Genomic DNA, 139711 nt, shown 5'->3' on the forward strand with positions numbered 1-139711 from the left:
CTGCCTGGTTTTCCTGCATTTTGTCCCCCTGCACCACCCCCCATTGCTATGTATGTTTTGAGGTTGTTCCTCTCTTTCCCATTACAGATCAAAGACTGCCTTACTTTGGTTTTCCTGTTCTGTGATTGAGCTCACGTGCTGGACCACTTTCTTTATCTGCACTTCTTCGTGTTCACAGCAGTTGCAAAAGCCCCGGAAGGTGGGCTGATGTGCTCTGTTCTCCCCACTCGGTGACATTACGCTCACGTGTGGTGGATCTGCAGGTGAGCCTGCAGGTACCGCCAGGTGAATGGCACTACACAGCTGCAAGAAAGGACACTGGGACCGGACTTGGCACTGGCCAAAGCCCTCCACCCTCGTTATCTCAGCTGGACTTCACTGTGGCCCAGGGGAAGAGGAGGCAGATCTCCCCTTGCAGATGACACGGGAGGAGACTGAGGCTCGAGTGGGCAAGCAGTGAGCACCAGCAGAGGTCCTACCGCATGCCAGGCAGTGACCCTGCCCGTGCTCCTGCCGCTTCCCTTAGCCGCTCACCCATCGCTGACCGAGCAGCATCGAGCACCATGGATCTGCCGGTGCTGCCTGCGGGTGCTGAGGAAGGCAGATGGGAGTCCTGCGGGCACGGCGTCCACCTCCAGCAGTGAGTGGGTGAGACAGGACTCCCACCGTGGCCCTGGCAGTTTGTCTGGGGAAATGTTTGCTGGCACAGGAAAGCCTCTGCCACAACCCTCACCTGGGGAAACCAAACTGAGGCCCCACGTCTTAGATAAAATGTGCTTTGTACCACACACGGGGGGCTCCCAGGGAACCGAGGCCCTAACCACATTTAGGGGGGGGACCTAGTGGGAGGGTAGATGAACATGTGGGCAGTCTCCGTGGCTCATGGACAGGGATGACTCCTTGAACAATAAACCCGAGTGAGGCTTTGTCTAAGCTGCCCGACACACCTCCACCTCCCTCCCTGAGCAACTATCACAGCCGTGGCTTTTCGTAGAGCCACTCCAGTTTCAGTGCACTGAAGGGGGCGAGTGCCCTCCCCTCTGGCTGGGGGTGCTCCTGCTGGTGTGCTCAGCTCCCTGAGTACATCCCATCTCCTGCATTTGGCTCAGGGTGGGGATCTCTCTGTCAAGGGCCAGCACAGAGCCTGACGATGTCCAGAACTAATGACAGAAATCAGCAGAAATGCTAGAACAAGGTCAGCTGACGACACTCAGGGCACTGTGCATCCTACCAGTAACTAGCTGGAGAGTAGATCAAGAACGATGTCTTTCGATGCAATTAGACCCTCACTGAGGATATGCACAACTCAAAATGGAAAAGGCTTTTAAATGCAAAACCTGAAACTATAAAGACACTAGAAGGAAATACAGGGGCAATGCTCCATGGTGCTGTTCTAGGCATGATTCCCCAGCCTGGACCCCCAAAAGGCACAGGCAACAAAAGCAAAGACAGACAAATAAGATTTCAGCATCTAAGACGCTTCTGCATAGAAAGGGAGCAATCATCAGGGTTAGACGACCCACAGAGAGGGGGGAATATCTGCAAATTATATATTTGATAAAGAGCTGAACCTGGGCTCTGTGTGGACTCCACTGTGCATTGTAGCCTCCCGAGGGGATGAGTCTGGCACTGGGAACCCCCCGTGACACCCCCACAGGGGTTGACCTCCTGATACAGGTGAACTTCCCCCTCAAGCTCTGCCAAAGATCCCACACAGCACCTGAGATGGGTGTGACCTGCCAAGATGCCAATCAACCTGCTGACTGCAAGACATCACAAAACAAGACTCTGCCCCTGAAACCCTACCCCCGCCTTTGATGTACCCCCTCAAATAAACCACTGGAGCCATTTTGTCTTTGTCTAGTTCCAGAGCCCAAGTCAGGGGCTTTGCTTTTGCAAATATATTTCTGACTGTTTGTGGTTTGTTCTTCACTAATCATCTGAGGCTTCAAGTTTCAGGGTGGCTTACATACTCCTGGGCAGGAAGAAGTACCCCCCGATGAAACACTGACCATTGTGCCCATTAAAGAGCTACTATCCAAAATAAAAAGACCACAAACGAACTCAATACCAAGAAAACAAAAGACCTGATTAAAATATGGGAAGGGACCTGGATAGATGTTTCTCAAAAGAAAAGACGTGACGGCCAACAAATATATGAAAAGATGGTCAGCATCTCTAATCACCAGGAAGTGCACATTAAAGCCACGATGAGCGCTGCCCTCACACCTGCTAGGGTGGCTATCATCAAGACTACAAAAGGAGGCAGGTGTTGAAGACAGACGGGGAGAGCCCCTGTAGCTGCTGGCAGGAAGGAATTAGTACAGTCATTTTGGAAAATAGTTTGGGGGTTCCTCAAAACACTAAAACCAGAATAATCATATGATCCAGAAGCCCCACTTCAGGGCATGCATCCAAAGGAATTGGCCTGTCGGTCGCCCAAGGGTTGTCTGCACTCTCTGGTCATCTCGGCATTATTCACAAGGGCCAAGATATCGAAGCAACCTCCAAGGGCATCGGTGGGCGGATGGACAAAGGAAAGGTGTGTTCAGCTCTCAGAACGAAGGAAATGCTGTCAATGGGGGGAACCAGGAGAACTTTCACCAGGCGGAACTGCTCAGCAAGACAGACATCGGTGAGGCTCACTTACAGGTAAAAGTCGACCTCATGGAGTAGAAAGGTGCTTTCCAGAGGCTCGGCTGGGGGAGGATGGGAGGGAAAGATCCTGGTCAAAGGGTCCAAGTTTCCATTAGACCAGAGGAGTCCGTTTTAACTCCCTATTGCACTTTATGATGACCAAAGAAACATTGTGTGTTTTGAAATGGCTTAAAGAACAGATTCTTAATGTTCTCACCACAAAAAAAAGGTAAGTTGATGAGGTGATTGATATGTGAATTAGCTCAATTTAAAGTTTCTACAATGTGTGCCTAGATCAAAACTTCACATTGTATCCCATACAAATCACAATCATCATTTTTATTAGTCAATTAAAAAGAGTCTTTAAAAAAATTAAGAAAAAGGAGGATCTCTTCATTGGAGCAGTCAACACTAGAAGATATCAGTTCATTTCACCAAGGACATGCAAGCACCTCAGGCAGGAAATATTTCAATCTGAGTAGAGGCTGGGCCGAGAAAATAGAGATGGCATCCGCACAGAGCAGAAGTTCCGGTTCTTGGGCAGGTGATGCGGGAATGCCGTGCGGCTCTAATCAAACTGACATTCACCTATAAGGAAACTCAGAGGTCCAGGAAGAGCTAGAGCACTTGGCAAGTGAAGAGTGGAAAGGACCCTTCCTTCCCTGGGGTCAGAACGGGGACCTCCCTAAATATGGAGCCCCAAGCGCCTCCCCTGGACCCTGGAAGGGGAGACAGCCCTGGACCAGACACCAGGCCTGGTCCGAAGGCACGGGAATGCAGGCCCTGCAGACTGATGCAGAGACAGAGCTGTGGACCAGAGCGCCTCAGAGAATCCACACCTTGGCACCTTCTGCAGGACATGTAGCCCTGGAGGTGCCAGAAATCCCAGGGGAAATCGGGCCATTTTGTACCCATCTTGGGGGAACTGGATCCCTAGATGACGAGAAGCACAGCTGCGCACCGGCCCACCCTGCTCCTGAGGTGCACCCAGGTGAGCTGAACCTAAGGCGGAGGGCAAAGCCAAGAGCACAGGAGCGTGCAGGACGGCTTTGGGACCCGGGGGCCAGGGGTGATGGACGAAATGAAACTTCAAGAGCACAGGCTGTAAATCCTGACCCTCAGGAATATGCTGACGTCAAACCTGAACATTTCTGTTTAACAAAGGGCCCTGGGGAAAAATGGATATTCACGACATGGAAAACCCAGCAGCGCTTTGTAAGAAGAACTTAGGCAAACACACACAAAAAGAGAGACCCACAGAAAGTGGACAAAGGACATGAACTGGAAAATTTATAGACAAGGAAACCCCAAAGGTTGATAAGGGTACGACGCGAAGCTCAAATTCATTAAACATCAGAAAACACAAATGAACTCAGGAGGCAACAGTAATCCCAAAGGCAGTTAATGGTGGGGTTTGGGGACACGTCAGGACGTTGGAGCTCTGTGCCCTGTCCGAGGTACAGTCCAGTAGGCTTTGGGAATTCAGCGATCCTGAAGGCTGGGCCTATAGGCCCCCAAACCACGCACGCTCACTTCCAGAGGGGGACGAGCCAGCATGGCGAGAACCCAGAGACCACCAGGTGACAAGCACGGTGGATGGCTGTGAGATCCCGAGAGAGACACTTGATGGCACAGAGGTGCTCTGACACAGGATGTGGGGAGGAAGGGAAGAAACATGAGCTCCCTGACATCCCTGCCACTTGCAGAAGCCAAAACCCACACTCGCTGCGGGTTCCTAGCCACAGAAGGGGCACAGCACTCCCTGAGTGACCACGGGAGAGGGCAGGCCGAAGGCAGGGCTCACAGGGATCAACGAGGAGGAGAGAGGGTGAAACTGAGGTCTGCTATTGTCATCACTCCTGCTCGGGTGGTCCCCAGCCCTGGAGGCCCAGGAAGGGTGCAGGGGTGCTGCCTCCAGAGGGGAGGATTGGGGCTGATGCTTCCCACCTCAGCCAGCCCTCCTCAGCGCCACTCGGCTCCTGTCCACACCCTGGCACGGCCCACCCGTCTGCCGCCTGCAAGTCTGAAAGCATTGCCCATTGACCGCAGGCAGCAGTGTGCCCGGGTGGTGCTTAAAACCATGCAGACCTGCTGGGCGTGGAGTCCCTCGGTCTGAGACTCCCCACGAGAAGCTGGACCATCAGGACATGGCGGCTCAGGACCCCAGGCCTGAGGCCACCCCAGGCCGCTGCACTTTTACTCTGATGCATCTTCTTTCTCCACCAACCAAGAACCCAGCCCAGGCCCCACCTTCCACTGGTCCTCCTTGTAAGTCACCCTCATGAAGCCCCCACTCTGGACCCTGACACTTCAGTGGGCCTGCCACTCCCTGTTCACTGTGCCCTGCAACCAACTGCCCCGACGGTGGAGCAGCCAGGGCACTGGGAGAGGAGGCTGTCTCCCCGGGAGGAGGCAGTCGGTGGGCACAGCTCTGTAGAACCACAGCTCCCCTGGGAACATCCCCACCACCAGGGCCCTGCGACGGAGCCCCACCCATGTCCTCCCTACAGGACAGCCTGGGGCCTATTTCTTGGTGTGTCCCCAGAGATGGTTCTCCACAGAAGAAGGAGTCGAGGCCCGGAGTTGGCAGGCTGGGCAGAGACAACCCCTCCCTGGCCACCGTATGACGTGGGATGAGTCACCTCCCTCCTCTGAGTGACCCCTGCCACTGTCTGGCCACACCTGTGCGTGCCGGGGTGCACTGCGGTTCATTCTGGGGGGTATCTGCAGCTGTTCATCTGCCCTGCGCCAAGGGCAAGGGGAGGAGAGAGAGGCCGGTGGAGGGGACATCCCCAGTGGCTGGCACTTGGAGCAGAGAGGACGAAGGTCCAGGCAGGAGAGATGTTCAGGAGTAAAGTCAGGCAGGTCGAGCACCTAGGTGGCCGAGAGCCCGCTGCTCCCTGCGCGCCCGCAGCCCTCTCCAGGGATTCCGCTCCTTGCAATTAATCCAATTGCTTCTCTCACCAGCCCTGGAGGCCACCTTCCTACAGGCAGGAAGTGGAAAGAGAGCGGGTGGAGGTGCGGGTCTGGCCGGGAGCACACAGCAGGAGAAAGGACCCTGGACCAGCCTGGCCAGGCCCTTCAAGGGGACTGAGCTTTGGGCAGGCACAGCAGACTCCAGAGCGAGTCAGCCAACCCTGACTGAGCTCACTGTGGGCTATGAGCCGGAGACCCCAACGCACCTTCAGAGGAGGCTGGGGGGCTTCTGCCCACAGTGTGGGGGTGGTCAGAGTGTGAGAGGGGCTCTGTACTGACTCGGAGCCTCTAGAGACACTAGAGGGCTGTTGCAGAGGAGAATCCTCTCAAGCAGATATTCTGAGAAGGCTCCTGGGTCAAGGTGACAGCTGAGAGCCAGACAATGAGAAGGGAGAGCACTCTAGGCAGAGAGAGTAGCAAGTGCAAAGGCCCTGGGGTGAGAGCACGCCAGGGTACTGGAGAGAGGAACAAGGGACAAGGGACGTGGGGCAGAAGGATGAGCAAAATGGAGAAGGATGTGCAATGGCAGGATCGGGCCAGCCTGGACAGATCTCTCAGGCCTGGGGGCTGCAGTGAAAACCTGGCCTGTCCTCTGTGCCTGGGAAGCCACTGGAGGGTGCTGGGCTTGCTATATGATGTGAGCCTCCAAGGACAGAGCAGCCTCAACACAGGAGGTCACATTCCCCTGGCATGGGCCCCCTGGGGGCACGAAAGCAGCCTGAGGTTGGCCCTGGGCACAGCTGGGCTGAGACCTTCAGCATCACAAGCTTCGCTGAGGGTAGTGGACTCTGCGCTCCCACCTCCGGCTGCCCCTTCCTTGCTGTCCAGGGGCTGAGCCCCAGTCCCAGCCCTGGGGGGAGAGGCCCAACTCCCGCTCCCCGCCCTCAGTGGTGCCCAGGCCTTTCCACACCTGCCCTGAGGGTGTGGACAGTGAGGTTCCCCCTGGGCACACAGCTGTGGACAGACCTCACTCCAAACAGGGGTCTGCCAACCACAGTCCCAGGGCCAGACCCCACCTGCCTCCGGTGTCTGTGGGACCAGGAGCAATGGCTGGGGGCAGAAATCTAGAGTCATGTGACAATTGAAAAGCGTAGAAAGTTGTTTGGAACTCCAATTTCAGAGACCACAACTGAGGTCCCACTGGCCAGGCCTGCAGGCTGGCAGAGCTGCTGCCAAGGCTGCGTGGCCCCGAAAGTCTGAGGCGCTGCTGCCTGGACTTTCCCAGGAGCGTGTCGGCCGACCCTGCACCGCCCCAGGGCGCCAGCTCCAGTAGGCAGAGCAGCAAGAGCCCCCCTGCCTCCCAGACTCAGAGACCTGCCGCACCTCATCCTCAAACAGCCCCCAGGGACCCCTCTTATCACTCCGTGAATGTCTCAGAAGGTGACTGAGCTACGGCAAGCCAGAATCCAAACACAGACTGCCAGGCTCCAAAGCCTGGAGGTCACTCGCAGGTGAACGAACTGACCCCCGCCCATAGACTGGAGGCTGCCCTTGAACCCAGCGCCCTCGGAAAATCACCCCCGTTTTCCCAGCCAGGAAAAAAGCCCGGCACACTCTGGCTGGGGGATGATTCATCTTTGAATCACAAAACAAACAGAAAGTAAGAAGTCTGTCTGGCCCAGGGTGGGGCCGGCCGTGAGCAGGATACCCAGGGCCTAGTGGCCCATAGCACAGAGCAGCTGTCCTCTAACCGCGGCTGGAGGAAGGTCTGGCCGTCTCCTCCCCACTGCTGCCCCCCACAGCGCACCTGGGGCCTCCTCCTGCCCACCGCCTCCCCTCAGTCTCCTGGCTTCCCACGGCAGGCAGCTGACCTCAGGGCACTGTGGCTTGGTCCTGCTGTCCCCACTCATGCCCCAGCCTCCCCTGGCTCCCAGGGCGCCAACCAGCTCCTGACCCTGGTCCGCCAGGGCCTGCACGTGTTGTACCAGATACAATCCAAGATGCCCAGTGAAACCTGAATTTCAGGCACCCCACCAAGAATTTGCCAGTGTGACTCTCCAAGTACGTCCGGTGCCACATCAGGACATGCGAGGACCCAAAAGTCTTGGCTTTTACTGAAATCCAAATTTCCCTGGGCATCTCGCACTTTCACTTGCTAAACGTGGCAACCTCCGCCCACCTCGAACCCCCTCCCCCTCAGCCCCCAGCAGTGCTCGCCCCCCACCTGCCCTCAGCCCTGGAACTCTCCTCGCCCCTCCCCCACAGCCTGTGCACAGCCTCCTTCAGCCCTTCCCCTCCCACCTGGCCAGGTGAAGCCCAGTCACCTTCAGACCTCAGCACACATCACTTCCCAGGACCTCACCCCAACATCCTGAGTGAATCAGGCCCCCGTCTTACATACACACACACACACACACACACACACACGACATCCCCACACTCCCATTTCTTGTCACATGCCTTGCTTTGCACACTCTGATGTGATGATCGGGCTCAGGTCCAGCTCTGTATATGTCACTCCATAAGGACAGGCCTTCTCTGTCCTGCTTGTTCCCGTGCCTCCCTCGGTACCCAGCACAGTGACCCGTGTCCTACAAACCTCAGGAAGGGAGCATCAGCCCAAGAGACAAGCAATGTCCAGACTTGGGACAGAGAGCAAGGGAAAGCCCCTTCTAGGTCCAGGACCCAATCCTACAGGCTCCACAGCCCAGCCACGTCCCCAGGGAATGTCCTGGTCCCTCTTGTTGGAGTGGGCGGCAGCGTGGCACAGAGTCCACGTAGCATAGCTCGTTTGGGGAAGTAAAGTGTGGAAACTCCAGATCCCTCATGGCCCCGCAGCCGTCATTTGCTGAAGTCTCATTTTCCTGGCAGGAAAAGTGGATCACTTTCCCCGGTGTCCCTGCCCATCTGGAGGGAGCAGTGGGGCCAGGAAACTGGCCAGCACTTGGCTTTGGGCCTCTCCTTCCACGTGCAGCAGGGAGAAGATCGTGAAAATAAAGAGGTGAGCAGCCTGAGGCCAGCGCTGTCCAGACGCACGCGTTTCCTGTCCTCCCAGACAAGGCCGTCCACGCGGACCACACGGATGAGGAACCCAGGCTTTGGTGGACTCTGCAGCCCCAGGGCATGCAGCCGGAGTCACAGCAGGAAGCTGGCACCCAGTGCCAGAAAAGGGGTCTTCTCTCTCCGACAACCGTGAGGAGGCAAAGGACACCAGAATTCCATCCAGGGTGCCACCTGCTCACCATGGAGGGCCTACTGAGCGGCCCCCACAGAACACAAAGGTAAGTCCTGAGCGGAACTCACTAAGCAACTCCGAAGCTGCAGAGGGGAGCGCTAGGACCCCAGGGGCAGGCAGCTGCACAAAGGGGTTCCTCATCTGTGGAACCTCTGGCTGAGGCCAAGGTCAGCGGCTGGGGTCAGGGCACAGGACACCAGGGTGATTCTGGCCTCCAACCTACAGGATTGGGAAGCTGAAGCTAGTGAGCCACGGCTGTGGAAGAGAGCAGGACCCCGGATACAGAGGGTGCAGGGGAAACTCCCCACCCTACCACCCACGTCTCTGACCACACACGACAGGCCCAGACAGCAGGGAGGACAGAGCTGAGGCCTGAGAGAGGGACGGCCACCCCAGAAACAGAGCTTGAAGTTCACCTCCCCATACACCCCCAATTAGCTGCCTGAGAAAAGTACAGGAGTCAGCGCCCAGAAGAGCAAGCCCCAGTCCCAGGACCTCAGGCCAGACCAGGCCTTGCATCTGGGCACCCGTCACCACTGCTGGGTGCCATGGTACCGCGGCTCCACAGCTTGTCTCACCTTTGTCCAAGCCTGGGGTGCCTCAGAAGGGCTGCTCTACCTGGGGCTCTTCCCTCCTCATGCCCTGGGCCACGTTGCTCCTGCCCTTCCAGCCTCATCTCCTCTGCCTGGGACCCAGATGCTCCCTCAGGATGACTTGGCCACAGGGCAGTCCAGGGTGGCCTCCCTGCTCAAAATCCTTAACCAACATGGACAGTCCCCTTGCCAGCACCAGGATGGTTCACAGATCCTGGGGTTGGGCTGCGGTCGTCTTTGTAGAGGAGAGTGAAGGGAGGCATTGTTCCGACCACACTAGAATGCAGTCCAAACATTGCCTGGTATCTATTTTAGAAAAAAAAAAACAAGAAATGGAATATTCTCAAAAAAAACTATCTTGGAATTTATCTCAAGTCAACCGAGATAAACTCCAGGGTGAACCAGATATGTTGGAACTAGAAGACAGAGATTTTACAGCACATATTCAACCATTTTAATGAACTTTGAATATATAGATATAGATTTACAATTAACTAATGAAAAAGCAGGAAATCTCTACAGAGAATTAGAAACAACAAACAAAAAAGACCAAATAGAAATTCCAGAACTAAAACACTCAATCTCTAAAGTGAAAACTTCACTAAGTGAAGTTATAGTCAAACAGAGAAAAGAGTAAGTGAGCTTGAAGTTAAAATAATAGACGTTGTTCAGCATGAAAAACAGGAAACAACGATTTAAGAAAAAATGAACACAACCCCAGGAATTTATTTAAATGTTAGAGTTCCCCATATACTTATAAATGGAGTCTTAAAAGGAGAGCGAGAATGGGATAGAAATGATATATGGAGAAATAATGGCCAAAATTTTTCCAAATATGGTGGGAAAAAAAATGTACTGATACAAGATGTTTGATCAACACCAAGTGGAGTAAACCCAGAATCCCAGACCAAGGTACGTCACAAACTGTCAAAGCCAAATTAGGTAATGCAACTAAGCAACCACCTGAGAAAAACAAAAATATTAAGTAGAAGAAACAAAGATCCAGGTAAGGTCTGAATTCACATCAGAAATCATAGAGTCCAAAAGGTAAAGAAAACATCTTTAAAGTAATGAAGGAAGGGGGGGGGGGGACCCTGTCAACCAAGAATTGTGTATCCAGTGAAAATATCCTTTAAGAAGAAAGGCAAAATAAAGACATTTCAGATAAAATGAAAGCTCAGAGCATTTGTTACCAGCAGATTTTTCACTACAAGAAATGCTGAAGTTCTTCTGCCTGAAGGGAAATGATACCACGTGGAAACTTGGATCCTCAAAAACTAGGAAATGTTAAGTATATGTGTATCTGCAAAAGTCTATTATTTTCTTTTCCCCTTTTTCCTCTTAATTTCTTAAAAAAAACATAGAACTATTTAAAGAAAATAATTATAACCGTGACTTGTGGGGTTTATAATGTGTGTATATGCAATATATAACAATCATAGCATAAAAGATACAGAAGCACAAACTTAGACAATTTCAAGATTTTTGTGTCTTATGCTAAATTGTACAATATTAACTGAGAGTGTGCAAAGCTAAGGATGCGCATTCTAATCTCGATGGCAAACATTTAAAAAGTAATATAGAGGAGAGCTTTAAAAAATCAACAGGAAAATAAAAATGGAATTCTAAAAAAAAAAATAGATAATCCAAAAATCAAAGATCAGAAAGGTAGAAACTGAGAAATAAGAAAAAATTAAGAAACAAGCAGAACAGAAAAATGATAAAACAGCAAAACCAACCATATCAGTAATTACATTAAACATTAGTGAATTAAATATTCATAATAAAAGATAGAGACAATAAGAATGGGGGGGGGGGCAAACTATATGGTCCTCAAGAGCAATAATAAGCCACCAACAGAATGAAAGTAAATAGATAGGAAGAAATAAAATGTGCAAACAGTAAGCACTCGGATATGGCCATGTTAACATTGAATAAAATAGATTTCAAGACAAAAAGCATTTATGATAATGAAAGGGTTCATTCATCAGAAAGATATAACAATGTGTGTGTGTGTACCTAATAGCATCTCAAATTAAATGAAGCAGAAAATAACAAAATAAATGGGAGAAAACACTTCATAGTGAGAGATCTTCCAATGCCCCTCTCTCAGCATTGATGGAACAAGTTAGCCAAAAAAGTCATCACACACAAAACATGAACATCACTAAAAACCACCTGATATTTACGGAACACTGTATCCAAGGTTGACAGAAGATACATTCTTTCTAAGAGCACATGGTGTATTTTACAGTGAGTTCACATGCTGGGCCATCAAACAAGTCTCAGTAAATTTTAAAAGACCAAAATCATGCAGTGTATCTTCTCTGACAGTAAGGGAATTAAATTAGAAATCAATAGCAAGATACTTAGGAAAATCTCAAACATTTGGAAAAAAAAATGTTTTTCCATCTGATCCACAGCCAATGAAGAAACTGCAGAGGAAATTTAAAAATATTTTCAACTGGATGAATGTGAAAATCCAACATATCAAAATTTGTGGAATACAGCTAAAGCAGGACTTAGAAGAAATGAACAGCTTTAAACAATTATCTAAGAAGAAATATATGATTCATTCATAGGAGGTCCTATCTTAAGAAATTAGAAAAAGGAGAGCAGATTAAATCTATTTTAAGTATAAGGAGGAAATAATACAAAATCAGAAGTCAATGAAATAAATAAGGGGAAAATACATTATAAGAGAAAATCAGTGAAATTAAAAGCTGATTCTTTGAAAAGATTGATAAATTTGATAAGCCTGATCCAGTAAAAAAAATGAGAGCAAGGGCATCACTCCATAGCCTACACACATTGAGTGGATTATAAAGAATATCGTGAACAATTTTATGATTCACATGCAGATAGAAGAGACACATTTCTTCTAAAATCGTTTCACCAAAACTGACACCAGAAGAAACAGAAAACCTGCGTAGCCTATATATATTAAGGAAATGGAATTCTTTATTAAAAGAGTCCACACAAAAGAAGTTCCAGACAGAGAGTAGCCCCTGGCAGGAAAGTTAGTGAGGGATATTGGCAAGAGCCAGCTGTCCTGCAGGCTAGCACTAGGTCCCCAGGGGTTCAGGAGAAATACTGGCAGATAAAAACAGAACTTTCTGAAGCACAGCTCTCCACCCAGCTCAGAGCAGCACCCATGTATGTGGCAGATAGAAACAGGACCAATGAGGGCTCCTGTCTGGTGTTTTCACTTGGGGATGGGCTCCTGGTAGTTCCCATCCCCATAACAAACATGGCAGGCAGGTACAGTAATTTCCACCTCCACTTTATAGTTGAGAAAATTACCCAAGAGGTGGAGTGACTTGCCCAAGATCACACGACTAAGCTCTAAGTTGACACTAGCCTTAATCCTTGGTCTCCCCACTCTCTGCCTCTTGCGCTTAGGCACCGTCAGCCCTGGCCTGCTTCTCAGCCATAGGAGGATCCCTGACTCCCCTCCCCAGGTGAATCTCTAATCTCCCCACGTGAGTAAAGGAACCAATACCCAGGCACCTGCATGGGCAGGAACCCTCACAACACCTTAACCGTGGTCCTCCGCCTCTCCCACCATGCATAGGCGCCATTAGCAAGTCCTAGATGTTGGCTCCATGGCTACACTGCTGTGCATTCCAAACCTGGCCGCCTCTCACACCCACGGCCACCACCACAGCCCAAGCCACCATCATCTCCATCCTGCCCAACACCCTGGGCTCCCTGCGGGCACTCTTGCCCAACCCTGTCCCTCATTCCCATGGCAGCCAGTTTACCTTCCTAGAGCATCAATCACAGTTTCTCCCCACTCAGAGTCCTCTGGGGCCTGCTCCTCCAAACACCTAGGTCCAAACCCCCTCTCCAGAGTCTCTCTCCACCTCCACTTCCCCACTGCCACGTACTCCTGCCTCAGGACCTGGGTGGAGTTCCCTTTGCTCAGACCTTCTCACGGCTGGCTCTTTCCACCTTTGGGGTCTCCATTCAAATGTCACCGTTTCTCCAAGCACCACACTCGAGCAGCCTTCCCCAGCAGTCTATCATATAAATTCGTTCCTCTTTTCCAAGTCCTTCTCTGTATCATATGGTTTTGTTTATGTTTTATGTACGCCATCTTTTGACATTTTGCAGGGGGTGGGGGAGTACTGGGGACTGAACCCAGGGGTGCTTAGCTACTGAGCCACATCCCCAGCCTCGTTTTAAATTTAGAGACAGGTTCCTGCTGAGTTGCTTAGGGCTTCACTCAATTGCTGAGGCTGACTTTGAACTTGCGATCCTCCTGCCTCAGCCTTCTGAGTCCCTGGGATTACAGGCATGACCACCACAGTCTGGACGGTGGTCAAGCACGGCTTGAGATGGACTGCAGAGTTGTGTTACTGTTGTCCCCTGCCCATTGACATGTATTCAGTGGGGCTATTTTTCACTCCGGATGAAAACTGGGGCAGCCTCATGGTTTTCTGGTCATTCTTAAGTGACCAGATACAAAGCCCTCTCACCTGTAATTCAAACTGCAGACCCCACGCCATTGGCAAGGCCTTGACCTTAGTGTACCCTGAGTCCTCGCCCCTCCCTCGCTCCAGGTTTGCTGCTGTTGGGGAGGCTGCCTGTCTACCTGCCGGGAAGGGAGCCCTTCCCTGTGCTCTCCCCTCACGCTCACCCGGCTCTGCCCTGTGTTGGCCTGGTGGCCTGGCTCCCTGATCTCCCTGGCAGGTACTCTGGAGACCCTGCATCTGACTGCTGAGCCTTCCACCTGCATCCCGGCCGGCTGAACTCAACTTCACTCCCACCAGAGGCAACTCCCCGGGAATCCCACAGCAGTGCTGCTGAGCCCAGGGAATGTCCAGCTGCTCTCTCCTGTAAGTCTGTTGTCTGACTGTCACCTCAGGGGACAAACAGGACATAAAGTGGCCCTGTACTAGCTCCTGCATGCCAGTGGCCGCCGTCTGGGTTGGGGGACATGGTCACATGTGCCTGGCTCCTGCAAGCCCCAGGCAGCATGCTGGTACCCCCTGCAGCAACCTCCGCACCTCCTGCCTGAGACCACTGTCCAGCAAAGTCCTCTTGCAGATCACCATGGTGTGGGGAGTCAGGCACTATCTTCTGTGGCCTCCAGAGAACAGGGGCCCCATCACCAGGTATCTCCTTCTGGGTCCTCTCCCCGGCCTTGAGGTGCAGGATGCAGCTGCCCCCACTCACAGTCTGAGGCTCCCAAGCTCAGCAGCCATCTCTGGTCCTAACTCTGTAGGCCCCCCTCGTCCCACCTTGGGTATACTTCATGCCTATGATGAGACTAGGTCCCAGGGGTCCCCACACGGATTCTAGCCACCTGGGTTTGGACCTCGTGGGGGTCCAGGAATCTGTCCTCCTGGCCTCTTGGCCCAGAGTTGCTGTTCAGCATGACCTTGTCTGTCAGCCTCAGTAAGAGCCAGTGCTCCCTGAAGACAGGGTCTCTCTTCCATGCACCCTGCAGCTGGCACCCTGTGGCTGGCACCCTGCAGGGCTTACAGAGCATTTGTGGCTAATTAACAGATAAACCCTCAAAGTCTATGCAGGCTGAGCTCCTACAAGGCTCAGGGCCACCTCCCGGGCAGGTTTGTTCCAGGGAAGGGCAGGGAAGCTGGGGGTAGGGGCCTGAGAGGCTGCGCTCGCTACACACTCAAGGGCTTGGGAGGCTGGGCAGAGGACAGGGCTGCAGTACTGGGTCTGCTGGGTGAGGCAGTTGGGGGAAAGGGGAGCAGGGCACGAGGCACCCGATTCGAAGGGATCTGCAGGGTACATTGAGGAAATAGCATCCACAGTACAGCAATTCCTGCCACCCTTGCTTTGGTCGTGTACAACGTGCGGAAAAGTCTGGAAGCCCAGTGCAGCTCAGCCCTGCTCTCGGCCAAGATGAAATGTATCACTGAGCAGTGGGTGAAATCCAGAGGCGAGGAGCGATGGCTCCCCGTAGCCTGTCAGTCACTCACACAGGCGTGACTTAGGGGGCAACTTCCCTCTGCCTGTGAGCGGATGAGAAGGTATCCACGGGCCTGCACTCTTCCCGTCCTTCCCTGCACCCACATCTCACTAACGCTGTCAATCGGCTGGAGTCCCCGCTGCAGGTGAAGAAGGCTGTGGCTGCCTGGGACTGGACCCGTGCTAGATCTCAGAGTTGCTGGCTGTTTATGAGGCAGCAGTCAGGAGCTTGGGGCTGGATTCCAGGAGGCCTGGATAGGACCCCAGCTTGGCCACTCAGTAGGGATAGGCCCTGGGCATAGGAGTCTGAGACCTGGATTCTGCATGATGGGAGGAGGGTCTTAGAGAAGCCCAGGCTGGCAGGTCACGGGCATGAGGTCTAAGAGCATAGTACAGGGCCAGTCCCCAGCGCACACCCCCTGTTCCCAACACTGCCTCCATGTGGAAGGGTGCACCTGGGCCCCTCCCAGCCCAGAGGGGCTCCAGAAGTCCAGAACACAGGATCCACAAGTTCAAGTCTTCCAGAAGATTCGCCCTGAAACAGAGACCTTTTCCACGTGTGTGACAACGTGAGTTCAGCAGCACGCTGGCCCGGTGAGCTGGGGCGAGCCCCTCTCACCAGTGTCTGGCTTCTTGAGTGACGGTGACAATGTCTTCCATGGCTAGGATCAGTGCAGGGGAAACAGGCAAGTCACCCGACAGAGGCAGGAGTCCACATAGAGAATGTCTCCAGAACTCTCCTGAGATTCCCGCTGAGAGCTGGCCTCCCTGCTGCCTGGAAAGCCCCACAAGCTCCCCGGGGAGGGTGCCCTTTGCAGAACGCTTCTTGGCCCGCAGAGAGTTCCAGGCTGGTGTGAGGATGTGGGGGGCTGTGCCGAGTGGCGACCATGCAGACAGGGGTCTGTTCTCTGTGCTGTCCTTGTGCAGAACGGGCTGAGGTGAGTCCTGTGGCCATTTCAAACAGTCTGAAAGCAGTGGAGGTGCGTCCCCTTCCCAGGGGCCCAAGTTGGACTCATGACTCGTCCTGACAAAGAACACGGCAGATGTGACCAGGCATCAAAGGGACTTTAGCTTCTCCTTGGCCCTTTCTCTGGGATCCCTGGAACTTGAGGGAGGGCCCCCATGTTGTGAGGACGCCAGGTGTGGACAAGAGCGTGGAGCTGTCGGAACACACAGGGGGAGGGTGTGAAGATGGCCCGGGCACGTTGCAGGACCACATGGCGGGGTCTGCGACAACTCCACTCCTGGAACCCGAGAGCAAGGCCACAGAGGCCCTGAGAGGCGGGAGCCAGGCCTCAGCAGCAGGGCCAGCACCAGCTGGAAATGACCCGGCCGCCAATGGCAGGTGGGATCAATGAGTTGTGGCCTCTCTGAGCAGAGAAACCTATCAAGAGTGACTCCTCCACCTCGGCACCCCCAGTGTTCCCAGCCAGGTGAGTCTGGTGGTCTGTGCATCCCTGACCTCCACCCACTAGATGCCCATTGCACACTCCCCAGTGTAACAACCATCATCTCCAGACAGTGCCAGGTATGCCCGGGGGGCAGATTCACCCCACCCGGGAAGAAAGAGGAAAAGGGGGTGGGGGAAGGTGCAAGCCCCCAATGGATCCAAGAACAGGAGACCCCACAGATGGTGACCAGTGCTTCCCCAGGAGGGCCATGCCTGGGAGTGGTCGCGAAGGAGTCCTTGAAGTTACAGGAAACGTCACACAGGTGCACACATTCGAGAATTCATGGACCATACAAATAAGATCAGTTAGTTTTGCTCTAGGTTTGTTAGACTTCAGTTTAAAAGTACTTAAGAAATAGAGGTGGTGGCTCAGCTGCCCGCAGCTCCTGCCCCTCCTCAAGCCTCCCTCCAGCACAGAGCCCAGGTCAGCCACGGAGCCCCACAATGCCCCACGGAGCACCACTCTCTGCTGCTCCTCTCCCTCCCCATCCCGGTGCAGCCCACAGCAGCCCAAGCTCCCACATCTTGAGCGCAGCCCTGGGGAGGACCCCGCATCTCCCTCCCAGGCACCCCTCAGGCCCTACTGAGCCCCACGGGTGCCTCAGCTCCACCCATCATCCTGGGTGTGAAGGCAGGATTCTGCATCTGATCTCAGCAATCCAAGGCCACACCACAGTGGACCCAGCTGGGACTCACCTGGGTTGGACAAGCTGTGGCCTGGGCTCTCTAGAAACCAAGGGACCCTCACAGAGTCAGGAACAAGGGGGCAGATGGCCGGGCAACAAACCCATCTTAGAATGTCAGGGGAGTCCAAGTGCTTCACTGCACTTACGGACCACAGGGAGCTGCGTCCACCAGGAGCCCAGAGTGGGGACAGGTGCAGAGGAGCCCTTTTCACTCTCCTGTGTGCCACTCGGCAGGGTGGCTCGGAGCACTGAGGTCACTGTGACGTGAGGAAGCCTGGGCTGCAGGAGAGTTCCCCGCGAGGGCTCTGGCTCCAGACCCCGATGAGCCCAGCCCACAAGTCACCCCCCGCCAGCTGCAGACAGGTGAGCAAGGACGGAGGGCTGAGTCGGCCTGGCCAGACCCCACAGGGACATCAGGACGCAAGAGACTCTGCCAAGGCAACACACGAAGGCCAGTCGGCCTGGCCGTCAGAGATGCAAACAGAGACCACCCTGAGATCCTCTCCATGCCCACTGGGATGGCTGACAGTTCTTAGAGGTGGGCATGCCAGGAGTAGGTGAGGGGCAGAGGAGTTGGCAGCCTAATGCCAGTCAGTACCGGAAATGGTTCAGGGAGCGGAAAGCAGTTTGGTGGGACCCCAAAAAGTGAGCAATGGAGGAGCTGGGGCAGAGCTCAGCCGTAGGACACTCACCTGACACGCTCGGAGCCCTGCACTCAACCCCCAGCACCACGCACGCACACGTGCACATACACACACACACACACACACACACAGTTCAGGTAGAATTGCTATATTACCCAGGAACCCCACCCCTGGATGCTCCCAAATCAGATATTTAAACAAAGAAGCGTTCGCCAAAGTTCAGAGAGACACTGCTCACAAGAGCCAACAGGTGACAACAGCCCAGTGTCCACCAGAGGGTGAGCGATGGGCACACCATGGGCTCCCCACACTCAGGGATGGGATTCACCACAAAACGGAACGCAGTGCTGACCCTCGCTACGGTGGACCAGCCGCTACGGTGGACCAGCCACAAAGGCACTGGGTCACAGAGGACCGCAGGCCACGTGATTCCACCCGCATTGCGGACAGCAGTGGGCCACAGCTGCCAGGGCTGGGAGGAGGGGACAGGCAGAATGACAGCTTGACAGGGATGGGCGTCCTCAGAGGGGCAGGGAGTGTTCCAGAACCCGATGGGCGCCGTGGTTCCAGAACATCGTGAATGCACTAAATGTCCTGTGAACTCAGAGTGGTTAATTTTGTGTTACGTGAATTTTGCCTCAATTTAAAAAGGAAAGTCAACAAGAGATCAGCCCCATCTGAGAAATGACAGAGGCAGTCTCTGAGGTGAGCGAGGTCACTTAAAACCTGCCTGTTGTCATGATCTGGGTCCTCGATGTCCCCTGATGTCCACTGAGGCCCAGGAGCAGGTGGAGCCTTTAGGAAGTGATGTCAGTGGGTGTGGCCTTGAAGGGGACATTGGGACCCAGTGCCTCCCTCTCTCTCTCTTCACTTCCAGGCACATGAGGTGGGCAGCTTCCTCCCCCATGAGCTCACCACAGTGCTGAAGTGCGGGGGCCAGGTGACCACAGGCTGAAACCTCTGAAACTGTGAGTCAAAATAGACCTTTCTTCCTTCAAGCTGATTTTTCCAGGTGTTTTGTCATAGCAATGGAAAACTGAATAATACCTAGTCCAATTTTTTTTTTTTAAATTTCCAGGTAACAAATTATCCAAAACATAGCAGCTTAAAATAAACATTTTGCTAGAAATTTTAGGCATCACACTCTCAAATGGGGCATAGCGGGGACTATTTATCTCTTCTGCAGCCTGGGGACTCAGCTGAGAAGACTCAGGGAGCCAGAGAATCTTCACAGGGCTCTTTACTCACAGGCCTGGCTCCAAGGCAGAGGTAACCTGTAGGCTGAGCTCAGCTGGGTCTGCGGCCAGATCCCCACCAGGAACTCCCCAGGGCTCAGGCTTCCCTCAACGTGAAGACCTCAGATGTCCTCAGGTGGCTCTGTGGCCACCTCTGACCTGGGGCTGCTAGTGTCACTGTGCCAGACTCCTTTGCTCCAGAATCACAAGCCAACCAAAGCCCAGGGAGGGAGGGCAGACCTCTCAGGGAAGTGTCCAGAATTCAGGGAGGGGCTTTGAATCCCCTGGCCCATCACGCCCACCACGAGGGTGTTAGGTAGCTCACAATGGAATACCATACACCCAGCCAAAAGGAGGGGCAGCCACACTGCCAGTGATGGGCACCGTCACCAAGAGGAGGCCAGAAAGCACAGCAGGAGCAGAGCAGCAGGTGTCCCTCATGTGTACAGAGAAGGCGGGAGACAGGCACATGCCCGTGTGTCACAGCTGGCCCTGGGAGAACACTGCCCAGCAGCAGGCTGGCCCCAGGCAGGGGAGACCACTGAGGGTGGGGGGCAGGAGCAGGGGGCGTCCCTTTCAGGAATTTTCAGAACTCAGTGTCTTTATCGTAGGCTCAGGAAACCCAGGGTGAAAACTAACAATGAAAGCTAAGTCCGAGGCGCCCCGTGGGGAGGGGTGCTGGGACACCGTCTGGAAGCTCACTTGTTCCCCACGGACTCACACGGGCGACAGACCAGGTGACAGGTAAGAGGTGTGCATGTCCACACTCTCACTGTGCAGGGCCCCGGGGCATGCACCCCTCTATGGGATTTGCGGGGTTTGTGGGGTACGACCTCCTCGTCAGAGACCCCCCCCACGCTTCCAAACTGTTTAGTTTTTGATCAAAATGTGTTTGCCAGTACTTTTGACAATGTTAAGCAGGAGGCATCAGCACGGCACACGGGGCGACAGTCAGGGGAGGCTGCCTGGAGGAGGAGGCAGCCCGTCACGCCTTCAGTCAAGGATGGAGCCCCTCGGGGGCCCCTCTGCAAAGCACAGTGAGTCCTGCCGTCCTCCCTCCAACCGAGGCCCCTGGGATTCTCAGGGCCAAGGGCAACTGCTGCCTGCAAACGCCAGCGTCCTTTTCTTTTTCCTCTTTGCCCTGTGCCCCCGAACACACCCCCTTTACACGCGTGAGGAATTTAGATTGATTCCTCATCCCCACTCTGGGCCAGGTGTGCTGAAACATGTTGTTTGCCTTGACTTAAAGAAGGGAATTATTATGCTCCCATTTTACAGAGAACAAAATGGAGGCAGAGAGAGGTTAAGTGCCTTTCCTAAGGTCACACAGCTAGAAAGTGCACAGGGTGGGGGACAGATTTTGAACCCCTGGGCCTGCTCCTCAATTCAGGCCCTCACCCTCTCAGGGGGCTGCCTTTCCTTCCGGGCACTCGCTTTTCCCCGACGCCCCCCAGATCCCAACCCAGACTGTTCCTCTCCCCATCTCCTTCCCGCTCCCTGCCTTCCCTCCCTCACCCTGCCAGGCTGGCCTTGAAGAAGGTCAGCTTCCTTCCACTGCAAAGCACATTTCAGCTGGCTCAGCTTCCCGAAGGCCACCCTCCTCCAAGCCCTTGAAAATTTATTTATCTAATTAAAAATCTCTCTGCAGCCTAACACGCCCAGAGACCTCATATTTAATCCACACGCACGGCCACCCCACCCCCGGGGCAGGGCAGCCGCATCCCTGAAGGAAGCATCCCGCCCTGGGCCGCCGGAGACAGGGGCCGGAGCATCCATCATCCCCCCAGAGCAGCACCGAGCCGCGGGCACCCCAGGCGGCCAGCCCCGGCCAGCTGCGTTTCCGGCCAATGAACCTGCCGCTCAAAGCCTCCTTTTTAATTAACTCCATATCTCAGGCGGCCAGAGCACGTGGGCAAACTTCTGTCGACTTCGCTGCGAAGCCCAAACACATCCCAGTTTGCTTTCTAAGAATAGAAGTGGGAGATGGAGGGAGGGAGGCGTCCGGAATCTAAAAATGAATCTCAGCCCAGAGCAAAACAGCCCAGTCCAGGAGAAGGGGGAAAGCAGTGCGCGCGCACACACACACGCACTCACACTCACACGCACGCACGCACACGCACGGCCGCCCGGCGGGGCTGTCTGCTGCCACCCGGGTGTGACTCGTGGGCCTGGCAGCCCGCCCAACCGTCTGGCAGGGATGGGGGTGGCGGGCGGTGCTGCTCATGCCAGGAGCAGGCAGCTGGGGATGCCCAGGGGAGTCTGGGCTTTTTTCTGGGCCGATTGGTTTTCCCAGGAGGCGGAGGGGACGCGTGGACTTTCAGCCTGGGCTGGGGGATCCGAGAGCCCCATATGGGCTTCAAAGCTTGGAAACGAGGGGGGGGGAGCGTCAGCCGTCAAGACACCCTCCCCCACCCAGAAGAGGAAAGAGAAAGGCCAGAGGCACCTGGGGAGAAGCTGGGCAGCGTCTTCACAGCTGATCGTTAAACACAATAACAAGAAGACTTGTCTGAGCACCATCCTCAGAATGTCGCGTTGGAGCCTCCTAAAGGGAAAGGTGGTCCATGATGCTTCTCCCCACTTTGACCAAATGAGGAAACTGAGGCCCGCGGCATGCCCAAGTCACCCTCGGGAAGGGGCGCACCAGGGTCTGAACCCAGGCCCTTCACCCCTCCGCAGTGCTGGTTCCCTGAAAGCCGCCCAAGTCATCTGCAGGGTAGAGGGGCAGGTCACGCTGAGATCGGGCAGGGTCCCTGGGTGTAGAGCCAGAGAAGGACAAACTCTGTGCCAAGAGGAGGCCTCTCCTGGGCAGTCCTCTCCTGACCTTGCCAGGCACCGGGCGTCGGCTGGTGCTGCAGTGTCGGGGTCTCCTGCGCCCGGAGCGGGGTTCTGCCACGGTGCACCAGCTCCCCCTTTCACTCTTGAGTTTATGTTTCCACCTATTTCTGGAAAGTGACCCAGATTTTCCTTTCAAGGTAGTGACACAGAGTTCACCCGTAAGATACATGGAGTTCCGAACCTTCTGGAGACAGAAATATTTGTGGATGAAATGACACAATGTCTGGGGTTTGCTTCAGAATGATCTGGAGTGGAGGAGCGAGTGGGGACACAGGGGAGACAGGCCACCGTGGGGGAGCGGGCGGGGACACTAGGCCGTGTTATGTACACTTGGAAATCTACTCCCAATAGGGTTCCATGTATCATTTCTGCATCGTGTTGTAATATGTGTCGCGTTACAGTGTATCCCATATTATGAGCATTATATACGGTACATACATGTACAAGGTGTAGCATCTGTATCCTGCATTATGAGATTCCGGCTACTTTTGGGTATGTTTAAAATTTCCTCTAATAAAAACATTTTTCAGTGCTGAGGATTGAACCCAGGACTTTGAGCTAACAGGCAAGTGCTATACTCCTGGAACCCCTAAAATGTTTAAAAATGCTGTGTAAATTTTTGAAGTAAGTTGTTCTAAAAACCAAAAAAAAAAAAAAGTCAGGTGAGAAACGTTAAAAGGGTCCCAGAGATGGGAACAACATGACAGCGTCGTCATGCAAACGGCTGAGGTTGGAGGAAGGTGGCAGGAAGCTCAGGGCCCCCTCTGCCCTCCCCCAGCTCTCCACCCTAGTGGTGGCCCCTGGTGAGGTCCGGTCTGTCTCCCTCGCGGACCTGGAGGAGGGGGAAGGTCTTTCTACCTTTTCCTTCCAGTGATAAAGACTTGCGGTGCCGCCCCAATGACTCCCATCTGGAATCCAAGCGCAGGGAGCAGCCTGGCAGGGCCGGCCATTCACAGGCCATGCTGCCGGCCCTCGGTGGGGAGGACAGGAGGGACCCTGCCATGTGGAGCCCAGGAGGGCAAACCCCTGGGGGAGCCTCAGCCTCCCCACAATCCCCGGACCCTCCCCAAAGCCCTCGCAGGTGGGAGCTTCTCCCCAGCAGAGAGCACAACGCCTCCTTCGCCCAGTGTCCATTCATCCCTGTGGGCATTCATTCCACTGTTCACCTGGCAATGATCAAGCACCTACTGCATACCAGGTCCTAGTAGCTGTTGACACCAAGAGGTAATGACACTTCCCGGGTGTACACACAGAGAAGTCAGGAGGGCCCGGCGTCACCTCCATTTCAGGTGTGTGTCTGAGGCACTCACGGGGCAGGGGGCAGTGAAAAAAGCCAAGGCAACCCGGCACACAGCGCCTGCTGCCTGTGGCCCTCGCCCCGGTCCTGTCACTCAGCCCTGGTGCTCCAAGGTCAGCGACCTCCCTGAGAAGTCTGCAGGGGCTTCCCTGGAAGCACTTTCTCCTGAGTTGCCCAGACTGTGCATAGCTCCCCCTCTGCTCTAGAAGGTTCCAGAAGGTTCCAGAAAGCTCCATCTAACCTTCCAGAGGATTCCTCACTGCTTCCTTGGACACAGACCAGTGAAGAGACTTAATGGGGAGCCTCTGTGATAGGCGGGAATGTTCCTGAGGCACTTAAGGGTTATTAACACCTTTTATGAACCTCATTGTTTAAAAGCCTTAATTATCTTAGCACCATTAAGTCAGCATTAACAACAACCCTGCGATTGCACTTGGGAATGTCACCGTTTGATAACACTCATGAGCTGCGACATCTTGGAAAATCTGGGTGGAAGAGGTGAGCTTTCTGCTCCCCGAGAATGTGCGTGCTCAGCTTGGCAAGCCCCAGACAGAGAGGGAGGGCTCCACTCCCGCATCTGCACCCCACCTTGCTCTTCCCAGCCCCTCACCCATTGCCAAAGCAGATCCTGACCATGACCCCTCTGAAAAATCACACATGGGCCCCACATGTCAGAGCAACTCCGAGGAGGCGGGAGGTGGGAGGCGGGAGCACCCTGAGTGCGCGCTCGCTGGGAATCATCACGTTTTTCTCTGTCCCGTGCCCGTCAGGCTTGCAGACATCTGTACAGCAAAGCAAGTTTCTCTCTCCCCCTCCATCTACAAAGAGGCCTGGTTTCTAATCCCAGCTCTGCTACTTGAAAGCTGTGTGACTTAGGTAAGTGACTTTCCCTCTCTGTGCCTTCCTTTTCTCATCTGTGAAAAGGGCTGTGTCTTGTAAAATGTAGTGAGAGGATCTGCGTTTGGCACAGAGTCCAGCACCTACTTAGTGTACAGTAAAGGATGTGGCCTCTTACGAGTCAAGTGTGTCCTTTCAAATGCTTGGGCGCCTATCAAAGTACATCCACCACACTCCACACTTCTGTGGTAAGCTGAGATCACCTTCCCCTCTCCTCTTGAGAGTTCCCAGGTGGCAGCAGGTCACAGGGAGGCTTCCACCTTGGTATCTATTGATGTAACCAAGGGGTCAGCAAAATTTTTCTGAAAAGTATCGAAAAGCAAATGTTTTATCCTTTGGGGCCACGTGATCTGTCGCAAGTCCCCCTCGTTGCTGGGCACCTGGAAGCAGCCACAAACCCCCGTGAACAGAGGCCAAGTGCAAAAGCAAGGGGTGGACCAGGCGAAGACTGAGGGCCATTTCTGAGCCCTGCTCTAGTCCAGCCTTGGGGACCGTCCCTGGGTGCCCACTGTGACTCGTCCTGTTGCCTCTCGGTCCCTTGTTGGAGGACATTTGGGCGTCTCCTGAAGTGAGTTTTCAGACAGTGCTGCCGGATCCATGCCGCTGGGCCCCCCCGGATAGCTGCACCAGGGTGACACAGCCACTGGGGTTCCTGGTGGGGGACTGGGGGACGGTGCCCCTGAACATGACCGAGTCCAGGTCTCGCTGCCAGACACACACTGGGCAGGAGAAGGCCGGGAGGGCCAGGCAGAGACCGACGGCTCTCACTCTGTCCATTTCCAGACACAAGTGGGGTCGTTCTAGAAATGTGACTTTTTCAAGGCCACTGCAGGAGGTGGTGGGGACGGAGGAGACAGAAACCAAACTTGGGGTGGAAACGCCTTGGGCTGAAAGGCAGGCCCTGCCTCCTGGCCTCTTCCTACCTGCAGCCAACCTACACACCCCCACAGGCTGGATGAAGAGGCAGAGGTGCAGAGAGTGCCCTCCGGACACACCGGGTCACTCCCATGCTGCGTTGGTCCCACAAATAGGGTCACATCTCCACATGAATCATTTTATTTTTAAACTGATTGTCAAAATTTAAATACTAGGGCTTTCCACATAAAAATCAGGATTTGGGCTTCTCTTGAACATCCAGAAGGCTGGGGAGCACAGCTCTCATCCCTCACTAAAGATGCAGACTCAGCCATCCAGGCCCTACCCTGGCAGCCCTGCTCCATGTTCAACAGCACCAGGAACCTAGAGAGCTGCTTCTCTCTGCGTGTCTCAGTTTCCCTCCAGTACACGGGATGGCACGAGTGCATACTTCCTCCTCCCTCTGGCTGTGCCTGAGTGGCCTTCCTTCCAGTTTCCCAGACTCACCAAAGTCTCACCCACCTCAGGGCCTTTGCACCTGCCAGGACACTTGCTGCACCCTGGCTGCCTTCATAGGGTGACTTCTTCTCTTTTCTTTGTGGTCGCAGCTCAGCGGTCTCATCCCCCCAGACCTGCAAATCCAAAGCACGACCCCTCCCCTCTTATTATGTCCTCTGAGACTTCTAGGTCCAGCCCAACAGCATCACAACCTGCAATTAGCTGACATGATTGCTCCTTGACTGCCACCTCCCCCACCCCTGCAGATCACTCTCTCAGCCACTCAACAGCTCACCCCCACCAAGAGGCAGAGCCAGGATTTGAACCTGGGTCCCCAGGGATTCTTTTGCTCCATTCTACTCCCGAGCACGGTGGTGGAGATGAGGCGATGAAGTCCGAGTCCTGGCTCCTCACCTCCAAGCCTTGACATTGACGTTTCTGTGGCTTCACCTTTATTGGAAAAGGGGGCTATGGTGTCCACCTCATGGGCTCATGTGAGGATGGGATGAATCTGGGAAGGGCTCGGGGCCGTGCCTGGTGCAGGGCTAAGACATGATCAGCTACCCAGGTCCCCACAGCTCCTTCCCAATCTGCACCCCTGGGTCCATGAGGGCCCGCCTGACCCTGGGAGCCTCAGGTACTTTCCACAGCTCAGAGTCCTCCCAACGACTCGAGGGGGCCTTCAGCAGATCATCCCTCTGCAGAATTGAGGAGATGGAGACCGTGGGACAGCCCCACGGCACGCCCCACACGGAACAGTCGGTGAGAAGACCTTGACTCAGAGCCCACCCTCAGCGTGGCCACGCAGACGCTGCACCTCCCTTGACACCGCCATGTCACCTGCAGGAATCTGCTGCTGGGCGGAGTCAGGCACCCGCAGCAAGAGCAGCGCATGGGTGTGTCCCCTCGGCCCTGTGTGGGCAGTGGCGACAAATCAGAAACAACCCAGAGTCCACCGCAGGGGGACTGCCTCATGAATGTCTGTGGCCAAGCGTGAGTGCCTTGTCACCATGCAAGAGGACGGAAAACCATCGTCATCAGCAAGGAGAGCTGCGGTAGTTAAGTGGAAAAAAAGCCATCCAGCAAGCACATTCGCAGTGTGGTTCTATTTTTGCTTCAATATATATTAAAACACACACACACACACACACACACGCCCATGTGTGCAAATATGCATAGAAATGAGACTGGAAGAGAACGCGTCAAAATGTTAAAAGTAGCGTTGCCGGGCAGTGAGCGGCTGGATCCCTTCCACTTTCTTTCTCCTTGTAATTTTCTGTTTTCTCTATTTTTTGCCATGAGCATGTACTGCTTTTATAATTGGGGGCGGGTGAAAATGAAAAAAAAACAATTTAGCTATTTTCATTTTCAAAAATGTGCAACTTGCTTTCTGTCCTACGGGACAAATCGCACCCCCCCCCCCCAGATCGGAGGGGGAGCTGGCCTGGTTCTGTTATTGCCACGCGACGTCTTAAAGCTCAGAGGTGACCTCATCTTTTTAGCTGTCCCCTGGTGATGGGCAGCCGAGTTGGGGGGCAAGAACTTTGGGGACAGCTCCCATAGCAAGGCAAGGGGGTGGCATAGGACCGCTGGGGGCAGGGGGCGGCAGGAGAGAGCAGATGCATGTGGGAGGCGAGGGCTGGCCGTGGGCCCAAGTGTGCCAGGCAGGACCCACTGCAGGCAGACGGGGTCTCCTGGGTGCCACCTGCAGCCGCCACAGCCCCAGGGGTGTTTTCCCTGCCCCACAGGCAATTCTCAGGCCCCTCAGGGTTGTGCACCGGGGGCTTCAGTGAATGCATGATCTCTGTCCACACTTTGTCACCAATGCCCTCTCCTGGGTGCACCTCAGGGTCACTTGGCGAGTTAGTTATGGCCTGAAACAGCAGCTTCCACCAAAGGGCGTTTGCGATCCTGGCTCAGAGCGTCTCCAGGAGCTGCCTGGGCTGCAGGCATCCAGCAAGACGACCCACCCCACATGCTGGTGAGGCCACAGCCGTGAGGGCCTCTCCACAGGCCACTAGTGTTCTCACAGATGTCCCCAGAGCAAGCCATCCAAGGGGTGGCCAGGCTGAAGCCCTATGTCTTCACACGGGTGGTGGGGGATTCCGCGCTGTCTCCCGAAGGGAGGGGGATCAGAGGACCTCTCCATCTGTTTCTAACCAGACTGTTGGAGAATCCTAATAAAAAACAGCACCCCACTCGACTCTAAGCCCCCAGAGACCAGCAGCCTCAGCAGCACCAGGGCGCTGGTCCGAGATGCAGACTCTCAGGCCCACGCTGACCTGCTGAGTCAGGGTCCGCAGCTGCCCACGGTGCCTGGGGAGGACATGCGCCCGCGGGAGTTTGGAAAGGTGACTCCAGGCCAAGGCAGGGGATCCCCAGGGTGGCCCCAGACATCAGCCTTGCAGAACTCCAGAGGAGAATCCCCGCCATCAGCCCCGGCTAGACCCCGAGCCCTGCAAATCCTGGATTTACGGTGGTGTCCCGTGCGAGGGAGTGCCTAGCACGTAGGAAGACCTTGGCAAAGGCTGACTTTCCCTGCCCACCCTCCCTGGTACCAAAAATAAATCCAATTTGAAAAAATGTTTATATGCGCAGTTAAGAAAATGCACCCAGCACGTGCCTGGGCAGGGCTGCCACCTCTCAGCAAGTACTGCTTCGGTGGGGGTGGGGGGGATGCTGCTGGGGTCCAGTGATGGCCCTGACCTTGGAGTGCTCCCTCAGTAGCGCCTGGCGCGGGGCTCAGGCCTCCTTGTTCACGGCACCCTCTGCCCAAGTTGAGCGCACGGCCTCAGCAGTCTCAGGGACCCACAAGCCATGGTGACAGATGGGTCCTGCCATCCTCTCCACTTCACCGTGGGGAAACTGAGCGGCAACTCAGGCAGCTGCTGAGGGGAGGGGAGAGACACGGCTCGGCAGTCCAACCTGCCTGGGCACTGTGAGGACCGGGAGATGACCTCTGGGGTCTGCTCAGGAAGAAAGGGTGGTGCTGCTGCCGCCAGGATAACCACGTGGGCACCGGGAAGAGGCAGGAAGGAGAACTCTGCACAGGACAGGGGTCCCTGCTGCCCTGTCCCTGGGGTGCAGTGGCCTGGGACCCACTGCTCAGGAGCCTGGCATCTTGATGTCATCTGAACCCACAGCCCCAGTCCACTCGGGAATCCCACCTGAAGGGCCCCTGAGCTAGAGCGCTCAGCCCAGCCAGGCTGGACTCCTGACCACAGGGACAGGGAGACGGCGAAGGCTGTTTAAGCTGCGAAGTTCATGGTGACTTATAACTGGGCACTAGACCCTGAGTGCAAGCCGGTTCCTTCATTCCTTCGACTCAGCCCCACTGGACAGGGCAGCCAGGTGCACAGGCAGGTTTGGGTTTCAGTTAAACAATGATTAATTTTTCAGAATAAATATGTCTCCTGCAATATTTGGCTCATGTTTATAGTAATACATCACTCGATGTTTATCTGAAAGTGAAACTGAACTTGTCCTGTATTTCATCTGGCAACCTACTGCCAGACCTCACAGAGAAGATGCCCCGGGAGGTCAGAGCCGACCATGGGAGCTCCAACCTGGGAGCACACCAGGGTCCGGGGAGCAATTCTGAGGGCCAACACGTAACTCCTGAAGTTCTCTTCTGTGCCCTGAGCTCAGCGCCATACCACTGCCCCTGCGTGGAAGCCGCCCTGCATTTGGGGTCTCCTGGATCAAAACTGTCCTGTTCCAAAGCCTGCAGAGGAGGGTGGGAGCCCCTTCCCGCCTAGTGATCTCCTGTCTCGTGAGACCAAGCCCACCCTGCCTGACAGCCTGGTAGGGGCTGTCCCGCAGCTGCTCTTGGCAACATGTCACCAAGGTAGGACACAGTCCTACTCCTCAAGGGCATTACGTCCAGCAGAGGAAAAGAAAGAAAGAACGCAAAATAAGGAAGAAAAGACAGAGAGGCGGAAGGGAACAGGCAGACCCCGCAGTCTGCTCAGCACCGAGGAAGCGTGGGCACTGGGGGCAAGACACAGGTTCAGCCTGACAGACGGACAGAAGGCTCCTGGAGGATGGGGTGGGTAGTGTGAGGCCTGCAGAGGGAGGACTCAGCCAGGTTAGTCCAAGCAGGGGGCACGTGTGTGTAAAAGCTTAGGGCAAGAACTTGAAGAGGCCCCAGGTGCCCACAGAGCCTGTCACACACTGCTGAGTTCTGCCCCAGTGGGTCAGTGGGACAGGGGCCTTTCAGCAAGGTCCAACCTGCACAGGTGCTGGGGCCCCAGCCCACAGCTGCAGGGGACCTGTGGGTGGGCGCTTCTGGGAGGGCCCCAGGAGGTTACTTTGTCACATGCTTTGGGTGCAGGTGTGACCTGACCTGTGATTCAGAAAGGTGAAGGTGAGATGAAATGACCAGGACCAAACAACTGAAAGAAGCCCTGGGAGGAGGGGAGAGAGGGTCAGAGCCCACCCGGCTCCCGCTGCAGCTGAAGAGGACACGGCAGAGATGCAAGGACGGGAACAGAGGCCACCACAGAGAGAAGAGGCTGCCCATGAGGATGGAGACAGAGACGGGGCCAGGAAGCCAGCTGCCTCCAGAGAGAAGGGCCAGGGAACGACCCTCCCCTGACCTCTGGGGGACACAGCCCCACTCGCCACTATCCTCCTGAGCTTCAGATGGAAGCTCTCCACCAGCCACTGTGTGCTGCTCACTGCAGGCAGCCTGGCCCAGGAGCCTCGGGCCTGTGGTTCATCTGGGGGCCTGGATTGTAGCCAGTGTGGAGAGCGGTGATGGAGCAGGGGAGTATTGTAATCCCACGTGCCCCCGTGAAGACCCACCCCGGCTTCCATGCGGAGAAGGGATGGGAGAGAGGGGCAGGCAAGGACCCCCTAAAGGCAGTTGAAGGCACCAGATGCAAATAACAGCACCTTGGGCTGGGGTGGTGGTGGGGAGATGGCGAGTGGGTGGGTTCAATTTGAAGGAATTTAAGAAGAATACCTACTAACGTGTGCAGAGGATAGGGCCGGCAGCCCACTCCTGCCCAGCAGAAATGAAACCGGGGCTCCAAGGGGCACGCAGCGGCAGCTTTCACGTCCACCAGGATGCTATTCATGATGGCCACACACCGGACACGGCCTTACCCATGCTGCATTCACCCCATGGGCTACTACTCAGCACCCAAAAGCAACCAACTCCCTACATACACAACCCTAAGGAGGCCACACACAACCAAAGCTGAGCAAAGGCAGCTAGATGCAAAAATAAATGAATGTGTCATGTGATCTATCCATGGAAAGTTCCAGAACCCTCAGCTGGGTCCATGTTAGGGAACAGGGCCAGGGCTACCCTAAAATGGGGGTGAGACAGGATGGGGGTGCTCTGGGGTGCAGTCATGCTGCCCTCCTCCTCTAGGTGCTGGTTAGACCGGGGGTCCCCTTGGTGGGAAGCCACTCGTCTGGTCACGTGTGCTCCATGCACTTTTCTGCATGTGGGTTGTGCCCGGTAAGTAACTGCACTGTAAGAAGAGGGGCTTATCAACAGGTGCCTGACGAGCAGGCCAGGTCCAACAACAGAGCACCGCCACGAGCCATCGATACAGACACAACGGGAGCAAGCCTCAAAATAGTTGTTGTGGAAAGAAGCCAGACCCAGAAAAGTCCACACTGGAGGGTTCCAGCTACAGAAGCCTCCAGGAAACGCAGCCACCTCAAATGACAAGCAGAGCAGCAGCTGCTTGGGGGACAGGAGGCAGGAGAGAGGGACCACTGGGTCATGAGGCTCTGGGGGTGACAGGGACTTGACAGTGATGGTGGCTCATGGGTGTGCACATGAATCAGAGCTTGCCAGATCTTGAACACAGCAGCTTATTATAATCCAGCGATGCCTCAGCAAAGCCACTTAAGAAAGAGAAGCAGAACCAGGACTCACTGGTGGAGGGGGTGGAGCGGGCGAGGGGGGAGGGAGGTGCCAAAGGACTCAGATTTGCAGACCCAGGAGCAAGGGGAGGCGAGCCTTCATCACAGGCCTCATTTATTGCTTCTCTGTGGTTACTTAGAAAGTCTGTCTCTTTAATTAGCAGAGGTTCAAATGTAACTGGAGTTTGTCTTTCATCAAGTAACGCAAGCCCAGTGACCCTGTGACGGTGGCTGGGGACAGTCTTGGTTGTCATAACCGAGGGTGGGACTCAGGCACGGTAGGGACAGGGATACCGCTGCACATCAGGACAGCCCCCAGGACTGTCACCCGGCCCCAAGTACCAAGAGCACCAGCAGGAAGACCACCCAGGGCCAGAGCAGGTGGGGGACAGGCTGAGAGGGAGGCTGGGGCCTGACAGGGCTGCAGTGCCAAACCACCAGGGCCACCAAGCAGAACCCACACCCACACCCACACCCCACACCGACACACAACACAGGCATGCACCGCACCGCACACATGCACACAGACAACACACACACCTACGCGCAACACTTGTACACACAGATACCACACACACACACACACAATACATACACACTACACCCAACACAGGTACAGCTACCACATGCACAAGCATACACAACACACAAAAAACACACACACAACACACGTACATGTACAATACATACCACAGACACAACACATGTGGTATGCACAACTAACAGAGACAAACACATGCACACAAAACATACAAAGCACATATACTTGCATCACAGCATCCATATTCGACACATGACACATACATACAACACGTGTACATAATGTGGGCACACACAACACATGGACACAGAGGCATATATAACACATTCACCTCAACATAAATACATATACACACAACACATACACACAACTACACATACACACAACGCAGCATTCAAAAGGCACACACAGCACATACACACGTGCACAACACATATAAAAACACAACACATACATACCAGTCATGTACACACATACACAATACATAGATACCACACAAAATGCACAGAACACATACATATAACACACACAGAAACACAGCACATACACACCATGCAGATGTGCAATGCATTGCACAAAAACATACAGCACATACACATAAACACAACGCTATACACACACACACATCACATACGGCACATATGTGCAGAAATAGACACACACGGCATGTACAGAAGCCCCCAGACCGCATGCTGCAACACACACACAACACGCGAATGCCATGCGGGAACAGGCACAGGCTCGACGGCCCGCGCACACCCATCTGGGCCGCACTTGTTAGGAGAGTGTAAAATGGTGCACAGGGTCTAAAATAATTAAATAAATAGCAGGGAGGCCGGGTGGGCCGCCTGGTGGTTTCCGCCTGCAGATTTGGTGGCGCTTGCTCTGAGCATCCGGGTTTCCGTGGATACGCTGGCCACACATTAGCTGTCTCAGGCCAAAAATAAAAGATCTGTGAGAGAGAAGCACAGGACATGCCGCTGCCACTGCTCTGAAGCCTGTCATTTTGGGGACCAGACACACCAGGCCGCCGAGGACACGTCTGGTTCTCTCTCTCTGCTGCAGGACAGCACGGTGCCCAAGATGGTGGCCCTGAGCCTGAGTGGCCTGGAGGCGGACCCCGCCTGCCCTGGCAGGCTGCGGTGAGCTCACTACCCAACCTCCTGGGGCAGAAGGGCACGCAGGGCGGGTGCTCAGCACATGGGGGCTATGCCAGGGACACGCAGAGCTGCTGCTGCCCCACCAGGAGTCGCACCCCTGCCCCCACCTCCTCCCAGGCCACCCTGGCTGGGCCAAGGGAGACAGATGACCGCGACACAGGCCAGCCCACCTCACCTGCTGCTGTGCCCTCCTTGCCCTGCAAGTCTGAGGGTCTGCCGGGCTGGGCCTGGGGCTCTCTGGGGAGCTCTGATGCCCGGGCATACTTGGGTGGCACTCATGGCAAAAAGGGGGAGTCCCACAGCCAGACAGCACCTAGCGTTCTCAGCCCTGCTGCCCATCAGAATCTTCTGGGAGCCCTTAATGTCCCCAAATTCCAGTGGGACAGGGACCAACACTGAATCGCTGCTCTGGGCCTGGTGCTGCCCCGAGGTCTCTATCCTATGAAATCATTCATGGCTTTTACACCCATTTTACAGAAGACTCCACTAAGCCCAGAGAGGTGAGGTGACTTGTCCCAGGGTCCCGGTCTTGAGGACACCATCCCCACTCAGGAGCTGAGCCAATCTGGTTTCAAAGCAAGTGAAACTGCTATGGGACCCAGGGTCCCTCCCAGCAGCCACCACACACTTGGGGCTGGGTTTGCCCCTTGGGTCTTTGAAAACCACGGGCTCACTTTGCCTGGCGGGGAGCCACCCCTGAGCCCACCTCAGTGCCCCTGCTAGTCTCCCTGCTCTCAGCACAGGACATTGCTGGCAGGTGGCACAGGCACATCAGCCTCTCCCAGGTCTCCAGTGGCTGCCTCTGAAGCACTCGCTCTCGGCCCCCATCTTCCATCCCGCGGGCCCTCTCTCTGCACAAACACACTGGCTCACCTCCCACCTTCAGTGCTCTTCTCTGGGTGGGTCTGTGACGTTTCTGAACCTCCCCCAGAGGCTGGGAGCCTGGGGGTGCACTGCTGAGCTGCATCTACCCTGTGCCAGGAAGTGGCATCAAAATCCCTCACGCATCCCAGCTGTTCAGCAAGTGGCTGAGGCCCTTCCTGCAGCAGCCAGGCTCCTGAGGAGTGTGCAGCACTGGTGGGGGGCAGGGCTGACCAGAGCATCTGGACCTAGGTGGTGTGACCTTAGAATTGGCTCCTCTGTGTGCAGGACTCACCAGAGTGTGTGACTAACACCAACCCCACACCCGTGTTTGCAGAGGGAAGAATAAAGCAAAGTACACAATAACTCTGGACCCGGGGCAGAGCCAGGCTCTGAGAGGTAGCCAGGCCCGGGCTAGCATGGGGGGGGGGGGTTTACTGCCACCATTACCCCCACCCTGGGTGGATCTTCTGATTCCAAATCTGAGTTCTTGCATTCACTGGTAGGACCTGTGGTTTTCATTTTTATTCTGATTTTTGGTTTTCTGCAGTGCAGGGGTTAGAACCCAGGGTCTTACACATGCTAGGCAAGCTCTCTAACCATTGAGCAACCCGGCAACCCCCGAGCATCCATTTTAAAGTCAGCCTGGATTCCGATCCTGACTCCACCCTTGGGCAAGAGATTCACCCTTTCTGGGCATCAGATTCCTAGTCTACAAAATGAGAATGTTGAGAGACACCGCAGAGGGTTCTTAAAAGAACTGTGTGAAATCCTACAGCCAAAGACCTGAGAGCAGTGTTCGGCACACAGTAGGAACTCAAGCTGAAGTCACTATTGTCACTTCTGCTGCCGCTGCTGCTGTTATAACCTGGCTGTCTGACGGCAGGTCCGGGCTGTGTCCGTCACGTGGCACAATCTCCATGGATGCCATCTATCCTTCCTCTCCCTCCTGTTCAAGTCTATGTGACCAAATGACTTCAGGCCCCCCAGTCCAGAGCCACAGGCAGTCCTTGGCCATGAGCAGACAGGTGCTGAACGGCCTCATGGGCTGACGTGGTATTGCTTCAACGCACCCCAAAAGGAGCTAGACACTCCAGGATACAAAGAAGCTCTGTCATCTGCCCTGGCAGTGACAAAAACAGGCCCCCAAAGACCAAACCAAGAAAGCACCTGGCTGCCAGCCAGGCCCAGGTCATCAAAGCCTCCCTCTGACGGGAGTGGCCCTTCCCCCCAGAGCCCTTCCGACCCTGTAGGCTGTTTCCCACTTCCCCACACAGACTTCCCGGCCACTTTGCACCCTAGGATGTCACCAAAAGGGACCAAAGGAAATGGTGCTATAAACTTGGGCCTTCGTACCCCACCCTGTGGGAGACAACTGCACATGGGGACAGCCTCCTCAGAGGCTAGTTCCCTCCTCGTGAAGGGAGGTTTGTGTTCATGGGACGTGCCGCATCTGCACTGAGCCTTCTCTGTGGCAGGCTGGGAGCTGGGGTGACAAACAAGCAGACAGGTCCGTCTTCACAGGGGTTCAGCTGAGCCAGGCAAAAACCGCCAACAGTAAACAAATCCAAGCGTTAAGTGCAGGCTCCTGCTAGTGACTCAAGGGGAAAAATGGGAGCAGGGGACAATAACAGGAGGCGGTAGAGGCTTCCAAGGCAGGTGACATCTGAGCTGAGCCTGGAATGAGGAGACAATTTCAGGGAGCAGCACCAGCCAGGGCAAAGGCCCTGGGTCACATTCAAGGCCATGCAGCAATGGGCACTGAGCAAGAGGGAAGCAGGGAGACATAGGCTGGCTGAATAGCTGGTGGGGTCAAGGCCACCCCGAGCCATGGGTAAAGGGTGTGGACAGAGGCAGAATGTAGGGGCTGCAGCTGCTCCTCTTCACCTGGTCGCCTGCAGGTGCTTCACTGAAAGGAGGCCTTGTCTGTCACCCAGACGCAGCCGAAGTCACACCGGATTCGTTTCTTAGTGGAAAAAGGTGACCTTCTTGTCCGGTGGTCAGCAGGTTCTGGAATCTCAAATTGCTCTGTTAAGCTTTGGGTGAGGAGAAGGGATGAGAACGGTTCACTCCAGAGTGGGCATGTGGGGTTTTGTCTGTCTTCCTGACAACTAACTTCCACTTTCAAGGGACAAGGAGAGCATGGGGGACTCAGAAGACCCTTCTATTCACTGGACCACGCGCTCCAGGAGCAGGAAGAGGTCTGTGCTGCTCATAACCTGGCTGCCAGGGGCCTGAACTCCAAGGAACATTCTTGGCAGCCTGCCTGGTGGTGCCAGCGGCTGGGAGATAGAGAGAAACGTGAGACATTCCCAAGAGGAAAGCTGCACAGCCTGGACAGAGATGAGCCACGACCCACAACAGCCCTGTCCAGGCTGGACAGGAGGGAAAGAGGGAGACCCCAAAGGACACGTGCCACGTGACTCCCTCTTTACGAAGCTCGAGAGCAGGTGAAACAGATCTACAGCGAAGAAGTCAAATCGTGCTTACTTCTGCAGCCGTGTCAGAGAGCTAGTAACTGAACTTTCTAAAACATTCTCTATTTTGATCTGCCTGGTGGTTACATAGGTGGTTCAGCATAAAAACCCACGGGTCTTTTGGATTTTTGCACTTTATCCATGTTGTATCAAACAGTGAAATCAATGGAGGAGAGCTGTGGGGAAGTGATGGGGCAGGTTCTGGGAACCAGGCTTTCCTCAGGTGGCCTTTCCGGAACCAGCTAAAAACTGTCCTTGCTCTGTCAGGCTGTGGGCAGCTCCAACCCAGTCCCATGTTGTTCTGGAAGACCTTGCCAGGCTGTGGACCTCCAGCAGGGCACGGGAGGTTCATGGGCTGTGACATGGGGCTCTGATCCAAGAGGGGATGAGCTCTGCTACTCTCATCTTGAAATTCTTTTTTTTTTAATATTTATTTTTTAGTTTTAGGTGGACACAATATCTTTATTTTACATTGATGTGGTGCTGAAAGATTGAACTCAGTGCCTCGTGCATGCTAGGCGAGCACACTACCACTGAGCCACACCCCCAGCCCCATTTTGACATTCTTAATAGAGGATTTTGAACAATCAGCCTTAATTTTTAGTTTGCACTAGACTCCACGAATTTTGCGTAGGAAGCTGTGGTGTTCAGCTTGATCCTAAATTTCTGGACTGTTTTATGACAGAGAAGCACATGTATGCTACCGGGAGCAAGAAGGTGGGGAAGTTATAAAGCAGACAGACCTCAGCTCCAGCTAAGGGAAAAATTCCTGCCAACAGCCCTAAATGAACAGCTTCCCAAGAAAGATAAACGGCCCATGAGGGGCACCTACCCCTTGCCAAGTGCTGCTCCTATGTGGCCTTGCTCCTCAGAGCAACCCAGCCAGAAGGGAACCATTGTTAGCCCCATTCTGCAGAAGAGGACTGGGGCTGTTACCTCCTCCAGTGACTAACTCAGAGCTGGCACCCACCAATGGGGTTTTCAGATGTGCAAACTGAAGGTCACAAAACCTGGGGGGGGGGTGGGGCAGTGGAAGATCCCCAGCTGCGGAGGCACAGAGCTCCAGAGCTCCAGGTGGGGCAGGAACAGCTGCCAGGTGCAGTCACCTCCTATGTGCCAAGCACTGCGCTAAGAATTGGGTCTTTGAAAGAATCATTCAACAAGTACCATGGGCAGACCTCCACAAGGTACAGGGTACCTCCCTGCAGTCACGCCCCGGCCCACATCCCGCAGCTCACGTCCTTACAGAAGAGACAAAGTAGACGTTCTGATAGGGCTGCCCAGTGGAGCACGTTACGCCCTTGCCGGTCAGCAAGAGTGGGATTCACACGCATCTCTGGCGTGCGACCTTTCCTGGCAGGCCCTGCGTGCGTCAGCAGCTGCTCCCAGGACGGTGCTCAGTGGATGCAGCCAGGCTCAGCAAGGCTGAGTCACCTGGTCAAGAGGTGCGGAGGAACCGCCCCGCGCCTTGCCCAGCAGCACTGAGGGCAGCCGCAGGCCCGCCGCACCCGGGTCTTTCAGCGCTGCGGCCGCGCAGGACCCCTGGCTACCACGTGGATTTAAAACCCACGGGGCCGCCGGGGTTCTGCCCCTCTCCTGCAATTGGCCAAGGGCCCAGCACTTGTGTCCAATGGAACTGGCGTCTCCCGGAATCCGAACTTGTGATTGGTCCGTCTGCTGTGTCATTTCGGGCTGCCTGTGACGTCATCGGTGTCTGGCACCCCGCCTCTCAGGTATCTTGACTCCTGTTAAAGGGGCCTCAGGGCTAGAACAGGCTTCAGTTGCTTGGGGGTATGTTTCAGGTAAGCTTTTGAAGTAATTTAAAGTTAAAGTGTATTGTAGAAAATGTAGCAAATGAGGGGATGGGGTTGTGGCTCGGGGGTAGAGCACTTGCCTTGCACCCATGAGGTACTAGGTTTGATCCTCAGCACCACATAAAAATAAATAAATAAAGATATTGTGTCCATCTACAAATAAAAATATACTTAAAAAAAGAAATATAGCAGATGATATAACAGAAATATGCCGCATTTAGTACATTATAGAAAGCTAACCGATAATATTTTGACATAGTTTCTTTTTGTACAAAATTGGGTTCTGTGCCTAGTTTTTGGTTTTACTTTAAAAGGACTTCTCTGTATCTTCAAATAATCTTTGAAATCCTGATTCTGAACAGTTGTGTTGTCTTTGACCTTCTTTATTTAATCATTGCTTTTTCTTTTCTTCCTTAATTCATTGCATTTTTTGTTTTTTACAAATAAAGATCAACATTCTTAACACTTTGTTCAGTTCACTGACGATTATTTCTTAAGGATGTCGTGGAAATGAGATCACTGGGTGAGGACAGACATATTTTTTTAAATATTCTATTAGTTGTTGATGGACCTTTATTTATTTATATGTGGTGCTGAGAATCAAACCCAGTGCCTCACACATGCTAGGCAAGTGCTCTACCATTGAGCCACAGCCTCAGCCCCAGGATAGACATATTTCAAGGGCCTGATCAACGTTGCAAAATGGCTCTCCCTTCATCCATCCAGAGCTATTTATTGAGCACTTACACACACACCAGTGAGTGCAGGGAGCTGTGAATGCAGTCAATGAGGACGTGTGGGCTGTGCCTTCTTCACAAATGCAATGCAAAGCTTCTTTGGTTTTGAAGTTGGTGTTTGGACACTTTCTCCCAAGCCCCACAGCAGAGCACACTGTCCCGCAGGAGAGCTTCCAGTACAGTTGGAGGGCACAGGTTGGTACCTCAGACCTGGCAGGGGGCTGCAGAGGAAAGGGACAGAATGTTTTCCTGGGCCATACACTAGTGGGCACTGTTGGGACCTTGTGGTACCCATTCCTCTGGCTTCTGACAGTGCTCGCATCATTCTGGAGGGAGCTGAGCATCTATTCCTAGGACCAGACGCCGGGAACACACGGGACAGTTTGGCTAGGGCAAAACACACTGAACAAAGCAACTCACAAATTCACTGAAAAAACTGCAATTTGAGATAAAGGGACAACATGGAATCTAGGGTTCATTTGGGACAGGGAGCCTCCAGAGCATACAGTAATAATGATTATCATCGTCTTTCAAGAGTTTTTTCCAAGCTGAGCCCTGTGCTAACTGACCTATGTGAGTCTCTATTTAATCCGTCCAATTATAACAAATACTCTTGAGAGTAGGTGTCTTTCAGATCTTCACTTTAGAAAATGAGGAAACGGAGGCCCAGAGTAGTTACTTTCCCAAACAAGGTCACACAGAAGTGGTGAAGTATCCTTGTGTGCCTCGCAGTGCTGAGGACACAGAATCAGAGTTTGGGGAATGGACCAATGAATGAGAGACTCCCAGAGGACAGGACAGAGCCTGGTGTGCCCTGGTCACTGTGTCCCCAAGGCCTGTGGTAGCACTTGCACATGGTAGGGAACAGTCTCTGTACCAGGAAAGTACCCTGCTGGCAACGGCACCAAACAGGCAGACACCACCCTGGTTTGTCCTCCATGGCTGGCTCAGCCTTTGACACCCACTCAGCCTCGCCTCCTGCCTCTCGTGGCAGAGCGCCAGGGCCCAGTCTCACCCCAGTGTCCTCCCTGCCGTTGAGAATCAGTTTTACATTGTCAAGGACTCATGACAGTAGTGTGTGTGGTTCATGTGGCCAGAGACGCAGAACATATCTGTTCCGGTATTTCTGGGCCATGAAATGAGCTTGAATAACCAATAGTTATTTTAGGAAGTGTTTTAGGGACAAGTGGAGCATCTGGAACCTTCCTGGCCTTTCCCAGGCTCAGTCTGTGATGGAAAGGTCCCTAAGTTATGCCATTTCAGGTGACTGAAAGCCCTGCGGGACCTGGGCCAGCAGTCAGGAGCTGGGTTTGCCCTCAGCTCCGCCTTTCGCAAGCAGGTTCTTACCCACGCCCGCCCCTTCTGGGCATCTCCCAGAAGACCTGACTGGACTTACTGCTCCTTTCTGTTCCTCCCAGCTACCTGCCTCCCTTCTTCTTGGAAAGCATCTCGCTGGAAAGGATGCCCTGGGGCAGGGCATGTGTGTCCTGTCCAACTGAGCTCAGCTCTGGGACATTTGTCCAGCAACTAAGTTCCTGTGTCTGCATCTAAACACACATGACAGAACCAAGAAGATGCAACACACACACACACACACACACACACACACACCATACAGCATGAATATACACCCACACATACACCCAGGAACTCACAACACAGATACACACACACACACACACACACACACACACACACACACGCCACGCATCTTTAGGGTTCAGACTTCTGGTCTGGTTTTGGTTCCAGGCAAGAACTTAAGAACTTGCTGCCCTTGCCTTGGGAGGTGATGGCCCTGGTTTCTGGCTTCCAGATGGTGGTTGGCAGCAGATTTTGGAGGTGGAGGAGGAGACAAGAAGGGAAAGAGGCTGTTAGCTGCCCAAAATGTGATTTGTATGTTTGTGTGCATAGGTACCCCTCGGGCGCCGGCTCCACAGAGGTGGATGAGCCCCTCTGCTCACCCGACTGAGACACCAGGACCCAGTGGGGAACAGGCCTGCTCTCCAGGGGAGAGGATAGTGAAGTTACAAGCACACGTGTTTTGATGCCCTGAGCTCTGTTGAGATTGTCCTGTCCACCTCTGCTCAGGTGCAGGGGACACAGTCTAGCAAGGCGAAGACCTGCCCAGGTCACCCACATGGGTGCTGGGGCAAGTGGCCAGAGGCGTGCCTCTCCCCTCGCAGCGGCCCAGCCTCACACCTCAGCAGGCAACAGTCACTCCGTGTCTTAGGAGTGAGCTTCGAGAAGGAGAACCACCAAAGACAAGTGGCGGGTCCAGGGGCACAAGGGACTGGTGTGCCTGGTCCCGCAGGGCTGAGCAGGGCTGAGAAGACGCAGTAGTTGCTGAGACCAGTGCCGGGGCTTTGGGACACAAATGTCTGCACCCATAATCCCAGAGCCACCTTACTCCCAAGCCTCGGTCTCCCTCTCTGTCAAATGGGAACAGTGTTAGCTTGGACCTGCAGGGCTGTGTGGGAACACAACCTGCCAACCCCTGGCCACCGTGGGGTCCTGAGCTGCGCCTGTTGGCCGATCAGGCAGAAGACTATGAAGAGGGAGATCTGGGCCAGGCCACAGCTCCAGTAAATACCAGCTCCTGTTGGTGTTTGAAAGGAAAAGGAAAACAAAAACAAAGCCGACCAGGAAGAGTTGGGAACTGAAGGACTTGGGATGAGAAGCTGGAGACGAGGTCAAGGGTCGTCCAGCTGCCCAGACTGCCCACATCTGCGCTCTGTCCCAGGTCCTAGGACACCTGCCTGCCTCCTGTCCTCTGCAGGGGACCTTCCACAGTGCCCAGACGCCCCCAGCCAGGGGGCACCATCAGGACATTGCCAGCCACCTTGGCCATGGCCAAAACCCACATTGGCTCCCGCTGACTCCCAGCTGGCAGCCGCTTGGGCCTGGCATCCAAGCTGGACTGCCTACAGAATTTTTGGAGCCCTTTATTTAAAAACTATTAATTATTACAACTTTCAAAACCTCATTAGATCCCAGGGCATTGAACTGGACCCGGGGCCCTCCGTGTGAGTGCAGGGGTCATACCCACGGGTGAGGCCAGCGGCACCCACCCACCCACCTGTGCGCTGGAGCAAAAACCCCTCCCTGGCTCAGACAGACCTTTCCTCTCTAAATATCCAGCCCACGGCCAGGGCAGACGGCCACGCATGCTGTCTGGAGTCCCTGAAAGGCCTGTCTCGACAGTCACCCAGGGACACAAACCCATTTCACAATCCAGTGACCATAGCTGGGTTGGGAAATACGTTCCAAAAGCCACACTTTCTGGGACTTAGCTCCCCTGCCGCCACGATCTTTGGCCTTGACCGCCTGTTGTCCCTGGCCTGGGACTCCTTCCCCACTATTGCTGTCCCTCATTTCCTCACATATCTGGCTCCCATCTTCCCACAGAGGCCACCCTGACTTCTTGGGCTCAGGTCACTGCCAGAGCCTCTTCCTTTCTGCTCTTCCTGATTCTTGTCCTTCTCTGAAGTTGTCCGCCAGATTTCCATGTCTGCACATGGCCACATGGTCCATCTCACCTCAGACAGCATGAGCCCCAGGGGGCAGGAGCTGGCACAGGACCCTCGGTGGTGCTCAGTCACATGGGTAGAATGAGATGCCATCTCCTCAGGGAAGACCTCCCTGATTTTGCCCCTACCCTGGTCTCTAGCACACAGTCATCATATCTGAAATGATGTGTGCATCTGTGATCCCTTTGGCCCTCCATGGTGTCACATGAGGAGGGATTTCTGTTTTGTTTTTGTTCTCAGCCCTGTGCCCAGCAGCTTGGCACTGAATAGAAGCACAGTAGCTGTAGAATGTTGTAGAATGAACAGACAATTCCTTCCCTGACTTGTGGCCTTTCTCCCAGGAATCTGACTACCCAGTGGTGACCATCCCCGCGCGCGCGCGCACACACACACACACACACACACACTTCCAGAGACTGAGATCCTGCCTGGCCTCAGGCAGATGCCCCCAACCCTGGCCCCCTGCAGAATCACAAGGAGTGAGCTCTGCTGCCTGCGCTGGGCCTGACAGCAGCTATGCTCCCTCATGGCTGAATTCCTATCTCCAAAATGCCTGGCATACACAGGGTTACCAGATTTAGCAAATAAAAATGCAAGACATGCAGTTACAATTGAATTTCAGATAAGTAACATGTAAATTTTTAGTATAAGTATATACCAAATATTGCATGGGATATACTTATACTAAACCTTTAGGTTTATCTGAAATTCAAATCTAAGGAAGTCTCCTGAGGTTTACAAGACAGCCTTAGGCACCCACATAACCTCCAGAGAGTGCAGACGGTGTAGTCTGGGTTCCTTCCAAAGAAATTTTGTCCTTTCCTAAGACCCAACTCAGCCAGGGCCTCTGCCAGTGGGCAAATCATCAATGGCTCACCCTGCAAAATGGAAAGTGAAGTGACAGCATGTCCCCCCACCCTCAGGGTTGCTGTGAAAATTGAATTCGGCCTTCTGCCCCTCCTTCCTCACAGTCATGCCACGAGAAGGTGCTGTCAGTGGCCACAATTTGCAGAGGAAGACACTCAGCCAAGGTCACATAGCTGTGCACCACTCATCTTTGGGGACCCAGTTCTTCCTCCCATGCTGGACACCTAGCATTAAGCCCTCCAGGTGGAATCTGTAGAACTAGGGCAGAGACCATAAGCCACTCCCTCACAACACCTGAGTCAGGAAGTGGGACTGCACTGTAGCACTCTGAAAAGTGACCACTGCTCTTGTTCCAGACAGATCAATGGAGGTCAAGTGCTGTGAGTGGGTTTGTTTTTGTCAATTCAATGAATTAACTGGTTATTTTGCCTTTGGTGTTCTGCTCCATTGTGTAAAAGCTGCCTCATTTCCAAGACAATCAAAGTGTGATTTCTTGCAGCCAGAGGAGCCAGATCACCCAGAGACTTCCTGGAGGGCAGGGGCTCTGTCTGGTATTGCTGAATTCTGTGCAGGGCTGCAGTTTGTTGATTGAATGAAGGAAAGGATGACTGGTGGGAGGTGTGCCTAGAAGATGAGTGGAACTGGGGTCATGCCAAAGCCCAACCAAGACTTTCAATGCCCTCCAAGGCATGTTCGGGACTCCCCAGCCTTCCTTCAAGTTACAGGGGCCACACTGCAGCAAGACCTTCCCTAGTGAAAGTCCCTGTGGAGAAAAACCTCTTCCCCAAGGCAGAGGCACTGCCTTACTGGTGGGGGCTTGGGTCCTGTCCTAGGGCTGGGTTGTGGCTTTACAACAGTTTCCCTTCTCAAACAGATGGCCTTTGGCAACTGTGAACATCTCTCTAGACTGGACACTTGGGGGCTTCCCCCACAAAGCTCTGACCAGCCATCCACTGGTGGCTTGAACCCTTTGGGCTGGTTGCCCAGCCTTCCCAGGAGGACTGGACAGCATCAGCCTGTGCTTCCCGGCAGGAGCAGCCGAAACCCGGCTGACTTTCTACGAGTGTTGCAGGATGAATTGTTCAGGCCCCCATCATTCTCTCTGCACCACCACCTCCCAAATCGCCCTTCTCCTTCTCTATCCAGTCGATTAAAAATAAAATGACTTGTAAAAGCTTTTTTCCCTCTGAATACAAAAGGAGCCCCTGCTCATTAATAAAACTCCAGGATTTATAGAATACTGCATGTGGATATTTAAAGAACTAGAAATGTGTGGAGGGGCAGATACCCAGGGACCCTGGTTGGAACTCCACCTCTACCACTGTGTGACCACAGGGAACAGCTTTGCCGACCAGCTTTCTGATTCGCAAAATAGAAACAATAATATTTTGCTTCTCCTAGTTGATATGGGGTTCAGTTACTATTTGGACCCCTTCTGGCACACAGTAGACGCTCCGTAAGTGCTTGTTAAATAAGTGGCGATTTAGGGAAGAGGCTACCAGGAGCCACACCACATTTTTGAGAGGTTAGAGTTGTGCTAGGGAGGGGAGGCCTCTTATGTAATATTTTAATATCTCTTTAAACCAGGAGAATGTGTTCTTGTAGCACTCTTGTAATTAAAACTTAATGAAATAAAAGTACACCCCCACAGACCCCCCCCTTTGAACTCCGGAGCCACGCCCCCCAGTCCGGGGGCCCCTCGGGCAGCAGACAATGGGTGTGGATTCGTCCGAGGCCCAGCCGGCTGGGGCAGCGACAATACACCAGCCCTGGACACGTATTTACATGACAAGGGCCCCCGGGCGTTTCTCAGAGCTGTCCCGGGCGTGTCTACCCGAGTTCCCGTCTTTCCAAACCGACTGCCTCGGGTCGGGTTAAAGTGCTTGGGGGGCCTAGTGGGCTAGGATCCTCTAGGGGCTGCAGAACTGGAGGCGGAGTCCCCTGCGATATCCGGCAATGGGTGACTGATCTGGGGGCTCCTCCCGCTTTCTCTGACTTCTGAGCCCTAAACCCCAGGGACATCATGCTCTCCAGAAACAGCCTACCCCCAAAAGCCTGGGTCAGGGACCTCAGGGGTGAGAGTGGGGGGGAGGGCGCGAGCAACTCCCGCGAGTCTCGCTCGTGGGGACGCCGCCTGTGCGGGACCGGAGATCCGAGCTGACTCCAGTTGGGAGGGCGCACAGTGCCCCTCCTTCGCCGCGCGGGTCCCGGGTCTACACCGGCCGCCAAGCTCTGGCCCTTTAAGAGCCCGCCCCGTTTCCCGTCACCCCGCCCCCCGGGCCGGGGAGGGGGTGCGGGGGAACCTCGGCGGGGATTGGCGCAGCGCGCGCCCCCTCCCCGGCCCCCGCGCGGTGGGAACCGGCAGCCCCGTCTAGCGCTGACGTCAGACCGTCTGCCTGCCTCCGACCGCGGTCTCGGAGCGAAACCCGATCTCCTTGGACTTGAATGAGGAGGAGGCGGCGGCGGCGGCGGCGGAGGCGCTCGGCTGGGGGAAGCCAGCGGCAGAGGCTCAGCCCCGGCGGCACCGCGCGCCCCGGCTGCCAGCCCATTTTCCGGACGCCACCCGCGGACACTGCCGACGCCCCCGGGGCTGCCGAGCGGCGGCCGCGGGGCGCGGAGGAGCGCGGCCCGGCGCACTGAGCCCCGAGGCGCCCCGGGAACTTGGCGGCGACCCGAGCCAGGCGAGCCGGGGCGCGCCTCCCCCGCCGCGCGCCTCCTGCATGCGGGGCCCGAGTATCGGGCGCAGGCCGGAGCCCCCCCCGGCCGCCCCCGCGCCCCTCGCGCCCCGTGCCGCGCCGCCGCGCCGTCCATGCACCGCTTGATGGGGGTCAACAGCACCGCCACCGCCGCCGCCGGGCAGCCCAATGTCTCCTGCACGTGCAACTGCAAACGCTCTTTGTTCCAGAGCATGGAGATCAGTGAGTGACCCTGCGCCCCCTCCCCGGAGGCCCCGTCAGACTCGGACCCGGTGTCGGGGCGCAGCTGCGGACTGGGGCCCGGGAGGTGCGCGCCCCCTCGGGCAGTGCGCCCGGCGCCCCGGCTGCGCCCGGCGCGTCCCGGGCGCGCCCTCCCGGCTCGCGGCAGCTGGCGTCCGGCCCGGCTTTGTCCCGCGGCGCTGCTAGCCTGGCACGGCCCCCGCTGCCCGCGCCCCGCCCGCCCGGACTCGGACCCGGGGCCCAGCGGCGGCGCGCGGCGCGGGAGGGCTGGGGCGGCCGAATCCGTGAAGTTTAAATTTTATTTCCCTCAGGGGCTGTCGCACTGGCGCAATTAGGCCGGCTCTTTATCAACTTTGGCCGGGGGGTGGGGGTGGCCGTGTGAGACACTGTCTGGTCTGTGAAGTGTCTGGGGCCGCAGTGTGTGTCTGGAGTGTCTGTGGCGCTGCGTCGCGATGTCAGAGAGTGGATTTTGGTGTGTCCATGGGGTGTGCGCTTTGGCGTGTCTCTCTCGGGCTTTGGCGTCTCAGGAGTCTCCGTGCATCTCTGGGTTGTCCGTGGGTCTGAGGGAGTCCCAGGAGTGTGTCTCCTAGTCTCCCTGAGCACCTGTGTCACTGTGGGGGATCTAGCCATTCTCTTGCCTGTGTGCATCTCCGGGGGTCTGAGATCTGCTGAATCTAAGGACCAATTATGTCCAGGTGTCTGTGGTCCAAGGCTTACACGGTGCCTCTGGCCCAACGTGGATCCCCAGTTCGTGTCATTGTGACTGTCTGTGTCCCGACGCACCTATAAATAGCCTCTGTCTGGACAGCTTGGCTCAGTCTGGCTGGGACCGCGGTTACAAATGAGTCAAAGTTTGGGACCGTTTGTGGTTGGGACTGCCTTGCCCCAGAAGGGGGCAGTGGATTAGGAGTGGGTGGGGAGCAGGTGTTGAACCCTGGGCTAGTCGCATCCTGTACAACCGGAAGCTGAGCAAACACCCTCTGCTTCCTTCCTCAGTAGCCCACCCAGGTGGATGTTAGGTTGGGTGGGGAGTTGAACCCTTACTCCTTGGTTCTGACTTCTAATATAGATCCCTTCCCCTGGTCCACTCTTTTGGGGACCCTTTGCCTCCCTGAGCTATAGTTTCCTCCTCCTTGTCCCCTAGCTCCCTGGGTACAGGGACACAGCTCTTCCCTGCTGATGGCAGCCTTCTTCCAGTTGGGACCAGGAGCCCACGGGCAACTGTCATGGAACGAGGGCAGTCGCTAGGAATGAGGGCAGTCGCTAGGTGACTCATAAGCCAGTTTCCGCAGGCGGCTGCCACAGTTTGGGGCCCCTGAACCTGTATAGTGAGGTGCAAGAAGTAAAAATAACCCATGACCAGACTGGCAGGGGCAGAGTGGCCAGGCTTCAGTAATGGGTCCTTCTACCCCTTGACCCACTCCAGCCCATCCTGAAATTGAAAACTGGGCTCTCTACCCACCCACCCCACCCCACCTGTGCAGACCAGGAGGTCCAGGAGAAACTGCCCAGAGCCAGAGTTTGGGGAACTGGCTTGCATTAGGCTTGATTGCTTCCCAGAGGCCATTTGTGCACTGGGGGTGGGGGTGGGGGTGGGGTCATGAAATGCATCATGATGTTATTAAAGTATGTTGGCACCCATCTGGGGAGAGGCTGGCCCTTGCTCCGGGCTGCTCAGTACCCTTGCTGCCTTATTTATTACTTCCCCCACTCGGTAAAGCTGCCTTGGGGAGGGAGCTGCCTGGGGAGGGAGCTCCCCAACACGGAGTTCACATCACCTGTCAGCCACATTCCAGGATCTAGGTGTAGTTGAATGTTCTGGTTTTGTCCTCTCTTTACTTCCCGGTCATTCTTCTGTCCCTTATCAGGCTTCATGGGCACCGCGGTGTCATGTTGAACCCCTTGCCTGGGCTCTGGGCACTTCCCAAATACAGTATTTGAGGGGAACCCTGGGGGTAAGTGCTTGAAACGGTGACCTATCCCTGGGTGCCCCAATTAGGTCCTCCCTGTGTTTCCGGGAAGAAGGCCTCAAGGCAGGGAGGGAACACGTCTTTAATATGTGGGTATAATGTAACATTTGTTGCAAGTGTTAATCAGATTTCCCTGAAAGGCTGGGCTGGGGAGCCTTAAGGCCTCTGGTTCCCTGGGGTTTCTTTACAACAGAAGATAAGAAGGGAGAGAGGGAGGGAAGGATGGAAGGAAGAAAGGGGAGAAACTAATAAGGGCTGGTGAGTTCCACCTCGTAGTCTTGGGAGCTGCTTGTAGCCCTTGTAGAACTTTGAAGATAGATTTGGAGTTGGGCCTCAAGGCAGTGTCCATGGGGTTCTTTTATTAAAAAACAAAAACAAAACAAACAAACAAACAAAAACTTTCTGCAAAAGGAGATTGACTTCTGAGGTCCCTTAAGCCATCCTGAGCCTGTTTTCCTCACCTGAAAGATGAGGCCAGGATGGGTGAAATCTAAACTTCTACAGTCTATCCAGGTTCAGCCTTTGTTCTCCAAGGTCTGGCTCAAGGATCCCTCTCTACCAGTGAGTGGGTTCCCCTGTGTGGCCTTCAGCTGCCCCAGTTTGAGACCTGGGAGGATCCTTGGTGAGCTTGGGGTTTGCACCCTTGGCTTGGAGATGAGGGAATCAGCAGTGCAAAGCGTTGCCCAAGGCCCCCAGCCTACCCTCATCCCAAGTTTGGTCCAGTATTTATGCAGACTGCACCCTCTACCTCCTGAATTGGGGACTTGGGACCCAGAGAAGATGCACCTTGAACCTGGGAGCAGGAGAGTTTTAATTAGGTATTCCGGTGATCCCACTTTTTGGATAATTGAGAGGTGGAATTCACTGTTCCCAAAGCACACAATGAAAAAATACGCAGTTCTTTTACAGAGCCAGGGGTCCGAGGATTCAAAGCCACCTGCAGGAGTGAAGTGGCCCTAGAGGACTTTCTGGGCACTTTGGAGGAAAGCTGTCCTCCTGGCTCACATTTCTCTTGGCACTCTTTTCAGTTCTGCTGAAGCTCTCAGAAGTAACTGTCTCTCTCCAGCCTGAATCTTGATGGCAGGTAGATGCCAACCACACTTTTAGACAACCCAGACTATGGGCCACACTGCACTAGCCCCTGGGGAGGGTGCCCCCTGCCCTGGACCTGCCACTGTGCCGTCACCTACAGTGGCTGTCTTGTTTGTCGGCACCGCTGTCTAGCTGGGGCCCTTGATCCTCTGATTTCTCTTCTCCAACCTGTTCCAAAAAATGCTTCAAACCCTTAGAAACTCACGGGACACCAGTTCTCCATTGGCGGATCTGGCGTGAGCTGCCCAGGTTTTGTCGTTGCCTGAACCCAGGGTCTGTCCACCTCTCCACTAGGACCTTCTGGGTCAGATAAGTTCTGCTGGTTGGCAGAGAAAGGCTGTCCTGCACAGTACAGTGTTAGCAGCACTCGTGGCCCCTACCTGCTCGGTGCCAATACTCTTCTCAATTGCCAGCCAAAGGTGTCTCCAGACATGGTTGGTGCCCCTGCCCAGCAACCACTGTCTACTTAGCTGTTGGTTCCCCAGGAGTCAGACTGCTGATTGCTAGAGATGGACCTTGATTCCCTTCAGAAATTAGTCCCTGTAAAGGCCTGGGGAAGCTCACTCTCCAAGTTGGCACCTGCCACTTATCCACTCAGCCTTTAGGGAGCACCTGTTGTGTGCCAGGAGAAGGAGGGGCCCCTCTGAAGACGAAGTTCTGGCTCTCACTGGGACGAGGGGAGATGGGAAGGCATGGGTGTCAGCCAGCTGCTCTGCCCTGGGCCTCAGCTTCCTGGCTGCCTGAGTTTGAGGTCATGGTGCAACCAGGGAGTTGAGTGTTGTGGCTGTGCTCTGAGAGCAGACTCCCAGGGGACCGCACTGTTCCAGCCGTGCTGTGCAGAGGGTCAGGGGCCAGTCGGTATTTGTCAAGACGTAGAAGACTGCGTCTGCCCACACACGTATACGTGTGCTTGCACACTTACATACTCACAGCTCCCCCCACCCTTCCTGCCTTCTCTACCAGCTTCAGTTTGGGTTGGAGATGGTTAAAACATCTAGGTATGCAGGAGAGAAAGAGGAAAGAGAGGGTGCCTCCCCAGGAAGCCCTGCAGAGCTGTGTGCTCCACCTTCAGAAGAGGAGGAAAGTGAGGGGGCTGTCCCCCAAGAGCCGCTGGCTCAGTTGTGATCAGACTGCAGGACCAGAGTGTTGAGATGTCCATGATGTGGTCAGTCATTTAAAAGTAAGGAGATGTCCAGGCACAGGGTGGGGTATAGGGCCCAAGCCAGAGGACCTGCGAAGCCTCATCTCCTCGGGAGTTGCACTCCACAGAGCTAGGCACCTGGAATCCTGCCCACAGGGAAGCAACTCCTACAGATTGAACTTTGAAGGCTGTCGTCTGGCCAGCCCCAGGCTCCTGTATGATGCACAGGCTGAGAGGGGATCAAAGCTAAGGCTCCTCTTTGCTTTTAAAAGGTGTTGTGTAACGCAGGCGTGGTGGGGACACGTGTAGGACCGAGTGTCTGCGGCGCCTGCTTTCATGGAGCAATGAGGGTGGCACCGCGCTGGTCAGGGCTGCCCGAGGCTGGAGGGCAGGGTTCCGGGGAAACTCAGTTGCCTTTGAGGTGCACCTCAGGGAGCTGGGGTGAGTCTTGTCTAAAGGGGTTCCTGCAGGCTGGGGGACCAGCACTCAGTGGTACAGCACTTGCCTGGCATGAGCAAGGTCCTGGTTCCATCCCCACTATTGCAAAAATTAAATTAAATAGAATAAAATAAAATAAAGGAGCTCCTGTTTCCACTCAGCTCTTCTTTGCATGTGGGCCCCAGGAGGCCAGGTCTTTCAGCTCCAGGGACCGAGCAGGCTAGATCTTGATGTAAAGCTCCTAGAGTTATTATGATTATTTAGTGCTTCTTTGCAGTGCTGAGCTTGAAACCCAGGGTGTTGGCACACTCTAGGTATGTGCTCTGCCACTGAGCTGCACCCCAAGCCCACTAAACTTCTGGGTTTTAAACAGTGACAGTTCCTTTTTTTCCTTCTCCCTGAGAGGCCCTATGAAACCTGCCCGCAATGTGGGTATGTATGGTAGTGCACGCCTGTCAGCCCAGCTCCTCGGGAGGCTGAGCAGGAGGATCACAAGTTGAGGCTGGCCTGGGCAACGAGCAAGCCGCGTGTTGAAATAAAAAATGAAAAGGGCTGGTGCCCTGGCTCAGTGGTGGAGCAGTGCTGCGCTCAGTCCCTAGGACTGCCAAAAAAGCAAAACAAAACAAAAAAAAAAACTGCTCACAGACCCAGTCTGCCCTGTCTAGTGGCTTGTCCTGCAGGGTGACCAAGGATCAGATGGATGGACATCCTGAACTTGCCGTCACTGGGCATGGCTGTGCGGTGTGGTCCCAGTGATGCCGCGTGCATGCTGTTTCTGGTGTTCAGAGATCATCCCCAGGGCTGTGGCCCTGCTGTGAGTTCATTGGTGGGGGATGGCAGTGGATTAGACTCCACTGTCCATTTTGCCTGGTCCTTGGAGGCCACCCTCTGGCACAGTCTCACCAGGAAAAGGGTTCCCCGTCTTGGGACCAGCTGGGAACGCCAGAACCAACAGGCCCACCTGGAGACCCCGACATTGAATGTGGAGGTCGTTGGATATTCGAGTCACATTCCCCATCTTTCCAGGCCCACCGCAGACTGAGCTACCAAAACCCCAGCTGCCCACCCCTGGTGCAGGAGGCCTTGGGGCTGTCCTCGGGGACCTCCATACCAGCAGCCTTGGTGCCCAGGGGCTGGCAGGGGAGCAGGAAGCACAGAGCTAGGGTGGTGCCATCAGCACCACCCGACGTTCAGGTACTTCGCTGCTCCAGTCCACAAAGCAACCAGGAACAGAAAGCCCAGAAACCTGTGATGGTTTGAGATTCCCGGTTTTGGGGTCACTTTCAGGTTTTCAGAAGTGAGCGTCCATGCAGAGCAGACCGTCTCGGCCAGGACCTGGTCTCTGCAGCCACCCTCAGCTCCTCCCTGAGCACTGCTGCTGCCTCCTCCCCCAGGTGGGCTGCACCCTGCAGGAAGCCATGGCAACACCCAGCCGGCAGCCAGCCTCTTTTCCCATCGGGTGACACTACAAAGCCAAACCCTGACACTTCTGGGGTCTCTTCGGGGTCTTGTCAGTCACTGGCAGAAGCGACTGTCACCAAGCTGGGAAAAATCACAGAACGAACGGCTGGCTGATGGGGGCAGGGGCTTCAGCACTGCCGGGTGAGCCTGGGAAAGTTTGGAACATCTCTGCACTCTCTGAGAGTCAGAGTGGCTTCTCTTCTGTTCCCAAGTGGCTGGTAGACTTTTCCTTCTCCTGCTTTCCCTAGCTGGATGTGGAGATATTAGTTAGTATGTGCCAGGCACTAGTGACCAATTTTTCTCAACCTTCAAAGCAACTCTGTGAGCAAAGCCATTGCTGTCATCAACTTGCAAATATAGGCCCAGAGAGTGTAAGACGCTTGCTCCAGGTCACAGAGCCAGGAACTGGAGAGAGGCTGAACTCACACCCAGGCTCCCTGGCCCCATAGCCCATGCTTGTGCACTACCTCGTGCACACCACACCCAGCCCCTGTGCCCCGGGCTGCTTTGCAAGCCTCACCATTGCAGTGGTATTTTAGGTCTTGTCCATCTTGGCCCGTCCATTAGGGAAGAATGCTGACAGCTCTGTCACCCCCGAGCAGGCAGCTGGGTCCACTCCAGAAGTCACTGGCTGACGTTCCTTGGAAACGTGCGTGTCAGTCTGCGTAAGGAGCCAGAGTCTGTTCCTCCAGCGCCTGGGCACATCCGGACACTGGCATCACCAGATGTCTCGGTGGTTGCTGAGTGCATGGCTGGTGTACATCCCACCCCTGGAGGGGCCAAATCAAGGCCTGATGGGGACAAGGTGGGACACAGAGCATCTTTAGGTGCTCCGGTGTTGGGTAGCATTTGTCATATGCCTGCTGGTGTGATTCAGGTGAACTTGGCCCCTCTGAGACATCAAGGACGTGCCAGTCCATTTCAGGGAGGGAGTGGAGAGGAGTGTGTGCAGGGAGGTCCCCCCACTGGTCTCCCTGTTGGTGTCCAGGAGCTCCTGGTGGCTCTCCTGATCACACTGTCCTGGCAGTAGCTACGAGTCCATGTAGACAGTTGTGCTGTGTCTATTTCCCTCCAGTCACCAAGCCCCTGCCCCAAGCCCCTGCCTCCTGTCTGGTAGGCACCTCATGTGCATCTGGTGAGGTAAAGAAATAGGCAGGGTGGGCCGGCAGGCTGGCTCCTAGATGCTCCCAGCAGGGCAGGACATGGATGAGGTATGGACTTTGACAACCATCAGTCCCTCTCATGCCTTCACTTGCTCTTCTGAAGTGGGGGGAGGGGTTTGCACCCACCGTAGAGTTGTCAGGACATTCGCTGAAGCTATGACAAGCCCCCCTGGCACCAAGTATTATTTTTAATGCGCTGAAGAAGTTTCTACCATCAGCGGCAGGAAGCTGTGCCTTCGCCTCCTACCCACCAGCTCCGAGACAGCCAAAGCCAGCCCAGGGCGGGTGCAGAAGAGGATGCAGGCCTGTGCCTTCCCACTTCCGCCCCAGGGGCAGGGGCATCAGGACCACAAAATGCACGGGGCCTGCCCCCCCCCCCCCCGCCTGCCCGGAGAGAGGGTTTCCAGGGTGACTCTTCCTGCACACATCACTGCGGACTTGAGCAGTGTTGGCTACTCTCCTTCCCTAAAGGGTTTGGCAGCCTCCAGTGGAGCTTGCCTTTGCTCAGATGTGACCTTGAGAGGCCGCACGTGACTCACGTGCGTTCGGATCTGCCTGATGTTCCTGTAATTTCTAATATGTGTTTGTTTTAGAAGATGGCAGCTCAGAGTGGCCTGCAGTGACGTGGGAGGGTGTCCAGCGCTGGGAAATGCGGCCACTGCTTTGCTTTTCCTTCTCGTGGATTTTGACTAAAACCATTTGTCATTGTACCCGTGGGCTTGGGAAGTGGCTCTGATGGTAGAAGAGAGACCTTTAGTTATTTGGTCACAAGTTTCATATCCCCCTTGGCTCTGGCATCTGGATACCTGGAACTGGCTTGCATTTGGTCTCCTCGAGGTGACCCTTGGAGTTTCACTGTCCTCTAGAACTGACACCACCTACTGCTTCTTGGTGGCAGTGCTGGGCTGCCCTCAGCCCTCTGAACAGTCAAGCAGTTCAAGTTTTGAGAAAGTGTCCCATGTAGTCTGCCCCTGACACGGGTGCCGGGGGTGGCAGGAGGCTGTGTGGGTCCTGGCTGGGCTGTTAGCATGGCATTCTTGGGGCAGCGCAGAGGCGTGTGGTCCTCCTCAGCTGCTGGGGGTGTGGGTGGTGTTGGGTAAAGTGCGGTTTCTGGTGGGGTCTGTCAGGGATGGCTTCTGTTGTCACTGATAGGTTGTCGTTGATTTCATTGATCAGGGATGGAAGAGTGTCTGTTGGTCTCTAAGGTCACTAGGATGTGATGTGTCCACTCTTGGCTTTGAGAGCTTGGAGTGAAAGTGACAAATCCCACAATCATTTATTAGGGTGTTAGTGTCTGAGAATGTAAAAATGTTCTGTGACATCTGAAATGGCATCTTCACGTGTGTACAGCGTGCCTGTGTTTTAGGACATGTGTGCACACACGTGTACTAGCTGGGAATGTGTGACTCTGTCCACCAGGGCCGGAGGCCCCAGTGCTCCTGCCTCCTCCCAGTCTCACCCTGAGTCCCACTGGCAGGTGAGGTCAGTTTCCCAGGCTCTGTCCTTGGCAGAAGGGCAGTAGGCAGTCATTTCCCAGAAGATTTGGCAAAGTTAACCACCCTGTCCCCAGGGTTTTCCAGCCAAGTGGTCTGGGCCGTCTGATTGCCCGCTGCTCCCTGGGCTCAATGTTGAGGGAACGCCATGCCCCCCACTTGCCTCCCCTGGCCCATGGGACAGTCCCGCGGGGCAGGAGGTGTGTTGCCAGGTCCTGGGTTGAGGCTTTAAAAGCTATGAGGTCTTCAGGAAGGGACTCCTCCCTGAACTTAGCTGCCATGCATGTTCCTGAGCGAGGGTTCAGGATTCCTGCACTGAGGTGAGGAAAGAATCATCTGTTCCGCCCCAGCACGGGCTCCGTGCCAGTGGCGCTCAGTAAACCATGGGGGGGGGGTGACGGGAGCTGGCAGGCAAGTCAGGTGTCAGCTGGGTCTCATCCCCTCCTGCACCAGGCTGCCCACTAGATTGGGACACCCTGGGCCCAGGGGCAAACTTGGCGGCAGAGTTCCATGTGATTCAGGTGCTTGGGCAAGTTGGTGTATTGAGTGCTTCAGGATCCCAGGAGACAGGCTGTCCCTTCCATCTCGGCTGCCTTGTTTAAGGAACTCTGAGTCCCTGCAGAGAGCGGCTGAGCACAGGTGCTCAAATCCTGATCACCTTTGCCCGGCTCAGGCAGCTATGCCTGGGAAGGACTAATGGGGGTCTTGAGTGACCCTCCAGAAGTGGGTAGAAGTGAAAGGGAGAGGGTCCAATAAAGCCTGAGAACCCCACAAGAGTTTGGGACCTGCCCCACTCCCGTCCCACTGACCCAGGAGTCCCAGGGGCAGCACTGCCCCTGGCCGAAGCACTGGCGGCCTTCCTAACAGCAGCTTGGTTGCTGATGATTCTGTAAACCTCTGAATCAACTCTGCGCAAACACCCTGAGTAATTTCTTTGTTCTTTCTCTTTCTCCTTTGTAATTGGTGTCTGTAAAAGCCAAAGGTTTGGTCTTGCGGAAGGTGTGATTCATTTATTGGTGTCTGTGCCGCCTCGCTACCCTGCAGTCAGTTTAGAATGCCGCTGTGGTGAGCCAGGGTGATTCACTGGGGCTGAGCTGAGCAGCCTATGGGGTCATGGCCACTGGAGGAAACTGTTTTTCTAATCTATTTATGGTGTGGGAGAAAGAGGTGGGCATATGGAGAGGGTGGAGGAGAGGGTGTTGATTACACTGTTGAAATGACTGGTTAAATGCCACCAGCCCCTTTAGATGCCACTCTTGAACACAGATCCAGCAAATGCACCTCCTGTCCAGGTGTGTGTCTCCCCAGGCTTGTGGGTGGTGGTCTCTGGGCAGGCTGGCACTAAGGGCTCTCCCTAGGACCTAGAGGGGAGTGTGAAGTGAGTCACAAGTGCAGAGACCGTTGCCTTTTTGACAATCTAGTGTTGAGTGGATCCACCATGGAATCATCTAGTCGTCTAGGCTTAAGTATACAGGGCCACCCCCACCTCCTGTCTCTCTAACAATGACAGTCGTTAGATCTTTGCAAAATTCTGTAGGGTGTATGAACTTACGTGCAATGCTACTGATTTTCCATAATTTTATGAGTTGCTTTGGGCCCCAAATAAAATTGTCACTGTCCTCCCATCTAGAGGGTAATTAGAGTTGCTTGCCATATGCCCAGAGGTATGATTATAGGTCCAGCTTCCACTTGCCCAAATAAACCCAGGCTCTGCCTGTTAGTGCCTGGCCTCAGTTGCCTGAGTTTAGTTGAGGGTGTTTCCTTGGGATTTCTTTCCTGGAGTCCCTCCTCAGCTTGGTCCTCTGGCCCAGCTTCCCTGCATCCCCTACTTTGCACACTGAATGAAAACCTGGCTTGGGTATTTTTGTATCTACATCTCCTAGGTCAGGGCCAAGTGCAGAGCTTGGCTGACCAGGTACTGGCTGTGAGGAAGTTCACTGGAAGAGAAATGTGCTGGTAACCCTGTAGTTAGAGGAGGATCCAATCAGGATTTATCAAGCTGCTTTGAGGCTTCCAGAGTATAGATCGGGGTGTTGAGTGCACGGCATTCGACCCGGCACTGTGATTGCTGCCCGTGGCAGACATTGCTAATCAATTGCAACATCCATCCTGGCTGGGCTCAGATCTTTACAGAGGTGGTGCTCTGGGTGTTCTGTGGGCTTGAGTGATGAAATCTATTGGCCATCCAGGATGTAGACAGGCCTCACAGGAAAACTAGAAGTTGTTTGCACAGAGAAATGGCTGACAGAACAACAGAGGCTGAAGACACACTGGCAGGAGGAGGAATTGTCCCTGCGTGCAGAATCTAGGACCTCCTCCCTTCTGCTGCTCCTGTCCCTGTGGAGTCCCTCTGGGCTGCTTTCAAGCCAGGGCAATCCTCCCGTGATCCCGAGGCTGCTCCTCCTCCATCCCCTGCGGATGACCTAGCCCTACGGCCAGTGCTCAGGCTTGGATCCCCCTCCAGGCATGTATCAGAGACCCCGCAGCCCTCTGGTAAGGTAGCTTCCAGTGCAATGGAGAGCAAAGATCTTGCTAGATCACGGTTAGATATGGAGTGAGATCTAACCACTCTGCGATTTCTCAGTCCCCTGAGCCTTCACTTTAAAACCAGGGTCGAAGACCCAGCTGTGCCTCTGCCTCCTTGCCTGCCTCTTTCTGCAGAGGTCTGGAGTCCTCCCTAAGCATGGTGCAGCAGCCCTTTCCACTCCAGTGAGAGTGAGCCCTGGGGTCTCCCCAGAATAGACTCAGGTGAGTGGGGGTGGGTTACGAAATCTGGGAGACTATCAGGATTTAGAGAACAAACCCCACGCCCTGCAGCTGCGTGTACTTGAAGGCTTTTCTCAGGGCTCACCACCTCCAAGATGCTCTCTCAACCCTCACCATTCCTGTGGAAGGTAGGGGCACTTTGCACGCCCGCCCTGATCCTCAGAGCAGCCCCTTCCACCTGAGGAGATGGAGCTAAGTCCCTTGCCAGAGCTCACTCAGCACCGAGCAGCAGAGCCTTGAAACTTGGACTGTGGGACTCCAAAGCCTGTGCTTCGCCTGTCCATGCGGGGATGGCCCCACCTTCCTCTGGGCCTCAGAACACCTGTCACTGGGCTTAAAGGAGGCTGCACTTGGCCTCCCCACGCCTCTGCCCTCTTGGACTTTCCCAGCTGGGCCCGTGTCCTGTTCAGCTGGCTGGGCACCTGCCCCTCCTCCACACAGTCCCTTCTTGGAAGGGTCACCAGGCTGTGATCCCTGAGGCTCAGAGCAGGAGGCAGCAAGAATCCTCCAGTGTCAGGTTGCAGCTGAAGGGAGAAGGGTCACCGTGACCCACAGGGCACTGGACGCTAGGTGGACTGAGAATCACAGAGAAGCCGGGACAGGAGCTGGAGCCCCAGGTCCAAGGGGGACATTCTAAAACCTGAGGTTTTTCTGTCCCCAGAGCCCAGGGGAGCCCTGGCTCGCCTCTCTCTCCCTTCCCTCTCCCTCTCTTCTCTTAATTTTCTGCTCTGTAAGAAGGGCCTCACTGACCTCAGGGGTCCCATCGGAACAAGGAAGACTTGGGAGGTGAAGGTTCCCTCCTCCTCCCCCCAGGAGCCCTGGTGTTTGTGGAGGGGAAGTTCAGGGCCCAAGGTGTGCCCTCCTGAGCATCTGGGCAGCTGTGTGCACAGCCAGGGCCCAGATCCAGGTGTGAGGCCTCTGCCCAACTCAGCACCTGCCCCCAGAGACCCTGAGGAGCCTGGGCCCCTCACTAGAGAGGATGTTTCATTGGCAGATTCTGCACAGGGAACTGCACTGCGTGTGCTTTGGTCTGGTCTCTTGGGGACTTTGATCCCCCCACCCCCGCCCAGTGGCTGCATGTATCAGCAGGGGCTTCTGTTGGTGGAGCATTGCATTGTAACCATTTTAAACAGGGCAGAGGGCTGTGGAAAGGCAGGGCTGGGCCCGTGGTGGGATCCAGGTGCCTCTGAGGGAAAACACTTTGTAACTGAATCTGAGTCCCATGAACAGGTGCCCAGGGCTGGGCACACATCCCAGCCCCATCCGGTGGGGGGGACACTCAGGGTGGTGGCACAGCCTCAAAGTCACAGCAGCTCCAGCACTTCTGGGGCTCTGCAGCCCGACAGCTGCCAGTGCCAGCCTGGAGCCACCGCCCTCCCCTCTCACCTGGCCCACATTCCTGTGCAGGGAACGAGGATGTGGGTGACCCCAGACAGGTATGAGTCATGTCTTAGGAGGTGTTACTCAGAGGTGGTGAGGCTGAGGCTGCCTTCCTCCAGACAGTGTGGACCGCAGAACGGAGCGGCGTTCTGGGGGTTGGGGCCCACCACTGATGTGTGCACACATGGGGCCCAGAGTTAGGGTGCCCGTCAGAGTCGGGGCTCCAGCCCTGTGGCTCCCAGGCCCTGGTTCTTCCTCTGTGAAACCACCGTGCCATAGGCAGCCCTGACCTCTGGGACTTCACCACTGTGATCCACTGAGGGCCTGCTGGGTGCACGAGTAGTGCCACGTGCCATCCTGTGGCACCCACCAAACCCCTTGTCCAGGTGGAGAGGCTGAGGCTCCGAGGACAGAAGGCATGGGACTGTCTGGCCCACCTGCCACACACACCCTACCAGGTCCGCAAGCTCAGAGCAGACTGGTCGCCCAGGAGAGGGTGTCGGTGGCAAGTGAACGGGCTTTAACCCTTGTGTGCGTGGGTCAGTGCGTGTTAACTCTGCACCAGGGAAGCAGAGCAGGCCCGGCCCGGACTTCATGAGTGGTGTTGAGACAGGCTAAGCAGAAAAAGTGAACCAGCCGAGTGTGTGTTTCAGTTGGAAAGAAAGACATTGAGACTTTTAAATCCTTTTCATGGAGTATTTAGAGATGGCAAAGGTCAGGGAGACGGAGAGTGACGTTGGGAACTGTGTCCCGGGCACCTTCTGGGCCTTTAACAAGCAATTACAGACCTGGGGCTTCTCTTTCAGAATGGAAGCACTTGGCCCTTTCACCTTCTGAGGTTACCCAACCATTTGAAGGTCAGGGTCAACTGGATTCTAATGAGATCAAGGTCACTGGGTCACATCCTGAGGGAATGAGGGGCCACTGTGGCCTAGGCAGGGTCCTACCATGGGGCAGGGGAGGGGAGAGGCGGATCAGGCGGGGCCTCCTGTCCTCACCTGCTGAGGGGCAGCTCAGAGATGCTTCTGGCAGGGGCTGTCTCCACCTTGACCTCAGGATCTCTCTCGGATGATGGAGAAGCCAGCCGCTCACTGGGTGCTTCCTGGGAGCTCTGCCATGCCCCGCCAGACCCTCCCAGTGCCCTCACGATGTGCGGCTGCCCCAGGGCATAGCTGCACACATCCTCCTGTCTCTGTTTTTAGCCCAACATCTCCATGTTCTGTTTTTGTTTGGAAAAAAATCTTAATTATTGCAGTGCTTGAAGTGCTGTATGTTCCACAGGACAGGCCTGTGACCTCCCCGCCTCGGCGGCCCTCCAGCTCTGGGGAAGGTGGGCTAGAAGGCAAGGCAGGAGGACGCGAGGGCCCTGGGGTGCCGGGCGCCTGCCTGCCTGACCCCAAGGCCTCTCTCCCCCTTGCCCAGTGGGTGAGGTGCTGGCGCTGCTGCTGCAGCCTGGTTGGGTTTGGCAGACCTCCCCAGCCCCCCCGGGTCCCGGGTCCAGATTCGTCTTGTTAGCTGAACCAGGGCAGGGAGGCAAGGCCCCGGGCAAGGCAAGGCGCCCTCCCCCCCTGCTCATCCTGCTGCCTGCCTCTGACCTGACTACCTGTCTAGGAATTTTTATTGCAGCCCACAGGGGCATTGCAGGGGGTGGAATGCAGAAGCTCCTGGCCCTGGGAAGCGCGGGGTGGGCGGGCTTCAGACAGACAGCTCCTGGCACTGGGCAGGAGCCCAGGCTGTGGCCCCCGCTGTTCGCAGGCTGGGTCTGCAGCTTCGGGCCTGCCGGGGTTCCTGACGTACGTTTGTGCTTCGTCTGCTGATTTGTTCTGATCTGATTTGGCTTGACCACTTCCTGGGAGACCTTGACCGAGGGCAGGGACTGAGTTAAACAGCCACCCTGATGAGGTGTGACAGCCAGGACCCCAGTCTTGACCGCGGCTGGGCCCACGCTGCCCCTCGACGACTGTGGGAGCTGGCTGGTCTAACCCGTAGCTCAGCACCGCTGCACCGCTACAGTGGATGCTGCAGCGCTACAGTGGATGCTGCAGCCCGGTCAGTGCTGTCCCAGCCTCGGGTGGGCTGGTGGCAGCTCAAGCATTGGCTGTGTGCTCAGCCCAGGGACAGTTTTGGCCCCTCCTGGATCTGGTCAGCATTGCTGGTCAGCTCCCATCTGAAGGGCAGCAACACAGGGCTTGACCACGGGCTGTCACTCTGGTCCCTGAGGGCTAACTGACCTGCCTGTTCCCCATCTGGCAGCCTTGGCCTTGGAAATTCCTCCAGGGCCCAGAGTGGCCATGCTCGTCCCCAGCTGGCCATAGGCCTGGTGCAGGTTTGGTTCTCAAGGAGCAGCAGCCTGAGCAGGGAGGGGTTTGGTGGGAAGGCCAGGCCTGGGGACCTCTACCCTCTCTCAGTGCCCCCTGGCTTCCTGCCTCCTTTGCCCACAACAGCCCTGTTGTCCAGCCCCTGGCCCACCCTCATGATTCCACCTGCTCACCAGCTCTGAGCCCAGCAGGCTGCACCCTCCAGCGAGGACAGGAGTCAGGAGCCAGGGTCAGTCCTGGGAAGGAGGAGGCAGTGGCTCAGGTGTCCATACTCTGTCACGTAGGGAGAGCCTCTGTGGGCTGCTTCCCTTCTCTGAGCCTCTGTTTTCCCACGGGTAAAATGGGGTCTATAGTCCTCACCCCATGCAATAGAGCATGAGAATCAAATGAGATAATACGGCGAGAGTGCTTAGCCCAGTGCTGGGCACGTCCGCAGCTGGAGGAATGCACCTATTCTGTTTCTGAGACATGGTGCAGACAGGAGGAGAGATGGCTACGGGAATCCCAGCACCTTCGTGTGGAAAGGGAGAGGAGAGGGCCTGGGAGCCCCTGGCTCCAGGGGAAGAGCTGGGAGTAGGAGTCCTGCCCAGGGAGAGGGAGATGTCAGTGAGCTCCAGGATGCCTCTCCCCATCACACCCAGGATTCTTGTCTCTGCATTCCGCAGAGAGAGGCACATTTGTCCAAGGCCACACAGTAGGGGTGGCAAGGAATGGATACTCTCTGTGTTCCATGGTGGGTCTGAGCCACAGGGATGGACTTTTCCTTGTCATTACTCCCTACACAATGCTAGGCAACAACCATTTACACAGCGCTTACCTTGTGTTGGGTCTTAAAAGTCATCTAGAGAGGCTCAAGTGTGGCAGGTTTGTTGCCAGGCTGTGGCTGTATTTCCAGTGGCCCTGACCCTTTGGAACCTGCAGGGGTGTTTACTCCACCCCTTCTGATTGTAAACCGCGTTGTGTGCTCCTTCTTTAACCAAAAATTCTAAGAATTTGATAAATGTTAACGACCAAAGTCAGCGTGCCTGGAGTCCAGCCCTGGGGCTTGGCTCGCTCTGCAGATGTGGTTCCAGATACATTTGCCCTGGGGGCTGAAAACGGGCTGGCTGGGAGGTGGGTGCCCCTGTTGGACCAGCACTGCCCCTGGGCAGATGTTGGGAGGGGCCAGGAAAGGTCCCCACTAGATTGTCAGTGCCCTGTCACTGTGGCCAGCACTCTGGCAGTTGAGCCAGCTGGGCGGGGGCTCCAGGGTGAGGCCCTGGGAGGCCTGGGTTGCTGCAGGGCGATGCAGCCTCTTCCCTGGGGTCCAGGCAGTCAGACCTTGACTAAAAATCAAAGGCTTCTGTGGTTAACCTAGCCTGAAAACCATAATCTGACCTGAGCCTCTGTTTACAGATAGGGGTCCCTGAGACCCCGAGAGGGGCATGCAGCTGTCGGTTCCCAAGTTCACCCACGTTTCCAGGCTTTAGCACAAACCCTCGTCCCTGAGGTGGGGTGCTGCTCCTCCTTCCCCAGGGTGCTGGTCTGAGTGGGAAACAGGCCCCAGGCCCCCAGTTCTGGGGCTTCTCCTGGACACCGTGGGAGTGGGGCTCAGGAATGGCTGGGGCCTTCCCCTGCTTGGAACAAGGTGGTTTCTGAGCCAGATGCTGGAAGACCCTGGTCTCCTTGCCACCCTGACCTGGGCTGCATGGGACACTTCCAATTGATGATGATAGGCAGCTGAGGTTGTTGGGTGGCTCTGGGGTGCAGGCACATTTTGAGGACGTCCCTCAAGCTACCCTTTAGTTAGACGGGGAGGAGTCCCCGTGTTCCCTCTAGTAGTGACCCAGGGCCAATTCGCTGTGCTGGGCTCCAGCAGCGTCCCTGACCCAGAGGGGTGGTATGTGGGGACCCAGAGGTGGTGAGCGGCTGCTGCCTCCCTGCTCTGTCCCTGCCACAGGATCTGGGCTCCCATTCAGACCAGCCGTCTAGACACCCTTGCTGTCTTTTGTTCCAAAGGACCATGGGCTGGGGGAGGGCCCAGGAAGAGGGACTTGGGCCAAGATGAAGAAAGGCAGTGCCTGGTGAGCGAGGGGAAGCTGACTTCAGAGGAGGCAGGGTGGGTGACCAACCCCACCGTCAGGAGGTGCACTGACTGACGACCATCGCAGCCGCTCCTGGGTGGAAACCCAGGCATTCAGAAGCCCAGTCCAGTGGACGCCCCCTTGGGCCTACACTCCCCGAGCTGCTTAGCTGACACTGTCTAAATAAAACCCCACATCCCGAGCCAGGAAGTCTGGGGCGGGCTGCCAGCAGGAACCAAGGCCCAGAGGCAGTGTCGAGCCAGGTCTGAGCCAAAGAAACCCCCGTGGGGAGTCAGGCAGCTAGCCACACAGTGCTGGCCTTCACCTGCCCAGGGGGCCTCCAGGCCTAGGTGCTTCTAGAAGGGTAGCACAGGCAGGCTGACCCCCAAGGAGGAAGGAACCCCAAAGCCACCTTGTTGCTGTGGCAGTTGGTAACAGGAAGGTCCCCTGTGTGCTGCCCCAGAGCTGCTGCTGGCCTGAGAGACAGACATCTGCAGTGTGATGGTGTAGAACCAGGTTCTAGACCTGGTCCCTAATGAGCAGGGTCTGTGCCTCCTTGATTCCTGGTCGCTTTATCTCAGCCGCCTTCCCTGCTTGGCACAGAGTGTGGCCGCTTGGTGTTGGTGACTGATGGCAGATGTTCAGCTCTTCCTGTGGTTCTCAGCCACTGCCAGTGTCTGGAGACATTTCTGGCTGTCAAAACTGGGGGTGTCAAAGAGGGTGCTGGTGGCATTCATTGTGTCCAGGCTGGGGGTGCAGCCCAACCTCCCACAGTGCCCAGGACGGCCTTCCAAGGTGTCCACTCCTTAAGGATCATTGTGCTCAGGGGGAGGAACTTGGCTGTAACCCAGTCCACGCCCCAGAGACCCCTCCCCACCATGATCCCAGCTTAATTATTCAAATGAGGCTGACTAGAACCTTGGTGGCTCTGACCTGGGTGGGAAGATGGAGAGCCCTTGGAATGGGGAGAATCCAGTGCCTACCTCCCCAGGAATTCCAGGCCACTGAGGCAGTGCAGAGGCCACTGCAAGGTGGCCAAGAAGCTGGTTAGAAGGACAAGTGCCCAGAATGGAGAAAGCTGCTGGAGGCAGGGGCATCTGTGGGCGCTGGTGGACGGCGCCCTTACAGGAGTCAGGCCCAGTGGGACTCAGCCCTGACCCTGTCTGCTTGGCCAGTCACTTGCCCTCTCTGAATGACCGAGCCCACCAGAAGGCCCCTTGCTGCTCTCCACGCCCAGGAGACACCCCAGAGGTTTGCACTAAGGCTGGAAAAACCACAGGGCACCTTTGCAACTTCAGAGCTGCGGTGGTGGAGCTGACAGGCCACGGCAGGAACACTTAGGGACAGGGACAGTCAGGCAGACCGGATCCTGCAGGGTCTTAGAGGACTTGGGAGTAACTTGGGGTATGGGGAGCCCTGCGGAGGTTTGGAGCAGAGGAGGTTGGCAGGGTCAGTTGATGTCATCTTCAGCCATCGATGCAGAATGGACTGGAAGTGGGTGAGGGGAGGGGTGGTCCAGAGCACGGGGAGGGAGGCTGGGCTGGAGGAAGGGCAAGTTCCAGGTGATGGTGAAGGCAGAGATTGCAGACCTGGACCACCCTCTGTGACCTCGAGGTGCTCAGAGAGGGGAAGAGGGACTCAACCTCAGGAGTCCCTGGGGGCTTTCGGGCTTTGATGACTAGGGGCAGCTGGCAGGATCAGGAAGGCAGGCAGAGCAGGGCCCGGCGTGGGCAGGGGTGCCAACGCTGAACTCCCCTGGGTATTTGAGGTGGTTCCCAGTGTCGAGATGCTTTGGTTTGTCCCCAGGGACCCTGATCTTGACCTGTTGGGTTTCTCAGACTTCCCCTGAATATTTTATTATTTCCTTTCAGGTCAAAGATCCCTGTGACTATATTTGGGGAAGAGTTGGCCAGAAAAGTTTGATTTGCCTAATGGATAGAGGCCCCCAGGGACCCAGGGGAGAGGAGGTTCCCAGGGCCAGGGCTCGGCTCTTTGAAACAGGTGCGATGTTGGATTAGTAGTGTCTGCCCTAGTAACCGCACAAGGGGCGTCATTAAGTGTATGTAGGGGAAAATCACAAATACAAAGAGTCCCCAGGTTCTCTGCCTGCCCTGGGTCACCCTGGTCAAGTCACAGCATCTCTGTCTGGGGTCTGTGAAATAGCAGGGCTGGCTGAATCATCTGGCGTCTCCTGCTCTGACATGCTGTCATTGAGCCCTGGCCCCGCTCTAGGACCAGGAGACCATCTGGAGGACGAGGAGATTGCTCCACTGAGCCCCTTAACAAAAGAGAACGAGTCCCACGTCCTGCTCTGGCTCCTCTGGGTCAGCAGGTGTCTTCCAGAACCCGCACACCTGTGTCTGGGGAGCAGAGGCGTTGCCCAGGTAGCAGAGCCCTGGGCCATTTGAGCAGCTTTGTGAAGCAGTCGTTGGAAAGGAGTGTCCCCCGCTGTAGCCCATGGCCCTGCCCGCTCCATGGCTGCTGTCTGGACACTTGGTTGAGGTTCTCCAGGGCTCGTGTGGCCTGCCCACTGCCCTCCCATGCAGTCCAGCCCTCCAGGCGGGCACCCCAAGCCTGATGACAGCCGTGTCTATTGTGTCCTCACTGGTCCTGCTTCCTGAACACCTGCTTCTGTCCTTGTCATTGTATGAACAAGGCAGGTCCTCACAGGTGCCACTAGCCAGGCAGAGTGTGGGCCTGCCAGGGCCTCGCTGTGGAAAGAGGCCCGCAGGCTGCTGGGCAGGGGCGCTTCCTCTCTGCAGCCCTCAGGTCACGCAGCTGGGCCCCAGTTTCACACTTGGGGATACCGAGGCTCAGGGAGGTGACTGGACCTTGCTGGGCTCTGATCTCTGTCTGCCTCCATTGTCTGGACTCTAGAACATTTGAGAGAAAGGAAGGGAGTGGGGAGGAAGGGAGGGCAGAGAAGGTCCAGAGGCAGCAGCTGGAGGAACCACATTCAGGGAAGTGGCCACTGGCCGGCAGCTGGCAGAATTGGGGCAGAGTTTGGAGAGACTGGCCCTCGCTGGGCACCTGGCAGACCCCAGACTTTGCTTTAGAGGTTGGTGACCCCAGGGGAAAAAACCAGGGGACCCCATCTGGGGCCCACCCTGGAGCCTGGTGGAGAGGTCAGCAGAGTCTGTCGAGGCCCCAGGAGTCCTGACTGTGGGTCCTTTGGAGCCCAGTCCTGCCAAGAGTATGTGCCCCAGTTCACCCCTGGAGCTGCCCACCTCCGGTTCCATCCTTTCCTGGTAAGGAAGGATGACTGTTTTGACAGTGTGACCCTTTGCACAACTGGGAGCAAGGACCCCTGCCTGCACAGTTAGAGATGACAGCAGATTTGTCCTTCCCATGTACACTTGGCGGTATCCCCAGAGGCAGGCGGAGAGACTCTCAAACACCCCACCTTTACGTGAACGGTGCCCCAACGGGACCGCGGCTCCTAGGTGTCAGAGGCATCCTAACCGCGGCTTCTCAGGAGCAGAGCAAGAGTTATTGGCCGTCCAGCCGCGCTCAGCCCTGTGTCCAGAGCAACCCCGGGGGCAGCCTGATGGGAGATAACATTCTGTTTCTCTCCAGCCGGCAGCCCCCTCCCCCTCCCCATCCACCAGCAGACCCCAAACCAGACCAATAACTTAGCATTTTCATTTGAGTCCATCTGACAAATCGTTTTAGACGGAGAAAGCAATACTGCGTCTTTAAATGGCCACTTTGTCAGCGCGTCTCTGCGCTGTAAAAAGTCCTTTGTTATATGTGTCTAGACAGCACGCCAGCGGAATATTTGGTCTGCGTGAGGGGAGGGAGACCTGACAAGGTTGGATTCATTTACCGGCTTGTTTCAAGTGGGATTTCAAAACACTCGCTCATGAGCTTGGCCGCCCGGTCGCCGGCCTCCTCCACACTGGCTTTTCTTGTTTTTATGATTTTTCGCCTGTTGGGGCAGTTGGTGGGAGGCGGCCGGGTCCCCTGGCGGGGAGAGTGGCTGTGGCTTGCAGCTTTTCTTCTTGTTCTAATTGTCCTCCTCACGACCGTCTAGACGTCCTGCAGATGTGTGTTCTCCGGGGAACCGGCTTTTCCCTCTGGTTACACTAAGTGGGAGCTCGCAGGCGCCTCCCCCTCCCTCCTGGACTCTTCCTGAGCAGCTCTGCCCTCCCTGAAATCAAGGCGCTTTGCCTCCTGGCAGGGTCTTTGTGTTTGTAACACATTTGCTTGACTGTGCTAATTTTACACCACCACCAAAAAAAAAAAACGAGAGAGAGAGAGAGAGAGAGAGACAGGGTCCAGACGCCAGGTTCCTCCTCCGGCAGCAGCAGGCGTGGGCCCCATCCCCTTCCACGGCTTCTCCCATCTCTATCTCCTCTTTTATTTGGGGTGGGGGGGACATAGACTATACAGTAAAGCACCAGGGTTGGCATTTTAAGGGTGAACGAACCAAGGCTCTCTGGTGTGAGGTCTCAGATCTGCCGCGTAGGTACACTGATCAGCCTCACTGCCACAGTGGCCAGAGGAAAGGGGACAGGTGTGGGGCAGAGCATCTCCCGGCCCCCAGCCACTCACCTCCCATCCCCCAGGACAGGCAGAGAGGTGGGCCCCCCTGGCTCCCCTAGATTCAGCAGTTGACCTTACCTTGCCCTGCCCCCTGCCAGACCCCAAGGTCCCCTCCCTTGAAAACTCCTCATTGTTGTTGACCCGGCTCCAAAGCCATAAATTTCCATCCAAGACGGCCACCGTCATTAATCTGCCCTCTGGTTTTTACATAGTTGGGGGCACAAAAGGTGGGGAGGGGAGCTAGGGTGTGCGGTGACCAGATGTCTCCTGGGACCCCTGAATCGCATCTCGTTTCTGCCAGACGAAGCGAATCTAGCACATTGTGGGGAGGGGGTTGCACGTGTCATTGCAGGAGCCGGAATGAGGACATCCAACACCCTGAATGTCATGGCCTGGTCCTTTTATTTTTACCCCAAAACAGCCCCTGGGGGGCAGCCTGTAAACACTCCTCCCACCATGTGGGGGTGCAGGGTGCTGGCTCCTTATGGGCTCTGGGCAGGGCTCAGGGTGCAGGAAGCTCCTCCTCTTCCTTGCCGCTGGCCTGGGAGCCTGTGAATTCCTGGGGAGGGGAGAAGTCCGGAGACGGGGTTTGTCATATTTTAAGGTTTCCCTCCTTGCTCCCCATGATTATATCTGTAAGAAGAAAAATTTAAAAAATGAAATATTTCGAGGGGGAAGGAAGGGACCTTTAAAAAGAAGAACCCGACGGGGCCAAGTCCAGCCTCCTGCCCCAGGTCTGGACAGTGTGCCCAGGAGGCCGGCCCCGCTCCCTGCCCGGCCTCCCAGTCAGGGTGCTGCTGAGGCAGGGTGGGCTGTCCAGGGCTGGGCCTTTGACTGGCAGATGCGTCTGTTCTGTAATTGGGTCTGTCCTGGAGTAATTAAAGGAACATGCTCACCCAGTCACCAAGCCCGCGTGGCAGGAGGAACCAGCAGCATCAGCTCTGGGGTTCCCTTCCCAACACATCAAAACCACGCTCTCTGCTGGAGTTGGGGGGTCTATTCGGCATGCTCCTTAACGATCAGACGTCCCCGTTTTTGCTCTTTTAAGAAGCGGGGATCCCCATTCTCTCCAGTGTGTGCAGCTCCGGCCTTTTCGGGGGGAGATCTGAGCTGACGCGGGGTCAGACTCCCCGAGAGAGCCTGGCGCCCAGGAGGCGAGGTGGGCAGGTCTGGGTGGCCCTGGGCACTCTTCCTTTCTCTTCTGGAGAGTGGGAGAAGCCAGAGTTCCGAGACAGTCTTGTGTACCGCCTCATTTAGGAGGCGAATTGCTGCTCATTTGTCAGGCAAAACAGATGTGGCGGGGAGACAACATCTATTTTCATAATTCGAAACAAATCTGGCGCGCCGCCTTCCTTTCAGCGGGGCCTGCTCATGCAGAAAGCCCAGCTCCGCAGCAGTTAGCGGAAGTATTTATAGCTCGCCCATTGAACTCTCCTTCCTCTGGGGAAAGTGGGTTTCTGCCGGCACTGGGGACGCAGACTCCCTGGGTGGGGAGTGGGTGCTGCTGGACTTTCTAACATCAAAGAAAGGGGACATGCGGCCGCGGCAGCTGCGCTGCGGTGGGACTCGCCAGCCACCAGCAGCTCTTTCCATCTTCCAGCTTTGAGTGTTGGCCAAGTGCGGGGGCAGTGGGAGGACGACCTTGGGGACGCTCCTGGACACTCCAGGAGAATCAGTGCCTGAGTCCTCATTGTGCAGGGGCTGCGTGCTGAGGTTGGCGGGGCGCTGGGCTGTCACCCCCCACTTTATATGCGGGAACACCCCGGCTCCGAGAGAGGGGCCTGCCTCAGTGACCTTCAGATCCGCTCAGGGCTTCCTTCCCACCTGGAGCCTTTGCCACTCTGCCCTCCAAGTAAGCATGGCTCTGTGTGTCTGAGGACTGAGGTAGGGACAGAGGGTGGGCCCCTGGGGGACTGGCCACGGCCAGCTCATTTGTCAAGTAGTTGAGCTCCTACTTTGTGCCCCCGAAGGAGCTGGAGACGGGAGGTGGCCAGGAAAGAGACCTTGCACCTGCCCCACCCAGAACCCAACTGGGGGCAGGACAGGAAATCCTCTCAGAGGCTGGGAATGCCTAGGAGGAAACCCAGGGTCCTGGAGCTGCCCGGGCTGCTACCCTGGGGCAGGGTCTGCTGCCTCCCAGGACTGAGGCTTGAGGGATGAGGAGCCAGGAGAGAATCTCAGAGGGAAGAAGCCCAGAGGGAGGGGGGTCTGTTAAAGTACTTTCAGTGACCACACCCAGTCTCAGCCCGCCGTGTCACCTTGAGCAGGGACTGGCCAGATTTCAGTACCCTCATCTGAGAACCGAGGAGTGAGTCCTCATTGTGCAGGACTCACTCAAATAGTACAGAAGTTTCTGATTCATCTAGGAGAGCCAGAAATCATAGTTTTGCAAGACCCCACCATTGGGGCAGCCTGGGTGTGGGGCACCTGGGATCAATTACTTACAACTGCATGTGAATCCACAGGTGTCCCAGGAAGCTGAGGCACAGCAGGGCTCCCATCACCTCCATGTGGGGCCTGCCCTGGGACAAGGTGACACTGCAGCCTCAAGCTGTCTTCATGGGCTGGGACTTTCTCCCACGCCACCCACAGACTGCAGCCGTGAGCTTGCACACCACCCCTTGCTGCCCAGGGTAGGGCTTCCTCTCTGTCAGGATGAGGTCCATGCCGAGGTCAGGGTGCTCTCAGGATCTCCGTCGGGTGACTGGTTTGGGGACAGGGTAGATCCCAGTGGCAGTGATGGAGGCTGGGTTTGCTCATAACACCTGCAGCAGCACCGTTAGGGGACCCAGCACCCTGGAGGAGCTGTACCTGCCTGACACCTGCCGGGCTACACTCAGGGCGGACACCACTAGTCAGTCACAGCCTGCTCTGTTGCTGGGCCCAGCCCCCAGCCCCTTCCCACATGACTCCAGGCAGCACGCTTGGTGTGGGAGGCCGTCTGCCTGTTCCTGGTGGCACCCAGGGCAATGTGTGCCCCAGACCCAGGGCGTCTGGCAAGCAGGACAGCCGGCAAGAATGGTGCACTTCCCCACCGTGAGGCCCCTCCCCACGCCACACAGGGCCATTTCGAGGGTAAAGACTGAGTGAAGGTACAGCTGTCCCTTGGTGTCCTCAGGACACTCAGGTCCCTTCTGTAGGACACTGTATTGGTACAGAACCCACGTGATCCTCCTGAACCCTTGTGTCATCTCTAGGTGACTCGGAATACCTGCTGCCAAGTGACGGCTGAGATAGTCGTTGTGCTTTATTGTGTAGGAAACGATAACCAGAAAAGAAGGACCGTCCGTGTTCGGCAAGGACACAGCGTATTTTTTCAATATTTCTTACCTGTGGTCGGTGGGCCCGGAGGAGGTGGAACTCCCAGCTGGGGAGGCCGGCTGTACTTGGTGTCCTAGAGGCCCCGGACAGCCTTAGGTTTAAGGGCCCTCCCAAGGCCTTGTGCTGCCCAGCACAGCTTCCCCCTTCAGGAAGGTTGGGTCTCCCTTCCCTGTGGCCTTGGCCCCTGGGTTTCCATTCCCCATCCTCCTAGAAGGGCCTGTGAGGGAGAGCTCACGTGCCCAAGAGACTGCTGCCCACACCTTCCCTCGCCCACCGATTCGCTTCACGAGCACTTAGGAGGCACCGACAGTGTGCCTGGCTTGGGTGCTGCTTTCCAGGTGACAGGGTAGCTGCAGCTCCGCCCTCGGGAATGAGAATCCGGGTTTACGGTCAGCAAGCCCCTTTGCCTAACTTCTTTTGAGGTCACGCTCGTAGACGAGGTGTTGGTCACCTGCAGGCTCACTGTGTGTGATGTGCCTCCTTCACGTTGGGGCCTAATGGGGGTCCACTCCCTGCCTGGCTGGCGCTTGCTGGACCGGCTGTGGGCCGGACACTATGCTTCAGATGTGACCTGCTGTCTTATTAACCTGGAGTTTCTCAGTGCTGTTGACATTTGGGGTGGGGGTGGGGGGTCCCTGGGCATTGCAGAACGTCCTCAGCCCACAGGTGCCCGTGGCACTCCCTCCCCAGGTTCTCCGATGTTGCCAGATGTCCCCAGGGGGCTACAGCACTCAGGAGCAACCACTGCCGTCCCTACCAGCTGCTTGAGGTGGCCACGTGGGTGCCTCGTCTCTTCATCTGTCCTGTGTGACGATGACGTGGCCGGTGGGGACTTGAGTGTGGGTGATGTGTAGCTCTTTGCAGCCAGGCTGAGCTGTGTCCCCCAAGCTCTCCCCTGAAGGGTGAGTGACAGGTAAAGCCACCCTTACCATTCGCTTGTTCCACCTGGCTCCCTGGGGGGCCTGTGCTGAGTACGGGTCCTGCCTCACGGTGACGGGCAGGGCCCCAGCTAGTGTGGCTCTTCCCCAGGGGTGGGTTCCGGTGCCAGTGTCCTGTACCCAGGGACTGGAGGACGCAGGCTCCGCTCTTCCCAGCTTTGCGCGGGTTGCTGTGACTCTGGGAGACCCCCTGCCCCTCTCTGGTTTCTTCCTGTTCTCATCTGACCCGTTTCGGGGGCTCCCATCCCTTCAGTCTCAAGAGACTCAACCTCTAAGAGGCTCGGCTTTTGCGGGGTTTTTCCCTGGGTCCTTCGTAGTCACAGTCGTCCCTGGGACCCAGCGCCACTCGATGCCAGGTGACCACAGCCAGTTTGAATGTCAGCCTCTGGCCTCTTCATGGACAACCTGAGGTGTCAACTTAAGGTATTTGAATGGTTCCTCCAGTAAAGGAGGGACAGCCCCAGAGAGTGGCGGACCCCAGCAGGAACTGTAAACGCTGCTGCCACCGGCCCCCCAGAGGTGGAGAGTTACATGTGAGCCATCTTCAAACTCTCAACTCTGGGCTCATGGCCACCCCCGGGGAGTCCTGATGCACGTTTGCCCAGCCCCGAAGCAGCCCTGCTCCAGGACCCTCTGTCGATGCCTCAGAAGCATCCACTTTCTCCCTTGAATGTGACGGATGCTCTACCTCAGGGCCTTTGCACTTCAGTCCCCGTGTCTGTCTAGGAGTATTTTTCTCTAGCTCTCCTCATCTTTCAGGTTTCAGCTTAAAGGCCACCTCCTCAGAGAGGCCATCCCTGACTGCCCCATCTGAGGAAGTCCTCTCTCCGGGCACTCGTTGTCACAGACATCTCCAGCTGGGATCAGGCCTCCTGGGACAACAGAGGACCCTTCTCTTCAAAGATCCCCATGGTGCTTGGAACCCTGCAGGCCTGACTCCAGGGCCTCAAGTGGCCCCTTGTGTGGAGTGTGCAGTGACCTCATCATGAGTGACACATCCACATTTTGTAGGGGTGCTTTGCCTGGAGGTGCTAGGGGCATTGGGAATTGTTGGAGCTCCCGACTGGAGCCTCACTGCTCGCTGGCAGGGGTCCTTTCCTGTGGCAGTGCGCTGGTTTACTTGGAGGCACCGTCTGGAGCTATTTGTGCTAGGGATCAAAGCCCTGCTTCCCGGGCCTGCGCTGGTGCTCTGACACAGCTGCTCTGGAAGTTTGCTGGCCTTGGGGGTGCAGGGATGGGCTGCGGGGGAAGCCTGCGGGGCCGCTCTTCCCGCTCAGGAAGGAGGCTGGGGACTTTGCTGCTTGCCCCGGGGCAGACACCAGGAGCCATTGCTCCAGGTTACTTAAAATCTCCTCCTTTGGAAAATTTAAATGACGTGTTTAGAATTTGATCTTCAAACCTGGGAGCCAGACTCGCAAGTTGTGAGATGACAGCCGAGCGGTGGTTTCGTTTGGCTGGCAGCAGGGGCAGGTGGCGGATGCTGCGGGGAGGGGAGGGGGCTGGGGCAGGGGAAGGGCTTCCGCTTGGCTCCCTCCTGCCCTTGCAGGAAGCCATGCCCCAAAGCTGGCCCCTCCATGGCTGCAGGCTGCAGGCTGCGGTGCTGTCTTCCCCAGTGTGATCCTAGTGAGACCAAGGCCTGGGGACCTCCCAGACGTTCATTTTTTAAAAAGAAAAAAAAACAACGACCTTGCTATTTGGGGATAGTCGCTGATGGGGGCCGTTGTAGGAAGTAGACCTGGAGATGGCATGTCCCCAGGCCCAGCTTCTCAGCTGTCAAATCCCCACGTAACGCAGTCCAGAGCGAGCGGCTGACTTTTGGTTGGACCTTGTGAGCTTATGCGGATTGGTGTGTGTGTTTGTGTGTGTGTGTGTCTGTGGTTTGATCACATGTAGATTACACAGAGTCCCACCCGAGGACTCCTCCTTCCACTGTTTATGGCCACAGTACCTCCTTCACTCCCGACTGTTCTCCGTCTCTACAGTCGTGTCATTTCAAGAATGTCACATGAAGGGAATCACGCGGCTGACCTTTTGAGATTGCTTTTTTCACTGAGTGTAATTCTTTGAAGGTCTGTCCCGTTGTCGTGTGTCTCGCAGTTGTTCCTTTTCAGTGCTGAGTGGTATTCCTGGGTATGAGTGCACTGTGCCTGGCTTGGCCGCCACTCTACAGGGCGCCGGGGCTGCCCCCGTTCCGGGCTTTGACAGCACCGCTGCATGAAGACTCCTGCACGCCTTCTCCTCCCGTGAACTTGAGCCTTGGCTCGTGGGCTTCGAGGCCCAGGAGGTAGCTGCTGGGTCCTGTGGTAGCTGCATGTTGAGTTCTGAGAGACCCTGCGCTGGTGGTTACCCCCTGCCCTCTGGCCTCTGGGGAAAGACGTGAGTCCTGGTGAAGGATGTGGGACGCAGATTCTGTCCTCCTTCAAATATTAGTCGAGGGCAGCTGTTGGGGCGTGGCATGAGCTGCCAGGGACATGGCAGGACGAGGAGCAAGCAGCGCCCCCAGGAGTGTTCTTGCTGCTGAGGTCAAAGGAATGATGGACAGGCAAGCCAGCACCCACACAGCACAGGTCACTTCTCATGGTGGCTGATGCAGTGCTTCCTATGAGCCAGCTGCTTTCTGGGCATTTTACAGGCATCACACAACAACCCCGCGAGGTTGGTTGTCTTTCAGACAAGAAAGCAGAAAAGCTACAGGTCAAGGGTCAAGAACCACAGAGAATAATCCAAGCAGGCCCCTCCTGGCAGTGTCTGGCCATTAGGAAACACACAGAGCAAGAGTTGAGAGGACATTTGTGAAGAGCCACCTAAGGAGAGTGCTTCTGGCAGACAAAATGCCTGTGCAAAGGCCCTGGGGTAGGGACAGGAAAAAGGCCAGTGTGTCTGGAGTGTGGTGAACCAGGGAAGGAGATGGAAAGTGTGGCAGTGAGGTGGGGGCCTCCTGGTGGTCTAAGGTGAACGTGATGGGGCAGCTGAGACTCATGATGCTTTTGAACCTGCTGTGGCTGCTGGGTGGGGTACAACCTGGGTCAGTGTGCAGAGGAGGAGACTGGGGGACAAGGAGGACATGGAAGTGAGTCTTCTACCCTTAAGGGATGACCCTCGAGTTCCCCCAAGCCTCGGCCTGCCTGCAGGGCTCCCATGTTGGCGGCCAGAAGTACGGGCCCTCTCCCACAGCTGGGCGCGCCTCTGGGCAGTTCTCACGCTGCTCTGCCCCGGAGGGCAGAGGGGTGACTGCAGCAGGTGCCCTTAGGAGCTTCTGCAGCCGGAGCCTGGGCGCTGACCGCCTGATCCGATGGGTTTCCTGGTTCTCAGGGTTCTGGCCCTTTCTCTCTGACCCCCTCGTCCATGTTGATTGTTACCTGTAAACAAGTCACCTGCTCAGTGTCCGTCACTCCAGGTCACGAGTCACCCGGCTCAACACCCATGCCGCACCCGTGGTGCCTCATCCCCCCAGGCCTACACCGTAGGGCCTCCTCAGGGCCTGGCCTCCTGGGGGCCCCAGCCCACGGCAGCCTCCCCTGGGCCTGGGTCTGTCTGCTTTGTCATCTAATGATGGTCTCCGTTTGTTGTGCACTTCCTGGTGCCAGCTAGTGTCGGCGGTGAGCTGGTGCACAGGTGCTGGCCCAGGTGGTCCGTGGGCGTCCCGAGAGGCTGACCCCTAAGGTGGAGGGCAGGGCCCAAGGTCTCAGACAGCCAGGGACTGCATCTGCTCAAACCCAGACCTGGGCCACCCGCCTTTGTGGCTTTCTGTGTCGTGCCCCGGAGCTCCAGGGAAAGGTCTCCCAGACAGTGGCTCGGAGCCTCTGTCTTTCCCTCAGCAGCGAGTTAGTGCTTCTGAGATTCACTGTTTCCACAGGAAGTGGCCCAGACAGCTGCCGGCTGCTTCCCTGATGAGCACCACTGTGGGCCAGGTGCTAGGGAGAGACTGGCAAAGGGGACGCTCTTCCTTGTCCCTGGGAGCTCCCCATGCGGTGGCTCGGGTGGGTGCTCCTGTTGGCAGGAGGAGGAGGAGGTGGAGGCTGCTGTGGGGCAGCCAGCCCTGGGTTTTGAGGGCTGAAGAGGAGTCCGGCAGGACAGAAGGGCCCCTGCTTTCCCGGCTCCTGCCAGCTCGGAGGAGGCTGCAGGGGAGGCTCGCGCCTGGTGGAGCCGCTTGACGAACCGGCCACCAGACACAGACCCGCCCAGCATGCTAAGGCGGTCGTGAGTTACACATTTTCTTAGAAGTCACAGCAGATGTCCCGTGTGGTATTTACAAAATTAACCGCCACATGGGAGAGTTTAGAACTGCCAGGGGAATCCAGAGAAGGACGAGGCTGCCCGGGCTGGGCAGTCGGGAACGGGGCTCGCAGCAGGAGAGCGAGCGTCCCAAGCAGATGGTCCGGCCTGTCACAGGGGCAGCGCTCGGGCAGCTGCAGCCGCTGGGAGCCAGGGTGCTGGCAGCTTCAGGCAACCGGGAGGAGCTGGTGACGGGAGGCGGGACGGCGCCCAGGGCAGCGCTGCGGGGGCCCAGCAGGTAGCCCTCGTGGATGACAGCTGAAGTCTGCTGCCCACGTCACACACCAGGCTGTGGGCCTCGCACCTGGTGTGTGCTCACCACCCTCGGCTCCTCCCCACGGCAGCACTTGGGGTGGGTGCTCGTGGGGTTCTGCTGCTCCAGATGAGGAAACTGAGGCACACAAGGAAAATAATTCCCCGGTGCCACGTTGGGCCCCTGGGAGGGCTGGGGTTCGGAGGCCGACAGGCAGCTTCTGGAGAGCTCCCTGCTCCTAGCGTGCACTGGGTGAATCCAGTCCCCGCCCAGACCCTGACCACCTCCTCCGCCCTCCCTGCTGTCTGACCCTGGCCATCCGTCCACCTCCCACCTCTGCCCGGGGCAAGACCAAGAATCGCTGGGCCCCTCTTGCTCCTGAAAGGCAGGGCCACCTCCAGGTCAGCGCCGAGACCCCTCCAGACGGTGCCCGTCGCCAGCTGACCCGGGGCCGCTCTCCAGCACGCGGCCGCATCAATGAGGCCCCTCGGGTTGAATGAGGCGCTATTGAGAGGCTGCTGAATGCCGCCCTTCCTGCCGCCTGTTCAGAGCGGCACTTTTTGTCCAAGAGGCTTGGAAACAGGGCCCCCCCTCACGTCCCTTCTCCCGGGTGCTGAAGTCCCGGCTCATGTCAGGAAACACCAGGCTCTTGAAAGTCAGTGATTGAGAGAAACATCTGCTGGTTTCCAAGGAGCGTGAGGGCGGCGCTCGGAAACGCACCCCGGGCGCACGTGCGGGGCTTTTGGGGTGTGTCAAGATTTTTAAAACTGAAATTACTGGTGCTCGTTGAAAAATGCACACAGCGTAGAGATACAATGAGAGTCTCCCTCTTCCCAACGTAGCCATCTTCATTTTGATTTTTTTCCTACAAAAATGGGTCCCTGTTATATTCTGTTCCAGTGTCATCAATTCTGCCCTGGGACAGTCACCAATGACCACTCATCGTGAGACCCGTGGACTGGTGGTCCTCAGCCAGGAGTGACTTGCCCCCAAGGACATTTGTAGCGGCTGGAAACACTTCTGGCTGAAATGGGGAGGTGACCGTGTTTCTGGAGTCTGGTGGGTAGAAGTTAGGACCCTGCTGTGTCTGCTTCCTGGTCCCACTGTGTCCCATGAGGTGACCCCTCAGGGCTGGTCGGTGGCACTTAGGTGGTCTCTGGTTGTTGGCTTTGGAAGCACCCCTCGCCCTCAGGATGTCCTTGAGCGCCTGTCCTGGAAGTTTGGGGACCTTCTGTGCATTTTTTCTGGTGAAATGATCCGAAGTTCAGGTTGCTAAGTTGAAAGGTGATATGCGTATTTATGACGGTACCGCCGTAGTGGCCCCCCCATGTGCAGCCGACAGGGCCCCTGGCGACAGACCCGCTGACCCACCCACTCCCCATTTGTTCCTGCTTGCCTCGATTAACAAAGCACATCTGGCCCATTTTAAGTAACTTTCTGTCACACGGCAGCGTGTCCATCCATTGACAGAAGCCACTCCCGCCGTGAATTCACTGCATCCTGCCAATAACTCTCCAGAGGCGATTGATATTTTGCTGACAGTGGGTGTTTAAAGATGTTCGATGTCGGTGACAATAGAAAAAAAATCCCATTAGTTCTTTCCATTTGGATAATAGCAAGAAAGATAAAAGGCGCGGCTTTGTCTTTCCTATTGAAGGAGCGTTTAATCAGGAGGGTCCGTGATGGCGCCAGGGCCCCTGTGCTTTCCCAGGGTCCTGACTTCCCCACCCTGGTCCCATGCCCGCTCAGACTCAGCATTCACTGTGGCCATGGCCACAGCCTCCTGCGTGGCCACTTCCTCCGAGATGACCATGGGATGCAGGGGCAAGGCCTGTCGGTCACTCAGGGGAGAGGGGCTCTGTGAGCTTCTGCCCCCGGGGTGAAGGGGGCAGCCTGCCCGCCCCTGGACCCTGCCGACTAGCACGGGGTGCCCTCAGAGGCGAACACCCAGCAGGCCGTGTGGTCAGTTTGCTTTGGTTTTGTTTACACCCAGCTCTGTTTATGCACCTTGGCTGCGGCTTCCCCAGGGCCCCCTGGGCTCCTGCCTCCTAGGGAGACCAGCGTGGAGCCCTCTCTGCCCGGCCCTCTGCTGGGCCCTGGGTGGGGAGACGCTGAGCTGAGGCAGGCCCCCGTGGCCCTCCAGTGGAGCCCAGAGGGACGGAAGCCTCCACCTGGAGAGCCCAGCCCAGCAGGGAGGGGTGTGCACCCCATGTCCTGAGGTGGGGGCTAGGGTCAGGAATGTCAGGTGTGGCCCCAGCTCCCAGCAGGGAGGGAGGGAGAGAGGGTGGCAGCGTGCTGGGCGGCTGGCACAGGCTCAGAGCAGAGAGAAAGGAGCCCAGGTTCAGTGCTGTGAAGCTGATGTGACCTCACCCCCTGAACCTTCTGCCATCCCTATTTGCTCCACAGCAACATGGAGGCCTAGAGAGGAGGCTTTCCTCGCTGGAGAGGCCCAGTGTTAGGGAGAGGCCATTGTATACCTGCCACAAAGACCTGCACATGATCACATGGACCATGGCCCCGGCCTCCACATAACTGGAGGGAAGGCCCTCAGGAGGAAGTGAGATGTGGTCAGGTGTCTGGATGTCACCTTGGGCTGCTCAGCCAGGAGCACATGGATGGGTGGCCTCTCCCACCCCAGTGAGGGCACTCAGGGCCAGCAGAGGCCACCTGACTTCTGGGGTTCGAGGGGAACAGCTCGGTCTTGGGTGCTGGATGGTTCTTACATGGCATCCTTTGACCGCCGTGTATCCGTGTAGAGGACGCAGTAGCGCTAGGTGCCAGGGGCCTGGGGTGGCAGCTTTGTGTGCACCTGCCCCCCCCCCAGCCTGGGCAGACACAGATCACCCGTAAAAATAGGTGTCTTTTTGAGATTTCAACATTATTTTTTAAAACGAGCACTTGGAAAAATTTTCAAACCAAATGGGCTCGTTCTCCTTGGTGATGTCCTGTCTGCACACACTGATCCACTGTCGCCGGAGCTCCCTGGGTGGTGTCAGCCCTTCCGGGGACATTGACATGGCCCCCGTTGACGCTGGCCTCTGTGTGGGCCTCCAGGGGGTCTCCTCCATGCTCACCTTTGCCCAGGAGAAGAGATGTGCTCGTGCCGGGCACATCCGTCGTGTGCTCGCTTTGGGGAAGGCTCTGGTCTGGGTGCTTGGGAACAGACAGTAACTGAATGCAGCCTGGGGACAACCGTATTCTAGCTGGAGAGGCGGGCCGTGAACTGCTGGGTCCTGTTCAGCTTGGAGGTGACTGCTACAGGGAAAAATGGACCACTGGAGAGGTGAGGTCCCTGGGACGTGGGGAGGAGAGCGCCCCCTGGGCGGGGTCTTTGGATCAGAGACCAGAAGGCAATGAAGGGAACAAGCCGTGGGCATGGGGAAGATCAGTCCTGGCCACCAGAGTAGCGCATGCAAGGGTCCTGAGGTGGGGTGTGCTTGGGCCCCCACAGAGCCGGCAGGTTAAGGAGGGGTCCCAGCAGAGGGTGGGGGTTGACTTGCCTGTCAGAGGCTCACACTTGAAGGTGTGGGGGTTGCTATCTTCACCCCACTGAGGTGCTCTAGGGGACAGTGCCTGAACTACCGTGCCAGCAGAGGGGACACACACACCTTGGTGAGCTTCTCCTGCTGCTGCCCCGGTGTTTGTGAGGATGGGGGACAAGCCCAGGGCCTGGAGTTCACTCCCAGAATCCCCCGGAATTGGACAAGTCTTGCCACGACCACAGGACGTGGGGACTGGGTCCCCTGTGTTTCTTCCCAGGTGAGGATACTGAGTGCTTCACCAGAGGCCACAGTGAGTGGCAGGGAACCTCAGGTTGTACCCAGAACAGCAGAGCCAGGAGCCACAGGCCATGACCAACATGGGACTCCTCCCAGCACCGGGCAGGATCTTGGGGTTACCTGTCCAGAGGCGAGCCGCCCCGCTGCACCTGGGAGTCCTTCAAAAGCAGGCCAGCCCATTTCTAAAACGGGGGAAACGGGCCGGGCTCACCGCCTGCCTCCAGGCCCTCAGAGGACAAGCAGGGTTAACTCACAGAAGTTCCAACCCCAAGAAATAAATGTGCCGTTGGGGGGTATTTGAACCGGCACCAAGAGCGATCAGAAAGTTATTCCTTTGACATCTGGTTCAATTTTACTTGAAATGCGAGGCGGGGAGCTGGCTTCTTATTCAAATGCCATGCGGCTGGGTGGGGAGGAGGGGCGTTAAATGAAGTGGCTGGAACCCCATCAGGCCCGGCTCTGCGGAATGACAATGAGGCCCGCCCTGCGGGTCTCATCCAGGCAGGCCTAACAAGATGAGATTTTCATAAATTTCAGACAGCGCCAATTCCTAATTCCTGGGTGTGTGGCCAGGAGGCCAGACAGGGCCGCGTGCAGGGCCAGGAAGGGCGCCGCTGCCCTCCCCGGGGACAGATAAGGGGATAGGCGTGGGCGGTGTGGGGGGGTCCGTCTGGCCTAGAAACCCCCAGGGTTGGACTGGCAGGAGGGTGGACTCTGCCCACTCCAGCTCATTGTCCCAAGGATTAGGAAAAGCCACACCCACGTGGGGGGTCCCAGGCCAGCCAGGTTCCTCACGCACTTTAACAGGGTCTCCGCAGCCCCCTCATCTGCACCTGGGAAGTCCCCAGCAGGGACAGGGATGAGCTGAGGCTGCTTCTCGGGGAGCTCCAGTCTGCCACCCAGGTGGAGGCCAAAACCTCCGAGGGAAAAGAATGGCCTCAGCCTGGAGCTGAAATGTAAGGTCTCGGGGTCGCAGACACAGGCAGCAGCCAGGGCCGCAGGGGCAGCCCCTGTGTGGGCCTCAAGGGAAACCACGGGCCGCCCTCCCCCACGCTGGTGGCTCTCACAGGCCCCACGACTTCGAACCGGGTGGCATTGGACCTGTGCGAAGTCAGATCTAAAGCCACTGTATTTATTCCGTGTTACACGGACGAGACTCCGTGGATCCTTCCTTTATCAAAACTGAGGCTCGGAGCTTGACAGCTGTATTGCAATTGGCTTTTTCAACCCCGTAACACCCCCAGGCGCGGCCACAGTGCAGGCGGAGCAAGGCGCAGCCGGCGGGGTGGACGCTGGCCCTGTCTGGCCTCCGAGCCGCACATCCAGGAATTAGGAGCTGGCGCTGTCTGAAATTTATGAAAATCTGATCCTGCCTGGCTCAGCCCCCACCGGCCACGGGGCTGTAGCCACACTGCAGGTTGGAGAAGCCAGAGGGGACGCGGTCCTCGCCACCAGGCCCGGTGCTTGTCGTACAGGAAGTGAGAGGAACATCTGTTGGTACTTTCTCTCGTCCCTGGCAAGTGCCCCAAACTCCTGGTGCATGGTTCCGTCCTGACCCCCCAGGATTTTACTGTGCATCTGTAGGGCAGTGGGCGCCCCTGCGGTCCCCTTGACGATGCTCCTGGCATTCAACTCCACCTGGCCCCCGGGCACCTTCATTACAAGCCCTTGGCTGGTGCCACCATCCTGCCCAGGGTGCTTCCTGGGGCAGTGGGTCTAGCCACGAAAGCTTGGGCCTTGGGTGGGAGCTCGGCTGTGTGGTCTCTGACCAGCTGCCCACCCCTCAGAGTCTGTCTGTCTCCTCTGTGGAGCAGGGTGGGCCCGTTAGTACCCGCCTCCCGGAGTGAAGGTGCGAGTCAGCGAGACGCTGTGAGCAGGGCCGGGCACCGTGCCTGCCCTTGGCCAGCCTTGGCACTTGGTGCGTCCTCTCGCATGCCAGCCCAGCCGGGAAGGAGCCAGAGGGGGCACCCACCCCGCAGCCTCTGCAGGGGAGCACCAAAGGGAGGGCAGGCCGCGCCAGCGAGGCCTGTGAACTTGGAGCCACTCACGAGGGAAGAGGGTGCCAAGAGAGAGGGACCTCACTGTGCCTCGGGAGACGGGCTCGGTCACGCCTGAGGGACGGCCACTGGCACCACCACCCCCAGGGGAGACTGACGGAGGGGAGTAGCAGGAGCCGCTCCATGCCCCCATGATGGGACAGGTGTGACACTGGACTCTGTGAAGGAAATGCTGGTTCTCTCCCAGGGCCCTGTCCCTTGGCGCCTCTGAGACCCTGAGCTCAAACTCTCGGCCCTGGGGACAGAGGCCAGGCCAAGGCTTTGGCGACTTCCAGGGGGTGTCAGCAGGGACAAGGGATGTTTTTGTCCCAAAAAGGGTGTTTGTGACAGCGGTGTCGTGGGACTCTTTCTGCCCTGTTCTGAGCTCTTGCTTCTGTTGTCTCGTCCCTGCACTTTGCAGACGGGGGGCTTGGCTCACAGGGGTAGATGTGCCCTGGGTCTCAGGGCTCAGCAGGCACATGTAAGGGGGTAGGGCGGGCACTGGTCAGACTGCACCTCGAGATGTCATTAGGACCAGGGGCTGGCAGATGCGTTGGGAGAATAAGACCCCAGCCCTGTTGCTCCCAGCTGTGTGACCTGGGGCACCTTGTCCCCAAGCGTCCTGTGTTTACCTGAGGATGCTCACGGTGAGTGGTGACAGAGAATCTGGACTGTGGATAGCACCGCCTGCTGTCCTGCCTCATCCCTCTTATCTGTGACCAATGGCCATGAGTCCTGTGGTCACAGCTCAGTGACAGCCTTGGTCAGAAGGGAGTGGTCGGACCCACCCATGGTTGTCACAAACTGGGCATTGACTTAGGACGTCTGTGCTTCACGTCCAGGTAAAGGGGTGCAGGCTGTCATATTAGGGAAACTGAGGCAGGATCAAGTGGTTCCATATGTGACATTAGTAGCTGAGTGACATGCAGCCTAGGTGTCTGGTTTTGGCTTGAAACTCTTAAATGACTGCCGGGTCTCAAGGGCGAGCGTGACACAGGTGGCCTTTAGGTTCTCTGGAGAGTTCAGGGATGTGGCCACACCTGGACCTGCCCCACGTGGTTCCCACTCCTTTGCCGGGGCCATGAGGCAGCTGCCCAGCTCTCCAGCCTCCCAGCCCCATCCTCCCAGTCCGGCCTCCCTGTGTCTTGTGAAACAAACGAAGGGCTCAGAGGACTTCTGGGTGTCGCGGTGGAGGGGTGTGTGCCTCCTCGTGCTGTTTCGCGTCCACTCCAAGGTCCTGGAGGTGGGGGAATGCTTCTCTTCCCCCATGGACCTCTGCTGAGCAATTAGAAGAGAGGTTCAGAGGAGGGCGGGGACTGGAGGAGAAAGGGGCTCCTTCTGCACTATGTGGCCTGCCGTGGGCACAGGCACGAGCCCTGGAGGCAGCGAGGTCCAACTCGGGGTGTTGGCAGGGAGCAGGCAGATTAAGACAGGGTGTGGTCCGTGCCGGGACGAGTGGGGCCAGGGCCAGGGGCCAGCACCAGACCGTGTGGGTGGACACCCACAGCTCCTTTTGTTTGATGCCAAACAGGAACATAGTTGAGGCCAGGGACTGTGGAAATGGAGGGCATCCAGCCTCCAGTTGGCGGCCTCGACCAACGGGTGCTCGCCACATGGTGCACTTCCTGAGGAGGTGGCTCCGGTGCCTGAAGGCGAGGCAGGTGTCTCCCAGGTGTGCAAGTGCAGCAGAGGGGTGGGGGCAGCAGCCCCCCAGCCCACAGCCAAGGGTTGTCCTTAGTGAACCCAGCCGAGGGCCTTACGCTGCTGGAGGGGGATCTGGGTCTGAGGCTGACCCATCCTCCATGCTCACCGTGTGGGAGAGCGGGGTCAGCCAGACTTGGAGGAGAGTTGAGGCCCCGTCCTGTACCCATGACACCTCCACGCCAGTGTCTGCCCCGGGGGTCCTGCCTCCGGCCTCTGCCAGGAGCCCTCCTCTATCCCCTGGGCCTCTCCCTGTGACTTCCACGCCAGGGGGCTGCTTGCTTGGGCCCGTGGGCCCACCTTCCAGGAAGTCTCCCTCCACCTTCCTGGGATGCTCCTTTCTGTTTCCAGAGTGTCTCCACGGGCTGCCGGGGGGGGGGGGGGGCGCTGTACTTGCCCAGCCGCAGCAGGTGCTGGGGGGACCCCTGCATGCCGAGCGTGTCCTGCACACAGCCCTGCCTCACCTGCGGCTCCCCCACCCTCTGCCTCAGCTGCCACGCTGACCCTGGCCCCTGCGCCAACCTCGGGAATTCCCGTGACTCTCTCTCCCCTCTGGGCCTGGATCTGGGCTGTCAGCTTGCAGGTGTAGCCCGGTGGCTGGTCAGTTTCTCTTTTTGGATAACTGTCCTCTCTGCGAGTTTTCTGGGTCTGTCCCTAATGGGGTCGGTGGCCCAGGGACCCCAGTAGCCCCGTGGTGCTTGTTTCTGGGAGTGATCCGCCACTCTGGACAGGTGCCCATTTTGTCCACCCCACCAGGCCTGCATGGGTCTTGGTCCATGTGCTGCCGCCCACTGCCACCTGGGCCCCAGGCCACCCCAGGAGAAAGCAGTGGCCCAACCTGGGTCCCACAGCTTCCAGGGCCTGGGACAGGAACAAAGCAAGCCACACCACCCTCCCTCCAGGCCCAACTTGGGCAGAGGCCTGGAGACAACGGAGGGGGTGTCCCTGGCCGGGGTGAAGAGTGCATGGGCTTCGGGGTCACTGCAGGTCCTTCTGGGGTGTGGGTGTTGCACAGAGCAGACCCTGTGTGTCCCTGAATGCACGGCTTTGTCCTGGACCTAGCAGACAAGCCCTCGCTCTGCAGAATCAGGTCAGGATGCCCAGGCTCTGGACACGCCTCGCCTAGGGAGATGGGCGGGGTGACCACAGTGACCAGCCCAGCCCAGCCTCTGCCCTCCCTGTGGAACCCAGGCAGCCCGGGAGCTTCCCGCCAGGAGGATCCCCGCCTCCTCAGGGTCGGCTCTGCTCACCTAAGCCCTTGGTACTGCGTTCCCTCGCCTGGCCCCTCCAGGGTCAGATGGGGCAGCATCCAGCCAGGATCCGGGGCCAAGCTCTGGGGGGAGGGCCCGCCAGCTCTGGGCTCTTGGACTTGGGGATCCCACCCCACACCTCGGCGTCTGCAGGGGCATTGCCCTCTGGGCCTGACCAGCCCTCAGTCCTCACTGTGCGGGTCTGGCGGGGCTATTCTTTCGCTGGGGTAGTGTGGCTGCCCGGTGGGATCCTTGGCCCACTCCAGACACCATCTGAGTCCCAGCTGTGATATCAAAAGTGTCTCCAGACACTGTTATGTGTCCTCTGGGGACACTCACCCCAGTCAGAGGCACTTCCTTGATGGCACGGTGTTCCATGGAACCAGGGAGCGGTGGTGCACATGTGTGACGTGACAAGAGAAAGCAGTGTTCTGACGACCTTGAGGGACACGGAGGTCAGGGCTCAGGAAGTGGTCTTGGGGAGAAGCTTCTTTGACATGTCCCCTAGAAGGGGTTGCTCTTACCTGAAGCTCTAGGGAAGCCGGGGCTGGTGGCAGGAGAGTCCCTGCGAGGTCTGGAGCCTGGACCCAGTGGTGACATTCAGTCCCCTGCGTCCCATTGCCCGTCTCGGGAGCAGAGCTGAGGCAGTGGCCTTGTGTGGCACATGTGGCCCGGGGCCGGGCTAACTGCTGCGAGTGCCGGGCAGCACCGGAACCTTCTCCCGCCAGGTCTGGGGGAGGCACATTCCTGCGCCGCGGGCCTCCTGGGCCAGCTGCTGCCCCTCTGCCAGTGTCACTTCCCAGGCACCCGGCATCCTGCCCGTTGCTGGGGGCTCTGCTGGCACCAACTGCGGCCAGCTGCTGAGGCCCAGACCCGCCTGAGTCAGCAGAAGCTGCCCAGCTTGGGCAGGATCAAAATAACCTCCTTCCTTTTCCAACACTTGAGGGTTTTTCCGCCCTCCAGGGGAAAACACGCCCCTTGCCAAAAAAAAAAAAAATCTAAAAAATGAGAATTGTAACATCTGAGCCATCTGGAAGGTGTTTTCTGAGGCCTCTTGGTCGGGAGGGGGTGCTCACAGCCCTGGCCTGTTCATCTGTGTGTGTCGGGCGTGTGTAGGGAGTGTGAGGACGTGGGGTGAGTGAGCTCCGGTGTGAGCACGCCTTCTCTGTTCCGCCTGTTTCTCCCACACCCAGTCCCAGGTTCCCCGTAGAAGTGAAGGGGCCCCACCTTTTGCTACAGGTGGCTGAGAACCCAGGGCAGTGAGTCCTTCCCCAACCGCCCCCCCCCCCCGCCCCATTGCCGCTTGGGGTCAGGTCCTGCACACAGGTCTCATCACAGCCCTGGGCACAGGCTTTGAGCTGCGTCCCATGCACACAGGACAGGGTGTCTCGAGATCCCACCGTCCTGAGTCTTCTGGCCTTCCCAGGCCACAGGGGCTGTGGGCATGCAGGGCCCTGCGCCAGCAGCCTGGGTGGCCTGGTCTCACGTGTCTCTTGTCCCCACAGCGGAGCTGGAGTTCGTCCAGATCCTCATCATCGTGGTGGTGATGATGGTGATGGTGGTGGTGATCACCTGTCTGCTGAGCCACTACAGACTGTCCGCACGCTCCTTCATCAGCCGGCACAGCCAGGGCAGGCGGAGAGAGGACGGGCTCTCGGTAAGTGTGGCCTCGTCGGCATCCTGGGCCCCCTTGGCAGTGGGAAGCCCTGGTGAAATGCCCTCCGTGTCCCCACCATGGTGCTGGAAGGAACCAAACTTGAGGGACAGAGGACAGGGCTTGGTCCCCTCCTGGCCTCCGCTCCCTCCTGTTTACAGGAGTGAAGACACCTGCCTGGGCACAGCCCTGAGTGCCGAGGGCCTGGGAGACATGGGGACCAGGTGGAGCCCCCCCCCCTTGCTTCTTGAGCCCCTGCCATGTGCCACAGGTGGGACGTTGCAAGGGCCAGGGTGGGAGCAGTGCCATGAGGTCCATCTTCCCGTCTGTCCCCACTGTGGTCCAGGATGCTGTGAAGGGAGAGGCCTGCAGGGGGAGCAAGAGCAGGAGGCCACTGGGGCAGGTGATGGCAAGACAGGTGTTCTAGGGACATTCAGAGACCAGACGGGACAAGCAGCTGGCATTTGACTCTGCCCAGCAGGGTGGGGTGGCAGGAAAGGTGTCTACAGTCCTACGGCCATGACCCAGACTGAAGGGGTGGGTCACAGGCCAGTTCCTGCCACTGTGTGGTCACAGTGCCCTGGGGAGGCAAAAGGACCCTGGGATAGACCCTTCTGGAGCCTGAGTCTCAGCCCAGCTTCACCAGTCCCAGCTGGGCACTTTGGCCAGTTCCTGACGCAGAAAACGGGGCCCTGGCTCCCTTGGTGTGAAAGGGGTCACGACGCCCACCCCCAGGACACAGGTCTTCCCCACCCCCAGGACTCAGGTCTTGGCACCAAGTGAGGTCTCCGTCCTTAGTGGCTGGAAAGCACTTTACCCATTCAGTCCCTCAGCCGACGACCTGTACCCAGTGTGCGCTGTGCACCTGGAGTCCCCCTGGCTTGGAGGAGAGCACAGGAGCCAGTGTCCCGCAGCTGCTGCTGGTGGCCACACACCAAGACAGGGAACTCTCAAGCTCTGTGGAACCAAGGTGGCCACACTAGGAATCCCAGGGCAAGCCAGTCTCCAGCCAGGTTGCTGGGGACAAAGGGAGATTGTGGGGGTGGGAGAAAGACAGCACGGCCCCTCCACACCCTCAGACTGAACCAGCCTCAGATCAGAGATACCAGGGGAAAAGTGTGTGTCTGTCCTGGACACAGCCGGTGGCTTCCCCTCTGTCATCCCCTGCAACGGAGCAACCACTTGCTCAGTTGTTGATTAGGCCACCTGGAGGTGACTTAAAGCATGGGGAAGGTGTGGTGGGTCCATGCCAGTGCCACACCATCCTCTCGGTGCCCAGGGGTACTCGGGGCCAACTGTACTGCGCAGGAGAGCGCTTGCTCTTCCTCGTCATCGCCTCTCTGACGCTGGAGCTGTGAGCACCACTTGGCCTTCTGAAAACCCCGGCAGTGTCCCCTCCAGACTCAAAGCCTCGCCTGAGGGGGGAGCCCCCAGCTCCCTGGGGTCTGTCCTGCTGTGGGGGTGCTTTAGCAGGGGCAGGCTTGTGCGGCGTGTGCCTGGGACGCAGAACTGAGCACCGTGGGTGGGAAGCAGCTGTCTGAAAGGCAGGCTGGAAGTGACAGGGAGGCAGCAGCATGTGACAGTTCCAGGGCTGTGGCCTGTCCCCAAGCTGGTGCTCGCAGGTGCCTGGAGGGTGGTGACAGTCCAGGCAGTGGTGGGCAGGGCTCCCCAGTTCCCAGGGACTCCTGGGGCTGGCAGTGGCACCCAGAGTCTGGGCTGAGCCAAGTTGGTGTTGGCTGAGGCCCAAGCCAGCAGGTGTGGACATCTCTGCTCACGTCAGGCCCAGCCTCAGTGCGTCACCGGGTTGTCAGGGCAAGAGCAGTGACTCTGGCACTTCTGACGGGGACACCGGGCACTCCGGGGCCCAGCATAAGTCAGGAGGCCGACCGTGTCTTCTCTGAACCTGCCGCCTCCGCCGCCCGGGGCTCCTGGTGTTTATTTGCTGTTGTCACCCCAGCAACGGCAGCCGCTGTCTGTGGAGCTATGGAGACCCGGAGCTCAACCTGCTCTGCAGAGGAGAAATGGAGGCTCAGAGAGGTGGAACACTTGCCCCGGGCCACACAGCCTGTCCGTGGCTGTGTGAAGAGCCCTGGCCACTTGGAAAGGATGGAGTTAGCTGAGCTGTGGGAGGAGCAGCACCGAGGCTCTGGGTGTGGGGACTTCGATGCCATCATCAGGACGCAGCCCTGCAGTGGCACCTGGGGCTTGCTGGAGGGACAGAAGGATTCTGGCCATTGCTTCCCAGACACCTGGGCTAGGAGTCTCCCCAGGGAACCTCATGGGGTAAACAGGAGCCTGTTCAGCCTGAAGCAGGAGGCGGCACCTCCCCTGGGGACCCCCTGCCAGACAGGGCGCGTCTGAGGAGTCTCTGGGCCCTTGACCTCCAGGGAGCCCCGAACCTGCCTGGGGCTGGGCCTGCCCTCCCCTGCCCACCCTGCCCTCGTCCCTGCCATAGCTTCTGGCCATGGTCCCTTTTCAGGTGACCCGGGAGTCCCCTCCTACCAGCAGCTCTCCTCGCCTTACTGCCTTATGGACAGGTCATCTCTCCTGTCCCAGGATTTGAGGGCCACCCCTCTTGCTGGTCCGGCAGCTGTCCTCTGATGGCTGTTTCCTCACGTGTCACACAGGGCAAGACAGTGGTCAGGGTGAGGCTGGAGTTCAGGCCGCACCTGGCCGGGGAAGCCAGGACAGACGCATCGCTGGATACCGTGACAGCCAGCCACAGTGACACAGACCTGGGTCAGAAGGGCTTGGCCCAGCTGGACCAGAAAGTTCTTAGGCAGCTTTTCCACCTCCTGACGAGAACGACGTTAGAGGAGGAAAACCTTATTTGGGGCCCACGGCTTCACAGGTCTCCGTCCATAGGCAGCCGACGCCATTCCCTGGGGCTCTCGGAACCCAGTCACCCCACCTCCGAACTTTCTTGCCTTGACTCTGGTGAGCTCTGGGGGGACACCTCCCCCTGCACCGTAACAGGAGGGGATTTACCCATTAAGGCAGTCAAGGTCTCACCTGGGAACAGGTGTCACCGGGTGGAGACCTGTCGGGGAGGAGGCGCCCTCCTGCCTGTTTCTGAGCATCCCCGAGCCTTGCCCTCAGGCGCCAGCTGGGCAGGTGGGCCCTGCTCTGGGTCTCCTTCCCTGCTCTTGTTCAGTCTTCATCCCCTCCGCGAGCAGCCATGCCGGCCCAGCCGAGGTCCCCGTGGAAACCTGTGCAGAAGGCCGTCTCAGACCCAGAGCTCAGCCAAGGCCTGGGATGGAGCCACCCTTTGTCCTCTTTGTCCCCAAATCAAGCCACAGCCTGATCTGCTCTCTATGGGGGCCTGCCTGCCAAGGGCCAGTTTCCCAGGGGCAGGGGCAGGGTGCAGCCAGGCGGGGTGGCAAGCAGCCAGCCAGGAGAGGGAGCCAGGCCCGGGGAGGCCGCCGTCCCAGTGCCAGGCCCTGTGCTAGCCAGAGGCATCTTCTTTCACTCTGTAACAGCCCCCGCTGTGCACCTGCCAGATGTTTGGCCTGCGGAGTTTCAAGGGTGGCCATCTCCCCCACGCGAGGGAGAGACTTACTGGAGAGGTGTCAGAAGCGCTCCCCCTGACCATGTGGCACTGAGGGCTCCTGGGAGTCTGTCGAGCAGCCTGTGGCTCTCAGTCTGGAGCTGAAGGCAGGTGGGGGTCATCAGGATCCTAAGCTGGCCCTGAGGGCCAACCACCTGCTTGTTTTTTTGGATTTTTCGTGGTGATGGTTTTGTTTTGGGGGCTTCTTGTGGGTTTTTTTTAGTAGTGGGGATGGAACCCCGAGGTGCTTACGACTGAACCACATCCCCAGCCATTTTTATTTTTTATTTTGAGTCAGGGTCTTGCTAAGTGGTTTAGGGCCTTGCTGGGTTGCTGAGGCTGGCCTCGAACTTGCCACCCGCCATGTTTGGCACGTGTTTGGCATCAGCAGCAGAGCTGAGTGGTGACAGACCATCAGGCCCATAAAGCAGAAAACCTCTTCCTCTAGCTCTTTGCAGAAGTGATTGGCGGGTCCCCTGTCTGATGGGATCTAGAGGGGGCAGCTGTGGGCAGTGTGGATGTGTCCAGGTACAGAGAGTGTTTGGGGAGCAGAGCACCAGGAGCCACAGGTGTTGGGGAGGAGGGGCAAGAGGAGACTGCAGGGAAGCAGGCGGGAGGGGAAAGCAATTCTGTAGGGGAGCCGCTGGGGCCTGTCAGCAGCTGGGCTTGGGGTGGTCAGCGGGAGCTGCAAGAGTAGCCCCCCCTCCTGCTTCCCACCCCTGACTGCCAGAAACCATCAGGGATGAGGTTCCAGAGGATTCTGAAACTTGTGCCTCTTCTGTACCCCAGGTCACACTTGAACCTGGTTCTACCCAGCAGCTTATGCACTCAGATGGTAACCTGAGTACCTGCTGTATACCATCTGGATGCTGGGCACTGGGGACAGGCAGTTATGGGCAGAGACGTGGCCTGGTGGTGCTAAAGGGGCCTGGGGAGCCGGGAGGGGGCTTGCTGACACCAGCCTGCTATAGCGACAGGAAGACCTGCTGGGGAACCACTTAGGGTACAGCGGGGTTCTGCAGGGGTGTGGGGTGTGGGGTGTGGGTCCCAGGGTTAAGGTGGAAATTTGGAGGCAGCAGGAAGCCCAAGGTTTTCAGCAGAGAGGTGGTGGGTAGAGGTGGGTTGAAGGAAGTGACCCCAGCTTCTGGGAGTAGGAAGGGCCCCGGGGGTGGGGGAGTAGGAAGGGCCCTGGGGGGGGGAGTAGGAAGGGCCCTGGGGGGGCAGTAGGAAGGGCCCTGGGGGGGGAGTAGGAAGGGCCCTGGGGGGGCAGTAGGAAGGGCCCTGGGGGTGGGGGAGTAGGAAGGAGGCAGAGCCGAAGCAGCAGCCCTTCTGCAGATCTTCAGGGACCTCACAGACCACAGCACCCACAGCCTCTGGGCCTCTGGGAGCTGTTAGACAGGCGTCAGCCCGCCCGGCCCCCCCCCCCCCCCCCCCCCGGGTGGAATCTGCATTGTACTAGGTCTCAGTTGGCTTGTCTTTGGGGTCCAGTCTGGAGGTTCTGGTTTAGGTCTTCCCTGTCTCCCAGATGCCAGGGAGGGGGCTGGGGGGACACATGACACTCTCTGTGTATTGGAGGAGGAATCTCGGGAGGTGGGTGAGGAGAGGATGGCCAAGGAGGAGGGTCAGGCATGGCCTGGGGTCTGCCTTGTGCAGCCTGCAGGTGCCGTCCATGTGCTAGAACACTGGCCAGGATGAGACCTGACCTCTGGTTAAGTGCATTCCCGCAGGGACAGTTGTGACAGCGAGCGCCCCCAGTGGCCTACAGGAGATTGCAGCCTTCTGTTCCCACCCAGGCTGCCCGTGAGGCAGGTGAGGGACCTACAGGAATCATGGCTCCAGCAAACCTGAGGCCATACAAGAGCTCACCATCTTGGTTGTGGCGTCAGTTCTTGGTGTAGATGTTTGCCCAAACTTAGCTGATTGTGTGCTTTGACTATATGAGTTGACTGCACATCAGTTACATCTCCGTGAAGCCCCCTCATGCCATCTGGGCAACTTACACAAACTGCTCCTGGCAATTCCACTTTCCTGAGAGGAGCTGCTACTGGCCCAGAATCCCAAAGCAGGGGACGGAAGCTTCTGAGCCCCCAGTCATGTCCCTGGCCCATAGGCCTAGCACTTGGTACCATGTCTACGTGGTGGATGATGATGTTGAAACCTGTGGGGACACTGGAACTGGTAGTCAAAGGAGTTGGGCACACAGTGGGCAACCAGTGCAAAGGCCCTGTGGTGTGTCCAGTGTGTTATGGCATGGCAAACCTGTCTGTCTCCAGGGAGTGCGGTGGTGGCACCCAGCACTTCTGCACACTCCTGGAGAGCACACAGGCTCCAGTGGCTTTTATGTGCAACTTGTTAAATTCTTTAGCAACTCCACACGGCAAGTATTATAATTATCCTCATTTCCAGACACACAAAGTGTGGCCTGGAAGTTAAGTACTTTTCTAAGGCCCCACAGTGAGCGAGTGGGCCGGAGGGGAGGAGGCAGGAAGGCATAGCACCCTGGGCTTCTTTCTGAGCCATTAAGGATTTATTTTAAGGTCTGCAGAGCTGCAGGGGAAAGGGACCAGTCAGATGTATATTCTGGAATTTTGAAAAGGAGGAGATTGACAGGGACAGCAGTGGGAGCTGAGAGGGGTGGGTGAGGAGTCCACTGTGGCTGTGTCCTCCAGAAATCTCCAGGGTGGAGGCTGTCGGGCCCACCCTCTCGTTCCAGAGCCCAGCCGGTGGGCCCTCCAGCCTCTGACTCTGCCTGTCCATCTCTGCCCCTGCAGGAAGGATGCCTCTGGCCCTCGGAGAGCACGGTGTCCAGCGGCGGGATCCCAGAGGTGAGTCCCAGGCTGCCTCCCCTCCGGCACCCCTAGCACTCCAGCCTCCCCCGCTGCCACAGAAAGGGTGTCACTGCATAAGGCCCATCCCTGGGCCCTGCTCTATAGACTGCCCCCGGGTGGCCGGGACCCCTGCCTCAGGGAGAGCCTTTTCCCGTGTGCGGTGGCGCAGCCCTGGTGCTGCCCACAGGCCAGGCCGGTGGACCCCAGCGGAGACCCCACCCCGCCCTGCTCCCCCGGCCCCTGACCCGTCGCCCGCCCCCCAGCCGCAGGTCTACGCCCCTCCTCGGCCCTCGGACCGCCTGGCCGTGCCGCCCTTCTCCCAGCGGGACCGCTTCCACCGCTTCCAGCCCACCTACCCCTACCTGCAGCACGAGATCGACCTGCCCCCCACCATCTCGCTGTCTGACGGGGAGGAGCCCCCGCCCTACCAGGGCCCCTGCACCCTCCAGCTGCGGGACCCCGAGCAGCAGCTGGAGCTCAACCGAGAGTCAGTGCGCGCGCCCCCCAACAGAACCATCTTCGACAGTGACCTGATGGACAGCGCCATGCTGGGCGGCCCCTGTCCCCCCAGCAGTAACTCGGGCATCAGCGCCACGTGCTACGGCAGCGGCGGGCGCATGGAGGGGCCGCCCCCGACCTACAGCGAGGTCATCGGTCACTACCCGGGGTCCTCCTACCAGCACCAGCAGAGCACCGGGCCGACCTCCCTGCTGGAGGGGACCCGGCTCCAGCACCCGCACCTCGCCCCGCTGGAGAGCAAAGAGGATAAACAGAAAGGACACCCCCTCTAGGAGCCGGGGGCCAGGCCGGGGCAGCGTGGCTTAAGGCAAAACACTCGGCACTTCCTAAAGGAGAAGAGAGGAGGGCAGGGTGACACACCCCCTCCGTGTATAAATATTTACATGTTATGTCTGGTCTGAATGCACAAGCTCAGAAAGCTTGCAAAAACAAAACAAAACAAAACAAAACAAAAAAAAAACACGTTTCTTTGTTGAGCTGTCTTGAAGGCAAAAGAGAAAAAAAATAATTTCTGCAGTAGTCTTTTGTTCCCAGTTGAGCTGCGTCGTGAATGCTTAATTTTCTTTTGTTTATGATGGTTTCACTTATCTTTAAAGACATATTTGCACAAAACCTTTGTTTAAAGATCTGCAATATTATATATATAAATATATATAAAATAAGAGAAACTGTATGTGCGAGGGCAGGAGTATTTTTGTATTAGAAGAGGCCTATTGAAAAAAGTTGTTTTCTGAACTAGAAGAGGAAAAAAAATGGCAATTTTTGATGCCAACTCAGAAAGTGTGTATTACCTTGTAAAGAAAAAAAAAACTACAAAGCAGGGGCTTAGAGTTATTTATATAAATGTTGAGATTTTGCACTATTTTTTAATATAAATATGTCAGTGCTTGTTTGATGGAAACTTCTATCATGTTTGTTGAGACTTGGAGGAAGACAGGTCAGAGCTACAGAGTGGACCTCAGGCAGAGGGGTGCCCTGGGGTCTGGAGAGGCCCACCAGGGCTTCTGCAGCGCACGTGCTTCTGTCTAGATAGGTTGTTGCCACATTATACATTCCCTACCGAAGGGGACACATTTCTTCCTTCTGGGCCAGAATAGCCTTTGGATGGCAGGCGAATCAGGAAAGTTCCCCCGGAGGCGCCAGTTTCCAGCTGGTGGATTTTGCCTTTCCCAAAATGAAAATAAACTGCTAACGAAGGAATTTTAGTTTTTCTTCCTCTTTTTTAAAATGCAAAGGTCCCATGGGAAGGGCAGGGTGCTGCTGGCAAGCTGGGGCTGCCCCCGTGCGTGCTGCTAGGGATGCTCTCGAGGGGCTGCTGGCTTGCTCCTGCAGAGTGCTTTGGTGATTCAACTGGCCCCAGCGTTTGCAGGCCAAGGTCAGTGCCAAGGTCAGTGCAGCGCACTGACTGCTAGGAAAGGCCTCAAGCGTGGCATTTGGCGTCCTCCCCATGGGCTTTGATTCACGTATCAATTTTGACCTAAGGGGCCAATAAACAGACCACCTGAGGTGACAGGTGACAGCCAGGTGTCTCCCTGGCATATAAAGGGGTTAACCTGGGATGATGGTCAGACCAACACAAAGCCTGCTCCAGGCTTTAGAATTCCTTACCTCCCTCCCCACGTTTGCATTCCCTTCCCCATGGAAACAGCCACTGCTCATGGCTATCTGTGTCCTCACCTGCATCTTTCTCTGGTCAGCTTTGTCCAGCAGGTCCTTACTGGGCAGATTGGGACTGGCCGGACCCTTGATGAGGAGTAGGATTTGGCACAGGTGAATAGAGGTGACAGGAGACAAGAGGGGCCCTCGGGGTCCAGGGGGTGTGGCTGGAGCTCGGGGTCTTCTCACAGTGGACTTGCTACACAGGAGGGACCCCTACCCCTGCAGATAGGGCAGGCTCCCACACTGCTGTCCCCTCTGGGCCTGGGAGATGTCCCCTCGTTTGGGGCAGAATGCTACCCAGTCAGCTGACCTAAGAGAAGGATCTAGGAGGCGTGGGACATAAGCCACTTTGTCCCTGAAAACGGCTCAGGAGTTCTGACCGCTGGGCCTCTGTTTCGAGGTGTATTTTAAGAATGTGATGACCGCAGAACCTGGGGCCCGAGCTTTCTGCAGAAGTCCCCATACCTCAGTAGCAGAGCCTGCCTCTGTGTGGGGCCTTGAAGAGGATTCTTTTCAAAGTCGTGCAGAGAAGTCAGTATAGCTTGCCCTGAAAGGTCCAGGGACACACAGATATTCCAGCGTAACCTTCCTTGATGGGAAGCGTCTCTGGTGCCTTAGTAAGGAAGCAATCACCCTCTCGTCCCCTGGCGGGACGTTCCTGGACAGTGCCTCACTCCCCGGGACTGGCATCCTCTCCCTTGGTTTACAAAGGGCTCCCCGTCACCCTCTGGCGTCTTCACCCCTCTGTCCTGGGTAGGCGCACTCAGCGAGGCACCGGCCTCCTATCCCTGTGGTCTTCTTGGTCCAGGACTGTGCGTAACTCCCATCTGGGTCAAAAACCTAGAAAAGTGGGCTTCATTTGTACATGTGGCCTCAGCCACCGCCAGGGGAACCGTCCTGCTGTCCCTCTTGGGACAGGCTGTCTGAATCTTGTTGCTTCGTGGGGTGGCCTGTGTGTGCTGTAGTGAAGAGGGAGGGGGAGAGCGTGGCTTTGACCTCAGCTGGCCTGAGGGCAGGGCCCACCCCCACCCCTCTGGTTCCAACCAGTGTCGAAGTCCAGGGTCACTGGCTTTCATGCCCATGGATGACCGTTGCCGAACTTCAAGGAGAAGGGGGTTGGCAGGGCAGTGAACACCCCAGAAACCCAATGGGGTGTTCATCTGGAAACCAGGGCTGGAGAAGCTCCCCGCTTCCCCGCGGGCCCCCACAGCTCTGGGCACACTCTGCTTGCGGTGTTGGTGGTCACCTCATTATCTTTGAAGCACCCCTAGGAGACCACCCTTTTCCAGTGGGAGATTAGGTGGGGTCCTGAGAATGGCTGGTTGGAGGGGGACCAGTTGGTTTTGGGGTGTTGCTTCCTTCACCCCCCAGTGCCCATGGGCGATCCCGATGTTTCCTCCAGAGAAACACTTTCTTCTCTGCAGAGCCGGGGTCTGTGCATGGACTTCCAGAGTGCACCAGGAGCCCCCATCTTTTCAAAAGCCCGATGTTTTTTGCAAAGAGTAAGCGACCCCTTTCCCCTCATGTAGCAAAAACCGGGGCAAGCCAGAACCGGGTCCGTCCCCTGTCCTATCCGCTGTCCCCGTGAGTTGTACGTTTCAGATAATTTTTTTCCCGTGTGCAACACAGCTTCCAGAACCTCAAAACGTCCGATGATATGGAAGGAAATGTGTCTGTTTTGTTTTGTTGCTTTGTTTTCCGGAAGCTGTGCTGGGAACCTCGCTGGGCCCTCGAGCTCAGAGGCCACGGCGACTTCCCGCCGCCCGTCGCCCGCCATGCTTGCATGTTGCCTTCTGCCGATGACCGCTTCCTTTGCAGCCGTTTCCCGCGTTCTGTTAAGTGAAACTCCTGTAAGCTCTCCTTGCACGCCGGGTGCAGCCCAAGGGGCTGCTGCCTAAGACTCTGTATCTGGACGCCCATCCGCAGGCCTGGAGAAGCTGCTTGTTGTGTATCAGTGATCATTAGTGGCAATGATGACACTCTGAAAGCTGCAATACTTATACAATAAATTTTACAATTCTTTGGAACAAGGCTTCTCAACTTCTTTGGCTGTATTGCTCTTCTCCCTTCCGAACTCCCACCCCCTGCCACCTTCTAGAACAACACCAGGGTACATATAGTGGAGAGAGAGAGAGAGAGATCTCAGCGCTGCTTTGCAACTTTGAGTTGAGTGGCTCAACCTTTCTGTTTTAGCTCAGGAAGCCCAGTGAAAACACCTATTTCAACATTGTTCCAATAAAAAAAGGGTGGCTACTGGGGTTAATAGTTCCCAAAACATTGTATGCTTTTCCTCCCTCTGGGGAGATCATTATTTACCAATGCATGATGAAAATTCAGATAAGGTCTGAGAGCAAGGAAGTATCTTAAGTGGGTTTCTTCCAGAAGAACTGTGAGACGTGGCCTCGTGTGCAAGGGATGGATGGATTTAGGATGTGTCCTCCTGGGTTCAGGGGGTTGACTAAGGGAGGTCAGAGGGGGAAGAAAAGTGAGGGAAGGAGTCCCAGCTCAGTCTGTCCCTCCAGGGCCTGTGGGTCTCTGGGGTAGCTGCACCAGGAGAGATGGACACCCAGGCCCTCTGACTTCAGTGCATAAGACTGGAGCAAAGAGGTCCCAGAGTGGTCCACCCACTTGCCAGCCCTCAGCAATGCATGCGCAGTCTGGAGGAGGGGTGTGCAGACCCCTATAAAGGTTTCCAGGGATCCTGAGTGGGACCCCACAGTACCCACTACAGAAACTGTCTTAAATAGTCCCATCAAGCCAATTCAGAGGTGGGGCCCAGGATGACTGCTATCTGGCCTCAACCAGGTTGGAGCTTCTGGACCTCGCACCGTGGGAGAACGCCGGCCCAAGGCCGCAGCCCACTGGACCAGGACAGCACTCAGCACCCATCTGCCTTGGCTTTCCTGTTCCCTCTTCCTGGTGGGAGAGGAGCTCAGAGATGGGGATCTGGGGAGAAGCCAAAGACCTCCCCTCTCTAAGCACTGAGAGTCGGGGCCATGGGTGGTCCCTTCTAGTTTTGGAGTCTGAGTCACTCTGAGCTGCGAAGGTCACGCCCCTGCAGATCTTTGTCACCTGGTCTGTGGACTAGGGTTGATGGCGTGCCCGTGAGATGCTTGCCCTTGTGTCCACAGGTAAGGCCTGCAAGTGCCCAGCGGGGGAGGCACCGGCACACGGGCGTCAGCTGCTCTTTCCAGGAACTCGGGCTCAGGGTGGGGTTCCTATGCTATGAGCAAAGACTCCCTGAGCCTCCTGGACCCGTTTGCAGGCCCTTCTCCCAGGAGTCAGGATGGAGCAGGGAGCTTTTTCCAGCCATGGAGGGGAGTCTCGGGCTCCAGCCGGGCGGGACCTCTCCCAGAAGTACAGCTGGAGCAGTCAGCCGCTCAGCTCCAAACTGGCAGTGAGGGCAGCTGAGACAGCACGGGCAGGGAGCACGGGCAGGGAGCACGGGCACGGCCACCCTTCCCAAAGTTGGCGGCTCCACATTCCCAACAGCTCGCCTTTCACTTCCCTGGGTTTTTTGGTGGTTTCTATTTTCTTTTTTTTTAAACACTCAGGCTGGCTGCAGGGAGGGCCCTTGCCACAGACCCCCAGGCTTTGTGCTGGTGTTAGAGACGCACGTGCTCACTGGCACCTCTGCCAGCAGGAGCCAGTGGGTGGCCCACGGAGGCTGCGTTCCAAGCTTGGAGATGGTGCTCCCCCACCCAGGGTGGGGGTTACCTCCAGATAAACCCAGGTAAGCTGAAAATACGTAAGTGTCTGGTGCCTTCTGAGAAACTTCTGGGGTCTGGTTGGAGCAATGGGGGATCTCCTGAGCTTGTCCATCTGGCCAGAGCCCTGTCCCCCTTCACTGCCTCTGACGTCCCTCTCCCTTTCCTGGATGTGGGTGGGGAGCACTTCCTAACCAGCAGGGGCCCCTCCTCGCCTCCACCATCCGGCCTGGGGCCAGGCTGACCCCCCCAGGGGTACCCCAATCTGGTGGGGGTTGGGAACACCCGCGGTTCCTTGGAGGAAGCCTCAGGAGGACACTAACACTCGGGAGCCCACAGATGCCCCAGGAGAAAGCAAATGGGGTGCACCTCTGGGCTTTCTCACCACGTGCCTGTGTCACCACTGCCCTCCTGCCCAGAGGCCCTTCGCTCAGCCCCTTGGCTGTCCTGACCTCCTCCAAGCATGGGGACCCGCTCAGCCAGCACCTCCTCCAGGAGGCCTCCGGGATGCCCAGGCTTCTCCACGCCATCGCCACTGACACTCGCTGCATGTGGCCTCCATGCCCCCCCAGGATGCTGAGCTGCCTGAGGCCAGCCCCAGACTCCTAGCCATCATCCAGAGGGGACACACCCCCTCGCAAGCAGGCCTGCACTCCCCAGCTGCCTCCATCCTCCGCCCCATCTCCACCCAGGAAACGGAGGCCAGAGCACTCAGCCGCCTGCCGCATCAGCTTCCAAGAGTCGGGTGCGCTATCCCAGCGTCCTGTGCTGCCCCCCCACTCCCCGCACTTCCTCAAAGTCTCCACTTCCTCAAAGTCTCCAAGTGACAGTCAGGCCAGCAGGCCTGCACTGCCAGCTTCCCCACCCGGGTCAGAGTGAGCCCTCTCACACTCACCCTGGGGGCCAGGAACAGCTCCCTTAAGCTTTGTCCAGGGCTGGGGGCTTCTGGCTACAAATGATGGAAAATAAGCATCCAGTGGTGTAAGCCCCAAGGAAACGCACTAGTTTTAAAGGGAGTGCACGGCCTGCTGGACCCTGCTGTGTGCATCTGCCCTCTAGAGCAGGGGCCAGCATGCTGCAGCCCAGACACCAACCCTCCAGCTGCCCACTGCCAGCCTTTGTAAATAAAGTTTTATTGGACACTAGCCACAACAGTTTAATGATTCAATGTTTACGGCTGCCTTTGTGTTTCAAGGATGGAGTTGAGTAGTTAACTACAGATACCTACCACGTGGCCCAGAGAGCCGGAAGTATTTGCTAAGTGGCCCTTTGCTTTAGACTCCCACATGGCTGCAAGCTGGCTGCTACTGCCCCAGACATCACGCTCAGACACAGAAAAGGGGGATTCTTTCTTCTCTGCAACATTTTAAAGAAAGTTTTAAAGACATATTTTATTTTCATAACAGGGTTCATATTTAACAGAAAAATCGAGATGATAAGGTGTCCCTATATCCAGTTTCACATATGATCAGCACCTGGAACCAGTGTGCTATATTTGTCACAATTAACAAATCAATATCAAAATGACCTCTAACTAAAGCCCCGACTTTATGCAGAATTCCTTAGTTCTTCCCCCTCTGTGTTCGAGGGTTCCATCTAGAAGTTTCCACCAAGGTTAGTTCTGTGTCAACCTCCAACCTCCTCCCGTTCCTCTGGGCTGTGACAGTCTCCAGCTGTCCCCTGTGTTTGAGGACCTAAGTCCCTCTTGGCACTGCTTGGCACCCCGTGGAAGCCCCTTACTGTCTCCTTACCTTGGGGTCATGGTATGGGGAGGAGCCAGAGGGGGGGACACCTTATCACTGTGGCCAGGACACACCGTCCATGTGGCCTGTCACTGCATTCATCATGGGATCCCCCAACATCCTGGTTAAAAAAAAAATGAAATATATTCAATTTCATTTTTAAATTTTTTTTTTCTTTTAGCTGTAGATGGACACAACATATTTATTTTGATTATTTATTTTTGTGTGGTGCTGAGGATGGAACCCAGTGTCTCACACGTGCGAGGCGGGTGCTCTGCCACTGAGCCACAGCCCCGCCCTCAATTTCCTTCTCTGTGTTGTAAAGATCTACAGGTTTTGGTAAACACGTAGGTCATTTATCTACCACTACAGGGTCATTACGGAATAGTGAACTGCCCCTTAAAAGATCCCTTTCACGTCACCTACTTAACCGTCTCCCCCACCAGGACCCTGTTCTCAATGTCATTGTAGTTCCACGTTTCAGAGAATGCCACGTCCCTAGAGTCATATGGTACGTGACCTGTTCCCACTGGCTTCTTTCATTTAATAATATGCATTTTAGATCCATCCGTATCCTTGTCATGGCTTATCAGTTTGTTTCCTTTCATGGCCAACAGCATTCCATATGTGCCCTATTTGATTTATCCCTTCACCTACCAAAGGACATTTTTTGTTGCCACTTTCTAACGAGGACCAGAGCTGCTAGGACACTCCCACGCAGAGTTCTGTGGGCACAGGTATCAAGCCAGCTAGGTCGGTACCAGCTACATGACCTCCGGATCATACGATCTGTTGTGAGCGGGTCTTGCGAAGGGCCAGCTTTGTCTAGGTGGAAGCTACCATGTCTGGTTGTTCCAGCACTCTCTCTCCTACATCGAGCCACCCTGCTCCTTTGGCCAAAATCAGTTGCTGGTATGGGTCTTTCTCTAAGCCTTTATTCCGTTCCACTGATCAATTCGTCAATTCTTACGCTTCCTAGTAAGTCTTCAGCTCAGATGCCCCTGACTGTTCTTGTTCTCTTCGGTGCTGCGGGTCTATTGCTTTCAATATCTGTTAAATAGTTCTCTGCGATGGAGATGGCACTGAGTCGATGGGTCGAGCTGGGAAGCCCTGTCTTCTTCAGGACCTGGAATTCTGGAATCTCCTGATCCATGAACACAGGCTGCCCATTTACTTAGATCTTCTTGGATCTTCCATCAGAGTTCCATAGTGCTGGGCATAGCCACCTCACACACACTTCATGCCCATTTCTCTTACAGATGGGGCTACGGTGTGTCTATTGTTTCTTCATTTCCAACCCCAGCTGGTCACGGTAGGTGTGTGGGAAAGCCGCTGCCTTTTGTATGTTTTGCTTGAGTTCTGAAACATTCTTACCATCACCTCTGGGTTCTGCGAGGTTTTATTTTTGCCATTGTCATTTCTTTGGGATTTTATACACAGATCCTCCCGTCAGCTATGAGCAGAAGCAGTTTTATTTTTTCCTTTGTTATCTGTTTCTTTTCTTTTCTTTCTTTCTTTTTTTTTTTTTTTTTTTTTGGTTCGATTTGGGTTTTATTACGCTGCCTGAGGCTTCCAGTGCAGTATGGAGCAGAGTGGAGTCGGGGGGGCAGCCTTGCCTTGATCCTGATCTGGGGAGCAGTTTTTCACCACTAAGCATCATGTGAGCTTACGGCTTTTGTGTAAATGTTCTATGTCAGCTGGAAGCGGTTCTTTTCTCGTCACTGGGCTGCTTTTGCAAAATCATAGGCTGGGGGCTTATAATCAATGCACTTATTTCTCATAGTTCTGGAGGCTGGAAGTCCAAGACCAAGGTGCCAGCAGACTTTGTGCCTGGGGAGAGCCCTTCTTGGTTTACAGACAGCTCTCATTTTTCCATGTCCTCTCAAGAGGGAAGGGTCAGGGAATCATCTTTCCAGGATCCTCAGATTTTTTTATAAGGGCACTAATACCAATCACGGGACCTTGGCCCTCATGAGCCAATCACCTTCCATGGACTCCACCTCCTAAAACCACCACCTTGGGGATGAGAAGGTCAACATATTAATTCAAGGGCCACAAGCATTCGGTCCATCAGACCTTCGATCCTACCTTTTATCAAAGATGAGTGATGGGTGTTGCCAGATGCCTTTCCGGTGTCCCTGGTGTCATCCTATGGTTCTTATCTTTAGTCTGTTGATGTGAACGATGTGGTTAGAACTGAACTTGTATACCTGCAGTCCATCTCTCTGGGTTGTGGTGAATATTGTTTATATACGTTGCTGAATTTGATTTATTTTTGTTTGGCTGAAAAGCTCTGCTTCTATCTTCATTAAAGATATAGGTCTGTAGTCTTTGTTTATGGTAATCATTTCCTATTTCTGTATATGATATTGGCAATAGGGGAATGGTAGCCTCATAGAAGGAGTTAACTAACTACTTTCTGGAAGAGATTGTGGGAAATTGGTGATTCTTCCTTAAATGTTTAGCAGAATTCACCAAATAACCCATTGGGGCCGGGGTTATTGGTTATAAATTAATTAGGTTATTAGTTATAAATTAATTAGTTTATTTATCAATATAGGCACTCAGGTTAGAGAGGTAATATATAGGTATTCCGTCCAAGTTACCAAGCATGTAGGGATAAGGACTTTATTTGGTATTCCACTGTCATCCTTCTAATATCCAGAAGATCAGTAATGATGACCCTTCTTTTTTCTCTGACATTGGTAGTCCATGACTCCTCTCTTTTCCTTGATGAGCTTAGCTAAATGTTTGTCGGTTTTGTTGATATTTTTAATGAACCACTTTTTGGTTTTGCTGATTTTCTTTATCGCTCTCCTGTTTTTATTTCCCATGGTCTCTGCTCTCACTTTTCTTATTTCTCTCCTCTCTGTGCCTTAGGCTGACCCTGATCTCCTTTGCATAGTTTCCTGAGGTGTTAGCCTAGACTATGAATTTGAGACCTTCCTTCTGTTCTGATCTATACGTTTGAGTGCTATGAATTTCCCTGAAGGAACTGCTTTAGCTGTATCCCATACATTTTAGCGTATATTTATTTTCATTCATCTCAAATTATTTTCTAACTTTCCTTACCATTTTTTTCCTTTATGCATTTGTTATTTAGGAGTTGTATAGTATCCAATTATGTGGGGATTTTCCAACAATCCTCTGTTACTGGTTTCTAGACTAATTCCATTGTCATCTAAGAACCCACCTTGCATGATTTCTATTTTTTTCAATGTGCTTAGATGCATTGCATGGCCCAGACGTGGTCCAGCCTGGTGAATGTTCCAGGAAAGCCTGAGAAGAATTCATTATTGGCTGTTGGATAGAGAATTCTACAAAATGCCAATTATATCAAGGTGATTGGTAGTTGTACCTATCAACTGTATAATTGTTGGTTTTCTGCTTTCTTGATGAATCAGTTATTAAAGAGAGGTACTAAGAGTCCTACTATAATAGTTTATTTCTAGTTCTTATTTCATTTATCTCAGTTTTTGACCTACATATTTTGATATCCTATGTTAGGTGCATGCATCTTGGGAAATTATCCCTTTAACTGCTATGTAATGACCTTGAAAACCTACCCTGTTCTGAAGTCTATGTTTTTGAAATTAATATGCCTATTCCAGCTTTCTTTCAACCAGTGTTCATGTAATATATATTTGTCTATTTATTTACTCTTAGACTGAGGTTTATGCTTCAAGTGAGTTTCTATGGACAACATATAATATTTTTTAAGTTTATCCTGGCATTGTTTGTGTTTTAATTGATTTATTTAAACCATTCATATTTAAAGTGATTATTTATATATTTGAACTACTATCTACCATGGTGTAATTATTTTCTCATTGTTGTACTTATTCCTTATGTCTTTTTTAGTCTTTCCCTTTTTTTTTGACTTCTCTGATTGTAATTGATAATTACGAAAGATTTCATTTCCCTTAATATATTAACAACACTTTGTTTAAGAAAAAAATAGTGATTGTCCTAGAGTTCATGATATACAACTATCCTCAGTCCAATTTCTGAAAATGCTATACCACATTTTTAGAAAATGTGGTTCTTCATCTGCCTGGGCTGCCATAATAAAAAGTCAGAGATGGGAATAAACAGTATGCTGCAGTCCGGCTGCAGCAAAATTACCGGGGGGGGGGGGGGGGGGGGGTGATGAACAACTTGTGTAGATCGATACAGCAGGAGTGGAAGCCGTTTATTGTAGGACCAGAGCGATATTTATACATTCCACACAGCTTATCTTAATTAGCATAAACTAGATACATCAGTCAACCAATAAGGAATCTCCACACTTAATGGCTCGCTGACATTACTTCACAAACCACTCCCTCTGGCATTTTGCCAGGTGCCATCCAGACTTGTTTACAGACTCTAACATTTTCCAGGCACCATACTGACTCGTTTACAGACTCTAACAACAGTAGAAATTTATTTTCTTGAATTCCAGAAGCTAGGAAGCCCACGACCAAGATGCTGACCGGCAGGGCTCCTGGCCAGGGTTCTCTCTTTGGGTTGCAGATGGTTGACCCCTTGCTATGTCCTTACATCGGCCTCGCTCATCTCATAGGTCAAAGAAAAGTTGCTGATGACCAGTTTGCTCTACTTTCTCTTATTGGAAGGACAACAGGGATCACATCCAAGTTGTTCACACGTCAGAGCTGAAAACAGAAGTTCCCCTGCATCTCTCTCTTAACTTTTCATTTAAACCATTAAGATATAAGTCACATACCATAAAAATCACGTTTCATAAACACGCAATTCAACAGTTTTTAGTATATTTACAAAGCTGTGCAGTCATACCCACTAGTTCCAGAACTTTCTCAACATGAACTCCCCCCGCCCCATGGCAGTGCTCCCTCTCTTCCCTCTCCCGGCCCCTGGCAGCCATGAGTCTACTTTCCATCTCCCCGTATTTACTTATTCTGGATATTTATAAAAGTGGAGACATGCACGATATGGTGCCTTGTGTCTGGTTTCTTTCACTTAGTGAAATATTTTCAAGCTTTGTTCATGTGATCCAGTGAAACAGCTCTTTGTTTTTGGTTGTTGTTGAATAGTTTTCTGTTTACCATATTCTGTCTGTCTGTCCATTCATCAGTTGGTGGGCATGTGGGCAGTTTCCACTTTGGGGCTGTCTTATAAATAATGCTGCTATGAACATTAATGGAAAGTGTGCCCGTGACAGATGCTGCCTTGCTCTTGGACGCAGACCCGTGAGCAGACTCCGTGGATCACACGTTGATGTTGCGTGCAGCGTCGCAGCAGCCCCGTTCACCGTCCACCAGCAGGGAGTGAGGAGTCCAGCTTCTCCACATCCTGGCCAGCATTTGCTCTCTCTCCTTTCTTCTTAGACGGCCATCCAAGAGGCTGTGGCATTTCAGTGACATTTGGGTCTGCGTTTCCCTAATGACCAATGGTGCTCTGAATCTTCTCACATGCCCCTTGATCTTTTTGACATTTTTGTAGAAAAGTCTCTTCCATGCTTTGCCCACTTGGACAGTTGTCCTCCTGGTCAGCTCTGGGATGGTGGGTGCTGCTGTTCCAAGCGGGGCCTCAGCACTGCCTCTGCTCCTGTGGTCCCTGGCCCTCCAGCAGGCCTTTCACATGGCAGCTGGGCAAGGGTCCCACAAAGAGCAGAAGCTCACAAGTCCCCTTGATGTCTAGCTGAGACCCAGGACATTCTATTTGCCAAGGAAGCCCCAGGCTGGCCCAGGTCCGAGGGAAGGGAACACAAGCCACCTAATGATGGAGGCTCTATAAGGTCCTCTTGCTGAGGGCACAGGGTGGGGGGGTTGCTGCCCTCTCCCCTCAGGGAACCAGCACTTTCCATGTCAGTGCCGCCCTGTACCGGACCCAGGGTTTGCTGACCCCTCCTGGTAACTGGCAGGCAGTACTGGTGTCACCCACAGTGTCCAGGTCAGGTCAGGAATCCTTGGCCCAAAGAGCTGCTCAGTCTGTGCAGGCAGGTCTGTGCTCTGAAGCCCAGGGGGAGGTGCTACCGTTCTGATCTTGACCGTCCCCAAATGCCCATGTGTTAAATGCCTGGTCCCCAGAGTGGTGCCGCTGGGAGGCACCAGGGAACTTGGGAGATGGAACTTGATGCAAGGTCCTTTAGTCCTTGGGGTGTATCCTCAAAGGGAGCTGTGGGACCCCATCCCTTCCTGTTCTCTTTGTCCTCCGTCTTGTGACAGACAGAAGTTTTGCTTTCCCAGTCCTGCCCCCACACTGCCACCCAGCTCCCCACCCAAGGGCAAAGCAATAGCCCTGCTGATCTTAGACGGAACCTTTAGAACTGCGAGCTGGATAAACAGTTAGTCTTTCTAAACTAGTTGTCTCAGGGGTTTTGTCACAGTGTCAAGAAGCCAGCACAGCAGGCTTCTGAGTCCGTGCCCTTAATGGTGGCATAGCTCACTTCCTCTGCCAGTTCCTCTGAGTTGGTGTCACACTGAGCACTTTCCTGGAGTAGCACGTAGCCCTTACCCCCTTGGAGGCAGAGATGGCCACTGCCTTCAATTTTCAAATGAGGAAACTGAGGTACAGGGAGGCGACTCCCCTTGAGCATGATCAGGTGAGACAGAAGACAGGATGGGGACCAGAGACAGCCTGAGCCTGACCCTGGCACTCTCCCCTCCACCAGGTCCCAGGGCACACCCAGGTGGCAGACAGAGCTCTGGCCACCTTCCTGTGGTGAGCTGGGTGTCCTCTGCAGTCTGAGTCCTGGCTTCCATGGGCCTGGCAGGCAGAGCTGTCCAGCAGTTCCCCCAGGGAGTGCCACACAAGGACCCTCGTCCCTCCCACATGCAGGGGCCATGCTGAATTCTGCTTTGCAATTAGTTTTATGAAGGTAAAGCAGCAGGTGCCCAGCTGTCCCCCAGGCCCGCGCTTCATTCTCCAGGTGCCACCGAGGTCCTGCTCCCCCTCTCTGAGGGCTGCCACTTCCTCTTCAAATAACAGAGTCCCTCCCCCTGTGGTTCATCAGCCTGCAGGCTGAGCTGGTGCCTTCCTGCTTAAATAGAGGCGGGTGGGCAGCCCTGCCCCTGCCCCAGCACAGACCCACCCTTCCTTGGGAATCCTTGTGATTACCTTTGGGACTCCATCTGCATCTCTATTTCTGACTCCACATGTGGTGAGAAGGGGTCTGGACTCCCTGCAGTGACCTGGCCTGGCCTTGGCTCACCTGTCCACCTCAGTCCTGCTCCTGGGAACCAATGGCACTCACATTCAACCCTGCAGCATGGTTGAGTCACCTGTGGCTCTCCGGGGCTTGTCCCAGCAGTGTAAACGACTGAGTTCAGGCATTATCGTTATCACACAGGGCTGTGGACTGGATCGCATCCCCCAGATAAGTTCAGATGTCAAAGCCCAACCCCACGGTGATGGCATTTGGTGATGGGGTCTTCGGGAGGTGACTATGTGAGGATGGGAGAGAGGCCCTCCTGATCAGGTCAGCACCCTAATAAACACAGACACCAGACTCCTCCCCATCACTTGAGCACCCACCAAGAAGGAGGCCATCTGCAGGTCAGGAAGAGCACCCTCATCAGACCACCCATGCAAGCACTCTGATCCCAGACTTCCATTCTCTAACACAGTGAGAAAATAAATTTCTATTGTCTAAGCTACCCAGTCTATAGCACTTTGTTATAGCTGCCTGAGCTTTTCTACGCACACAGGTAATCCATGTTTATTATAGAAAGAAATTAGGAAGTACAGAATACAAATCACCAATGAATCACTGAAAGGTGATTCACACTCTTCTGTGATACATAATCACAAATATCTTAAAATGGAAGTATATTTTCCCTCAATGCACTGTGAATACCTCTCCACACCAATAAACACAGTTCTACATTCGGTTTTCTCATAGCTCAGAGCATTTCATTAGGAATGAATTCTATTCATTAGGAATAGATTTCCTAATTTGGTACCTGATCCCCCTGGGTTGGGTATCTAGGTTGTTTGTATTTCCTCCTTCATCTTTATAAACAACCTGTGATGGAGAGCTGGTGTACACCTCTCAGTATGAACACAGTATTGTCTCCTTAAGAAACTCCCAGTATTAATGCTGCCAGGTAACTCCTAGTGAGCAGCCCATGCCTAAGGGTGAACAAGTAGAAGCTACAACGAAGCATGTGACAGAGGACTCTGGACTGACTATATTCTCTCAAAACTGTTTCCGGCCCTGGATGTTCCCCAGTGACCCTGAACCAGCTAAGGCAGCCTCTTGGTTTCTTGTCTGATAAAATAAGTTTCTATACCATTTTGAATTAACTGTAACTTATTAATCAATTCTTTCTGAAATCGATGACCAAACCCAATTATCCTTGGTTTTAGCAAAAAAGGGAACTAAAAGCAGCATGCCAAAGTTGAACTAGATCATAAGCTGCCAGGCCCATAAGTACACAGGGCTATGACAGGTGACTGTGTCCACCATCCAAGTCCCGCCCTCTGCTGATTTCCTTCTTACTCTGAACTCCAGGGAAAGGAATTGGTCAATCCCCCCAAGCAACAGTCCCAGAATCCAATCTCATTGGCCTGGCTTGGGGCGTGTGCCCATCCCTGAGCCAATCACCGCAGAGGAGGGAATGGAGTGCTCTGATTGGTCAGGCCCTGACTGCGGCTGGAGGAGCGCGCTGAGAAGGCACAGCTGGATCCGGCTCCGCGAGGAAGGCACCAGGCAGCTCGCCCGGCGGACCGCACCACCCTGGGCGTGATGCATCCCGTGGGAGCGAAGCGCTTGTCCTTGTCCCGCCGCCACGCCGCTCTCGCCCGCGCAGACCGGTCCCCAGGGTCTGCTGCTCTTCCGCGGAGCTCGCGAGGATCGCGCGCCGGCTTCCCCGCGCAGTAGCGGCCCGGGCTGAACGTCCCGTGGGAGAAGAACGTGCCAGCCAACGAGCGAGACGGAACACGCGGGCGCCTGTGCCAGATCCCGCGGTGTTTGCTCGAGCGCTTTGTACAGTTGCTTGGAAGAAGAGAACTTCTAAAAATAAAACCTCCCGAAAGCTTCGCGATCGGTTTGGAGCAAGTGATGGGTTTCAGTGTGCAAATAAATTCAAACAAACACATCTATACGTGCACACACATGAGCCACCGCGTGTGTGCATGTCTCTGCGTGTGCACATCTCTGTGTGTGTGCATCAGTGAATGTGTGCGTGAGTTTCTGTAGCCATGGAGTGCAGCACGTGTGTCTCTGTGTGTGCATGCCTGTGCACACACACTGTGCACCTTCCCCTCTGGTTCTTCTTCCCCCTCTTGCCCTCCCTGGTGGCCCCTCCTTGCCATGCCTGACAACTCTGAGAGCAGAGGCTGGAATCATCATGTTCAACTTATTAAAAAGCTTTTATTGAGCTCAAAATAGTTGTTTATCTTTAAAAGCATCTAACCTGGTTGAGTTTTAAATGAATTTTTTATTTTTTTAACTTCTGGAGAAAGATTCCTTCCTCCCTGTCCTTTACAGGAGTCATCCAAGCATGGGGTTGGGGACTGTGGCTCTGTGGTCATTTGGTCTGGATTCAAATCCTCCCCACTGCCGGTGGCACCCAGCTTTCACCCCAGGGCATTAACCACTCAAGTTCCAAGAGGAGTAATTGTTTGTGATAAGAACTGTGACAAATGCCATCTGTGCCCATCCTTTCCCCTTGGCCTTTTCAGTTTCTGTCCTTGTGGGACAACTTCCCCCTGAGATCACCTGTGTCTTGCTGCCTGGGGTCTCCTCTGATCTCAGGATCTTCCTCTGCCTATCACACACCAGACCAGAAGGGCCTCATTTGCCCAGTCCCTTTGCTCTTGTGGGTCACCCAGGCATATTCTCTGAACCGTCTGGCAGTCTTGAGTAGGACTGAGCTCTGGTTGCCCACAAGGTGGCCAGCCACACCCTGTACTGGTCTGGCCCTGCCCTCTCCCTCACCTCCCTCTGACCTCTCAGCCTTGTCTGGGGCTGCCTCCCAAACAACCCAGTTCACTCAGATGGGTGCCCAGCCCCTTCAATGAACAGGAAAGGGAGGGAGAAAACTTGGCTGGGAAAGGGCTCCCGGAGAGGCGCCCAGAGGGTCGTGCAGACGTGCAGGCTCCACGTTCCCACTTTTTTTAAACATGAATGATGTTTAATGTATATCCTAAATACCATTCCAACATGAAACGACTATTAAAACTTACTAGGAGAAAATTCTTAAATTCCCCCTCTCTTCTAACTGGTCAGTTGTCTACACTTCCAAGGGCCACCTGGGGCTGTGCTCCTGGGCACGCTTGGCCCGAGCATCCTCGGACAGTGAGGACCACAGCATCCCTCCTGACGGGCCTCAGGTCCTGCCAGGGAGCAGGGGGTCCAGCCCAGGAAGCCTGCTCCGCATCTGTGCAGAACTGTGACCACACCCACATTCCATGCTGGACCCTGCCCAGCGGCCTAGCCTTGGACTTCATCTTTGTCACCCACCAGCTCTGTCACGTCAACCAGTTCCTTTGGCAAACTCTCCCGGCTCCTGTTTTCTCATCTATAAAATGCAGACTTGGTACTCATTACCCGCTGGTCAGGGTCACTCTGAGACTTTGGTAAAATCAGGAGAGGCCAGGGAGCAGGCATGGTCAAGCTCCAGGTGGAGACACGTTCTGTCCTTTACCAAGTCTCTCAGGGAACACCTTTGTGTCAGATTTCTGAGCAGGAGACCCACTTTACACGGAAAGCCACCGGTGAACACGCGGAAGTGCTCACAACGGCAGCACCTCCCCCACCCCAGGGCCCTGCCTCTGGAGGATGGGTCTCCATTTCTCCATCTTACCTCCAGGCATGGAAGTCAGAACACCAGGCCAACATGAGGGTCCCCAAAAGCTCGTGTGTGGGACCACGAAGAAGGCTTGGAGGTGACGCGATTGGATTATGAGAGCCTTAACCTGGTCGGTGAACTGGGTGGTGACCACAGGCAGGTGGGTTGTGGCTGGAGGAGGTGGGCCACTGGGGGTGTGCCTTTGGGTTTATACCTGTCCCTGTTCTCTCTTCTTGGTGGCCATGCGTTCTCTGCCCTGCACTTCAGCATCTCCTCAGGCACAGAGCAAGGCAGTCGGCCATCGATGCTCTGAACCTCTGAACCCTGAGCACCGAAGCTTCTCCTCCTCTAAGTGTTCTTGCCAGGTCTTTAGGTCACAGTGAAGAAGCAGGCTGCTGAAACAGAGTGACAGTCCGAACCTCAGGCCTAAATGTCTGAGCTCCGGAATATAAAGAGAAAAGGAAAACCATCACAGAATCAGAATCAGTCGATGTCTGATTAAACATGTAGAAAACCTAACAATGAGTCAAGTCCATTAACTGTCCCATTCAGTCATGGAAAAAATCTCACAGCACTCCATTGTACTTGAAGAAGAGAATTTACAGGAGAGATTTTATCCTTTGCTAAGAATTTCCAAGAAGAATGCTCAGTGGAGAGATTGTGCCAGTGGAATTAAATGAATTTCTTTAGACAAATAATTTGGAAAGCAGAATTATTATTTTTTTAAAAAAAAATCAATTTTAAAATAAAAGTTTTCAAATAAAATTTAAATTTTAAAATAAAAGCTTTGAGTTTATTTCCTCACAGTCATTGTAAAAAGAATAGGGGAGAAGGAGGTGGCTGTGAAGACTGTCCCTCCATGGGACACCACAGCCTCGGTGGCCTTTCCTCACCCCACCCACCTCCTGCCACCTGCTCCCCCAGCATCCAGGGCCACCTCCCTGACCTCCAGCTTGCCCTTTCTTTGCTCCAGGTGATCTCCAGCTCTTCCCAGGCCTTCAGGGCCCTGGCCTGTCCACCCCCAACCTCACACTCACTGCGGCAGGTACTATCGGTGCCCACCTGGGTCTCACTTACCAGCCAGTGCTGCTGGGGTGGTAGAGCCCTCAGGCTTCATCTGGTCACACTGTTTATCCCAGGAGGTGGGCAACATGGTCTCTTCTGCAGCCAGAGTGGGCAGGAGCCAGGAGCCAGCCGAGGAGCCGTTCTCCCACCCAGCAGGGCTCAGCAAGTGGCCTGATTAAAATAAATAAGTAAATAAAAAAGGCCCAGGAACTATCTTGTGAGTCAGGAAATAGACAAATGAGATGCTTTGTCACCACAGAGGAGGACAGGCTGGGGTGGCACACAACAATAGGGCCAGCTCTTGTCTACTGAGCAGGGCTGTGTGCTCTGTGCACCATAGGCCCTCCCACGTGGCCTTGCAAGGACCCCATGAGGCAGGCACCAAAGGGAGCCTCTGAGGCCCAGGAAGAGCAGAGACTTGCCAAGGCACAAAGCTAAAAAGTGGGGGGCCCAGGACCAGAAACTCAGGTCCATCAGACTCCAGTGGACTCAGGATGCTGGAGTCCCCACCAACAGCTCTGCTGTGACGGACGGAGAGCAGAGCCAGGGCCACTCCTTTGGGGACTGCCAACTTGCCAGTCTTTGGTCCTTGTTCTCCAGGAGAGCCAGAGACCTTGGACAACCCAGGCCCCCCTCAGGTCCTGGCGCTCCGACCTTTGCCCCTGATAATGACACTCTGCCATCCATACTTGGTGCCTTTCCTCCTCCTCCCCTAGCCGAATTCACAGAGGAATCTCAAGATAACTCCCCGCTGCCTGTAGAGGGTTGGGTTTTGCCAACACAATGTGAAGTAAAAATATCTCTCTTTTAAAAAAAGAGTCGGAGAAAAACTCAAAGACTAGAGATCGGTAACATGTAATTATCATCTGGTTTGGGCGGAGAGTTCTAATAGCTTCCAGAAAAACACCAGCCATGGAAAAGGAGCACACTTTCCAAGCAGAGAGAGGCCTGCTCAGCAACAGCGGCGCCATCTTGAAGTCTGGACTTGCAGGCGCTCTCCAGGTGGCGAGGAGGATGGGCCGCCCTGCCTGCTCCTGTCCTCTCTGACCACCCACACCGGAAGGGAGTCTCTGAGCAGGAAGATGCTGCTTTGAACTCAGCCTCCATGGGCCTCCATGGGCACGGAACAGATCTGCAGAAGAGCCCTGAAACACCAGGAACAGCCAGACCTCTGCCAATAGCTGTTGTCCCCTATTTTAATGTAATAGAACCCCAGTTTTAGCTGGGCACATGGTGGCCCAGAATACAGACCATCTTTCCCAGCATCCCTTGCAGGTAAGGATCACAGAACTAGTCTCTGACTAACGGGATTATTAGTGGAAAGTATGGGCAATTTGCAATGTGTGTTCCAAAAAGGGAGATACCTGCCCTTCTTCCTTTTACTCCTTCCTGCTGGAAGGAATGCAGATGTGAGGTTTGGAGCTCCAACAGCCATTCTTGAACTTAAGGCAAACCCGGGAATGGAGGTTGCGAAAGGTTGAGAAACAAAGGGAGCACACCACTTGTGGACTGCCCTCTAGACTGCAGGAGGAAAAAGAACGACATCTGTGCTGTTGAAGCCACTGCTATCTAGGCTTGAAGACAACTTTTATGGTCAAAATTAGCTCCCAATTTTCTTAAATTGAGAGGAGGAACACAAGCTAATTCAAATCTTTAAAAGTGAGCATCCCACTCAGTGTTGTAGACGCTCTCAGCAGATTCATGGCTTCAGCTGCAGATGTGCGAGGAAGGCAAAGGTGGAACCCGCCCACATTAAGTTGTTTTTGTTCTCTTTCTTGCTTTTTGCCTGTTTGTGGCAGGGCCTATTGTTGTGTTATGGAACTGCAACACATACATTTCCAAATTTAGGCAAATTTTATGAGCACACAGTAAAGGCTGATGGAAATGTTTTTCTTATTTGTTATCTCTACTACTTAATAGCTAAAGAAACTGGGGCTCAGAGAGGTAGCCACCCACAGCCCGGGAACAGCAGAGATGCAGCTCAAAACTGCTCTGGAGAAGAGGGTGAGTGAGACAGGGCACCTCCCCAGGCGCTTGGCCTTCCTGGCACAGTGACTCATTTCTGGCTTCTAGGAACAACTCGGAGAGGCAGGGAAGAGGCTCCATGTGGCCGTCCAAGCTGTCCAGACGGGCCACGATGGGCCCTGGCCTCCTCCACTGAGTTTAGGTGACCTTCCTAGCAGCCAGGCTGACGCTCGGGATCGCGCTCAAGTCCCTCGGCTTGGCGGGGAGCCCACCAGAGACCTGAGCTCCACCACCGGCCTGGGACCTCACCCTAACCCTAACCCTAAGCCCTTCTCTCTGAACCCCAGTCTCTCCTTTGATCTGGAAGAGGTCACGGCGAACCGGCCAGGAGGCAGAGGGGCAATGGGAGGAACGGGGAGGCCCTGGAGGTGGATGGAGGAAGGGTCTCTCCGGGCGGTGGTGGGTTGTGCAAAGGCTGAGGACGGAACCGACCACAGGGTCAGCCAGAGAACCACCAGGGCGCTGGCTCCCAGGGCAGGACAGACAAGCAGCGGCGGTGGAATTCAAGGAGGGCGCAAGAAGGAGAAGGGGTGAAGCCCTGGGTCCGGAGGGCGGGGGGTGTGTCCCGCGGCCGAGCCCCGGGCGGAGGGCGCGCGCCCCCTGCTGGCCGTCCCCCGCCCGCGCCGCGCCGCGCAGGGCCGTCTGGGGGCTCCGTGGGGAGCGCGCCGCCGAGGCTCCCGAGGAGGGACCTTGTCACCTCCGGCGGCCTTGCACGGGCCTTCAGTTCTGCAGGACAGGACAGTGAGGGCCCCTAGGGCGTGCTGTCCTGACGGACCTGCCCTGCAGCGCTGGCTCTGCACCCGGAAGCAGAAGCGGTCACCTGGAACTGAAAACATCCCCCGCTTGGCCGCACGAGGTCGCATTTGATTGGCCTCCGCGGTCCGGCGCTGGGACTTCCTTGAGTCCCCAACTTGCAGTCCGGCTGAGGACCTCAGCGCCCGCTCGGTGCTTGCTGTGCAGGCAGTGTCCAGGCAAACCCCGGCCGCCTGCTGCTTCTCAGCCCGGCGCAGAACCTCGGGGCGAGGGGTGGGGAGGGGGCGTGGGGACCCGCACACCCCCCAGCCCTCGGCTGCGGGCCACCAAGTAGGAACCTGCTGCACCCCAAACCCAGAGACTCCAGGGCCCAGTCCTCCGCAGCCCTTCTCCTCTCTGAACCCCAGTCTATTCTTTGATCTGAAGAGAACCGAGCTCTGAACTGCTTTGGGGTCACTGGCCCCTTTGGAAAATTGTGGAAGCCATGGGTCCTTCTCCAGAAGCACATGTGTGGTGCCCGAGTGCTCTCGTACCTGTAGATGACGCCAGGGGCTCTGGCCAGACTGCTAAGCTGGATCACCCCCTTGGTTCTCACCAGCACCCCCAATGAAGTGGTGCTCTCAGGACCCCGTTTTACAAATGAGGAAACAGGATAAATAAGTTGCCCGAGGTTACACAGCTAGTACGTGGTGGGGCTGTTTGAACCCAAAATCCTGGCCTCCAGCGGGAGTCCTAACTGCTGAGCAGCGCTGTCCCAGGTGCCGCCCTGTGGTCGGTGGGAAGTTGGTGCAGGAAGGCAGTCATCCCACCCACAATTCTGAAATTAGGGAGCATGTTCCCATGAGCGTGGGGCCTCAGTTTAGTGTGTGGGCTGGGGGTTCACCATGCCTGACTTCTGGGTATCACAGATCAAATCCCTCAGTTTCCTCTCTGAAGAAAGAAGGCAGAGTCAGCCCCCCTCTGTAGCTGAGCTGGGAAGGCCAATGCATTGGAATTCACATAGTAGGTGCTTCTTAAAGTGGGGCCCCTGGAAAGGCAGGAACAAATGCAGAGAACCCACCCACCGAAGCATCCTGTCCTCCATGTGGGGCCTGGCAGTCAGCACTGGGTGCTGGGAGGGGAGGGAGGCCACCTCAGAGGCGCCCAGCCTTGCCAATCCCAGCTGCTGCCTGGCCACATCATGCTGGGGTCCACCCTCGCTCCCTCATGGGTCCTGCTTTCGATTCTGTTTCTTTCCGAGAAAAACCACACAAAGTTTCATTTTCTCTTTCTCCTGAGGGGGTGGGGCGGACTGGGCGTTTGTCTTTGGAGTGTGAGTCCTGACAGCTGTGGGCCGAAGCTGACAGCTTCCCTGTGGGTTCAGAGGTTCTCCGAGTGGGGGCTCAGATGCCCAGCCTCCTGCGGCTCACACCTGCAAGGCCACAGCACAGGTACCTGCTCCCAGGTCCACTGGGCCCCTTGCCTCTGCTGTGAGCATGGCCCAGGCTCCTGCTGACCCAAGCAAGAGAGGTAAGGCTCTTCCTCCTCCAGGGAGCACGGGTAATTCCTGGGGCTGGGGGCGGGTTCCTCCTTCTTTCCAGAGGTTGCTTGGCCCAGGTAATAGCAGTGTGTTGGAGAACAGGGGACGGAGTGGGGCAGGGAACCGAGCCATCCCTCCAAAGGCTCCTGTGTCTAGGTGCATGAAACGCCTCCAGTATCAAGGGCAGTGCTGTCCCATTTCCTAGATGGCACAACCAGGGCCCTGCATCGTGAAGTCCCCGGCTGTCACAGCCGCCAAGCACCAGTGGCTCTGCACAGTCATCTGAGAACCAAAGCTTGGTGCTTGGAAAAGAGGCACATGCTCCTGTTTTCTGTGGGTTATATTCTTTCCTTGGTGACCATTTTCCTCCGGAGGCCACCAGGGAGAACGCCTCAGCCAGCATGGAGGGCCGCTCCTTTCTAGGGGCCCCGCTAAGCCCCTGCGCACATGGGTGGTTTTCTTTTTTTTTTTTTTTTTGCTCTTGTTCTGTGTTTTGCTGAATCCCTAAAGTCGCTGCTGTTGCCACAGTTTCACCTGTGGGGAAACTGAGGCACGGGGCGTGTGCAGCAGGGGCTCAGTTCACCAGAGATTAAAAAGGAGAAGCGAGCGCTGGGGAGGAGTGATGGCGGCCGGCTGTGACCCAGGAGCACTGGCCGTGACTAGTGCCCGCTCTTCCTGGTAGGACGCTGCAGGCACCGGGCAAGGAGTTTCTGCCTCCCCGAGCGACTTCCCTTGTTGCTGGGCTTGTCCCCTGCCCCTGCTCTGGTCCACAACCTCCCACTGTCAGACCCAGAGGCTCTCAGGCTTGCTCTGCATTCACCTCCCTGACCCCACCTGTCCTTTGGGGTCTGGGTGGCCCCGCAGCACTCAGGGTGGGCTCCTCAAGAACTTACACTTTTTGCAAGACAAGACAAAGCCAGGTGCAGAGTTGGTTGGGTGCCCCTCCCCTGGGTAAACTTGGTGGGTGAAGGAGGAGTGGGTGAGCCTGATCCTCTCATTGCTCTCCACCTGCTCCCAGCAGGGTAGCAACATTCTGATCACAAGAACAAGCCCCAGCCCCAACTGTGGGGTCACAAGCTCATTACTCCGCCCCACAGGGGCCTCTGCTGGGGCCAGGGCCAGCTGACTGTCTGCTGATCAGGAAAGAAACCCCAGATGGCAGAGGAAGGGACCCAGGCAGTCCCAAGGAGAACCCTCCTCGCACCACCTGCAGTATTCTTAGGGGCAGAAACTTCCTGGTGACAGGCCAGGCCACCGCCCATGTGGCTCTCCCAGCTGCTCTTCCCTGGGCGTCACCCGTCACCTGTACACGGCGTCTGAGTCATGCTGGCAGCTGGCAGCGCCCCTGGGGTTTTTGTTTTTGTGTTAATGATGGGAGGTGATGGCTCTGATTTCCAGGCCTTGCCCTAGGAGGAGTAGGGGCTGTTTGCAAAGTTCTTCCTTGAGTCCCCACAAGGCTTAGGGCTCCTTGTGCTCAGACCAGGAAGCAACATGCCAGTGGCCCTGGGCCAACTGGGCAGTGTCTGTCCAAGCAGAGGACAAAGCATTCACTCATTCACTCACTCATTCACTCGACTTCCATTCCATGAGCACCTACTGTGTGCCTGGCCCTGGGCAAGACATCAAAGGTCTGACAGGGAACCAGGCAAACAACAGGGACCCCGTGGGGATGTTCTGCAGGGGACCCAGCCAGAGCAGCCAACACCAGCAAGCACAGGGAGGAGGGTTCCCGGAGGAGATGGCTCTGAGCAGAGGACGAGGAGATGCTGCACGGGTCCGAGAGGGTCTTTCCGAGTAGGGCCACATGCAGGCAAGTGGACTGGGAGGAGCACGGGGCCCTTGGAGAGAAGCGGGGGTCAGGTGCAGAGGAGACCCCAGGGGAAATGGCTGCATTTGGTGGACCCCACCATCCTGGAGATGGTGGTGGGGGCAGAGAAATGGGGAAGCACAGGACTCAAGAGAGACCTGAGTGTGGCATTTCAGGACTCCATGATTGGGCACCCGAGGAAAGACCTGCTTCCGAATGTCTGTGGGGCTTGTGGCTCGGATCAGAACGGCACCACTGAGGTTGACAGCAGGGGCATCAGAAGCACCGATGGCAAAGGCCCTGGGCCAGACGTGCCTGACCCCCTTCCACCCCCTGCTCCTGGGATGTGGCGAGCTGAGCGTTCCCACCTGCCCTGGTGCCACGCCCGGGAGGGCACATGGAGAGGGTGTGCACCTCCTCTGTCCCCGTCACCCGTCCAGCCCACGTGCTTGTCTCTCCACACAGAGGCTCTACTGGCTGCCATGGATGGTTCCTGCCCTGGACCCTACTCAAGAGGGGGCCTCCCTGGCCTCCTGGAGTCTTTGGCCCTCTCCACCCAGGGGACCTGGGGCTCAGTTCTCTCTGCCTTCCTCTCCTCCCAGGCCACCTTGAGCAGAAGATCCTGCAGGTGTTGGGAGATGCCAGCTCCCCTCTGAAGTCCTACCAGCTGGCGAAGGAATGCCAAGTGCTCAAGAAGGAGCTCAACTCAGTCCTCTACCGAATGGCCAAGGAGGGGACAGTCTCCCAAGTTGCCCCCGCAACATGGCGCTTGGGCACAGGTGATCCCGGAGGTGTGGATCCCACCCAGCCTGCCCAGGACAGCCATGGTAAACTGCGTTCCTGGGTGGGTTGGGCCCACGGGAGACATCTGGGCAATAGACAAGCACAGATTTGGGCCTGGGTTTGAATCCAGTCTCTGCCACTTGGGGACATCTAATGTCCCTTGATTTTTTACTTTTTCTGGTCGATGGCGATGACAGTAGGGCCATTTCGTAGGAGCTGCTGGGAGGACTAGGTGCAGAGAGCCCAGTACCAGCAGAGTAGGTCACAGCAAAGCACACGTGGTAAGAAAAACAATGATGGCAACATCACAGTGACCATGATGGTGGCCGAGCACACTCAAGGACACCTGAGCCCACTTCTGGCCCCAGAGCCCTCGGACACCAAGCCTGACACTCAGTGGGCACCTACGCTCACCTGGCCTCACATACCCCAGAGCTGGAGCCTGCTCTCCCAGCCCGTGCCCAGCCCCGACCCGCCTGTCTTCCTCCAGCCCAGAAGCCCCAGGAAGAAGCAGCTGCCGCGGCAGAGAGTCCTGGCCCTCAGCTCAGCGAGCTGGGTAAGCACAGCCTCAGCTTCGTCCAGCCCTGCCGCCCCCCACCCCCAAGCCCTCCCAGAGGTACAAGGTGTCACCAGTGCTGAGTCCAGTCCTACCCAAGGAGCTCCTACCAAAGGTCCCGAGGCCAGAGTTGGTCTTTGCGGCAGCCCAAGAATCTAAATGGCCGAGAAATTGTTTCTCTGCCGCTTCTATGCACCTGCCAGGCGCAGGGCTGCGGCACCTGGCACACATCCTAGGTCACAGCTGCCCGCGGGGTATCCCTGCTGCTCCACCCAGGTCACGGGCCCCTGTCCCCAGATACACAGCCAGCGAGCAGCGGGCAGACCCACACTTGGGAACGGGGTCTCCTTAACCACCTAGTCGCCCTGCCTCCCAGAGGAAAGGATCTACGGGTTTCTGAAAGCCAATGGGCCCTGCAAGGCCCTGCGCATCGCCCAGGCCCTGGGAATGAGGACAGCGAAGGACGTGAACCCAACCTTGTACAAGATGAAAAGCAAGCACCTTCTGGACCAGGACCAGAAGCTGCAAGTGTGGCGCGTCTCTGCACCAGGTAGGCCTCCCCTGCTGTCCACGCGCTCGCACGCAGCACCCAAGAGAAGCCATCGCGCCCAGCACCCAGTCCTTGGCGAGTGTCCTTCTGAGTACTTTGCCTGCTCCCCTTCATTAGAACCTGCCAGAAGCTTCTAGAGGTCGCACTGACCGTCCCCTGGAGAAGGTTCCGGGAGAGAAAGTGCTGGCGGGCTGAGCCACGATCTTGGGATTTTAAAGTTGGCCAAGAGAAGGTGAGGCAAGGCTCAGGCCCCTCAAGTGTGGCATCCAGGGCCACTTAGCCTCAGGCACCCAGGGCCTAGAGCCTCGGTCACCCCAGAGGCTGCAAAGAGGTTTCCATTTTGATTTCTTTTAAAGTCAGAAGAAAAACAAACATTTTAACAATAACGAACATCTAGGAATGAACGCAGCCTGGATGGTTTTTGTCTTCCTACCATGCAGTCATAAAGTATAATTTAATTTTATTTCCATATGGATGAAAGAGCCCACCCACAAAGACACCACGGCCAAGGGCCTTTGAGGTGGTGTTGTGGCTGGTGGGTCCGCAGAGCTGGGGAAGGAGCCTCCCCACACCCCCACAGTGCCCATGTGGGGTCAGCAACGTGGGGAAGGATTGATGAGGTGGGATAGCAGCTGGAGTTCAAATCGGTGACGAGTTCAAATCAATGTCACTAGTCATGGGGGGCATCTGAGTGTTTGATACAGGGGAGAGGCCCCTGGGGTTCAGGGCCTGGAGCTGTGGGTGCCTCCCAGGGGGGGGGACAGAGGGTAGGGAGAGAGGACGTGACTCCTGCAATCCTCCCAGGAGCCATCCTGGGCCTGGGTGGCGGGGCAGCAAGACCCAGGGGGGCCACCTGCCATCTTGACCCTGAGCTCCGTCTGTGACACCTGAGCAGCTGTCCATCATGTGAGGCTGGAGTCACCCCATGCAGGTTCCCAGATTCCCAGATCGGGTGCCTGGGAATCCTTTTAACAAACTCTCCAGGGAAATTTGGTGCTGCCAACTGGCATCTGGAGCCTCAGACCCCTAAAGAGGTGCAAGGGGATAGAGTGGAATATTATTTTGCAGAAGATTCTGAAGGAAGAAATCAATGTGCTGTAGCAGTGTGCCAGCAGAATCCAGTCTACATGATCTGCCAGAATGGACCCAACTGCCACATTACCATCACAAACTCTGAAGGCATCCAGATCGGACACGGGAACATCTTAATGAAGCAGAACGTCTCTGAGGGCAGTGGTAAGTCATCTGACAGGCACCCAGGAGGACGGACCTCAGAGGGCTTGTGGGGGGACTCAATCCTCCAAGGAGGAAGGACAGCTTCCCAATGCCCACGGCCCTCCTTTATAGCTGTTGTGAGAATGAGGGAGCCTGGATCCAACCTCTCCTGCTGTCCCTTCACTCCAATACCTTCTGCTCTTTTTAATGGAATGCAGTATTTTGAGAAATAATTCAATGAGAAATAATTCAGATTCTTCTTTGTCAGCAGAATATCACAAGTGCACTGTGGAAATATTTCATTTTCTCTGGACACACTTCTTTCCCCACATCAGCATGTGTTGGAGGTTGGGGTACAGGTCAGCAGAGACATGTTCATTTTGTTGAAATGCAGAGCTGCAGGCTGAACAGGCTCCATGCCAGGCACCAGGGCACAAGGATGCCAACTTCTTTCAGTCCAGCCCGGCACCCTGTGTGAGAACACCTGCCCCAAATTCAGACGCATCCCGTAACCTTGGGAGAGCAAGGCTCTCCCCTGGGCCTCAGTCTCCCAGATATGAGATGAGGAACTTTGTTCTGATGTCTTGATGATCATCTCCCCAGTGTGAATCCTCCCATGTCACCTCCTCGATTTTGGCTACGTCCCTGTTTGTTTAATCAGTGCTGTTGAATGGTTCACTCCCCACCCCCGACTTGAATATATTTTAAAATAAAAATTTTAGCTTTCCCCTGAGTTGAAAGCCATGAAGTTCACCATAAAGATAAATGTCTGGGAGATGAAATGACGTGTTGAGAACACGCTTACACCACGGAAGGGTCTCCTGATGGGATCAGAAGGCTGAGAAGGACCAGGAAGCAGGCAACGGGTGACTACTGAGACTGCAGGTGTCCCCGTGGGACCCTGGGCAGGGCCCCACTCGGGACACCCTGGCTGCAGCTCCTTGGCTACCTGCTCTCCAGTCCAGACATCCTGGTGCCCCTCCTAACACTGTGTCACTGTTCTAGGTCCCACAGCTCCCAACCAGCTGCCCCCAACTGCCCCAGGTGATTCCTCGGCTCAGGGACCCCTGGCAGGTGGCTGGGGGTCCCAGGAAATCCACATGGAGCGGTCCCTGCTCAGACGGGTGCAGGTGGGACACAGCAACGAGATGAGCTTCCACAGAGACCTGCCGGAAGGTCCTGCCCACAACCTCTCATCCAGCCCCCCAGGTAACTGGAGTCCTGTGGCCACGTTCTCCCCCAGCCCCACTCAGTTCCTGGGGGGCAGGAACAGGAGCCAGAGTCTTTTCAGGGGGTCTTTTCCTTCCAAGAGACTGAAACCCTGTGGCACAGGTGGGGTATTTAGAGATGGCACGCTGGGTCCCCGTCCCCTAGCACCGACCAGCCGGAGACCGGTTTCCCCATCTGTAAGACCAGCACGTCCTCCCTGAGAAGCCGAGGCTGGCCAGCTGAAGCAGGGTCAGCACAGTGACCAGAGGCCCTGAGCCAGGGCCTCCCAGGCAGGGACAGACGGGATAGGGGGCCCGGGAGCAGGGGCCCAACTGGGGGAGAGGTCAGCCAGGGGAAGAGTGTGGGGTTCTGCCAGCAAGGGTCGGAGGTCGGGAGGGAGACCAGACTGAGTGTGGACAGCTCTTTCCAGAAGTCTGGGTGGAGGAGCCAGACGCAGGGGCTGGGGCTGGGCGTGAGCAAAACCAAAGGTGGAGACCCTGACCCAGCCCTGCCAGGAAGCAGAGAGATGAGATGAGGGAGGAATCACTGGGGCCCAGAGAAAGGCTGAGGTGCCAGGTCCTCTGGGGGCTCTGGAGGACAGGAGGAGTGGCTGCCTGGTGGTGAACAGGGCGTGGGCATCGGTTGTTGACTGAGCCAGGTGGCCACTGGTGAAGTCAGCAAGGAGGACTTGGAGCCAGGCTGGGAGCTGGGCTCTGGGGCCACCGTCCAGCTGCCCACCCTCCGGCGTCTCTTTGGCTGGTGCGCAGTCTCAGCCACGGCCGGTGACGGTGACTCGGAAGCTTCATTTGAAATGCGAATGCCCCAGCCAGACCCTCACCCCAAGGCGGACGCAGTCCAGAGAGTCCACATCAAGTCCTGCTTCCTCGAGTACACCACCATCGGCAACAGCAACAGGATGACCGTCCTCCCAGCAGGCCCAGAGACCGCCAGCCCAGGTGCAGCCGCGGGGCCTGGAGATGGCCGGCAGGACCCCGGGGAGCTGAAGGAGGGCGCAGGTGGGCTGGTCCCCTCCCCTGGCCCCCAGCCGCCCATTTCCCAGGGCTGGGAGCAGGGTGGATGATGGTGAGGACAGGTGGAGTGGCTACTGACGTCACCTCTTCCAGTCCAGAGCCTCACTCTCGCTGGGCCTCCGACCTCTCCTCTGTAAGGGGGTGACAAGAGCAGCGTCGTGACCCCCGCAGGCCTTGTGAGGAGGGGATTGGACGAGCAGGCGAAGTGCTCAGCTGCCTGCCCAGCCCAGGGCACGGTCAGCAGCAGGAGGTGCAGTCGTTAATGTGACCTTGAGAGGCGCTGGACACCACAGCCAGCGAGACTTTTGGGGGGTGGGCGGCCCTGCAGCAGCCACAAGGCCCCCGGGCATGAGTGTCACCTGCCCAGAGCTCAGGCCTCTTTCAGGACCTGCTGGGGTCCCGGTTGGGTTGTCCTCGAGGTCATCTACTGACCTGAGTCCTTCTCTGCTGATGCTCAGCTGTCCCAGGACTCTGTCCTGACTGTGGGGTTGAAACTGCCATCAGCCGGGAGAGGGAGGAGTGGTCACAGAGCGCTGGCCACCCCCTGGGAGGGAGCTCACCTCCCTCTTCTGCACCCACTCCAGGGGCCTGCATGTGGCCCCAAGGTGGGCTGGGCAGCCTGGGCCCAGCTGAGTGTCAGCAGAGGGGTCCTTCTGCCACAAGAAGAAGAGAAAGGACATGCGCAATTAGCAATCCTGCCATGTTCTGCCCCTAGGGACGTGACCCTCTGGCTCAGAGCCAGGGCTTCCACTGTGCAGGAGAAGAGGGTGCCGGGGCTGAGGGGACCGCTCGAGGTGGGCACAGGCTGGGGAGGCGTACCTGGTGGGCAGAACAGCTCAGGCAACAGCCCAGAGGCGAGGACAAGCGGGTGGGGGTGTGCATGCACCAGAGCCCAGCTCCAGGCTGCAGAGGGGGTGCTGTGGGAGGGGGGAGGCAGTGGGAGCCAGAGAAGGGCCTGGAGCTGGGGTGGGCGGCCGAGGTTCTGCTTTCAGCGTGGAGAAGGTGGTGCGGGGGGATTCAGCTCCCGGTCTTCCAGGACTTGGGATAAAATCTCACCAGTGGTCACAAAACCAGATTGGCAGACTCTAGTGGACAGGCCAGCCTCCATCCGCCGGCCTCTGCAGTCGAGGGTCATGTATCCCAGGTCCTGAGGGTCCGTCCTTGAAGCCCCAGCACAGTGAGCAGACCCAGGCCTCACTCCCACCTTCCCACTTGTCTCCAGGACCCTGGGACGTCCCGGGAATCAGTGAGACCACTTAGGGCCTGGGGGAGGGGCGAGTTCCCGGGCCAGGCAGGGAGCCTCCTGCAGATGCAGAGGGGCAGTTGGGGAGGCCAGGGGTGGGGTGGATGTGTGGCTAAGGAGCTCCTGCCCAGCGGAAACCTGGGAAAGCCCTGGGCTGGGGACAAGGGTGGCCGGCTGATGACCAGGCAGAGGCTAGGGAGCAAGAGGGCTGACCCCCTGGGCCCAGGGCCGTGGCTGTGACAGGGGCGGCCGAGGCTGGAGGCCCAGGTGAAAGCCACATCTTATTTGGAGTGAGCGGGGGGCAGCCACTGGGCAAGCAGGGACCGTGGTGAGGCCCGGGATTTTACTGCCCCGCTGGAGGCCATCCGGGCAAAGCCAAGGGCCTGAGGGGAGCCGGAGCTGCCGCAGTGTTCAGAAAGGGCTGGGCCTGGGAGCGAGGATGCTCAGGTGTCCACTGGGCAAGGAGGGGACCATGGCCTCAGTCCCCAGTTCTCTGGATGGCCTTGGTTACTCCAGGGGCCTCGTGCTCCTTCGATGATGTCTTCTCTTCCCACAGATCCCAGTTCTGAAGCCGAGCCGTCCACAAGTGAGGTCCCTGAAGACGGGGGCCAGGAAGCCCCGGGCAATCCTGCGCAGCTCACCCCCAAGCTGAGGGAGATGACCCTTGGAAACAGCAGTCCCCCCGCTGCAGAGCACAGTGTCTCTGTGGGTGGACGCAGGGAGCTGGAGGGGGGCGAGTAGCAGGGACCTGGGGCTGCACTTGGGAGGCGGCAGGTGCCGGGGAACCTGCGCAGGGTGTCTTGTCTCATGGACTCTGGACCTGCCCGCTGCCCACATCTGGCCAGCAGGAGCCTGCTTTCAGGGTGGGCTCTCTGTTCTCTCTGGGGCCTGGGCAGGTCCTGCCTCTTGGCCTTCTGCTATGGCTGCCTGCGCGGGTCTGAGCACTTGTGCGCTCACGTCGCAAACTCACGTCTAAGCTCCCCCAGAGCCGCAGCAATGGGGGGGGCCTGGCAATGACAGACCCTCGTGACAGAACGGGCGCCCTGACAGGAGGCTGAGGGAGCTGGTTTCTCCCCTTTGCGCACAGCCTCCCTCCCTGGGAGGACACAGCAACAAGTGCCATCTTCAAAACAAGCAGCCCTCGGCACACGGAGCTGTGGCACCTTGGTGTCGGCCTTCCCAGGCCCCTGAGCTGTGAGCATTAAACTTCTAGTGTTTATAAAGTGCCCAGTCAGAGGTGTTTTGCTACAGCAGCCGGATGCACTGAGACACCCACCCACACTCTTCTCTTCCCTGAAGTCCTGCCTTCAAGGACTGTCATGCCCACCTGACCTCTAGAATCCTCCCTTCTCTAGAATTGATCTAGGATTCCTTAGTTGAACTCTCAGAGAGCAAATTGCTCCCTGACCTTCTGCCGTCCCAAGCAAGTCTTTGGCTGGCCCAGGGGTCAGGTGACCTTCTCTGACCAATCAGCAGGGACTGGCCAATCTGAGTCACAGGGCTGATCCTTGGAACAAGGAGGCCGTCAGCGGGTCCCCCTTACTCAGCCTTCGTGGGACCGCTGGATAGGCAAGAACCTCAGGGGTCCCCTCCAAGGCTGGGGACTTTACGGGGCTCTGTGGCCCTGTCTGTTCACTTTCACACCTCCAGGGACAGCGACTGTGGGACAAAGCTCCTTGCCGGCCACCTGCTGCAAGCCGAGCCCTGCTTGGGGCTGCAGAGTGGGGAGAAGACCCACCCTCGTGGCGGCTCACGGTCAGGAGCCGTGACCGTCACAGGAGACATGGGACAGTGAGGCACACAGCCCAGGAGGCCTCTCAGGGAGCAGAGAGCCCTGGAGCCCCGTCTGCCAGGCCACACTGAGGGGCAGTTGGTGGGATGGGAATGGCGCTCCAGGCAGGGACCGCCCTGGCCAAGGCGTGGAGGCCGGACGGGCGACTTACTCAGAGACTGCAGAAGAGTAGGGTGGCCGGGAGCCCACAGCAAGGAAAGCAGGGGACCGCGTTGGGCCACTCCCAGGAATCAAGGGAAGCCAGGAGGCCACCCGGCGGCCCGAGAACCCAACGGCTCTGAGCCTGAGGCAGCTGCGGTCATCACGGGAGCAGGGCTCCTGTCCCCCGAGCTGGACGGCACAGCCCTGCTGGGGAAAAGTCACCGCAGCCACGCCGGGGGCTGGAGCCTCCAGATCACATCAGATACCAGCCACCAAGTCGGAGGGCTTACAACTGCGTCTGGTTCTCGGCTCCGGGACTGACTGCCTTCCGCATGAGCTGGGGACCCGTAGCCAGCCTCTGCGCGTTCCTGAGGGCGCTGGTTCCCCGGGCTGTGGGAGGCGGGAACACCACGGCTCCCACTCCAGCCCAGACCAGAGCATCCATTTTTCCTATGAAATCTGCCCTCTCTGCATAATTAATTTGTCATCAATACTCTGGCAAAGCATCACTGGCAGCTAATGGGGGCTGGAGGTGAAGGTCAGCGCTGGTCTCTTCGGGAAGGAAATTGACTAGTCACTATTAAAAGCAGAGAATGAGCAGGTTGTCCGTCCCCGCCTCCGTTCTCCCTGTCTACCTGCCTGTCCACCCTCCCTCCTGGGGGATACCTGCAGAGGAATCCTGCAGCCCCCAGAGGGGCGGGGATTTGTTCCATGAACTGGAAATGCGTCTCCAAACCCACACGACCTGCTCAGAGGGCGATTCTGCGTCTCATCCCAGCTCTGCTCCCACTCAGGGGGACCTCTCACCTGTGGTTTCAGAAGACAGCCGGGACCAGAAGCCTAAAGCAGGAAGAGCCCAGAGAGGCGTTAAGGAGCACTTTGGTTCATGTGACAGAAGCCTAGTTTACCCAAGCTTAAACAAAAACTTATTTGCTCATGCAACTGGGAAGTCAAGGGACTCCGAGGTTCAGGAATGGCTGGATCCAGGGGCTCAGTCCTATGCTCAGGCTTCTTTCTTGCCATCTCTCTAGAGACTCTCTATGTGGCTCAGCTGCAGCACCCAAGGCTTAGGCCACCAGCTTAGCGACCCCAGCAGAAAGAGCCGTCATCAAATCAAACACTGTCTGTAATGTCCCACGGAAGATCCTGATTGGTAACTCCAGGTCACATGCCACCCTTTGAGCCAATGAAGAATGGAGTGCTCAGCTTGGTTACTGGGGTCAGATGTGCTCCCCAAAGTTGTGGGGGAGTCACCCTGTGGGCTATGTCCCCAAGAAAGAGAGGCTCTGTTACAAGAAAGGGGCGGAGGAGACAACTAGCAGAAGCCAGGCCACTGTAGCCCCGGGTGAGGGTGCCCCTGCACCAGCTGGCTTTACTGGAGGGACGACGGGGAGGTGGCTCACTCTGAGGACCCATGTGGCCTTTCCATGGGTCCCTGTGAGGGAGGGGGCTGCAGTCTCCCACCCTTCCTTGGCCTCAGGCTGCACAGGGGGACCGTGGCCTTACCCAGAGGTGGCAGATGCCATTGATGGGCACAGGACAGGGACTAGGTTCTGTCAGTGCTGCCCAGCCTTCCTTGTGACCCTCCTGCTCCTCTGTCCCCACTAGTGCAGCACCGAGAATCCTCTTTGTCCCCTTCACAGACGCTCTGTGGGACCAGAGAGCAACTGGTGGTCATATGGGGCTTTCTTTTCGTCTTCAGGGCTGGACATTGAAACCAGGGCCACGGGCAGGGGACCCAGCACGGGGCGCCATCCCCAGCCCCCCCAGGCTGGGCTTTAAACTGGGCAGTAGGCACGTGAGATGGGTGGGGTGGGGGGCGGCAGTGACCTGTAAATTACAGATGACCCTCCTCACGCCCTCAGCAGCCCGGGAGGACAGGCGCTGCCCCCACGGGGCAGGGATGGCGGCTCCGCAGGGGAAGCTCAGGGGGAGGAGGAGAAGTGTAATACGGACACGGAAAGGCTTTAGGCCGTCGAAGGACTAGAAGAAAAAGCCGAGAGGAGGCTTCCAGGGAGCGGGTGAAGATGTGCTGGTAGGACGGACAGTTCCAGGGGACGGGGGGTTTGTGGGGTGGACGGGGGAAGCCCTGAGTCTCAGAGGCCGAAAGCGCAGGGGGAGTGGGGCGTGGGAATGATGCAGAGGACCGTGACTTTGTGGAGGGAAGGACACTCTGGTGCTTAGTCCAGGAGCCAGCCAGGCCCCCGGGAGGGTGAGGCTTCAGAAAACCCCGGGGCAGAGTCCACACAAGTCCAGAGGGGAAAGGAGCGAGGTCACTTGCAAAAGATAAAGGAAGAAGGAACCCGGAGTCCAAGGGGTACAGGGCCCCACGCAGCCACGTGGCCAGTGGAGGGGAGGGTGGACCCCAGAAGATCTGCCCGGGAGGGAGGGGGGTCTGGGGGTGTTCCTTGCTGAAGCTGCTCAGGCTGCTTTGTCAGGAAAAGATGGTGGTGCTCTCTCCTCATCCAGGGGCACGCTGAGAGGGACCACTTAGGAAGGGGCCCCATGCGGGGCGTGGTGAGAAGCTGGGGGCCTGACACTGCGAGGAGACTGTAAAGCGCCCGGGGCCGGCCCAGTCTGGAGGCTGGCGATTGCTTAGGGGTTCATCTATAAATGTAGTGGGATACCGCACGTCTATCGGCAGTTTTGAACTAAAACAAAAAGCAGGACTTGCAAACCAACAGATCAGGACCAGGTGGTCAAGCACGTGCTGTCCCTCATCTCTGGCTCCCCCAGACTCAGCTGTCCCACGTTCCAAATGGAGACGCTCCAGCCACAAAGAGTTCTGCCCTGCTGGTGTCAAAGTGGCTGCCATGGTTCCAGATTTCACACTCCCAGCAAAGACCAGAGTGGCTTCTAAACCACTCCAGGATTCACAGTTCCTCCTGGCCACGTGGATGAGAGTCCTTAGCTGTAGCCAGTCTGGACCTAATTCTGAACTTGGGGGAGCTTAAATACATGTGACCTCCGGAGCTCAGAGTATTTTCAAAGTACCTTTATTCCCCTCTTAGTAGCTGAGGAGATTGGGTCTGGGGTGGGGGGGAGTGGCTTGGTCAAGGCCACACGGCTACTAAGTGAAACTGCCCACTTCAGCCTTTGAGTTCATAACCAGAATTCTCCAGCCCCGATGGCCAGCCCACCACCCCGGACCCAGCCCTCCCATGTACTGGCTCTGCCGGGGACAGCACAACCAGGTCAGCCCAGGACAGCCAGGCTGTGTCCAACGAGGGGGCAGCAGGACCGGCATCTTGTACTCTGTGAAGACACTCCTCCCACAAGAGGCCATGGAATAGGGGTTCCCTGGACAGGCAGGCTGCGCAGGGTGGGTGGTTCTCAGGAATCCACTGCCCAGGGGGTAAACCGAGGCTCAGGGAGTCAAAGCCATGGTCCAAGGGACAGAGACCGGTCTGGAACCCAGGCAAGTTCTTAGGATGTGGAAGGACAGGACCAAGGCTGCAGCCTGGCTCTGCCCACCTGCCCCCACCTTTTGAGGTCAGCTCTGCCCTTGTGTCTCGCTGGCTCCTGCAAGCCCCACCCCCACCAGGATCCCCAAAGTGGCCTCCATCAGTTCTGTGTCCACCAACCAGGAGAGGGTGACAGCCCTGGGAGCAGGAGGGTCAGAGGGCAATGGCTGCCCAGCTGAGGCTTCAGAGCTGCCTCTGGGAAGGCCGTGCGCCCCCAGCTCCCCTGGCCTCGGCTGGCAGGCTGCGGCGGCAAACCTGCTCCTGCGCTCCCTGCCGCCCCCGGCATCCCATGTGAGGGCTCCGGCCTCCTGCCTCCCTCCCCAAGGACCCTCCTGACAGGCGGCCTTGGGTGTCCCAGGTAACCGACCTCCCCCCGGGGGTTCTCCACACAAGGGGACCTCGGGCAGCCTTGGGGACTAGGACACAAGTGTTGTGGGAGGGCGCCCTCCTGCAGAGCAGCCTTGAGGGCACAGCAGAAATAACACTCTACCCCAAGCGCCAGCCCCAGACTGAGGACGCGGGTGGCTGGTGGTATGGCAGGTTGCAGTGGGTGGGCATGGTATCACGCTGCAGGGGCACGTCGCTGAGCATGACCACATCAGGTGCCGTCCCCTCTGACCCTCAGTTTCCTCCTCCAGGAAGAAGAAAAGCACCTTCTGCGCGGTCAGATAAGAGGGGCTCTTGTGGGGATCCCAGGTCACCCTGCACCTACTGATTGACAAAGGTCTCCCAGTGGGGGCCCAGGCAGGGCTTCCTCAATGTGCCTCGCAGCCCCAGGTGGGGACCTCTGTGCCTGCCATTAACTGGCACACCAAGCCTCAGCGGTGACCCCAGTAGCTCTGGCTGGTTCCCAGAGAAGGCGTGAGGCAGAGCCGCTTGCCACCCAGCGCCACCTTCTGGCGACTCCATGGCAGTAGGCGGCTGGAGGCGGGGAGACCTGCTGCCACTGGCCTGGCCAAGCACCGCGGCTCCAGCACTTCCACGGCCTTGGGCCGAGCGCCACCTGCTGGCCGTTGGCTACCTGACCGCCACACACAGGCTGAACTTGGAAACTTTGAAAACAAGGGTCAGGCAGGGGCTCTGGGACCCCTTCTGCTCCTTCCCCAACAGTGGCCAGACACACGACATGTCCCCATGGCTTTGGGGTGTTGCACACCCCCAATGTGGGCACAGAGCCCTGGCCAAGCTCCTGTGTCACTCTCCCACTGGCCCTCCAGCTTTGGGCCCAAACCCAGCGCCACTCTAGGGTGGTTTTCTTCCTTCCTGGGGACACAATTACAACCTGCCCTGATCCCGAGGAGCCTCCACCACAGCTCCTGCAGGAGCCAGCAGGAGCTCACCACAAGCTCCCTGGCAGCCTGGCGGCTCCCCCAACCCTTCCTCCACCAGCTCTGCGGGAAAGGTTCCTTAACCCCCTTCACCTGGTGAAAAAAGTGAAACAGAGAGGTCGAGCCACTCGCAGGGTCACACAGGCAGAGTCGAGCCCACCGGGATCAAACCCAGGACACGGGAGTGAAGACAGCTGTGGTGGGAAGAGCCCCACATCCCGCTCTGAGATGCCTCTTCTGGGTGGTGAGGAAGTGGAGTTGGGGGTCCCCGCTGAACCCCAAGGGCACCTGATCAGCCCATGCTCTCCCTTCTGCTCAGCACACAGGGGGACATTCCCCGTCCACACAACAGCGCAGGGACACGGAGGACAAAAATGGGGCCACCCCAGGTCCAAAGTCCAGAACTAGCCTCCTCCAGCTGGACGGCCTTGGGCAGGCACCTAGTCTCTGTCCTCGGTCTCCTCGTGTGTGACCTGGGGTGATCGCCACCCTCTCTCTGTGATTGTCTTTGGGAGGGAGGGAACAGTGGCCACTTGGAGTGTAGCAGGGGGCAGTGAGGTGGAGAGTCTCTTCATCGCCCTGCCACCTCGAGCTGCCCCACCTCAGCCCCCCTGGTCACTGCCTTCCCAGGACTGGTCCTCCTCCTCGACTCCTGCTCAGCCCCGGTTTCCTCCTGCCTTGGGCTCGGGATGGAGCAGCCGCCGCCCCGTCCTGCTCAGCCCTGGCGAGGCAGCGGCTTCACTCTCTGGGCTCTGGTGGGGCTCGGTGACCCCCACGTGCCTCTCACAATGTCACGGCCATTTGCTCTGCTGACCACCATCGCCTCCCACCCCGCCCAGAGGGGTCACTGACACAGAGGCGATCCCTCGACAGACCTCCCCAAGTGGCAGCCAGGCCCAGGGCCCGAGTCCCAGCCCCTTCCTGCCCACTGTTGGGTGTCCACATTGCTGGCTGTGTGACCTCTGGTAACAAGTCCCCCTTAGCCTCAGTGTCCTCATCTGCAAAATAGGGGCTTAAAAGAGCCCACCCGTGGAGAGCCCTTGAGCGGTGCCGGTGGGTGGCCATGTGCTTGTGGTCCCCGGCACAGCCACAGCCCAGGCAGCACACAGTACATCTACTGTGGGGCAACTGAGCCACATCCTGTTGGTCGGTCCCCTCCGTAACCTCAAGGTGCCTGGGCCCTTCTACAGGTGGAGAGGACAGGCCAGTGGGCTTGGAGGGCTTCAGTCAGTGAAGTGGACACAGGCCTCAGCTCCCATCATCCCCCCAGGGGTGGCAAAGGCTGATGCTGATGGGGACTGACCCCACGGGGGCTTTACAGAGCCACCTGCTGAGCCCTCGGAACAGCCCACCTCCAAACAGCCCATGAACTGGGCCAACTGCCTGTCCCCCAGGGGGGGAAACTGGGGACCCTCTCTGCTCCGACTGGCCAGCCACCCGCAATTCCTGGCTGTCTTCTGCAGGCAGTTGGGACCTCCAGAGCCAGAGGAGCCCGGGGCAGGCCACAGGTCATTGTCCAGCATCTCTGGGCTCCCCGTCGCAACTCGGGGACAGGGTGGGCTCATTCCCCAGCACCATGGTGTCTGTCCCCAGCGTGCACTTGTCAAAATCCCCTTCACGTCCCAGTGCAGAGGACTTTCAAATCCCAGTCTTCCTCAAGGGAAGCAAACCAAGAACGGAAAACTCACCCTGCCCCTAGTCAACGCCACCTGCGGGGGGACGCCGTCGCCCCAGCCGCTTTCCGGCCACGTCGAGGGCGTGTGCAGCTGCTGAGAAAGAATCCTCCCCGACACGAAAAGAATCCACCCTCCAGTGGTGCGTGGGAGCCAGCCCGCAGACTCCCTGTGGGGTATGAATCACTTTGTAAATTAAAAAGTATCTGGGTGCGTGGAGAAAGATCTAGAAGGAAACCTGAGCTCAGGTGAATCGGAGCCTGCCCCGGGTGCGAGATTCCCAACCAGGGGGTTCTTTAGGGCTTAATGGTCTTCTGCAAGGCCCAAGGGGCAGGTGGGTGGGCATGAGCATCTACCAAAGGACAGAGTCCTGCTGGGATGGACCCCCGGAGCCCTGGACAAGGTGGACCCTGGCCTGGACCTAGCTGGCCATGGCCGAGACTCTGACCACCAGGTGGCGCCCCTGGTCTTTTTTTGCAGCTGAGCCCAAACTTGAATTCACTGGGCAGAAGGGCAGGGGTCAGTCTCCACTCGGCCCAGCACCCCTGGGTGGGACTGACCCCCGAAGCCTGTCCTTGTGGACCACCACCCCTCAAGTTAGGCAGTTCCCTGGCATAGCGTGGGTGGTCACTCCACGTATGTGTCCCCCCTGCCCAGGTGTGTAGCCTCAAGGTTACTTACCTTCAGCTTACGTCGGAGCAGGGGCCACCAGGGGGTCCATCTGTTCTGGTCACCTCTAGCCGTCTCTGAGACTCCTGCTCCCTGGGGGCTCCTGCCCTGTTGTCCCCTCCCCGCCACACCGGGGTCTGTTCTGCCGCCCTGACAGTTTTCATCTTTGCCCTTTCTCCCCTACCCCACAGGGTGACATCTCATCGTCCAGCAATGTCCCAGACAGAGGCCCAGGCCCTGGCCCTGCAGATCTCAACCCAGCAGGTCTCTGTGAGACCCACGAATCTGTATTTCATGTAAATACCATCAGAAGCTCCACTCTGCAAACCTTCTGAGCTTAACTCTCTGCTTGTCCCTGAGCTGCCCTGCAGGACTGGCCTGACCCCTCTGGTCCCTCAGCTGCCCCTCCTGACCTCATTCAGCCTCCCTTCCCTGCCCCAGCGTCACCCACGCCCTCCTGCCCCAGGACCCCTGCACGTGCTCCACCTATGCTTCTTCCTCTCGGCATTTCCTGGCTCATCTTCAGGGTGTCAAGAGACCCTCCCTGTCCCCTCAGCCACTCTCTCCCAGGGCCAGGCATGTCTCATCCCCAGTGGAGACTCTGGGTGCTGGGCCTGTCACATGGGGCTGGCCCACAGCTCAGACTCAGCCCTGAGTGGTGTGATCGGTCCCCGTGGCGTCCTGTCTCCCCCTGGACTTGAGCATGTTAGTTGCGACATGCTCAAGTCGGGGCAGCCCCTATTCCCGGGCTCTGCGGCTGGACCCTGCCTCACCTCCGCCTCACCTTCGGCATGAAGGCTTCTGGGCCTCCCTGAGTAGAGTCTTGTCTCTGTCCCATGGACCGTGCCCCACGCTCACTGGGCCCTGGTGTCCCGCCCAGGGACTTGCAGTGTCTACCACGGGGCTGGGCAAGCCTGCATCGGTGGGCAGTCCTCAGACTCCAGGGCGTCAGCATCTGCCGGTGGACTTCACAGAGATGCCAACCCAGAGTCCACACCAGAGGCCCTGCCTGGGTGTGGCTGAGGTCCAGCAGTCTCCAGGAGGCCTGGTACAGGCCAGCCTCGGGGCTCACATGCCACTCCGCCCAGGACCGGTGCAGAAGGGGCCGGGGTGACACGAAGAACAGAGAAGTTCTGACCTTGGCCTTTGGAGGACTGAGAGCTGCACACTAGATGCCGGCCCCCTGGTCTGTCTGGCCCTGCGGCTGCCTTGGTGGCTCAGCCTTACCTCAGGCTGTGTGGCCTCGGGCAAGCACCTGCCCTCTCTGTGCCTGGTGTCCGGTTGGCACTGACTGTCAGGACTGCTGTGGGGAGCAGCCCCTGGACATGCTTGGACAGGCCTGGCACAGAGAGGCCGAGGGAAGGAAAGGGTCAGAAGGGAGCAGAGGCCCCTGAAGAGGCCCCGCCTCCTCTGGCCAGCAGCAGGTGCACAGGGTAGGCCCCCTGGCTCCCATCCCCCTCTGCCACCTGCTGCTCTCTCAGCCTCGGTCCCCTCACCTGTAGGGGTCCCCACCCATCCAACCTCATGGCTCACATGGCCCGAGGACTGACACTCAGGTCCCTTCCCCAGGGCAGTGGCCCTGCTTGGCACCTTTGTGCCCTCATCCAGGGCCCTGGGACCTTGTCCCTGCCCCTCCCTCCTCTGCTCCTTGGGCAGCCAGGATGTCCTGTCCCCTGGCCCGCTGTGATCCCTGGACAGGAGCCAAAATGCACCTGAGACTCCTCAGGGCCGTGGCCAGGCCCAGGAGGACGGGGCTCGGCTGGACCCCGGTGTGGAGCCCCTCCCGGCCGCGAGCGCCCTCGTGCAGAGCCGGGGTGGGCTCCCGGCCTCAGCTTGGGGACTCCGGGCAAGGACTATAGTCAAGTGGGTGTTTCCGGAGACCCAGGTCCAGGTCCCCTGCTGACGTGCTGAGGGCCCTGTTGGAGTCGCCGGGTTAAGCATTGATTTTTCTGGATGATTCCAGTTTGGGACAGCAGACACCCAAGTCCACAGATCGCCCGAGACTTTCTGCCTGTGATGGGGGGTTAGGGGGTGCGGTGGGGGTGACGGCCACCCTGCTGACAGTCAAGGCCCAGACCAAGCTGCCCTTGGCCCTGGACTTCCCCAGCCCCAGCCCCAGTCCACAGCCCCTCTTGGGGCCCCACACCTGGCCCACCCCATCTCCCCACTAGCTGGGACGGCTGGGCAGGGAGGCCCCGACCTCCTCACCCTGCCCTGGCTCTGAGGGGCGCCTGCCTCCCCTTTGCCGAGACGGAGGTACCAGGCCTCTGGGTGCTGAGCCGCTCCTGGGGTCCTAGGAACAGGAAAGGGCCGGGCCCGGTGGTTCTGCGTGTCCTCAACCTCGGCTCACGGCGTCCTCGACCCCGGCTCACGGTGCCCTCCCAGGACTAGGCAGACCCTCTCTGTCCTGGGGAGCCTCCCTGCGCAGGTGCTCATCAAATCTGGAGCCGCCCCTTCTCCCCGCTCCCTGTGCCCGGCCAGGTGAGCGGCGCTTGCCTTCCCTGCAGCAGCCCCACAGCCTCTCGTCCCTCTGCCCAAGCTCTGCCCAGCACCCAGGGGATACCAGGGGCCAGCCCCGTCCCGTCACTCCCTTGCCCCACCCCAGGATCAGGCCCCGACCTCGGAACTGGGCCTTGGCCAGCCAGGCCTCCCGCCCACTCCACCCCCTCCGCCGCCCACCCTGCCCTGCCTGCAGCACTCTGGACCCCTCACCTGGCCGTCCACTCTGCTGAGATGGCCCTGCCAGGACATGTGCCTGGGGCAGGGGCTGGGGCCAAGTCCCCGGGAAGAGCGCACCTCCACGTCCACCGCCGGCTGACCCTGCATCTGGCTCAGGAGGCCGAGGGGCTCCCTTCAGCCCCTGGAGCCAGTCCCTGGGACAGCCCGCCCTGTTTCCTTCCTTCCTCATGTCCCCCCTGAGAGGGGACATCATAGGAGTTGGTGGGGAAGGCTGGCCAGGCAGGCGTGGGGTGGCCAGCGCCTGTGTGCCTGGTGTGTAGTAGATGCTCAGTGGACACGATTCCTGGCCTGTGCTGTGCTTATCCACCTTCCTATAGGTTCCCCCATAGGAAGTTTAACCCCCACCTGCCTCCCCAGCTGCTCAGCCTCTGTTGGCAGGTAAATGGCATTGTCCTCTTGGGTCCACAGAGACTGACCTCTCAGGGGGCTGCAGGGGTCATCACTGGGCAGTCCAGGTTCAGTTGGCCCCTCTGACCCCCTCCCAGCCCACCAGGTCTGAAGGGGTGTGAGGACGTTGGGGCAACTTGGGCCCCAGGGAGTCCCCTTGAATGCTGGACAGTGCCACCTCTTGGCCATGGCCCCTTGGGTGGCAGCTGACTTTGCAGCTGGCCCCTGGACGGTCACCAGAATGCCCCGCAGTGTTCACGAGCGGTCTTCGTGCTGCCTCCGTGGCCTTTGTGTGACAGCACAGTTCCAGATCCGCAGGGAATGATTAACAGACCCGGTGGGGCTGGATCTCCTGCTGGGAACTCCGGATCCCAGGGACTCCGGCTTCCGGTCAGCTGAGGACCGCTTCACCCCGCTGGAGCTCCTGGCTGCTCCGGAACCCGGGGCCTTGTAAGCCACCAGGGAGCAGGCAAATAGCCAAGAGAACACGGGCAGACACCCACCAGGACAGCACAGCCCCACAGCCAGGGGCTCCCAGGTGGCTGCTGGCCCTGGGTCACATCTAGAGGTGTCCAGGGGAGGGGGCTCCTCAGAGGCCAGGAGCCCCATGGACCCGGGTCTCCCCTGGGAGATCAGCTCCCCCAGCCCAGACCTCTGCCCTCCACTCCTCCGGCTTCTCCTGCCCGGGAGCCCAGGGATGTGGACAGACAGGGTCAGGATGGCGCAAAGCAAGAGTGGGGCCGCAAGGGACCCCCCGTGGGCCTGGCTGTGCAGGAAGCCATGTGCCTTGACCTGCTGGGTCAAGGGGCAGGGAGCTGGGAGGAGCCAACCGGCAGGGGACAGGCAGGGGACAGGCAGGGCAGAGCCCCGACCAGCGACCAGCGGGCTGGGCCAGCAGCACCCTGCTGCTCCTCGAAAAGCAGGACCAGGGAAGCTGGGCTCAGAGCTTGGGGACGACCAGCCCTGTCACACAGCTGGAGAGCCGCACGGCGGCAGGGGAGCTGGCAGCGTGGCTGGAGTGGGGTCCCCACGTTTCCCCATGGCCTCCTCCCCCGCCAGCAGCCCCTCCCACTGACGTGGCCTCAGCGCAGCCACCTCCAGGCGTATCGGGGTGTGTGGGTGACAGAGGGTGGCCTTTGGGAGCCCGCTGTGAGGGACCACTGCCTTTCTGCCCATGGCCAGGGAGCACTTATATTTTGCCATTAGAGACCTGCATTCAAATCCTGCCTCCCCGTGAGGCCTCAGGACGGTCTCCTGTCCCTGAGTCTCGGTGCCCTCCTCTGCACATCAGGACAAGGCTGTTCAACCCTCTTTAACGGGGAGTGCTCAGAAAGCGACTCCAAGGGGCAGCCCCCAAAGCTGCTCTCCTCGCGAGCATCCTGTGCTGACCACCATGTGGACCTGATCTCCGGGCAGCGCTCAGGGACTGCATGCAGGGTCGCTAA

At 56.7% G+C, this 139711-nt stretch overlaps 2 protein-coding genes across 7 annotated transcripts; both read left to right on the top strand.

Moving 5' to 3' along the window:
* The first annotated feature begins 45962 nt into the window (after positions 1 to 45962).
* Pmepa1 (prostate transmembrane protein, androgen induced 1) lies at positions 45963 to 95652 on the top strand. Of its 2 annotated transcripts, none has more exons than XM_027946400.2 (4): positions 45963 to 46503; positions 87410 to 87561; positions 93877 to 93930; positions 94197 to 95652. In XM_027946400.2, exons 1-4 carry the CDS (start codon positions 46395 to 46397, stop codon positions 94722 to 94724), a joined length of 843 nt encoding a protein of 280 aa, XP_027802201.1. In that variant the 5' UTR covers positions 45963 to 46394; the 3' UTR covers positions 94725 to 95652. The 2 variants fall into 2 exon arrangements, with proteins under 2 accessions (XP_027802201.1, XP_027802202.1); XM_027946401.2 differs by lacking the exon at positions 45963 to 46503 and adding an exon at positions 50659 to 50763.
* Positions 95653 to 117433: 21781 nt separating this feature from the next.
* Positions 117434 to 127299, top strand: Zbp1 (Z-DNA binding protein 1). Of its 5 annotated transcripts, none has more exons than XM_071608976.1 (8): positions 117434 to 117669; positions 120089 to 120313; positions 120760 to 120825; positions 121202 to 121375; positions 122444 to 122611; positions 123596 to 123799; positions 124644 to 124815; positions 126630 to 126742. In XM_071608976.1, the coding sequence occupies exons 1-8, from the start codon at positions 117636 to 117638 to the stop codon at positions 126640 to 126642; spliced, it is 1056 nt and encodes a 351-aa protein (XP_071465077.1). In that variant the 5' UTR covers positions 117434 to 117635; the 3' UTR covers positions 126643 to 126742. The 5 variants fall into 5 exon arrangements, with proteins under 5 accessions (XP_071465077.1, XP_071465078.1, XP_027802171.1 ...); XM_027946370.2 differs by having other exon boundaries at positions 117435 to 117669; positions 124732 to 124815; positions 126630 to 127299; XM_027946369.2 differs by having other exon boundaries at positions 117438 to 117669; positions 122447 to 122611; positions 124567 to 124815; positions 126630 to 127299.
* Positions 127300 to 139711: the final 12412 nt, after the last annotated feature.

The sequence above is a fragment of the Marmota flaviventris genome, chromosome 2 (assembly GCF_047511675.1).
Source record: "Marmota flaviventris isolate mMarFla1 chromosome 2, mMarFla1.hap1, whole genome shotgun sequence".
Taxonomy (NCBI): domain Eukaryota; kingdom Metazoa; phylum Chordata; class Mammalia; order Rodentia; family Sciuridae; genus Marmota; species Marmota flaviventris.

Excerpts from the sequence above, each read along its gene's own strand:
- Pmepa1 (XM_027946400.2), top strand. The coding sequence starts at position 46,395 with ATGCACCGCTTGATGGGGGTCAACAGCACCGCCACCGCCGCCGCCGGG. Across the intron at positions 46,504-87,409 it reads GTTCCAGAGCATGGAGATCA|CGGAGCTGGAGTTCGTCCAG; the intron begins GTGAGTGACCCT and ends TTGTCCCCACAG. Across the intron at positions 93,931-94,196 it reads CCAGCGGCGGGATCCCAGAG|CCGCAGGTCTACGCCCCTCC; the intron begins GTGAGTCCCAGG and ends CCCGCCCCCCAG.
- Zbp1 (XM_027946368.2), top strand. The coding sequence starts at position 117,636 with ATGGCCCAGGCTCCTGCTGACCCAAGCAAGAGAG. Across the intron at positions 120,826-121,201 it reads CCCTCAGCTCAGCGAGCTGG|AGGAAAGGATCTACGGGTTT; the intron begins GTAAGCACAGCC and ends CCTGCCTCCCAG. Across the intron at positions 124,816-126,629 it reads GGAGCTGAAGGAGGGCGCAG|ATCCCAGTTCTGAAGCCGAG; the intron begins GTGGGCTGGTCC and ends CTCTTCCCACAG.